The sequence below is a fragment of the Danaus plexippus genome, assembly GCF_018135715.1.
Source record: "Danaus plexippus chromosome 18 unlocalized genomic scaffold, MEX_DaPlex mxdp_35, whole genome shotgun sequence".
NCBI lineage: Eukaryota > Metazoa > Arthropoda > Insecta > Lepidoptera > Nymphalidae > Danaus > Danaus plexippus.
Window position 1 is genome coordinate 1,699,956 of NW_026869854.1, and position 106,090 is coordinate 1,806,045.

Below are 106,090 nucleotides of genomic sequence, written 5' to 3' on the forward strand. Positions count from 1 at the left end.
AGTCTAAATAAATTTATCAAAATTATCAACCAATGTTTTTGAGCAATATTTACAATTTCTTTAAATAATTAATTGTCCCCTTAAGGTATAATTTTAATCAGATTTTGAAGTGATAACTTCTTAAAGGGGGTAATGCGTAACGACTCCACTAAGTCTGGTTTTCCTTTCTCTCACGTATTACATGCATGCAGCAAAGTGATTCAAATAATAATCAATTTATTCATAAACACATTATCAATATAAGTTACACAATTTCTATATTGAATAGTTTGATTCTTTATTTCTGCCGGGCGCCCCGAGAGTCCAGACGAATTAATTTATTTTTACAGTCATTTAAAAAAAATATCTATTATCATTTAAATTAGGTAAAAATATGAAAACATAATTTCAAAAAAAACAGTAAGTTTAGTCACACAACCACAATTGAAAACTATTCCCATGTTCACATTAGTATCCAACATATCACAAACATTGGGTTTAGTTTAGTTGAGCTCATTAATTATACGTTAGCTAATATAAACATAAATACAGAATTAACTATACAACAACAAAATATTATCTAAAAATAATATGGTGTTATTACTCTAAAAGCTCACATTTTAATCCCATATATAAATATATACTCTTTACATATTTGTACTTTTATCCATATATGCATTCAAAATCTTTGGAAAATCTTATTTGGGAAATAGCACAATAAAGAGACATTATACGATCAAGCAAAATATAAATAACTTTATTTACTTAATAAATATTTTTGGAAGATTACTTTAATTACAAGGGACTGTGTACTATTATATATTTGCGATTGTATCTTATTTACTCTTTTTGACAGAGGTTTCAAATCGTTATTTCAATTTTAATTTCTAATTCATTGAACGTGACGTGTAGCCAAGGTACAGTCACGTCCGATATTACTAGCGCGATTCATCTCTGGCCTAATTTCAACAATGTACGCTATCTCACATAAATTGTGCGAGTTCAAAGTTTTATTTGAATCAAATTACTCTATATGGTGCTGCAATAGAATTGAAATTTGCCTGTATACCTTTAGCAATCACGTTCACACTGTGTATCGCTGTTACAAAGCCGTTACTCCCTTAGAATTCTTATGTTTAGTGTAATTTTTCATTCTTCTCATAGATATTACAAATTATTGCTTTCATAGCATCTATATTAAAATCGACAGTTTAGCTTTTCTTTCAATAGGAATAAGGAAGTATTATAAGAGTTTACAATAGCCATAAATATAATTATTTAATATCTTAATACAAATAATTTTTAAAAACTTTAATAAACATTGTGAAAAACGAAGAGAATAAGAGAAATGATTACTGAAACAGCATCGATCAGAATTTAATTTCATGGAGCTTACTGAAAACGAAACCGATGTGAATATAAGAAATGTGCAGTTTTGAGCGTTTTCAACATTTCTCTTATCCAAGTTTAATCAGGAATCGAAGACAGCGCTATGTTTGGTAGAGTCACGTACAATATTGCTTCTGCGCGTCCGATCTCTACCTGCCACTGTTGGCTGGAATTAAAAACTGCTTACAAATATCGAAAATATTTTTCACTTTTGTATTCGTGTGAACGTATTGGGAGTGAAGATTAAAAGAAATGTATTTCACCTGGATATAACATGTCTGTCAACAGGGCTTACGGGATTTCATTAATATTTTTGATAAATGGTTAATAATTATAATCAGAATTCAATGTGTAGGAATTATTGCTGTTATTGGAATACGAAATGTTATTCGAAAGAAGAATAAAGGACGGAAAACAAAGAACTTAAACAAGATTAAATATTCCTTGGATTTTTTTAATGGAATGTTTTCACTTTGTTAACTATTTTACTATTTATCTTACAACTGAATGTATTAACTATTGAACTTATATTTTTAATTACATTGACATCTGCAAAAATCTAAATGTATTTAGCGTTTCTCTTGCTATTTTTTAACTTTTACTGTAAACTCTACCCAATTGGATAAATTAATGAAATAAGAAAATTGTTAAAACTTACAGCCCTTTAGCAGTGTTGCCTTCATGAACGATTTGCGACCAAATGAACAGTTAATAGCAGAGGTAATAGACCATTTTATAGTGCTTTTTACTACAATAGAAACATTCTTAAATCTACCCTCAAATTCTGAATAATTTAATCTCCACCATCGTATTTAAAAATATATAACTGTTCAGAAACTATAATTAATACATAAAATTTATGGAAACATAACATCACTGAATTAAAAAAATATTTTATGACAGTAATTATTACTGTATAATAATTATTTGTAAAAAAATGTCTTGTAATTGTATATGTCGCGCCGAAGGGCTTGTCGTATAAAAAATATTCCTTTTCGTGTATTCGTTCATTATAATTGTTTTCAAATTACCCACTTGTCCGATGTAAATAATTCAAGTAATACGTCAGGTGATTAGTTTTGTTTAAGTACCGATAATTGTAATACAGAATATGCCACATAAAAATCCAAGCGTAATCGTACTGAACTCATTCTACATTGTTCACTCTTAGGAGCCACAGTGGTAGAATCTCTGCTATACAATTTTTTACATCAATAATTGTAAGAATTTGTTAGCAATAAACAAGTATCATTTTGAGTAAAGACTATCTTTTCCTCAAAATCCATCGTCATCGGAACTGAACGCCCGGACTTTAAAGCCTTATAAGGAACTAGGGTCTTGGTCTCGGTTCCACGAGGATCCCCTCGCTCTCACATCAGAAGCATGGACGTCTCATGCTACACTTTCAACCGCCGGATCGTCTACATAAAATTTTCTGGTTCAACATACAACTCCGTACGTTTCTGAAGACTCGAGAAGCTTTGCAGCACACTTTTTTCTTGAGATAATGATGATGTAGGAGCGTCTTTTTTCCTCTCGGAAAACAAGAGTAATAATAACGGATTAATTCTTACCGAACTTCAATCCTGATATTAGCATTGGCATTAAAATGGTATCAGAACGGTATCACCACTTCAATAGATCATTTGAAGGATTAGAAAGTTCGGATCAAAGTAGCTTCCCTTCTTAGAGACGTGCAAAACTTATGGCTAAGAGTTACCAACGACAAACTAAGTCAAAAAAACAGCGTATGTTGAAGATACTATTTTAAATGTAGGTGCCAGAAATTAAGATTAGAATTGATGAACGTAAGTACTCGTACCGTACCTAAACTTATTTTCGTAGCTATCAATATAAGATTAAAAAGGAGAGTTAACGATGGTTTTCACACGAAACCTGCCGTTTTACTACAAATCATTAGATAACTCATTCAATCATAAGACCTGGCTCATTTTGCTATAGATGCAAAACAACGTCACTTCTAAGTAGATTGCCATTTCAACAGTAATGCCAATTGTAGATAGTCGCGTCTTAAATCTAATGAGGTAATAATAAAGTCTATTTGTACGTACTGTTCAAAATTAGGAAACACTTTAGGCAAATATTTTCGAAAAAAAGAAATACTAAAGATATTTCCTCAAAATAAGTGAACAACATCGGTAGCTCTATATTTACCACTATGGTAATTATAATTAGAAATTTGCCACTTATTTCCCCTTTTGATAGTCGTGCTGATTCTACGTTTATTAGAGAATCTTTTCCAAAAAAAAAATTTCCCTGGTCGTCAGTCATTTACTAACTAGATGGAGTCGGTTTGGTTCCAGTCATATTCCTTTCGAACAATACTATGTCTCTGTTTTGTAGATAATGTCCATGTCTATATTCAGTTTTTGTATGTTTTGGTATATCATGAACTATCTGTTGCGATGTTCTTAGGAACAAAATTATTAGAGAAAAACGGCCTCACGCTTATTGTTACATATGGGGCTGGTAAGGCTAGTATCAGTGGCGTGCACACCATACATGCAAATAAGCACTGCATAGCCTACCCATATAACAACTAAACCTATATTGTTTAATTCTTACTTGCATACTTTTAATCATATATTACGCAATATGAATGTTTACAGCCATTTTATATCTCTTGAGTCACGATATAGTAAAATTGTTAAAAGTGTCATCTATCAACGTAAAAACTAACATTTTCGATCGGCCGCTGTTAACTACTAGCGCCGCTATGCAGCCAGAGCGGTGATATGCACAACCACTCGGTGCTTATTATCCATACAAAAATTATCAAGGACGATATACAAATCTCGTGTTGAATACAGAAATGTTTGCATGTTTGTATGCGAAAATCTTTGTGTGGGTTGTATTCGAGGAGCACTGCATACTTTTTTTCGTTCAAAATTTCGTAGAAAGTCCGTTAATTGTCAAATGAAACGGGACTCTCTGATTGGTCGTAAACTGTTCATATATTTTTTTCGCCATTTTATTATTATTGAATATTGTCATTTGTCTTTCTAAGCACAAGTGAATAAGTTTTAATTGGATAATTAGTAAATAGTGAATTAATTTATTAGCGAATTACTGAAAATTAGAGCTTTGAGTTCTGTGCGTGTGATGTGTGTTTATCGAAATTAATTAGGATTAGATTTTCAATATTGTCGTTTGATAATAAAATTAAAATAATTACAAAGGGAATGTGTGTGACCAGTTGATAAAAGAAAGGTAATGTTATTCTTTTTAATAAAAAGTATTATGATAGTTTGTTGTATGTATGACAGGTTGTGTACACACAAATAAGTTATTTGTTGTTGTTTTTAAATAATTATAATAATAAGAATGTTTGGATCTCCACTGGATATTCCGATTTAAATAACTTTTATAAAGCGATGATGAACAGATCGTAATCGTTTTAAGGTACTTTCGTGGCTCAGAGGTGATTGAGAGATTCATTATATTCATTTATACATTATGCACGAATATTATCAATGTTTAAATGAAACTAATATTTTAGGATTACATACTCCTGACATTTCGATTACTTAGCAGCAACCGTGATCACTGCAGACATCTCGTCTGCATAATAATGATAAATTACGCGTGGTAGTCCGAAAATATTAGTTTCATTTAAATGAATACTTGCGAAAGTCCTCATTATTAATATTTTAGAAGAGGGAATGATGAAAATTGGTATATTTTTTTTTAATATATTCTGTTTACCCTACCCCAAATCTCTGTGCCCGCCACTGGTTAGTATTGATTCCGTTACAAAACTTAATCTATTTAAAAACTTTAAAATAGTGATTCATAAATATTGATTCTGACTTTACAGACGAAAATAAATCGTCCTCTTGCTCTTTTTGCTCATTTGTTCACCGATGGCTTCGATAGTTTTTTGATTAATATTAGTAAATACTCTTTCTTCAAAAAATCTGTTGAATATCTCTGTAACGTAATCTCAAAGGGACCCAGCCGACAAAAAGTAAAAGGTTTTATAAAATTTCCTATTCCCATAACCATTAACAACAAATAACAAATCAAAGGTGTTGCTGGGAATTTTATTCCCAATTTTTCTAATATTATGATACATCATAACGTTTTAATCAAAAAAGCTGCAAGTTGGAATTCGACTCACGAAAAAGAGATGACCCGTAATATGATAATATACTTCTCAAAGGCTGAGTCTGTTCTATCCATATTTCAAGAAAACGCTCCTCCTATATGCTGAGGCAAGCCCTCTTGATTGTAGGGCAGTACTTATTCAGATCCTATAACAATTGACAGCATGCTGTCGTTTATAGGAGCATACGAACCACTGATGCTGAAAATATACCATTCGTAGGATCTTGAAACTCTCGCAGTAGTCCGCACCATTAAATATGCTCAACATTTCTTTAATGGTAGAAAATTCAAATTCTTAACAGACTTTAACAGGAGTTAAGGATAAAAGCGTCTAAGTACAAAGAGGAGATCTCCTTTCACGTATTCACCGTTGGTGGGCTTTCTTAAAAATTTTGTTTTTGGTGTTGAAAATAGGAAATGTGATAGACTACAGAATACTGACTGCTGACTTCTTTAATCAAAATCCTATCCATTTCAAGGAATCACTGGTTAATTTTATGACCCGAGACTTCACGTGGATAAAAAAATAACAGAGACGAGAGCCTTAAAACCTATCATAGATCAAATTTTTGAAAGGATGTCTAATATTGACTCTTTTCTAGGAGGCAAGGTCTTCAAAAAAACCATAGATAATCTTATTATTGGGCCACAACAATTCAATTAACAGTTGTACCAACTGCTTTCAGGTATAGTCTTATATCTTATCATAATTCCCTTCAACATGTTCAGTGGCCGAAAACTTTGTTTAAAATATATTGAATCCAGAAAAATACATTATACAATTAAATTAACAGTATCGTTCGCACTTTTATAGACAATCGGTTAATCTGAAAATATGTAAATATTTATCAGTATCAAGACAACTCAGATTGGATCCAATACCAAATCACTTTTCAGCATTTGAAATATCCACATGTACGTTACTGGAAAACTTGGTAAACCAAACAACAGCAACACATTATCGTGACTATTACTGTCTTTCCAACTACGTGTTATTATATATTTTGGCAGCTTTAAAACAAGTGATGCATTTATTTGGTACATCACAACAAATAATTGTTGACGGGGTTAGTGAGTTTTTAGGAAAGCATGAAACTTTCTGTGATAGTTTTGGTAATAATATTTATGCCGTATAGCCAGGTATTAGCCGAGCAAATGGAATCGGAAACGGATGTCATTAGAACTAAAACTTAGTGAACCCTAGGAGAATTATTAAAATTTTTGGTAATGACCGTTATTTTGTTAAGCATGTTACAGGAAGAGGAAGACCACGAAAAGTTGCTTACGATCAGTTACGGAAAGCAACTAACCCACACGAACGGATGGCGGTGTCGCACATTGATAAGTGTGATGACAACACGTTTATGAATACTAACTGAAACGACTTATACAAAATTCTACAAACCTGTAGTTTGACACGTGTAGTGTATGCATATCTCGTCGACAACATTCTACAAACCTGTGGCAACACATGTGGATTGTATGCACATATAGATGTCTTCAAAATTCTAGCCGCATTCTTATATCAAAAATCGAAAGTAATTTCTGAAATTTTTCAGATTTCATTCCGAAGTAATATATAAACATATTTTGAAAACGAGACGTTAGTGCTGAACACGTGCCAAGCGTCAGTATAGCAAGCATAATCGTACTGAATTCATTCTACATTGTTCACTCTTAGGAGCCACAGTGGTAAAGTTGTGGTTGTAGGTAATAGAACCTAGCTATAGTCAAGTTACTACAGCTCGAACATGGGCTGGCTCGACCGAGGAAGCACCACCCTCTCACAGAATATCGGCGTGAAGTAGTCTTTAATGGCTGCTTTTCGTCGGATGAGTGAGAGAGCCGGTTGCCCTTTCCCTTTTCATATCTTTTCCTACCCCTTCCCTTTTCCCTCCCATTTCTACTTTTCCATCCCCCCTCTTCCCTAGTCGAGGATGGCATCACAACCGCAAGTCTATGTTGCGGATGTCGATGGGCGACGGTACAACGTCAACCAGGTAGGTCGTCTGTTCGGTTGCCCCCTTTAGCATAACAAAAATCTTTGCTTAACAATTCTTGACATTAGTTGTAAGAATTTATTAGCAATAACCAAGTATCATTTTGAGTGAAAACTATCTTTTCCTCAAAATCCATCGTCATCGGTACTGAAGCCCGTCTCGGTTCCACGAGGATCCCCCTTGCTCTCACATACATATATATTAAATTTTCTATAAAACTAATTTACATAAAAGAAAATATGAGTGTTAAGTTTTATGTGATTGTTATGATATATAAATACTCAGGAATATAATATATTGCTAATATGCTCATAAACCACTGAGACAGGTTTGGTACATGCACAATCTGATAATCTGCCAAAATAGTCGAGAAGCCTGATAACATCAAACCCTGATAATACATAAGGATTAGGGGAATACAAACTACCATATACATTAATTTGATTATAAATTATTACACTATCAGTATTTAATTAAGACTTAATTACGTATGATGAATCTTTGTAATTAGTATTATTAACAATGAGTAAAATATTTTTGTTTATGTATTGGTTGAATTAAAAATAGTACATCATAATTTTTTTACTTTACCTTTTACTTAACCCTTTTTACTTAACCTTTTAAAGTTTCATTAATTTTTTTAAACATTGAATTTGTTATTATACATATTTGTATTTTGCTTGCATTAAGATATTATACTTAAAAATAACGCCTAATATATGATTATAGCAAAAAATTAATCTTAAATTAATAATATTGTTTTTCATAATATAACAGGATTTATGGTGTCGATATGTGTTATATAAAAAGCCACAAAAATTTGCCTTTACATAAATCATTAAGGACCTTTTAATAATCGAATACAGTATTTTTAAGCTATTTAATGAAATATCAACAACATAATTTTCCTCATTCTTAATACGATACTGCTCAATTACAACATGCTTTTGATTCAAGCCTCCAACCATTAATTCTGAAACCTAGTCAAAACTTTGCCTAATTAATTGGCAAGCTTTATCTTCAGCCTCGTTATAACTTCTTCAGATTGTTGCCGATCTTGAAAGCACCATTTACATATGACGACCAGCATTTAAAATAATTGTCAGGACACGATTTTGTGGACATAATGAAATAAGAAAATTGAACTGTTTTAGTATTGAGAGGAATAATCATGAGTTTTTATTATTTTGAAGATATTAATTTGTGAAGTTAAATATAACAATAAAACAAAATATCTGTTTTCGATAAACAATATTTATTTAAAAAAAAATATTTGTATAAGAATTAAATAACTTCTAAAACAATATATATTAATCTAATGATACTTTGTTAAAAATAGGTTACCGACAAAAATATCGGTGGATGTTAATATGAAGATTATAATACTTCTAGTAATGGATCTGTACTTACAATGTGGCAGTGCTTTTCTTTGTTTATGACATAATAAAAGTGTAAATTAATATTAACACACTCTTTTATTTCGCGAGTATTTTTCACGTAGTATGTTATTAATAAATTTTCAATTCAGCAAGACTTGCCTAAAATGTATGTACTTTGATGTAAAATTTTCCCATATGCTCCGTTAAAAACTGTATAAAAAGTTTTTAAAATTCATATTTAGATGACAATGTCACAGAATCAGAGAACTTATTTAAAAGGTAATCATACTCATTGGGAGAACAGAGAGGAGTATCAACTCGTTGTACATCGGATAATTTTGAAAAATCCACATGATACATTAATTTGTCGAAATTGAATCCAACCATTGAAACAAAACGTTGACCCCAAAGTATATCATATTCGGTGAAACTTGATCTTGCTTGTACTGGCTGACCAGTTGATTCAATAATACCTTCAAATACGACCACTATTTCCATTTTACAACAAAGTAAATCAGCTGCGGACAGTCTATAAAATGGACTGTTTGCATCTATAACGTGAACGACGGTTATAGGCCAAAGGAAGAACGCCGATTCACATTCATCAAAATCCAGTTTCAATTCGATTTGTTCTGTAACATTAAAACTATCATTGTCAGTGTCGAGCCGAATAACATAAGCCTTTGGTTGGATATTCAATATCCTGGATTTCCTCATGTCTCCAACACGAAAAATAAAACAAAATTTGTCATTCCTTAGATGAATTACGGCATGCTTACTAAAAAGTATAGTTTGAGTCCTGGCTCTAGGTCGTGTTAATTTGGCAAAAAGAATTCCAACCATTATAGCCTGGAAAAATGAACTAACAATGCATTGAAGACACATCGCTATGATTGTGTTGGCGCATTCCAAAGTTATAGCTCTTTTACCATAAGCGACAGTGGTATGGACTTCGACGCTAAACAGGAAGGTTGACGTAAACCCATAAATATTCTTAACACAAGGCGTGAAACCTGAAATATTTTGGTTTGGTGGAAGATTTTCTTCTAGAAAATCACCATGGTTATAAGAAATTATATAATATATAAGCCCAAAGAATAACCAAATGCAGCTAAATGCTGCAAAGAAATGGAGAAGTGTCCAACGCCATCTTGTTTCCAACAATAAACAAAAATAATTCGAAAACACTTTTACACCTTTCGTTGCTTTGCTGGAAATATTGAATTCACCGCTTTTAAATACAGCTCGAAGATATTTTCTTCTAATCGATTTCGAACATTGTGATCCTGAAAATAATAATATTATGCCATTAAAGGGAAATGAATATTGAAAAAATTATTTCTGAAACGTATAAGAGTCGTTCTGGTCGATGAGATTTTGTTAGACTACTGTTGTTACTATAACACTTTGTGGGAAACATTTCATAGTAGTAATAAATATTTACTTACGATTAAAGGGATGATACGTTCCTGGTTGTATCAAAGTTGTCGCAGAATTTGAACCATCCTCCATTTCAAGATTTGTTCCTGAATAAACATTTATCCATTGTTTACTATCCCTATTCATATCTGCCTGAAACCAATAAGTAAAAAGTAAATTTAGATTTAAATAAATTCCTGACTCTTGTGAATGAACCATTAAGTTAGTTCTGTCACTAATTTAATCAATGAGTATTTCTTTTATAGCATTATAACCTTGCTCACCTTGTATAACAGTTGTTTATTGATTTCTTCATTTGACTGCCGATAATCTTGCCAAGAGAGAAAACGATACACCATCCATAGTTCCAACACTCACTCGATACAGAGCTCTTCTAAATAACATTACGGACAAAGTATTTAAACTTGTAATACTGTAAATATGAGATAAGATAATTTAATTCCGTGACGTTTAATCAAAATTCTATGTAAATAATTTTATATGCCTCGAAAACTACTTTTGAGAAACTTTTTATAGTTACTAATAAAGTGAGTGTATTAATAAAAATTTGTAAATTGACGCTGGTATTTGAGTTTCAATTATCGAGCAACATCGAGCAACGCTACCATAGAGATGTGTAATGGAAGACAAGCTCGGATACTTTGAATATTAAGAAGTTGTGTGTCGTATACGAACAATTGATAAGATGTTGATGAGTGTTATTTTGTTTACGAGTAATTGTCACTTGTATTGAAAACGGAATCCGGAATCAAGGACTCCGCTTTCTTGCCATTGATACCAAAATGAGAGCGCACGTTGCGAGTGCGAAATTTTCACAATTTAATAAGTTTTATAAATTAACCTCAACGGGTAAGTCGTCACTTTAATTTCTACAATGAAAGTGACAACTCCACGACCACGTTTCGTATGTTACGACATGCTTTACATAAAATGAATTAAGGTACGCCAAAATATAAATACAATTATCTTATAAAATGTTTACTCTTATGAAACCCATGAGCAAAAGTAGTACGTATTATAATTTTTATATGTAAATATACAAAATTAAACAATTATGTTTTATGAAAAAATAAATGTTATGGTGTTTTGTAATCTATAACTATATACAAAACCCGTAAGTAACAGATATAATCACATATGTTATATTAAACTCATTAGTCATTATCTTAAATTTTTTTGTTCAGATAGTTACGGAGATTTAATGAAAGATACATAGTTAATAAAGATTTCAGTTGAAAAATGTTATTTATTTCATCTATAGACTAATCATCTTTAATTGAAGAATACTTTACGTAGTACTTCACGTAAATTCAAGTCATTTAATGCTATTTGCTTTCAAGATTAAAATGGGAGATCTAGGTTTCGTCCATGATAAAGAAACGAGACAAAAAGAAATTTGATCCGTGTGGATCTTTTCGGGTTTCACCCTCTAAAAGGACTCGTTATTTTCCTTGTCTATCGTTCAAATTTCTCAGCACCAGTTCGTTCTCAAAAGTTTCTTTGAACTCACGGAAGTGAAATTCATATTGAGTGAGTTAGAATTCTTATGGTCAATAGTTGTAGTATGTTATAGTCTTATGTTATAGTCATATAGTCTATGGTTGGTAGATCAAAAAGTGATTTGATCTACCAACATGAAATATCCAGTTTTTTTCCGGTTTCGTTCAGTGGGAGATTTGAATAGGCTTCTCTCAAGTTGTTCATCTTCATCTCATAGCGATTTGCCAAATCCTCGACTATCTAATCTGGAGGTGCAGAGCCTCTTGATGTTTCTCTTGGGTTGCTGGGTGTATTGTAGATTCAGATTTTTTTCAAAGACAGGTACTTTATTTGGCTTCAGAATTCAATTTTTGTCACGTTGTTAAGGACAGTCTCGTCTGTTTGTGGATTTTAATATTCCTCGTTGTAATTGTGTCCTATGTAAATGTTTTTTTGTGCTAACCTAATTTACATAGAAGAAATATATTTTTTTCGAATTTTTACACGTTTGATTATCCGATTACCATTACTTTCAATCATTTTTTGTATGTCTAGCACCTTTAGTAATATAAAATCATAAATTATAACATAACAATTCCTTGCTATTGTATTCAAAACTATAGTACTTTTCATATTGCAGAAATTACCATCCATTTTTCTAAATTAAATTACTGTTAGGGATGTAAAAGAGGTAGTGCATTCACTACCCTTTATATCTATCTACCAACAATAGGACTGTTTAGGTCTTGTAATGTGTAATCTTGTTTCTAAAATATTTAACATTAACTGCAAAGTAGACAAGTGTACTTGCTACGGACTTTATATTTAGGTGAAAGATGAAAATGATATCTAAAGGACACATAGATGGTTTGTTTCATGCAATAGATCGCATTTATAAATTAATAGACTTGGAGTAACAAAAAGGATATTTTGGGGACAGAATAGAAAGAAAAAATAGAATTTGCAGTGCTTTTATCAGGATTTATCTAAATTTTAACCGAACCTCTGACATGACTGCTTTTTGCAGCTGAGTTAACAATTTAATTTTGAAGACAAACGAAGACATTCTTTGATTCAATATAAAATAAAGCAGGAATAAATAGAACAGACTGTTTTGATACAGGGACATCACTTATGAATATTGATTGTAGAAGTGGAGGGAATGGACTTTAGTAGAACTTCAGCCTTAATAGTGAGATCAGAAAAGAAGCTGCATGGTGTAGACGTTAAAAATGAGACCTTAAAAAAGGTATAAAAAAACATACTCAATGTGAAGTTTGTGCCTTTTCAAAGAGGAGGGGCTCGCAACCCATGGTGGAATTTGCTATGAGAACCGTTAATAATAAAGCTTTCTTAAGCAGTAAATATGATACTTTTTTTGTGTTTTAGTCTAAAACAGAACTGTTATTTAGGGAGGAGTATTATCGTTTTTCCATAAATAGTTGTCATTAAATGTTAGTTGTTTGTTAGTACGAAATAATAATATTCTTCTTGAAATACAATATTGATACTAACATCATATTACTACGATCGTCTTAGCATAGTTTGATAACAGATGAAATAAATTTCTATATTTAAACCATACATTGTAGATAATTTGTATGTGCTGACGATACTAAGTTTGTTATCGCAAAGTATAAAAATTACAAATAAATAATCGAAACATAATATGATATTAAATATATATGGCTTTCATGAAGAAAGTTTTAACAATTAGATTTTAAATTAGAAAAATTATTTGTGAAAACTTCTAAGTCAAAACATTAGAATAATTGAAATAAAACTTTGCATATTAATTCTATACAATTATTATAAATATATTATATTATAGATTATACATTAAAATGGTAATTACAACATGGAACTCCGGTTGATATTGAGAAGCTCAAACCACTTGCCTTCATTGATTGCATAGCTAACCAGTTATTTACAAATTTGCCTTCAATACAGAGTAGTTATAATTTTAGTTTATATGTACGTACGAGATGTCTCGCCTGCTCGTGATCACGGTTGCTGAAAAGTAACCGAAACGTCGGCAGTATGCAGTTTTAACCGAAAATAAAGCACGCGTAGTATACACGAAAAATATTAGTTTCATTTAAATGAATAAAACTCGCGAAAGTCTTAGATCTCATTATATATGTACGTATAAATTAAACTGCAACTTAATAAAGATTAATTAATAGCATTGAAAAGTATCCGATAAACTACAGTAAATACTTTTTGCTTTAGTATATTTTTAGCAAATATACTTTTCAGACGCAAAATATTTTAAGTGAACGTTCTTAAGACGCTGTCAAGAAACAGAGATAAAATAATCCAGATGCTCAAAATGACAAAGCAAAGAGTTTGTTCGCGTTACATGAATTAATTGAAACAATATTCTAAAAATACTACTATCTAGATGTAGACTAAACAAATCTGCTCAAACATATTTATCATGTTCCTTTTTTGTTTCTGTATCAGCTGAATTTGACGATTTTATATTTTAAAATATGGAGTTATTGTTAAATAAAGAAAAGCGGAAACCTCAATTATTAAATGTTACATATATTAAATTTATAAGGTTGTGTTATATTTTACCGTAATTGAAAAACTTCGTAGGATCGTGGACACCAACTCTTAGAGATAACGTTTTTTTAATTTCGTGTTTTTACTAGCTATAACAATAAGTCGTTTAAATACGTATTTACAAAGCATTTTATTTAAATGTCTATAAAAACTGTTCAAATAAGTTTACATATTTTAATGTGATTCGCATGCGTTGGACTATTATTCTCATTTATGAGGTAATCATATATTTAATGTTAAAATTTAAAACAATTAATTTAAAATATATATTATGCATGTCCGATTTAGTTAACTTATTTAAAATTTCTATCCTACTTTCAAATAATATAACATAATATTAATAATAACTTCGATTGTAAGTTAGTTTGTTGAATTTGAAAGTCAAAGGACTTCGGGTGTTTAACAAGAAAGTTAGACCGTAATATTAGCCTTTAAAGTCAGTCAATTCGAAGCCTAATCTGAAGCAGGGAAATGAATTCTCGACCCTGTTTAAATAATATACAACCCTCGGCACTAAATCTTGGTCTTATTAAAATTTCAATACAATTACACTTAGTTCACTTATAAAGTTATTCGACTGGAATTTTGTACAAAAATATTATGAAACATTCATTGTTTGTATATATTAAACTATTTATCATTTTTATGTATTAAAATGATGTATCTATATAAAACTAGATGAGGCCGCGACTTTATCCGTGTGGAACTATGAATTTGGGAAGCATTGTTTTGATATTTGTATATCGATTGGTTTATTTTAGATAATAAGAACTCTCGTTTTGGTGTTCAAAAAATACTTCACAATAATGCTTCACAGTACAGTTGTGGCCATTATATATCAAGGCATAAAGATTGACTGGACCGCTAACATAGAACAGAGACACATTAAGCCACGTAAAGATATATTTTTCTCATATATCATCCACAAGTAGACACATCCGTTACATTTTTAAATAATCATACATTACCTTATAATACGCATTACCCTGACTTGAAAACAAATTAAAATATATGAAATAAGTACACTGGTCGAATATTTGAAGCAGTGAGGCAACTCTGAGGTCACTTAATTCACAACGCTTTGTGTTAAAGTCCAGCCTAAGATGGTACTTATTTCATGTGACTTATTATGTAGATCTCAGGTCAACTTACATTGATTATTAAGAATGTTTTAAAATTAAAACTTTTTATACGTTTTTAATTATAATTATTTCTTATAAATTTAAATCTAAAATATATATCTTAAATATATATGTCGCGCCGACAGCCTTCTTGTATCGAAAATATTCCTTTTCGTGTTTTCGTTCATTATAATTGTTTTCAAATTACCCACTTCACCGATGTTAATAACTTTATTAATACATCAGGTGATTAGTTTTTTCCAAGTACCCACAATTGTAATACAGAATTTACCATATAAAAGTCAAAGCATAATCGTACTGAATTCATTCTACATTGGTCGCTCTTAGGAGCCACAGTGGTAGAATCTCCGCTATACAATTCTTGACATTCATTGTAAGAATTTGTTAGCAATAAACAAGTATCATTTTGAGTAAAGACTATCTTTGCTTCAAAATGGAAGCCTGTTCATCGTCATCGGTACTTAACGCCCAGACTCGAAAGCCCTTTTAAAGGACTAGGGTCTTGGCCAAGGTTCCACGAGGATCCCCTCGCTCTCACATCAGAAGCAGGGACGTCTTACGCCACACTTTCAACCGCCGGATCGTCTACATAAAATCGCATGGTTCAACATACAACTCCGCACGTTTTTGAAGACTCGAGAACCGTTGCACCACAATTTTTGAGATGAAGACGTTGGGGCATCTTGTTTCCTATTGAGGAACCAGAATCTTTGAACGAGTAGGAAGTTCGGATGAAAGTAATTTCCTTTCTTCAAGAAGTTCGAAACATATGGCGAAGAGTTACCAACGACAAATTAAGTCAAAAAAATGCCGTTTGTGGAAGCTGCTATTGAAAATGCAGGTGACAAAAATTAAGAACGTAAGTACTCATTCCGTACCTAAACTGATTTTTGTAGCTGCCATTGCAAGATTAAAAAGTCGAGTTAACGATTGTTATCACAAGAAACCTCCCGTTTCACTTCAAACTATTATTAGATCTTATCATTTTATCATCGGATCGGGCTTATTTTGCTATAGATGCAAAACAACGTCACCCTTAGGATGCTACTGCAACAGTAATGTCAATTACTAAAGTTATTTCCTCGCAATAAGTGAACATAGCAGTCCTACATTCACCGCTATGGTAAAATAAGTTCAAAATTTATCTCTTACTGCCCTTTTTGATAGTGGTACTGGTTGTGCCGTTATTAGAGCATCTTTAAAAAAAAAAATCCTTGGTCGTCATTTACTAACGAACTAGATGGAGTCGGTTCGGTTCTGGTCATATTCCTTTCGGATAATACTATAATCGGTTTATTTATGTTTTGTCAGCTCATGACCTTTCTGTTGAGATGTTCTTGGGAACAAATTTTTAGAAAAAAAAAAACCGGCCTCACAATTATTGTTACATATGGGGTTGGTATTTGTTTCGTTCTTAAAAATGATCCATTTAAAAACTTCAACGTAGTCATTCATAAATGTTGATATTGATTCAGACTTATAGACGTAATAAATAATACTGAATACCTTAGACGAAAATAAATCATCTGCTTGCTCTTTTTGGACATATGTTCGCCGATGGCTTCGGTAGTTTTTCGATTAATATTGAGTGCTCTTTCTTCTAAAAAGTGTGTTCAATAACTCTGTAACGTAATTTCAAAAGGAAAAGTGCGTCCCAGCCGACAAAAACTAAAAAATTCTATAAAATCTCTCTATTTCCAGAACCATTAACCAAGAAATACAATTCAACGGTCTTGCAAGGAGTTTTAGAAAGTCTATTCCCAATTTCTGTATACATCATAACGCCTTAACCAAGAAAAGTATAATTGGAATTCGATTCACGACCAAGAGATGACTCGTACGTAATATGATAATATAATTCCTAACGGCTGAGCGTGTTGTCTCCATATTTTAAGAAAACCCTTCTATAGAAACATATGTCGTGGCAAGCTCTCTTGGTTATAGGGCAGTACTCATTCAAGTCCTAAAACAAAATACAGCACGCTGTCGGTTATAGGAGAATACGAACTACTGATGCTCTTCTTTCACGTATTCACCGTTGGTGAGATTTCCTTCATAATTTTGATTTTGGTGTTGAATATAAGAAATGTGATAGACTACAGAATGCTGAGTTCAGTCCGAATCTTGTCCATTTTAAAGAATCACTGGTGAATATTATTACCCTCGGGTCATAATATGGATGAAAATGTTTAAGTTTGTCAGTATCAAGACAACTCAGATTGCTTTCCATACCAAATCACTCTTCGGCATTTGAAGTCATCTGCGTGTACGTTGCTAGTAAACTTGGTATACCAAAAGAAATATAATCGTTGACAGGGGTAGTAAGTTGTTAGGAGAGGTTAAAACTTTCTGTGATCGTTTTGGAATTAGTATTTACTCCGTATAGCCAGGTATTAGCCGAGCAAATGGATCAGTAAAGTGCTTCAATCCATCTTGAAAAATTGTTTCGTGTTGATCAAGAAATTGGTAACTTCTGAATGGCATATTGCATTGGACTTTAGCTAACGTTAAAATTTTACAAGTCATAAAACATTAGCATTTCTCCATTAACTTTACTGACATGACGTCATCATTGCTCCATTATCATCACTGCTCCATTAGAATATCTAAATTTTATAAATATAGATGGGAATATAACATTAGACCTAGGTCTTGGCGAACCCTAAGAGATTTAATAATAACCGTTATTTTTCTAAGCATGTTACAGGAAGAGGAAAACCACGAAAAATTGCTAAAAGCAACTAACCCACACGAACGGATGGCAGTGTCGCAGATTGATGAGTTTGATGACAACATGCTTACGAATACCAACTGAAACAACCTCTACTAAATTCTCCAAAACTTTACAGGTTCTCTGACACGTACAGGATATGCGCATCTGAATCTACAAACTTCTACAAAACGATGGCATGACACGTGTAGTGTATGCACATCACATCTACAAAATTCTACAAACCGATGGCATGACACGTGTAGTGCATGCACATCACATCTACAAAATTCTACAAACCGATGGCATGACACGTGTAGTGTATGCACATCACATCTAGAAAATTCTAGAAACCGATGGCATGACACGTGTAGTGTATGCACATCACATCTACAAAATTCTACAAACCGATGTCATGACACATAGTGCATGCACATCACATCTACAAAATTCTACAAACCGATGGCATGACACGTGTAGTGTATGCACATCACATCTACAAAATTCTACAAACCGATGTCATGACACGTGTAGTGCATGCACATCACATCTACAAAATTCTACAAACCGATGGATGTCATGACACATAGTGCATGCACATCACATCTACAAAATTCTACAAACCGATGGCATGACACGTGTAGTGTATGCACATCACATCTACAAAATTCTACAAACCGATGTCATGACACGTGTAGTGCATGCACATCACATCTACAAAATTCTACAAACCGATGGATGTCATGACACATAGTGCATGCACATCACATCTACAAAATTCTACAAATCGATGGCATAACACGTGTAGTGTATGCACATATAGACCTCTCCAAAATTCTAGTCGCATCCTTACATCGAAAATCGAAAGAAATTTCTAGAAATATTTAGATTTGATTTCGAAGTCACAATATATTATGAGAACTAGACGTTGGCGCTGAGCACGCACCAACCGTCAGTATGGCCGTGTCGCGCCGACAGCCTTCTTGTATCGAAAATATTCCTTTTCGTGTTTTCGTTCATTATAATTGTTTTCAAATTACCCACTTCACCGATGTTAATAACTTTATTAATACATCAGGTGATTAGTTTTTTCCAAGTACCCACAATTGTAATACAGAATTTACCATATAAAAGTCAAAGCATAATCGTACTGAATTCATTCTACATTGGTCGCTCTTAGGAGCCACAGTGGTAGAATCTCCGCTATACAATTCTTGACATTCATTGTAAGAATTTGTTAGCAATAAACAAGTATCATTTTGAGTAAAGACTATCTTTGCTTCAAAATGGAAGCCTGTTCATCGTCATCGGTACTTAACGCCCAGACTCGAAAGCCCTTTTAAAGGACTAGGGTCTTGGCCAAGGTTCCACGAGGATCCCCTCGCTCTCACATATAAATTAATGTTCATAAACATTATTTTATATAGATATAAATTTCAGTTAATGCTAATAAAAAGAGATGTACTTGATGTATGAATAATGCAATAAATATATAAAATGTTCAAGATTCTTTAAATTCTCATAACTTTTTTATTTACGAGCCGATTGACATGAAATAAACACTAAACACGTGAAGTTTAACTCACCATGTTATTGGCACTCACATCTTAATCGACCAAGCCGTTTCTCAGACTAGCGGATACAAGAGAACCGAGAAATAGACAAATATTCTAACAAGAATTGTTTGGGGTTCTATTTGCATTAGTATATTATTAAATAATATTTCTTCAAATATATCATACCTGCAGACACAACGATCCGCTACATTATATTACGTGTGTACTTTTGATCAGATAATCTTTTGTAGTGCGTATTTTTATATTTAATAATTACTTTATAATAATTTGTATTGTCATAAATCCATGTATGAACATTTATTGAAAAGCGATCTTCGTGTCAACATCTTAAAGATGATATAGCCTTATAACGTGAGGCGGTAGGCAGGCGGTTATATAGCCAACTTTATAACTACGAGTATGTTAAACAAACTGTTACGGATATTGTTTCTTAAATAAAGATAAAATTAAATAGTGAGTTACTTATTGATATTTAAAGCTTTACTCTAAGATGATTTCAATGGACTGAAATTAATAGAATATTACTAGTATTTTATCTTTATGTTTTATATTAAATAAATACTCTCCATTGTAACGTCTCAAAACAAATGAACTCTCATCGCTAAACTCCGGCGTGAACAGTTTCTATTGATAAGATGTGTATAAATATTTATTATTTGCTCGTACTTTATAACGTACCAAAAGATTTGGTAATTTATAATTTAATGACACTTTTAATATCCTACTGCGATAGATCTTTCCATCGCAGGTAAATATTCTGCGTATTTTATATTCCATTATTTATTCAGTACGGGAGACATTTCTAAAGGACATCTTACTTCCTGTCTTAATTTGATTTGACAAAAACTGAATGCTCTGAAATTTTCGACCGGCTGTGAAAAATGTTATATTTACTATTTATGGTTGAAAATTATACAAGATGACATTATTATTTTTTTAGTTTAACAGATTTAATGAAAATTATTACATATTGGAACAAGTTCGCTTTTTGAAATGAACAACAATTACTTAAAGCTCCACGAAAATGGCATGTTAAGATAATCATTATAAGTATGTAAAATAAACGAACAATGAAAAATAAACTTTATATAAAAGACGCTTTTTGTGTTGAGAAATAGTTTTTAGAAATTGAAAAGTTAAATGATTCTGTAAAGTAAGAAAAGGCACAATGCGTCATTGTAGCTGCTACTGTACAGTTGATCGATTTGCCGCTCAGAAAACATGCTGATTGTCACTCGGATAATAACAATCTTGTTTTATAGTCAGATGCAGGAAGGCACACAGTTTCAATTCTGGGTATTGTTGGTCAAACGTGAAAGAATAACATAAAAGTTTACATTGTCTTTCCTTGAATTTTTAGAATATACTAAAAAAATATTTGTAATTCCTGTAAACGATTTTCTATTCTTTTTAAAATCTGACGTAATGGTTCTCATATATGTGGATTAAATGCAATCAATCAATATATATGTATGTATATATATATATTTATAATTTTTTACAGTTAGTTAAATTCTGATGTAGCATAAAGATGGTGTATTGTCTTCTAAGAAAATGAAATTTTTGCGAAATATGTTTCTGAGAACATAGGACAAAAAAATTATATATGCATGTAATATATTTCACTAGTGGGTTGACAATTATGCCACTAACAAGCAACTCAGTAGTTGTACCTTTGAATGTATTGTTGAGTACATCATAATAGCATCTCATATTATTTATGAACAAAGATTCACTTGTAGGAATATATTTCATATGTAACATAAAATGTCTTATGTTATTTGTACAGTATTGATTTTGGTAATTGTTTTGATTGAACACCTATCGCAAGATTTTATATAAATAAACTACAGTGATACTTTTATCTTTTATACCTCATTATTTTAATTTCATAGTGTTAAAGCGATAATTTAATGTGAGAAAAAAGTTTATTATTAAATAAAAAAATAATTGAGAACTTTGATTAATACATAGAAAATCAGTAATTAATAAAAAAAAAATCCAATAAACTAACAGGTAACTTCACAAAAGACGTCAAAATATAGGTCTCAACTATTTAAAAGCCTTTGGTTTTAACGAAGCCTTAAAATAAAACATTTTTTTTAGTATTTGATATTTAACAATAAGACCATAATTTTAACACCTAACACAAAAATAGTTTAAGGGCGACAAATCATATTTCAGATACTTTAAGAATTTGGTAAGTAAATTGAAGGAGGAGAAGTAAGAGAAACTAGTAAGCTAAAAGTTATTCTTTAACTATATAGTCCACACAGATATGTACATAAACGGAACTGCATTATTTATGCGAGTGTAAGCAAAAAAAAACGGAAACGCATGCTTTTTATGCAAAAAGCCGACCTCTTTGTAAAAGAAATAAAAAATGTTTTCTTAGACTTTTGTTTTCTACGATTTATAAGGACTCTTTACACGCTTGTATAAAATTCTCATAAAATTATTAAAAACTTAAATATTTTCCATGTTGTAAAGAAATTGATAAACCAATATTTTTAAAACACTTAGCTAATAGAGCTTTTAAATTTATCTATGGTATAAACTATAACTATAAAATAAGGTTTCAGCCAAGTAGTAGAAATAATTTAAAAATGAAGCCCCTAGTCTTATTAATGTTAAAAGTTTGGTATGCTGAAGTGTAGATACAATTAACAATATTAAGATTATCGAGAAAACAGACACACATCTAAAGAAAGTTGTTTTGTCTCTAAACTACAACAGATGGAAAAGTTTTAGGGTTTTTGTCGCCTCTAGGCTACACACCAGCTCTAAACATGCCATCTTAGGCAAAGTAGTTTTTTGTCCAGCTGAGGAAGATGTTTGTCGAACCGTAACGTACATATGTTGTATGTAGTCAGGGTCAGTCTATTGTTTTTTGAAACGTTGACAGCCTACCACAGCTGGGGATTCTTTGCATCCCCTGCTCCACCAGAACCGTAAAGATCTAACGAAAATAGTCAGGAATAGTGATGTGATTGGGATAGAGTCAGCTCTGGTATATGAGACTGGAAGTGGGATGATTTGACTTGAAATGGTAATACCGTTATTATCATTCATATGGGGTAAAATAAGTTGTTAGGCAACAACATGACCATCCCAAAAATTTTTGTGTGAAAAAAGTGTATTCTCTAAGCTATTATCTTAAGCTTTTGCATTCTGTTGTATCTTTATTAGTAATAGATTTGTTTACCGTTCAAACATTAAATCTTAGTGTTTAGCCTATTATTACTTTCAAAATTGTCATTTTCATAAAATATTTGCTTATTACATAGAATTTTTTTGTCTGGTAAAAAAATTTGAAATGTCGAGTAGGAAGGAGTTTTTAGTTCATTGATTTTAAAGATTGTTTGTTTTTTATTTTTTTTTTGTATATAATTTAAGCTATTTTCATTTGGATTGTTTCTTTCTTGTCAACTAACTAGTAACCAGTATAAAAAAACTAGATATCTGCGGTATGGTACGCGTTGTAAAAGTTTTATTTTTCTTAGCAGCTTGTTAGGAATAACATTATTCTCACAGTTTGCGCTATGCTGTGGAGAAGTAGAGATGTCTTTTCTTGTTGTCTATTAATTTAGGTTTTTATTTATTATTTTATAAATTTTTTTTTTTTGTATTTAATGTTCACCTTAGCTCTTTCATTCTCTAGTTTTTATTTTGCAATAAATTTCCTGAGACATTCAATATTCTTCCTTTTTAAAAGAACTTGTATCGCTTAAAGTGTCTTTTAACTTATTTATAATTCAGTGATTCTTAACCATAAACATAAGTATAAATGGCGGGTCATTAAAATCAATTTCATATACTCCATTATAATATATCACATGGTTTATTACACGAAAATAATATTTGTTTGTCTTGCATTTTTCTTCGACACCGGATTTTGCTCTAGATCTTTTTTTTAATTTTCGTTGTTATATAGTGCCTCAGTACTCGGTCCTAAAATCATTCCTGTATCAAATAATTCATTTTTTGCAATTTAATCAAGCTTCAGGAAGATTTAACATTATTTTATATATATTAAAATGCATTGAAAGGAATATTTCAAGATTACTATAGTGGGTTAAACTCAAAACTACCTGTTTAAAAAGGAATAGATCTCCAAAATGATTTGAGAGGACGAAAACTTCTCAGCATTCATTGTGCGGGTGCGGGTGAGCTTCAACAGTGCCTGGGACTTGGGGCCCATGTGTAGGTATAAGGGGCCCTTATCTAACGCGCGTTAAGCGCTCACCTCCACCATCCAAGCTCCTCTTTCTACCTAATCAAATTTAAAAAGATTCTACTAGGGCTGACTTCGTCGCACGCTCCAAGAATGAACTGATGTTAATTCTGGACAGGCCCAAGTCTTTTAGAAGGTGTTTCAAGTTATGTTTTGAAAATTTTTTGTTAGTTTTTAAACAGATAGGTTAGTTTAAAACAGTTCCGTAGGCATAATTAATATGATGGATGTAAAAAAAATAATAGAATGGAAATCGTCCGGGGAACACCTTTTTATGGACACAATATCATTTAACATGAGATGCTATCATCATCTAACTGTGAAAACGAGAAAATCCTGATACGGAATAAAAAAAATTATGCCATTGCTATCCTAACATGGGGCAATCATCTTTTTTTCACTTACACGAGTCGGAGAGGTATCTGCTACCCCCGGTGATAAGCTCGGAACTATCCATTAAGCCCTGACAATCAGTGTCAGGGGGTTGCTTGCGTATTCGACCGTAACGTTCTAGCGGAATTTAAAAAATCTCCCGAAAGAACGTCCAAAAAATATTTATTTTTGCAGAAATAAATGCTAGAAATAACTAAACTTTTTATTTCAAATCAAACGAAAAGCTATTTGAAATGTATGGTGCTATTTAAAACTGTCACGATAGACTGAACACCTGATATATCTACCTCTGCGTTTAATGGCACCGCCTTCTAACTTACGTTGAAAATCTTTTAAACTTCTATCGTTAACTCAAAGATTAGTACCAGACGTTTCCTGTTTCATAAAGCTCATGATGTATTGCTGTTAGGAATTTAAAAGATCATTGTTAAAAGATTTCAATTAATCTTGAAATTTAAGAGAATATATATATATATATAGACGTATGTCTATATTTGTTCGTTTCCTTATTTTTTGATTATGCGTTTCTATAGGATATAGAATTTATTACTTAATGGATTTATACCTTTCAACCAGCGATACGTAATCACAAAATGAGAGTTTTTCAATAAGTATGTTTTTTTTAGGATTATTTAGAGTGTGCAATGTATGTTATATAACGTTTTGGTTTTTTGAGTAAAGCAGAATAAAAGGGTTTACTAAACTGTAAGAATCCTATTATATCTTGATTGTATGTGCATATTTTCTCCTAATTTCTTTCTTTATTTATTTATTTTAAATTTTTGTATTTAGAGTAAAGTAAATTAAGTAAAGGTGCATTTATGATATACAAATTTATTTTGATAGTGTAAATTTCTTTAATAATACTAGCACTAAATTTACACATCCAAAATAAATTTGTATATCAAAAAAATATGTATAATGTATTTATATACATATATATTAATGTATTGACAGCTCTTAAAACATTTCGTATCAGAGGAATCAGAACAGACGTCGTATTGTAGACCAATATGAATGTGTAGATATAAAATTATAAGAAATTCACTGAAAATATCCTTAACCAGCATTATAATAATTTTATTATATCTCTATTTTTATTTCATATGGACATCTGAAAAAGTATAACAATTTGCAATACGGTGTTATTGCATAGTGTTTAAGTTAAACAAAGACACTTCATGTCATTGTATTTAGTATCTCTTAGAGGATAGTATCTTCTCCGAACTGTCATTCCAACCGTTGACCGGTAGGTGCAAATGAACTTGAAGGAAACACAAATGCATGCAAAGTATGTCAATCCTATAGTGTGCATTTAGGAAGGGGGAAGCATATTGCTTGTGTCTACCAGCTTCCAGAGCTTCCAGAGGGTAAGAAATTTAGGGTCTTCAAGGTAACGCAGACAATGACAGGACATGTCATTGCGCATATATCCATACAGTCAGTCAGTCAGTTATACTCAAGAATGTAACCTAGGTATATAAAGTAGGTACGCCTCATTTGTAAGACACTGAATCTGCATCTCCGTCAAAAGAGCAAGTGCAGTTTGCTAGTCTCTAAGTGGTGAAAGAGTGATAAGGAATTATAGTGTTGACCTCTAACGTTAGTGTGGTGAACTTTTAATGAGAGGAAGTGAAGCTGCCATAGAATAAAAACTTGCTGTTTTTTCTCACTTTTCATTATTTTTGTGAGAAAAATGTTTTTTTTATATAGGATAGTGAATATGGAAGTGGAATGAGGCCGTGACGTTATTAGAAGAGTGCTTATAAAAATTGGATTTGAAGTAAATAATGATGGATATTTAGTTTTGCTCTGAAACGCAAAATTTTCATTCCCTTCTTTAAGATACAAAAAATTTTGGGATATAATAACAAAGTGCAAAAGCTGAATATATAATTCTTGATCTTCGGAAAGTTACTAGAGCTTTTGACGAAATCCAAATTTTTCATATGTGTAAAAATCAATTTTTTACGATTTGTCCATGTTTTGAAAATGTTTACGATTGTAAAAATTTACATCATAACGGAGCAATAGTCAGAATAATCAATCATAAAAAGCAGAAGAATAAGAATCGAAGGAAAATATAACCTAAGTGATTTCGAGAATTGAAGTTTTATTACTACTAAGGAGATGTGGCCAAACCCAGACAATATCTATTTCAGGTATTTATAAAGATCCACATGTACACGTATTCTCTTTCACACTTTTGCTCACTATATTCAGATTTGTGTCGATTTAGATTTCATATAATTAATATTATTGTGATGTTTATATGTTGAAAACTTTCTGATGTATGTTATAAGTAACTGTATCCTCGTCTGCAACTTAATGAGAAAAAAGGTTTAAAAGTTAATTCATTTCTAGATTCTTTTTAAATAGATATTTGCATCCCCCTGGTATTTTTGCATCCTTGCTTTTATTGAATTTAACAATTTCGTATGCTTAAATATAGATTCGTTTTAGGATTTGGACATTTTGATCAGGTAATGGCTTGTTTTAGATGGCGTTCCTAAATTAAACTTATATTTACTAAACGATCAGCATTGGAAGCAATAATCTTGGTTACTGTATGCCTTTTCCGACTTCTGCACAAATTTCTTTACTATTATCGAACTCCAAACGATGGAGTTCTGAATTTTTTTTCAATCTTAGGTTATAATAAATTGGTACACCTGTGTCAACTTTATGTTTCAGTAACTTTTGTTTTGTTAGTTCACTAAACTATTAGATACATCTTTTCGAAACCGTTGTGTAAACAGAAGCGATTACAATTTATTTCAGACAAATTTTCTGTAGAGAGTGGTTATATATAGTATAATATAGAGAGTGGTTTCAGGCGGGCTTCAACAACGGGAGAATATATAGAATGAGGATTCATTAAAAAGAAATATTTACTGGGACGCTTTAACATTCCATCAACTCTTTACTCAAAGTACTGCAAATCGAAAAGGAGTTTTAAACTTTTTAAACGTTCCAACTAAATTAATTACATTTAGCAGATTAGAAAAGAGCGGTAAAATTTGTACCTAATATTACAGATAAGACAAGACAAGTAAAGGAAAACAAACTTATTTGATGCTTGAAATCTTTCACCTAAGTTGCACCCGTTTAGTTAAGTGAGGATTGCTGATGTTATGTAATTAGGAACTAACTCTAACTTGGTACGAGTTGACGCAGAACAAGTTTTGGCATCTGACCGAGATACCAAGCACATATTACTGGAGTACGTATTGAAATTCCATTATCTAGTGTGAAAGTCGTCGGTGTCAAAAGGTTTCAGCTTAGCTGGTGACACTTAAATTGGATGTAAATTTTCTTATTACTACTCGATTTATTATTTTCTATTGGCTATTGACTACTTCAAGTGTTCCAATATCAATATGGAGAACAATATTCAATCTATTCTATTTTGAATCCGATATTCATAGATCTGTAAACATACCTTGATTCACATTTGTATTTCATGTTCTATTTCAATGTAAAATATGATAATATCATTTGCAATATACGTTGTAAAGACCGACTTCACTTAAATTGATTATTATTAATGTGTAAAAAAAAATTAAACGTGGTTACTATGACAATTTTATAAATTTAGTCGAAAATTTTTGGTAACAAATCGCTTAGTTTACGTGGAAATTCTTTTAAACTTTTAACATGGATTTATATAATGCCAGGCAGACCATTATTCAGTGGGGTTATACATGGATGGATATTAAAAGTCGATCCACAGAAAGTGACCAGTAAACAGAAATTATTTTTATATGGTTATTTCAATGTAACATAAAACATTGAGTTAGGAATATAAATGAAATTTTATATGTTTGTATTTTTTGCAATGTAAATGATCCAGAGCGATCACTATTCGTATTTTATTTTCTTTCTAACGAATAATAATATTTTTTTACGTTTTTTACTACCGTATATTTGATTGAGGCCAATAATTCGCTATGAATAGAAATTAAATCCCAAAACTATTTGTGCAAAATTCAATTATATTGTATTTAATTCGTAGTTCATGTGTAACAAACATATAACTGTATGGATTTGATTACCTTGACATGAATGAATGCTTTATTTAATTTTACTTTTTTGATTTCAACGCCAGTATGGGAAGAAAAAGTGGATGACAGAGAAAAGTGTTAGAAGTCTGTGGTAACTTGAGGCAATACCGCAAGCTGTTACCCGGAGCACAACTTAGAAAATAAATTTTATAAGGGAATTTTGAGAGTGTGGTCATTGATAAAAAGACTGAAAAGGAATCGATTACTTTAAAAATACAGTATTGATTCACATTCTTTTAACAATTTTTTCTATTGATTCCAACAAAAAAAATATTTCATTATATGTAGTATATTTATATAATTAACTCATTTTATCAAGACGTAAGACACAACAGCTGAAAATGTTCTGGAATTAGATGAAAGCTATCGCCTGGCTAAAAAATTTATTATTTTGCACGCCTCCAGGTGCTGTATTGTTATTTATTAGCTTTGAAAAATGTCTATTTCTAAACAAAAAGTAACTTCATTAGACTTATATCCGTGCAAGGGGTATTAGTCTTTTATAATTCCTGGGTTAGAAACTTCAGTCACTTAAACTCTGTATAATATACGATTATATATTGAATGAGCTGTTCCTTTAAAAATGTCATAGCTGACTGGACTGCTGATATATGTACTTCTGCACTTAATGGCGTAAATTTTCAACTTGTGCGAAATCTTTTCGACTCCCGCTGTTAGCTTAAACATTAAGTCCTGACAATAGACAAAAAGTTTAAAAGAATTTAAACGTATTTAAAATAAAACTGTATTTGAACTTCAATCATAGGATTATATATATATGTATTAAAAAAGAATATTATTTAAACTTTATATTAATTAGACGTTCATGTTGTTTAAAAGCGTTGAAAACTTTTGCGTTTGATATTAAAACAAACAAAAATATATACTCGTGTGTAAATTTATTAGATCAAGATCTTTACTAATTGCAAACTGCATATGGCAAATTGTAATTATAAGTTGTTGGAACAGTTTTCCAACAAGTTCTCAAGTATTCCACACACGTAAGGCGGATGTCAGAGGCAACGACTCGACGGCAAATATAGCGGACACATTCAAGTTTAATTTGTTCTTCGTATACTGTTATCAGTAGAAGAAAATAGGAACTTATATTAAAATAAAATAATAAATTTATCTATTTGTATCTTAAACGAATTTATTTATTGATTTTTATTGAAACGAAAACGAAGCTGCGAATCGTCTGTGAGCTCGACATAACACTGGAGTTATAATTCAATAGATAAAATTCTTCGTATAATACACAAAGGCAAACAATAAAAGTAGTTTATTAGATATCATAAATAATAAAAATGCCAGTGACTAGTTTCTGTTCATATTATTATAATACAAAATGTAAAATAGGTTTCCATTTCTTCCTAAACGTACACAGTGTTTTCACTTGTCTGTATTAATCTTCAATCTTAATAATTGTTATTAATAATAGTAATGTATAAAATATCATTTGTTATTTATAAGATCTTATAACATAATATTCCTAGTCACGTTTAATCTTTCAACAAATCTTAAGGTTAAACATTCGTGGCGTAATAAAGAGGAGAGTAAACTCGAGCACTGAGTTTAAAGAAGTGGTAGGAATCCAAAGCTTCCGATTCAATTCTGAAGATAAATAAGATCGAACGACTCAGCGCTCCAAGATATAAATACAAACATATATATTTAACAATATTGACTACCTACGTGTTTATGCATATAAATATATGCATATATATATATATATATATGCATAAATTTAAACAAGTATTTACTTCTTCTAAATTTTTTGCCATATTATATTATTCGTAAAAAGATAGAGACAAACAAAGAGGGATAATCTTAAAAGCAAAGTCATTTAGCCTTTATAAGACCTAACTTTATTGAGTTTCTTTTTACCCTAAAGAATAAAAAGTCTTTAATGTGAGTATGAATGTTGTTGAACTAATTGAGGCATATATGATTTGTAGAAAAAATAATTTCCTAGAAAATAATATAATTGAAAAGGAAGAAAGTCATAATTATTTCTCTTATTTAAAATTAATTTCAATTCATTGCAATTCCATTTTTTTAACTCATTCAAGATTATATAATTTTTGTTTCACTCATAAGTTAATGTGAATTTGTCTAAAAGATTAATAATAAAACGAAAATATATTGCAATGTAATATAAACCAGTTAGCAGACAAAATACTTCAACTAATAGTCAACTCTGACCTCCAAACGGAGTTTGAAGCTACCATCCAATTACGAATGACTTAAGTCACCCAGGATAAACATAGTTTCCAATATTTACTAAGGAAACTTCGGACACACTGATCCCCTCAAGAGTCACGATACACACTCGTTTATTCCCTCAAATATTTTACGACTTCGTACCTTTTATTATTTATATTGTCTTCATGACTCATCTTTTGTTTCTTGTGTGTACAAAAGTTTTAGCCACGATACAATATATATCTCAGTAGACGTTCTAAAAATGAATATGTTTTTACTATTTTAATGAAATATGATTAATTAAAAAAATTATATTATCGTATTTAGAAAAAAAAAAACATAAAAATATTAGTTTAAAATTGTTCGAAAAGTAATTGCGAAACATATTAAAACACTATCTAAATAAAATTCCAAGGCATTTAAAATTTAGCTTCTACTTGTAGAAAATCTATATTTTATTAAAACCTACTCTAGGGTTAATGTACAGCTGATATATCAAGCTACTGTGTGTAATAGCACTTTCTAGAGTGAACAGTATTTTCTGTTTAAAATTGTAAATGGATATTAAATGGATATATCCCTCTACATAAGTTCACTGTTAGTATTAAGGAAAATATGTAATATAAATAAAATCTTGACAGATATATTTGATTAAAATCTAGAGAGACATTGTTCTTTTAGACTAGAATCGTGTACCTGGGTGGGTTACTTAGGTGAGACAGATGAATACGTAGCTAGGAGGTACTTACAACCAGCGGTGGATGATACAATGAAAGAAACGTCACTATTGGAAAGAATATTGTCATCGAATTAAACAAAAAAAAACACTAGGTAGTGATTACTTCACAAAATGAAACTTCTTCCGGGACACATCATCAACCTATTGGTCCTCTTTTCAACTCGCTACTGAAGAGTGCGCTTTTGCTGACCAAGGAAAATACCGAAACGAGTAAAACGTAAAATATTCCAAGCTGTTACTAGCCGATTTGCGAGCTCAACAATCTTGGAAAGATTCACGAAAGAATCGTTTTGGACCGTCTTAAGTTATAGTTGGAAGGACTAGAATTCAGGTCTACTCAACAGTTCAGCTTCAGAGCCAAACACTGGAATGACTATCCAGTACACCGTTTCCCTTAGCACATCGTCAATGGCTTGCGCTTCAAATATCTCTGTGCTTTGTTCCAGTCAAACCTTTGTCTTATAAACGGTAAGCAGATGATATCTTAATAATATATGTATATAAAAATAAGACATCTCCCTCTCTTTGTTACTTGTCATATATTGGACAAACGAATAGGATCATAGGTACAATAGATAAAGAACATAACTCAAATATTAAAAATAGCATGCATGCTTTGGAAGTCAGCAGTATATCAACAGTGGACGAACCAAACCATGACGTTTGATTGGAAAACCACACATCATCCTTCATGAAGACAGATATATCACGGGGGTAATCCGTTAAGCAATTAATATCGGAAAAACATCCTTATTGTAATAGAGAAGATGGCTGAAAATTATCTAAGTCCTAGGATCCTCTTATCAAAAATAAAAGATCATGTCCATGACCACAACACCAAAATTTACAACACCCTTAGAATATTCTTTGTGAATCGGGAGCAGCATGCAAGACAATGATGAAATTGTAACAATTGTAGAAAATGACAAAAGATAAGACTAACTGAAAGATACTTTTATATCTTCTGCAAGCTATAACAGTAGCTGTAAAGTAATCGAAGCGTCGGTTAACATATAGAATAAAAAGTTACATAGTAAATTCGAGAGTCATAGTTTCATTTAATAGATTTTATTTAGCTAACACAATAACTTTACATACAGCCCGAAAATATATTTCTCGAATATATTTTTTATAGCTTTTTTGACTACATTTCTATTTTTCATGTACAAATTTGAAATAAATAAAAAAACTAAAAAGTTATATTGAATAGATTCCTATATTGTTAGAACTATTTGTCTTTCTCTTTGCACAGAGGTTACATAACGTATACGTTTAATAATTCGTATATTTTCTAATACAAATCAACATCCTATTTTTCAATACACAATGAACCAATGCAGTTTATTTTGAATATAGAAATCTAGTTTCGAAAAGATTATTGTTATATTTATATATATATATCAATATTATTATTGACAATACATAAAACCACTAAACATTGTTCAAATGTATTCAAAAACATTCAATTGCTGGTTAGATAAATTTTATTGAGTTTTTTTGGTAATATCCACTAACAATTACTATAGGCGAATGTAAATTTGTATTTTTGTTTAAAAGAAATAATAGGTATGATACTTACTCTTCTTTTCGTGTCTTATAAAAAGTGAAAGATAGTGTTTGCATAAAGCAAATATTGTAGAGATCTATGTCAATGTACATATATATGTAGTCATTACATAACTTCGTAAAAGAGGTCCCTGATAGTTGACATACCCTCCTCTTCAGATGTTTATCCTTCTATTAGCAAAGAAAACATCTCGATGGACCGTATTCTTTTGCGGAATCAATTTCTTGTCGTAATTAAATGAAGTGTTCGGACTTTCGGTTTCTAACGCATGTTATACTTAAGCATCTCTCGCAAAAGTTGTTTGTTTTATCGAGTAGATTTTCCTTCCGATCGGCAAGTAAGAGTAACTATATTGGCCATTGTTCCATGATAAAAATAAATGTGGTAGAATAAATTATAAACGTTGTAGGTGAATTACATTAAGACAAAAACAAATTACTTTCTATGTCATTTATATTTACACAGTCTATGTCATTTATATTTGCAAAATTTTAATCTTCAATTAAGTAGACCAAAGTAAAAGGATAAATGTTATATTAAATTAAAAAAACCAACTTATACCTGCAGTTCAAAGGAAATATTTAGAATGGGTAATCTTTGTATTTTGTTATTTATTTTAAAATACAAATGTGTAACATACATACATAAACATCAACATGAAATATTATCAACATAAAGCTCGTTTTAGACTCCACCGCAGTTTAGTAAATATGGTTGGTATTATAACGGCTCGGGTCTCCTTATTAACAAAATTTCTAAAGTTAATCTCGAACTAGATTTTACTTATCACAAGTAAAATCTTACGATCAAAAGGGGTCGTTTTTAAGGGTTATAATACTGTAAACTTGAGACGTCTCAGTCCTTGGAAGGGCACATAAAGTGTCGGCCCGGTTGTTCTCATTATACAGAAGTCATTAAGCCGCGTCAGACACCCTTTGGCGGCTGGAACGTTTCTGACACCAGGTTGACCACTACAGTCTACACTATTAGGGAAGGATAACGAACACTTTGATAGACGAAGCTTTATTTATAAGAATATCAAATAATTTGCGAAGTTTGTAGAGAACTGTAAATATAACCGCAATAATATCGATAAGTCTCAGTTATAATGACAAAACATATTTTGATATATAATACTAAGATATATTTCAGTATGAAATAATTAATATTACGGTGACGTGTGCAAGAAAATAGCGTCAATTATAAAACGATGCAATTAATAAAAACGCTAAACACAATAAATAGAAACGGGGAAGTAAAAATTTTGAGTAAGCAGTAATTTTTTTTGTATTAATGTCACTTCACGCTTTATTTTATAATGTATGGTTCTCCCTGTTTTACACAAGTTACTGTATAATATAACACCGGGAGTTATGTTGTTAAAAATAATTATAAACGCGTATTAAATCCGAAAAATATTACTTTTATTTCAATGAATACTCGCGAGGGTCTTAGATCTCATTAGCTTCACATAAAGTTTGTTATTTTTTCCAAAAAAGATGATGATAATAATAAGATTGAGTTACAGATTTAGAAAATAGGTTTCTATTCATTAGGTATCAATCTAAGAATAACTCAAAAAATTCGTTTTAAATTCTATACCTTTCATTATTTTCTGTGGAGATTATTTCGGACAGACTTTAGGAGAAAAATATGTAATTTAACTTTCATATTATTAATCTGAACGTTTTGAGTGGATGGTATCCAACATGCAGTCCTCGTTCTAGTGTTAGCCGAAGTCTTGACTCTAACTTTGAATGATCTTGCGGCGTATAGATCAAATTTTTATCAAGGTGGTGATTTTTTTATGATATTTTTTTTTTCTTCTTTCATTGTGTGTAAAAATTATGATAAGAATTGATATAAATTTCAACATACATTTCATATTTCGAGAGGCTTATTTTTGTATTCAGCTGACATGTATTTCCATTACCCATAAAATGTAATACGATTTACTTTTGTAACTTTTAGTGTTTCTTAGGTAATTGTAGATATATTTTATATGTTTTAGATTTTATTAAGGTTGTATAAAAAACAGCCAGCGTGATTATCTTCAGAATCGGCAGTGTATAAATAATACATCAAACATACGACGACGTAATTCTTGTACAATTTCTTTTCGTTGTTTCAGAAACTTTTTTGTCTCAAGGCCTCAACTATTGGTTTGGACAAAATTTATGTTTTGTATTGAAGCTTAGCCCACTTATATGCTTTAGTGCCAGACCAATGTTTCTGTTAATTGCACCTATTGGGGTACAATCATTCAATAATTGATAAATATTACTTGTATAAATTAAAGACGTCAATAGATTCTAAATCTTCAAAGCGTCTTCTTGTGTTTTTATGCTAATAATTAATTCAAAAATAACCGCAAAGCTATCAAACAACATATCCTTAAAACTAAGCACATTTGTAAAACGATAAGCATTATTATTTTTTATTTAATAAAAATCTTTTTTAATTTTTCATTTATGAATAAAGCTCATGGCATAAAATTTTATTCCTATTTAGTTCTCAATGAATTTTGACCAGGAAAGGTATTCAATTCTACCCTTCAAATTTATTAGCAGTTATGTTCAATTAAACCACAACTTTTACTAAACCCCGTTGTCGATCACTATAGGGCATTTGTAAATGAAGTGATAACAACCGTATTTATATAATAAATATAATATTTTATACAAAAAAATGTCAAAAGAATAATAAATAATAATTGAATCATAGTTGAGGTTTTATAATAAATGATTCTGATTAATTCATTACTCGTACAGTAAGTTATGTACATAGATGTAGATGCAATGATTTATAAATATTTTTTTACACAATCGTATTTTTGAGAGAAAGACAAAGCAAAGCAGCAGTTTGTACTATACTAGCAAGATAAATTAAAAAGTAGGCTCTGCATGGAATTATTGTTCGAAGTCTGAGTAAATGATTCTAAAAAAGATGGGGTCAAGATTAAGCAGAATAGAATGAAGGCTATTAAGCGTGTAAGTATTCTTCGGGAATTCAATCGAGAGTCACTTGAGTTGACTTTGAAAGTTATGGATGTTTAGTTTCATATAAAAATAATTAATATGTAAGATTATTTTCTTTACTTTATTAACATTTTTTTATTTAACATCATATTAAGGTGTACAACGTATAATAAGTATAAGCCCAAGTACGATGGCCTTGTAAATAATGGAATAAAAGAGATTATCTTCAAAATTCTAGCATCTCATCTTGTTGGTAAATCTTCTTTCCAATTTTCTCGAGGTAGGTGCATTCTGCTTTGTTGTGTGTGATGATTTGTTCATCTGTTGTTCTTGGTTATTTATATTTGTTTGGCTTGAATGTTAAATGAAAAAGTACTTAGATCGAACATAAGTAAAACAATAACATTTGCTTGAGATTATAATCTGAGCTTCCGACATAGTGTGAAACACTTAATGTAGGTACCATTAAAAATATAAAAAATACACGATACATTACATTGATTATGTCAATATTTAAATTAAAATTCAATAAAAATTATAATGGATAATTCATGGACATGACAACCACCATAATAACACGATCCAAATTTCCGTTTCTAATTAAAATTATTTTTCATTCAAGAAATTCCTCATATTACAAATAGAGAATGATATGTAATAAAGAAAATTTTCTGACTTTTGAAAATGACTCTTTAAAATTGTAAAAAATGGTCGACTGCCTATTTTCCTGTAAAAAAAACCTATAACGGTATTATTCCTTACTGGAAAGTGTGTCAAACTGAAGTAATACGACATTTCACCATCTAAAAATGTAAAGATACTTGCAGATTGTCGTTAACAAAATTACAGTAGGAGTCCTGCTTCAGAGGGCGCTAGAAAAGGGTTTCGTGCACTGCATAAAGGATATTTCCGTCAGTCCTTTGTTCATAAGAATATTATGTAAGATTATCAGAGCTTAACGTCATATTTTTAATTCCATATCAATTCAAACTTGTATAGTTATCCAAACAGACCTGTATAGTGCATAACACTTGATATAAATCCAATATTTAGAAATAATTTTCACTTATTATTTTTTATTCAACAAGATAAGAATATCGGCTGAAAGTTCAATTCAAAATATAATATTATCTTATGTGTGATTTCTTAAAATATTATATGATTATCTTTTATATTAAGGAAGTAGTTAATAGTATTGTTTTATATGTAATTTATTTATATAATTAAAATTATTATTCGTCAAATTGGGGTCAATGTCTTTTATAATTTTAGAACGACGTCATATTTATAAATAAAAAACAAACTAACAAGGGAATATTGAAATATGTGAAATGTGTTATGCTTAGATTTAATATATTTTTTGGAGATTTATGCAAAGCTTGGACTTGATACCCAAACCTAAGTAAAATGCACTTAATGTTCTAAGTATTATTGGCATTTGAGCCGGATTCTAGAACTTGTACACTGAAAGGGTATCTTAAGTATTTCGTTAAGTATCTGTCTGGTTAAAATTTCTTAACTTCGGCTCCACGAATCGCCATGAACTGATCATGCGAAACTTCACAAGCACACTTTTCAAATAAGTATGTAAAGAGCATTTCCTTCGAGATCGAGTTCAGAGACTCAAAGTTTTTTTCTTTCCTATTTTCTCAGACTGAGCACTATTTGACGAACTTTTGCCTAAGCAGCTTTACTTTTCAGTGAAAATATAATTAGAGTTCATGCTTAGTTTATTTATTCTTTAATATTTCGACAAAAAAAAAAATTGTTATCAACATAAGTGATCAATACATAGTGGTCCTTAATAATAATATAACATTCAGTAAAAATGTGCCAAAATTCATATAGGGCTTATGAAACTACCCTCCGAGCATGTGGAAAAGACGAGACGAACGTCTGAAAGCATCTGGCTTACACTTCGTCAAAGGATTGTGAGCTTGTGCATCACAATAAAGCCGTCAGTCGTCAGCCGCCAACACGACGCTGATTCTCTGCAGCCATGTGGAAGTGCCAAGATTTGGAACCAATCCGGCTGTGAGCCGTTATTGTTTGTAGAGAGCGATCACTTAAAAGAGAAAACACTTCAGCGACGATTATTAGCGTCACCCTTACAATTATCAAATGGAATTAATAACTTTATTATATACATTACTCTCAATAAAAATATACACTGACAATCTACATTTTTATTATATTAAGAAGAAATCTTGATAAGAATACAGAATTGTTAATAAAACTCCGTCTGTCCAAGTTTGTTTTTATAAAATAAAAATTGCTAAAAGCAGCTACTACACAGAGAAAGAAAAATAAAACGTTTCTTACGTCTGGATCAAGTAATCTCTGTATTCTTGTTAGATTGAAAAAATATTGAATGGTGGTGTTGTTAATCCGCACAAATATTTTATAGTAGTTAAATAATAATTTCAACGTTTTTTTTATTCCCCAGATTCCTTATGTCACTCTGTTAAATATCCAGTAAGATTGCTAAGATTAGGGAGGGTGGAGAGGCTGTGGATATAGGAGAAATAGGTGCAAATGATACGGTTGAGCGTAATTAAATGTAGTATCTACAGGTATAAAAAATGGCACATTGTATTATTCCAATAGATTATAAAATAAATGTACAAAATAATACAAAAATAATTTTATATACACTTTATTCATTGACTGTAAAAATTACTCTTTAATAAAATTTAATTTTTAAAAAGTAATCCAAATGTCGTTCTATTTATTAGGTATGACTTGCTGATTTATATTAATAGTGTCAAGTTTTATAACGTTTTAATTCATCATTATTTGTGCTTAACAAACATATTTAAGTGTTAACAAACTTACAATATTCCCAAACAATAAAATGCTATTCGTACTATACTAGTAGTAGGAGTATATTTGTTAGTTGGGCCGCGAGCCAACACTTGTTCAGCATCAAGTCGCACTAGCTGGAGCTCCCGATTACGTGACTTCGGCAATCGCAATCGTCACTAGAACTTAAATAACTTTCAGTCAGCATATTTCTAGATAAGATTGGAATGGAATAATAAAATTTTGAGTGAGATTGTCCCAAACACAGCTAGTGAGTTGGATTTCAATATCATCATTTTGATGCATTTTAATCGATAATACAACGTCGTTTTTAAATTTAGTAACGCTGCCTATTTGATAAAAAGAGATAAACTTGGAGACGATAATGTTCAGAAAGCGTTAAAACTGTTCAATAATGTCGGTTACAATATTTGTTTTATTTGTAGACAGTTATATACATTTATTCTGGAATTAAAATCTACAGCTTAGTTATTTATTTTGTTTTTTGTAGCCATTAAGGCGATCATAAAAGTGCTTATTGCATGTAGTTTGCTCAGTTTAAATATAAGATATTTTTTTTTACATTTTTTATTGAAAATAATTCAGATGAGCTGTAAATTGTTTGTATCTTGTGCATTAATAAATAATAAAATCTCTCGTATCTTATAAAATATTTGTTTGTTATTTTCAAGATCTAATGCATGTTTTGATACAAAATTGTTTTTTTTTTATCAGTTAATTATCTTTTACAGTGAGTGATCTACACAAACCGAAGTTATTCAAAGTCAGGAATGAATACAACCTCTTCTACTTTATCTACTTTACTACTTTTGAAACTTTCTTTGGTAAATTTAAAAAGTAACTTTAAAAAGTAATTTATAATAGTTAATGGCAGTCATTGTCGACGTAAATTTAACAGAAGGTGGAAGTTAAAAAGTTTATCCGAGCACATTCGAAATTGGTGTCATTTAGATCACGGTAGGTACGCTCATATATCATAAAAAACTTACTTCTGCGGCGTCTTAATAGAAATGCTTCATTGACATAAAATAGTTATATTTGAGTTCAGGAGACAACACTCCTATATCCAATGAAAAAATACATTTAAATATATCATTAAAATCCATTTTTTTATAGATACAAATTACAAACTTACTTCAGTTAATTTTACTTTTTTATCTCATCTGGGATCTAATCTACACTATAGAACTACAGTGTGTTTGTGTATTGGTTGATTTACTTTTTAGTTTTTATAAATTTTGTTTAAAGTTTAATATAATCATGAACATTTAAAAGAACTACAAGCTTCTTGCCCTTATATGCATTGAATAGGAACACAGGATTTTCTTTCCTCACTGAAATTCAGCGCACAAGTTTTTGAAGAATTAATGTTTCTTCTCACTTATATAAGTCACTACATAAAAGACCCGCTAAGCGGAACTAAATGAATTAGTTCATGAAGTCTTCTTAAATTAATATTCAAAATAAAAGTGTCTTCAAATTTTACCAACACGAAAATAATAGAAGCAAATTTTCTTTAAAAAATTAAAATGTTAAATTAAGTCAAAAAAAGTCTTAAGTTTCAGTAATGTAAGTGTAAAAGGAAGTTTGTAAAAGGCTAATATAAAAACATTCAAAGGAATAATATATATACATATATATATATATGTCTATAAATATATACACAAATATAAAATTTGCAAATATTTCTAATGAAACTCCTAGTAGGCTGCGTTTAATCGACCACAACCTGTAAATGTAAGCGCTCATTCTCCGGTTGTTGAAGTACTTGGTTCAAAACTACTCATAGTAATTGTAATCAGATGCTGTTGTGAAATATCATTGTTAAATCATAGTAATAACATCATCCTGTAGTTAACATCTGTTGCTATGATCCTTATAATTATTGATTAACATATTACAATATGAATAGATTATTTCGACTTAATACAAATTGATATTATTTTTTGTATTAATTACTTCTGGTTCCTTCATATGTAACTTATATCGGGGTGTTATTTAATGTTGTATTATCACGTTTTACTCGTTACGTATTGATCAACGTCAACAAACATATGCTTTAGTTTGAGGCTTATTTATAGAGAAAAGAGCTTAAACTTATAAAAAACGGAAACTATAATATCTTAATAATAATTATAATATAAATTGACGTCTTATACCAGGGATAGAAATTCACTTATTATTTATTCGTAAAAATAATATCAGCTACGAACAAGAAGGAATTGAATAAAAAAATTTACTAAAAAAAATTCCTTCAAGGAAAATGTCCTATAAATATATTTGTGACTGATGCATCACTTGGCCGGAAGAAAATATTTCTGCGAAACCTATATGAAAGTTATTTTTATGTCTAAATTCATATGCCTACCTAGAATGCAACTTAATATATTCTCAACGGTATATTGACGAAGACGATTGATACAGCTGCCATATTAAAAGTAACCCAAGGTTTAATCACGAAAAATACCTTATGAAAATATAAATCAATTTTACTAGATGATTTCAAGGAAATTTCCTGGTCTTTGATGAAATTAATTTCTCTGGAAAGTAATAATCAAACCGAAAGATTTTTTATATTAATTTTAATACTATGTATAGAATTTGTTCTACTAGGTAAATTATAAACGTTGTTATCTGTTTATTAAAGGAGTTTAGCAGATCACTTAACTCCTAAATGAACTTTATACAATAATATTAAAGATTATTCAAATTTAACACATTTTTTATTAAAGCTTAGAATGGAAAATAAAACATGTTTACAGACAAAGGAATACTGCAGTCTTTAATTATATTTCATTAGTAACAGATTAAAAACTTAATTCGAAAGATGGTTATTAGGCTGATGATTGTCTTGCTTATAGACCAAGATGAATTGGATCTCATGTAAAATGGTAGTAGAACCAACACATACTTGCTGAACTCATTCGCTGACAACCAGTCTATTCGTTGATTAATTATTGATTGTATGTATTTTTTTGTACTTGCTCACAGGAAATAGAAATAAATCTGTACAGATTTTCGTTGCAAGTTGTATTTTACACGATTATTCAAGTCCCGTTATTAATAATAAATACAACGTATATTGTAAACAATGTTGTTTTAAATAGACAATTTGATAATTAAATATTCAGAAGTTCAGAAAATCGGTTACGGTATAAAAGCTAAAGTTATCTTGAATTTTCTTGTATTTCTTAATCTCGTTGACGTCAACCCGGAAATTAAAATATTCATCGCCCGATGCCTACCGTTTTCTATATCCTTGTTTCAAAAGAAACATTTTAAAGATGATTCCATTTTGAACCCTGTAACGTTCGTTTAAGATTTGAAATACATTGACAATATAAGTTTTAAAAAGAGTTGACTCAGTGTGTTTATACATAATCGTGAAAGTTGATGTATAATTTGTTTGCAGAAGTGATTCGTAAGGGTTTTAAAATGTGATTAAATTAAGTACTTTATAAGAGCGATCCTTTTTATATTAGCGGTATTATAAAATAGAAAAAATCAATTTGATTCATATTCAAAACATCTTAAATATGTTATTAGTACCAGTTTATTTTTGGTTACCGAAATAATACAGATAATGCCTGTTGACTTTTAGCATGTACAGGATAATTTTATTCAGAAGATATCTGTGATAATGATGAAAAACCTCATTCATTATTTACGATGAATTTATTTCTCAATTGAATTTTTCCGAAATAAATATTGTACTATCATAATTGGCCCGGTACATCCTCGCTCAGCTCACAGGTGTCTGACATAAAACACAATTAGTCGATGTAACGTGAAAGAAAAATTGTTCTTTAAAAAACAACAGACACAAAACAAAATAAACGACAAGCGCCAGACTAGAATATTCACGTCATAAATAACATTTTCACGAAATTGAAGAATAAAAATTAGAAATAGAGATATAACGACCATTTCAATTAGCTGCGTCACCCGTAAATCCATTTCCAGAATGAAGGAGACCAAATTTGTTTTCCCCTCACATTAAGCGGAAGATAAGGGACAATTGCGAGAGTACGATTCGAAACGACCAGTAAAACGTTATCTGCCACTGTTTTAAGAATATTTGAATATTTAATTCAACCGCTCAGTTTGGAATCACTATGCTCATTATAATTTCAAATATTCAAATTGAGCTGCGGATCAGCTTGAGACGGTTCTGAAACAAAATTGCTAGTGTTTTATTTGTTTCAATATGTTTTAATATCTGGAATATGACTTGAGTTACTGCGAATATTATCTTAGAGTTGCAATGTCTGCATCGCGCTCTGAACAAGTGATGCTTCCTTCGGAAAGTAAAGTTTCTCAACGGGTATATAAATTTGGGTTCGTTAACTATTATGTTATTCGCGAAACAATAACAATACGAAAAAGGTTTGTAATTTAGTAATTGTTGAATTTTACCGGAGCCGCAGTTATGGATTACAAGGAGTTTTCAACGACGTTGATGGATCGGCGTGGACTGAAATTCTGTTGTCACTAGCGATATTTTGTGGTGGGCTGCGTCTTAAGCTTTGTACTTTGATGTTAAGGGACTCTTTGATGCTTTTACTCCGTTTATAAATAAAAAGATCCTTTTATCATTCTGGAAAAGGAAATATGTGATTGTTGAGACTTTTCTTGTTTAATGTCTTTTTCAAAACAGGACATAAACTTTGAGAAGTGAAAATATCTTAAGATTATAAGAAACCAAATTAGAAAATAATAAATATATGTATAATTTTAAATTAAAACATAATATTTCATAGGTGAAAGTTATTTACTTGGTGATTTTTATTTCCCTAACCAAACGCGTATCTCTCTCAACTTGTTCGCTGGCATCTCGACTTTCATTAAAGTACACTTGAAAGTCAATATGGTAGAGGAACTTTTCTATTACTACTGTTTGTTATTGGACAGATTTTTTTGAACTTCGGTAAATATATTTTGTTTCCGTCATCATCCGTATTTATTCTAAATAAACATTCTTTTAACATACATTATTTATTACAGATGTTTGTTATGATAGGATTGTTAGGGTCATTGTTGATGATGTGGCATAATATGGCATCTTAATTTATATACAATATCTTAGTGTAAAAGATCTAAAAATGTTTAAAATAAATATTCACAATATTCAATCATTTTTATGAATTGATGAGACATCTTTATGCATATGAAAAAATTACAACTTTATTATGGTCAACGAGACTGGTTTGCTAGAGAAATATCGTGTATATTATAGTCGGGAACCTGTGAGATGAGAGATACCATATGTTGTCTATTGTTAAATTAATTATTTATTAATAATATTGAAAATTTATAACAAAAAAGTGACGTCATATAAATTACCCATTATGAAGAGGAGTTCGTTCGGATTCTGATGCAGTGAAAGATGAAAAACAGACATGAGCTTCAAATACCAATTTTATAAAACCAGAAAGAAAACATTGTATTCTGTTACCGGTGTCCATTCATTTCTCAGAGAACGTCCCACGAATCCTGACATTTTATTATTGAGCAGGGAATATAGAACGTTTATTTTGGATAGAATTACTTAATACATTGTGTAATGGTTGTAAATGTTACCAGACCAAAAACAGCGTGTTTATTATCTCGTCACCTACATGTCTAGTGTAATTGGATCTGTAAAATATTCATACGTCCGTTTACCTTTCAAAACAGACGTTAATATTTTATATATATGTATTCTGTATATTTATATATTTTTTTAATAAATTTGATTTTATTTCGTGAATTTTCGAATAAATAATTCAATACAAGAAGTTTCTTAATTATAGTTTTTTGAAACAAACGATATATTATCTTTTTCTTTATAAGGAATACAAGAAATCGTAAAACTTAAAATGTTTTTTTCTTAGTTGCCTACATAAACATGTGTTTGCATTAAACATTCATCCAAATCAATCTGCATGTTTTATTTGTATAATATATTTACTTTTCATTCAAACCGCATCGTTACTAATGTGTATATATTTGTGTATATTATTGCAGTAATTACACCATGTTAACATGTCAGCTGATATGTTTATTTACATTTATTGCATGGTATTTCATTTTCAAATTAAATAAAAAGCTTAAATAATCTTTATAACATACAAATGAAAATCAAAATGTGATTTATTTATTTTATTCGAAAATACCTCTCAGTTGATAAAGTATATCGTACCCGTCTTGGAATAAAAAAAAATCATTGCGTTTCATATAAATTTTAAACAATAAAAAATTATATGTAATAAGAATCAAAAAAAATTTATATAAATAAAACCTCTCATGTTGAACACTTTACCCTCTTTTCCTGTAGAATAAACAAAATCAAAAACAAAAAAAAATTTAACGTCATCCGCGATTTTCAACAAATATGCAGAAATATTTCAAATTGACTATAAGTAATTGTTAAAGAAATATTACTTAGCTTATTCTCAGGCCAAATATCTAAATATTATTTTGCAAATGAGTCGATAGAAGTATAAAGAATTGAAAAGTCAATACAGTGAAACTAAATAACCAGAATAAAAGTTTGTCGCAGTTTTAATAGCTCATCGTTAACAAATGTTATAATACGATTGAATTAAAATAAAAGCAGGGAAATTAAATTACACACAAGCTTCCGTACCTTGCCTTATTAGTAAACCGGCTTAATTTAAGCAAAGTAAGCATATATTCTCCCTACTTAGGGAATCAAAACAAGTTAAAATAACAAAAGTTGCATTATTATGTAATGTACAAAGCCTACTTGAGGCGTCGACTTTTATTGTTCTAGGAAGAGATCGTTCATAGGAAAAGTTATTAAATGTAATAAATATAGGGATGTTTATTTTAATTTATTACTTCAAGAAAATTGCAAATGCAATATTCAGTTTATAATTAGTTGTTCTTTGAAATGTTAATACTGAAAATGTAAGAAACAAAAATAGATATAAAAACTATACTCTTACTAAACAGTTTCGAAAGCAATTAATATTTCATATAAAAAATTATATCCATCACCATTTTTATATTTTTAATATTACAAATTGTTACATACACATATTAGTGTGGGTTCGTCTGGTAAAAAAAAACAATATTTTTCCAGTCTTCAATTTCTTCATATATAAAAAATGAAAGAGTCTGCATTCATATAACTTTAACAGCTTTCCAGTACAACTTGATTATTATTTGATTTTTAAGGCATAGTGACATCAATTACCTACAACTAGAAGTGTTTTCGCCTAAACAAATATTTTTTATTGAGAAAACAGGTTTATGTATGAATAACAATGTTTGTCGCTGCTATTTACATAATCCAATGTAATGATGCATTGACTAGTACGAAGGTGGTTTTAAAAGCTATTATATATTATTAAAAAATATTTTCAATATCATTTCTAACCTGAAATATCTAGAGCAATCGACATTCAATAATCTTGTTGAGATAATAGCAATCAGGAAAAGAAATTTACACTAACAATAGAACATTTTTAGTAACATTGACCATATAATATATAAATATTCATTAACGTCAGCGTTCTTGAATTTTCCCGCAGAAGGGAATATTTCGCGCAAGCGTTTTATAAAGTCATAATTTCGAAACCTAAATAATTTACAGAAATCGTGCTTACTGCATCTGCAGTAAATCAGATCTTGGTGCACTGCGTGTGTATTAGGACGAAAAAAAAAATACAACAAGTGGAGACGAAGCTTAAAATCGCTGGAGTTGAATCTGCGCGTGTGTGCGTAGCTTTAGTAGTGTGCGTACCGCTGCAGGTATCCGCTCAGTCGACAGTTCCCTTCAGGCTGTCGGGCTTGAAGCACGTTATTAGGGTTTCTGTATAACCCTTTTTGAATTTTGGTGTTACTCAGCGATCGTATTACGCTACGGTATGTGAGAAAAACTGTGCTTTTTGAATTCTATTAACGCATTTTTATTAAAATGACATGACTTATAACTCCTACCGGTTGTTGTTGAGTTAGTGACATTAAATACTGTGTTATAGTTTGTAGTGTATTTAGAATATATTATACTGTGATCAAAAACTTGTGATCTGTGAAAAAATACTGTGAGGTTTTCGAATATCATCGGATGTTATTAGGTAAGAAAATAATATATTTATTTATGCAAATAATACACATCAAAAAATTAATATTGCCATACTATTATTAATATTACTTTGATTTATTATGTACGACATCTGGAAAACAAATCGTATTTTTTTTATAGTGTAAAAATTTTGTTACTACCTTTATTTATTCATTTTTTTTTCATCTTATATTTGAGCAATTTGAAATATTATGTCACATGTTTACTTCACGATGTATTTGAAATGTTTATCATAAAATGTATTTTTCATATCGAGAATGATTTCGTCCGATTAACATGACGAAATAGAGGTGTAAATATTTTGGACCCTCCTATTATATCTAAAAAATATTAAAATAAATAACTAGAGGAAACGTATGCTAACTCAAAGAATCCTATAACAAACTGTAAATATCTCCACTGAGGGAAGAATGATAACTCAGTAATTTTGATTAAAACACGGAAGAATTTTATGTTGAAAATAGTCTTAAATTCTGGTTCTATTAAACATTGCTATCTGAACGCGGACTTGGATTATCTGGATTTTAATTAATGTTATTCATAATGAATGTTTGTTGATAACAACATGAGACTTTAAAATAAAAAGATTTCACTGGTTAAAATTAAGTGTTTAATATAAATATTCATGCTATCCGACAGTGCTATAAAAACTTTATATATATTGACAAATTATTGTGTTACAATAAATACAATATATATTTTTTTCATTATGCTGTATCTTAGTGCGATTATTTCGCTTGTTCCAACATCCTATGTTTCTTGACAACAAGAAACTCATATTAGAATTGGATCATTTACGCTAGCAGAGTAGAATCGCGCAAACAGAATGAGGTCGCAGTATTGTGTGGATATTTCTTCTAAATATATATTTTTTTATCTCATTATTATAGAATATAATACAAAAGCTATAATTTAATTTATGACTAAGTCTAGAAATATTTCTCTCAATTATCGCCTCTCAGTATTCGGAAAATGTTATAGGTTTATATAAAATGAGATGACATCTTATAAAACTCATACAATTAGTAGTTAAAGCCATAACCTTAAATAATCGGAGAACAGAAAAAATATGTTCTTAGGCCAAGAAAATTTTAAAAGAAGCCACAGGTTATAAAATACTTAAGTCATCGGTTTTAAATCAGAATTGACGATCTAACGCCTGGGAACAAATTAGGTCAAAATGGTTTATCAACGACACTAAACTAAAGGTCAATTCTTTTAGAAAGTCGTTTGACGTCACTATTGGGTCGTTAGATCTACATTTAATAGGCAATACAAACAAAATAACTTAAGTTTACTAAATAGATTAATGAGTTCATTTAGCATTTAATCAAATATTTTTATTCCATAATCTCTTATAATTCAATCTGTGTTTTGTGACTCCGCTTTAAAATCCTTGATACTAAGATCCTATATTATTCATAACATATTTAAAATAACATCTTATTAAGTCCTTCGTTGAATACATTATGTGAACTTTTAATTATAAGTCGTAAGAAACGGCACGATGTTTAATTAACTTAATCAAGTCACAAGATGCAAATGTAAATACAAGTCAAAGGTCTTTTTAAAGACCATTAAGGTGTACGATTATCGTAACATGCAATTACGTATTATAAACTATATTGATGTACAAAATGTTATTATACATGAAAAATGTGTTGTATAAATTAATAATTTACGTTTGCATATTTAGATATTTATTCATAACATTATAAGTGTTTTAAAGCCTCTTCGGTGGCGCTATCTGGTGTTACAAAACCAAGATTTATTTTATAGTTCATTAAATGCCTCCAATCTTTAGCGCTTATGAAGCTATTTTATTTCATCTCTTTTATAATTTTATATAAGAGGTTGGTGACTGAATACGTCATTCAGTTTTTAAACTGAACGACATTATAATAAAGGTTTCTTTTAAAAATTCACAAATTAAAAATAATATTTTCTGATGGTTAAAATTGAAAATGTTTCGTTAACTGTAGTTTTATTTTAACAACCTAAATTTCCACTTGAAACCATAAATAATATTATAATATAAATTGAAATATTTATATCATTCTTATAGCTGCTGTACGTTTACAAATGATTGTTACATTATGTGCTTTAAGTAATGTTATTGTACATTGAACATGTATCCGATTAGTTCCACACTTTTTATAACAATTCCGTGAAATAAATTCTCATTATATGTTAATGATAAATATCATTAGACACAGGAAACGGTAACTATTATACTCACATCGAAAATAAAACAAAATTATATCCAAACTGGGTCAAGGTGAGCACATTCGTGAAAAACACAATAGTTGCATTAGGGTACACGTTATGCTTAATGGCATCGAATTTAAAATAATTGCTAAAATGTTTAGACTTGCCGTTGATAGCTAACAGATAAATTAGTTTTTTCTTACTTTCACAGTTACAAAATCCATTCGATTTTTGTTTTCGTAATAGTTCAGTGCGCCAAATGGAGTCCCTAGACGCATTCGTGATGTATTTTTACTTTAATTTACTTACTAAACTTACTAAACTATGTTTTAGGATGCTAATATTATAAATCTGTGATATTTCGACCGTCGAGTTCTTTTTTGCTTCTAATTGTCTTAACCTGGGCTCAGTCATAAATTTAGCTTTCTTAAGTAGCTAAGTTGTTAAACACTAAGTAGCTCGAATATTAGGCTGTCTTAAGTACTTAGCGGTTGAACTAATTGACGCATCTACATCTACGTAAGATCACTTGAAACTTGTTAAGCGTAACGTAAATCAACCAGAATCGGGCTGGGTAAAAGAGTTAGTGGTTAATATACCGCCGTACGGATATAGGAAGGTGCGACATATAACTATTAAATTCTATTAATATATGGAAAAATATCGTCGTTGGACAAAATTATATATGCTTCCGTAGCTATACGAATATATCCTTATTAAAGTGGATATATAATGTAATTCCGAGTTACAAAGACGAATTATATGCCAGTGTCCCGTTTCTTAATAAGTGAAAGTAGGCGACATTATTTCCTATTACAACTAAATAATCTCTGTTTGCTTTCCGTCTACTATTTCTCCTATTTTATAATTAAAAAAATTTCTAATTACTTCGATAATTAATGAATTTGAGGCACATTTAATTCAGCTATGTATGTTGATCGCCATCCTAGTGTACTGTTTTTATTAAAGAATGAAATACGATACTCTTTTGGGTTTCACTATTAGCTAATCTCATGGAGAATTTTTTGTTCTCTTTAATACATAACTTTTCAGAATGTATATTTGCATGTATGTGCGTAATTTATCATTGTTAGAGACGTGTCATAAATACAAATAAGACTTAAAGGCAGACATAAAATGCAATTAATATTACTAAAGTATTCTGTCTAAATCTTAGTGTTCAATAGTAACTAACTATATGCTTTTGTTCCTATGACTACTATTGCCACGTTAATCGTCCACTTTAGTAACTTGAGATCTAACTTGTTGATACTGTAACTTTTATCTCTTATAATATAATAGTTCTTAATAAAATAATATTATAAGTTTAACCTTAGTCAACTGGATCAAATCTCTATAGTGATGTTTGCTTACGTATTGAAGATATTCGTGTAAGTTCTTCTCTGTATTTAGATCCTCGTTCTCCTCAGTGTTTGAATTCTAAATTACTAAAAGTTCACATCTTGTTCCGTTGCCTCTCTAATCTGAAACTTTATACTTCTTGGCGGAATAAGGTTTTTTGAAATAATATTAACAACAAATTTATATATTTACTAAAAATATATTTTTATATAAACCAATTACCATAAATTCTCTTACAAATATTTAATTTTTATGGCACCTATTTGGGTATAAATTAAAAAAATAGGTTTTTCGTAATTAGCAGTACTGTGATGTAAGGAGATTAATCATCCGAATTAGGGAGTTTTAATAAACATTTCGGACTTTTGCTTAGCTGTTGGTTGTAACGCTTCGTTAATGATTAAGAGGCAGATGCTATAGTCTGGGATGTTTTAAGATCCTCTAATCCGATTAAGGAGAGAGACTTCTTTATGTACTTGTTTTTTCTCCGGACATTTTCCTCGGAGCTCAATGCCGGGATTAGCCGAGATTGAATACATAAAAACGAAGAAATTAAAACTTATCTATTTATCACCGGCCGAAATGCTTGATTATGGTTTGTGAAACAATTCTACAAAATACATAATAACTTTCAAATAGTTATACCTTTAAAAATAAACAAGCAAATGAATCAATCCAGTGATATTTTTAATATAAATTCAATATAATTCTGTATATGTTAGTTTTGTTATAAATATGCAAAGAAAGGAGCTAGAACATATCTCAAGTGCCTGGATGCTTTAAGTCTAAACTTACAGAGCCGAATTGTGGACACTCACCGTAAGGCTGGTCCGCAAGCATATGGTTACTTAGCCAGCTAGATAGCATGGAATACTGGGAGTTTCCTGGCATACGAAGTCCGAGTAAAGCCATCCGCTATGGAACTAAAGTAACTGATATCGCTCCCAGAATTAGTACGATGAAATGAAAATCGGCCGGTCATATAACTAGGTGGTGAGACAATCAATAGAGCAGAAATATGTTAAAGTGGAGACCACGTTTTGAAGAGCCTGGTGTAGGCTGATCAAAACGCCCGCTTTGCATCATGACAGACCGACGATTCACAAGCATGACTTCCAAGAGACTGAATGCTGTCTCCAAGGATCGGGGAAAAATTTACGTACTTTTATGGAGACTTGGGATCAATATTGGACGGTGATAAGCCAGCGGTACTGATGTTGATGATATATGCGTTCTCGTCTTCATGGAAGGTCTATTTAGGAAAACCCAATTGTTATATAAAATTAATTTAAATATATAGACAGAATACATCAACATAGTTATGTGTATGTTATTTTTATGAACAGCGACCGCAACAAAGTTCCCAGTTTAAAACAAAATAGCTATTAATATTTATGTTATAATAATTATCGCGATAACCGTCGGTTATAGCATAAATGATAACGATTATTTTATGTTTCAATTGATTAAGTTCAGCATTTTGGTGATTTTATATCACGTGTTAAGTTTATTTGATATTTTCTATTGCATGATGAAAATTATGTTAACGTGAAAATAAAATTTTCAACAATATTTTCCTGGATATATATATTTTTAATGAAAACCTAGAAGACTAATAATTATGTCATACAATAAAGTGGATCCGTTAATTAAGCTAGTGATGCTATAATTGCTATTTAAGTTGTTCATTACAGATAAAAAATAGGTCAGCAGCAGCAGTAGCGACACAGTTCATATTATAAATTCCACTCGGCTGGAACTGCGGATGTCCGGCTAAGAATTATTTTGTAGGATCTAAATGATACCTTATATAACATTTCTATTTGAAAAAGTATCAATTTAATTTTATTTCATTCATATCAAATACTAGTGATATGCAAAAAAAAATTAAAAAGAAAACAAAGTAAAGAACTGCAAAATACATTTACTTTTCTCTTAAAATATTCAAGCAAATTAATTATCAAATCAATACTTAGAGTTTTGTCAAGCAAACTTGTTGACATATTTCAAAGTTAACAATAACTCTAAGGTATCTAATTTAATTAATGCTATATTCAATAACAATCTATTTTTGTGTGTAATAAAGATCATATTTGCTTTTACAAAATTCTGAGCCAGTCATTAATGGTCTTATTAGCTTGTTAATTAGTTCTCATAGTCATTAACATAATTAAACGGATCGATGTAACGGAACTAAATTGAGGTATAGATTTTATGACAATTGACAACATGGTGTTAGATTATAACAATACCAATGGTGTTGTAATGATTACTTGGTTACTGCTGTATTGGTAGTGATTAACGTCAGAGGTGACGCCATAACATATATATGATTAATATCGAATACTAGCTTCACCTATCGGTTTTCTCGTAGCAAAAATTTATAAAGCTTTTTAATGTTGCTATTTATACATGTTACTTTTAAGAGTAACTAATATTAAGATGCAAATTAAAATTCGAAAATATAGAACGGAAAATTCATCGCCACGAGCAAGGTCTGAACCTGCAACCTCCGACATATAACGTTCAGTATCTTTATCAATTAAGTTATCGTATCCTGATTCGTGTCGGTGAATTAAGTAGATTATATATTTAACTTTTATATCGGGACGGAGTCATACCGTCGTTCTATATTTTCTAAAGTATACTTTAATTTAAATTTTAGCAGATTTTTTTTTATTGTCCAAACATATCGGATCGAAATTGGAGCAGCTGGATAGTTCTAGGTAGAATAAACTTCGTAAGTTATAAACGATAAACAAAAGCTTGTTTTTAAATCAGTCTGATATTTAGGAGATCAGAAAATAAGTTTAAATAAATATTAAACACAAATAACAATTAAACATTAAGAAACAATTAAAGTAAACAACAGCTATGCTTAGAATAAACAAAGTTTTTGTTTTATATCTTATTACAAGAGCAATCAAAAAGCTTAATTACGGAGACATCGATATACAAATAAAGCAAACAGGATTGTTAAGTGTTTTATTAGCATAATAAAATTGATACCCGCATTAAGGTCGCGCAGGTTACGCTGTGACAGGTTCGGACACGCATTTTAATTAAAATTTTAGAGATTTTTCCTCTACTTACGAAATGAATTTAAATTTTTAAAACGAATCTAAACAAAACTGAGAATATTTTAAGTTCAAAGCCAAATCATCAACACTGAAGTGTAATAAAATATATCGATTGATCGTAACAGAAGAGTTTCCTGTACTTGAAGACTGAAGAAAAATAAAAGAATTTGGATTTAGTAATACAAATATAAGGGGGCATTCAGAAATCTTGGAAATGAAAATACAAAGCAAACAGGGGAATTACCCAATTCAATGCAAATATTGACGGATGACCCTACATCCCTGACTTAACCTTTTTGTGTTTACTTTTTGCCTCGAGTGAAGAATGAAATTTTGACTGATACAATGGAAAATTGCTTCCCGACCAGAAGATTAAGGAGAAAATATTAAGATCGAATACAATAAGTATATTGATATTGAAAGTACTTAAAGAGGTTATCTAGGCTTCAAATGTTTAAGGTCCTTAAACCCACAACTGTCTCACAAGAGACGTTCACATAAAAAAAAGAATGAGCTAAAAGGTATTTCATTTGCCTTTATTTCATAATTACTTTCCTTTCCTTTTGTGATTGATATTTGAGATAAAGTATTTCAGACGAGTGGAGATAATCCGAATTGCCGATGGCCATGATATATTTTGAGATAGCCTTCAAGCAATGCTTTTTATAGTTTTGAATAGAACCATATAATCATCATTCAAAAAATTTTAAAGCTGTGTCAACTTGTGCCTGCATCTTCTTTTTAATTATATGATTTATGAAATAACAATTTTTGTAATATTCATTATTTGGATATAAGTATTTAATATGAAAGTATAAAATTTTATGTTAATCAAAAGACCTAAAAAATATCACTAGGATCCCCAAAATATCTGAATTAATTACATGAGATAGAAAGTTCCGGATGAAGGCTCTTACTCCAAGGATTATGTTAATTTAGGGTCCAAATATTTCGTGCTCATTTCAAATAATTTCCGCTCTGTCCAAATGTATAATGGAACAACTTTAAATCTACTTTACTACGTCTGTTATCCCGTATGTTGACCGTTAATACCCAAAGCTTCTTCATTTTAGGTTTTGCGTCTTGCATTCTAATAGAGCAATTAAAAACCAACATAAACCAAAAATATAACTTATAAGTAATGAAAATCTAAAAAAACAACCAAAGTTTTTAATTTCTAAATACAAAAACGTATATGAATTAAATTGTCACAAATCATTCTAAGCACGACACTAATACACTTTGACCTCAAAGTTATAATTTTTCTCGGGAATGTAAATTACGTTATGAAATGAAATATAACTTATCATCTAAAGCAAATATTTTGATGATCGCTAGTTTGCTTAGCAAACACAATTTTTCTGCATAAACTTCAATATTCATTCGAGTTCCAGACACTTTTTCATTTATAATATTAATGGAAAAATGACTGACTAGGTTTCCTTTAACTGTGAATTGAAACTATTATTACAGGTTAAATCTTATTATTTCATTTTTTTTTACATTTGATATTTTAATGCAAAGAGACAAAATACAATATTATAACACGAGATTATAATTAAATAAGAAAAAAAAGTCATAAAGTGCGTCATTTAGAAATAATTAATTTTATTAATAAAAAAAAACTTTGTTTGAAATATGTCTTTTCGTAGTTTTCTATCCTTCACGTCACCCGTTACGTCTATATAAATATATATTTTTTAAATTATAATTGTTAAAAAGTATTACAAAGACAAAAAAGTCTTCAATTATTCATTAAGACTGAATTTTTTAGCCTATTATTGAATACCTGCTCTAAACTTTATTTAAAGTCCCAAAATTTATAATTAATCCCTTGAATGTTTTAAACTCCATTTACAGGGAATGGATTTTCTCCTAAGCATGCTAGCACAAGCTTCGCTTTAAGCTTAGGAACTTATTTTCTTACACAAACACGTTCAGAATTTGCAAACAGAATGGACGAATTGAAATTTATCTTCTTTTCAAAGTTTATAAGAAGATTAAATTATTACTACCATATGTGAATCCTAACAGCAGTCATAAACTTATCTACCAATAGCAGTTATGAAATCAAATATAATAAATAAATCCTGCAACTCGGCATGAAGCACATGTATGATTTTAAACCACGTATTCTGTCTACTTATCTACAAAAGATGATAATTATTTTATCACTTTCCAAATCCGTTCAATTTTTAAATGAATCATATAACCTACGTTCACATTTGTATCTTTGGAAATATTAACTGTACACTGTTATATGAAAATAATAAAATTGCATAACATGAGGTGTGCATACACAAGTGTAAGATTTTCTCGTTCTCCATAATGTCATACACGCCACTAAGTAACCCCTCTAGTTCACAAGACCTGCAATCAAAATTTCTATGGCACTCAACATTTTTCGCCTCATTATTTCACTGTCAATTACCGCCCACACATCATTATATCAAAGTCATATGTCATGAGGCATTGCGTTAGGGCATACAACAACTTGCTGAAAACTAAAGCATTCAAATGCAAGCAACTTTAGAATCTTCGTGGACGTGATAAGGTTCAGATCTCATTTTCCATGTGTTCATTTAAGTGAAAGTAATGTGTTTTGATACACTCAAAGGTACTCGATACTATCTTTTTGTAGCGGTATATTATACAAGAAGACTATAATATTTTGTGTTCTAAATAAAAACGGTCAATTAAAACGTATTTCCCATACGAGTGAAAATATTTAACTAGATTATTTTTATATGTAAATAATATTTAAATTACCACTCTCATTCAAAAAGTAAAAACCAGTGCAATATAATCCATTACTGAAATCAATTATAGGTAAAGAGGTTTTAATTGAACGCCGATAAAAAATCGAATAATGTTTGCGCGTTAATTAAATTCATTGCTGTATTGATATTCGTAACACGAATTTTGAAGCGCTTTCGAATTGCTTTAACGTGAACGGTTCTCCTGATTTGCTAACTCTAATATATTGGATTATAAAACTTGTCTGCTCTATGGTGCTAGTAACTTTGAGCGATACATTAATTCCTTGGATTATAATATTAATTTTGCATGTAACGTCAACAACAACAACATTCATTAAAACTTAAATGTTACTCTGCTGGACATTACAAATATTTCAAAGGTAAGAAAATATATTGTTATATATATTTTTGTCTTGTATTTTTCGACATGTATTTTTCATTGTGAGGCAACTGATGGTTGTACACTAGTTGGTAAGGGATTAAAACTGAAATCAATATTAAATTACGATTAAGTAAGTCCGATGCGTTTTTACCTCGTTTGGTGTCATTTAAAGTCGTTGTTTTCTGTAAAAAAATATAAAATCATATAGATTTGATTTAAAATATAAATTTATTATAGGTACATAAAATCAAAAATGTTTTTCTTTTGTCTTTAAAAATTTATTGAATTTAAGTTCGGGTAAAGTTAAAACATCCCATCCATTCAACTTATTCTTAGAGAAAATCGTAAAACTTAAACGTAGTCGATATTATTTTTTTATTTAATACAAAGGAATTACTTAAAAACAAGTCACAAAATAAAAATCTTTCCGTAATGAGATCTAAGACTTTCGCTAGTATTCATTTAAAAATCTTTCCGAGTAAAATATTAGGTTGTTCTATCCGCGTTGTTTCTGGTTATTTTCCACAGTATTCCATTTGTTAAAAGGAGTGTACAAAGTAATGTTAGGAGGATATCAACCGAGAATGTTCTAATTGAAGTCGTCCCTCCCAGAATGATTTACAGAGGGCCGGGAGTCTGAATAAACCGGCTAAACGAAACGACCATTAGTGATCCATCCCTACGTGCTAGTTTATTTTTATTTCACTTTTTGCGAAAAACTATCACTCATTTGTGACTTTCGCCTTCTGGTTGAAGCGTATCAATTATTTGAATCCTTTTAACACATACGGCCTCAAACTCTGCCTTCATATGGCTTTTTATAAAAAGCAAATGAAAGTAAATCCTATAAAATTGTCTTTCATATTTTATGATCTTTCTGGTTACACTTGATGGAAACCCTAAAAGACAAAGCGTTTTCTTGTATTAATGAGGGTATAAAGCTTAACCTGCCCCGCTCTTGCTGTGGGTCAACGGGTGCTCATATTTTAAAAAATATTTTCACTGTATTTTTATACATATGGTTTATTTTAAATTAAAGCAAATTTATGAGAACATTTGATAGAAACGGAGGACTACAGTAATTCTGATAGGATAAAATTGCATATGTTTGCCAGTATTCTCTTAATATTTAAATCCGGATTCAATAGTTCATATATATTCAAAGTATTTTTGAAATTCTATTCTAAATAAAAAGTAAAGAAACAATCACATACCTCTGTAATGTTTCTTAAAAAAATTTACTGTATCTTTTCCAAATTTGGGCCTTCAAACAAAATACTAACCTTTTTCAGTTTTTCATTTGTATACCACTGTCGATACTATTATTTTCATTTAGTTTAATTTTTTAATGAAGTACAGGAAACGATACGTATTTAGTATGTTGATGCAAACATAGGGTAAGCTTAAAGAACTGTTATTCTGTATACGTTAACAAGTTTTTTTCCCAGCGCTCAAAGGCCCTTGGTGTCTTATAAGGCGTAAACTATCAATGGCGCGCGGTTCCATGAGATACAAAAGGTCATGGTTTAAGAAAGGAGTGCATAACGAGCTAAGCTATAAGGGCATGAGTTTCAAAAGAAATAATGAACTTTGAACTGCGATAAAAGTGCGTAGGGCCCGTGCTCATTAAAAGGATGTTACAACGTGATAGCTCCTTTAGAAAGAAAAAAATATACTTATCCCTTATTTTTTAGACCCTTCACTTTTTGATCACACCATGGCTTCTTTATAACGATCTATCCATTTTCTAAATAAAATATTATTCCATTATTTTTATTTATACATTAAAAATAGTTAAGTGTATGGCTTGAACCTCTCTCACTATGTTCCGCAGTAAGTGAAAATTGCGGAAAATGATAAATATGGGCTCTGACGGCATCAGAATTTTGATGGGGTTCCCTTTTGTAGTGTCTTGTTTCAAAGTGGGCTTATCCTTCATATAATAGTGGGTCTGTATATTGTGTTAGCATTTAACCGGCCTATGGACAGGAATTTATATCATTATCCCTCATATTTACTTTATGTGCACTTTGTTCGGGAATAGGTATGCTGGAAATTAGACCTTTGCAAATTCTTGGATGAAATACATTTATATCTTTTCTTTGTTTATGTCGTAAAATATCATAAGTTTTTTATAAAAGCTACGCTACTTTAACCTAAAATATAAATCGGTTCAAATTTCGTCTATTGCTATTACACAGAAATCAATTGTCATTCAAAATACCTAGAGATAACTATAAATATTTTTGTTTATTTGACAAATCTTCAATATTGTATGCTTAGTCAAATATAGAATAAAAATAAATGCCCGGATGTTAATCCAATGTAATGTATAAAGGAGTAACAGTAAAGTTCCGAAGATGTTTTTCATCCATGGACTCCCACTCGGGGCTTAGGGAGGATTATAGGGAATTTAGCACGTAAAGACCAGAGAAGGTTACAGTAATAAAAAGAATGTATGTAACCTGAATAAGAGACCACAGGTAATAGGTTATTTCAAAGGTTTAGTGAACGACAGAAAGGTTTTGGGCTGGTAATACGGACACAAAATATTATTTTACTCTTTCCTACAAATTTTAAAAATTTTAATTCACGACAAAGGTCGTCGTTTATATAAAAAATCGAAAAATTCATTATAATGAAATAAAAATAAAAATAAACATATATTCCGCAAAGGAGTAAATTCCATTAAAACGGCAAAATATGGAACACTTTAAAATTCAAAACAAATTATAAAATCTTAGCATAAAATCGGGTAACATCATTCTGCTATAAGAAAATTTACCTTCAACGCTGATAGAACGCCAAGACTGGCCATTAAGGAATTTGCATTGACTAAAAGCCTTCTATTAAAATATCGTGTTACGAATTTAATAAAAAATATCATCACAATTTACATAATAGACCCTTCCAGCCTTCAGCTCCAAACTGGATGGTCCTTCGGGAACTGATAATGCCTTTTCCATTTACACAGAGCCTATTTTCCAGATAACGCTGGATTAGTATATTGTACAGTGGTTCTTTAATATTATGGTTTTTTATGTGAGATTATGGTGGGAAACGCTTTTCAATTTGTAGTACATGAAATAGGTGTGCTTCAGACAGCTTAGAAGCCTATAAAAAGATAATAGAAGCCTAACAATGAATGAAGTACACGTAAACAAAGATTTCGGCAATCTCTTTGTTATATTTTGTTATTATGGTTAGAAAGAAATCAATTTGTATTTATTATTTTGTATTATATTTCAAATAACAAATAATAATGTTATTTCTGTTCCAGATATTAAAGGAAGATATAATGTGAGTATCAATAAAAACAAGATGGCAGCTGCACTATATTCCTTCAATGCCTTTTCTTATTTACGCCTAATTAATATCTCAATCGACTATTAAATCAAACGAATCAAATAAATTGATAGATACTCAGTCAAACATTAAGGAAATCAATGTCTCGGAGCGTCCCAATTTTTGGACTTGATGGAATATCAGGAAAACAAAAAACAAGCAAATATCTATCTTAACTGTATTGGTATAAAGATGAAATATTAAATATAAGGACTTATTTATAAGGTTAAAGCATACCCGCTACGGGCGAAGAATTGATTGGATACGACATTTTTTGTTACCGCTTCATTTAAGAATCCTTGTTGGGTGGTAGGACAATTTTAAATTCCATTTATTTACCAATATGTATGATTATTCCATTATTGTTAAAAATTTCTTTTAGCCTTCCAATTATCATATAGTATAAAATTATATTAAAAATTCCATATGTATGTATGTATATATAATGGAAATAGGATAAACAACACAATATTTCATGAACCCTATACACCAGACACGATAAATAAATTTTAAAATAATGAATTACAACTTTGTATTTTCATTCTTTATATATAATGAAAACAAAAGTAAAGCTTCCTATTTTTTATTAAGGTCAATGATTCGGCAAAGTTAGACAAAATACATATTTCCCTTGACAATAAACAGAACAAGTTGTGAACTTAAGCGTATTAAAAACTTCTGGACGATCGCGCAATAAAAACAATCTGAAGTAAATAATTCGTCTTTATATTTGTGTGCCTAGTTAAATTTTTATATGGTTTTTAATGTTCATAATGTTTGAGTATAAAATAAGTCATTTTTTTATGAAAAATAAATATATTTATTTGTTATGTATCGGTACTCACAAAGTAGCAAATAGTACATTCCATATTAAGAAGAGAAGATAAACAGATTCTTATCATTACTTAAAACGTTAATTATGGCTAGTCACGATTTCAGGTTAATTTTGTGGCAATAGTTAACATCCCTAAATTTATATTTACATTAATTTCAAGAGAACTTATATTTTAAGTAATATTATTTTAATAAACTTAATAGGAAGTTTTTGCCACGGTCAATAATAATAATTCTACATATAAATAAAAATAAAGCAAATGCGACTAAAATAGCTAAAGAGTATAGTAATGTGTTAAAATACGTATTAAACGAATATATATATAAAACTTAATGGGTGAATTAAGTATCAAAATAAACACAGTACCTCTTATAAATCCAATATTTTGACTGACGGAATTTTGCAGAAAATAGATTTTGTTCATATAAATAACAATTCTTACATTATACTGCACTATTCTTTTATAGCTCTAGTAAATTTTGAGCTGAAATCGGTAAAGAGCAGAAAACTTTAAAAAGTCGTTTTGAAAGTTTTTAGTATTTTCGTATTTATCTTCTGGATCGGCAATCTAAGTTTGGTTTCTGAATCTCATTACTCCAGGATCCCTATGAATATGAAATCTACCCAAACTGGACTGACAAGTGGTACAGTAATATTATAAGAACATGAAAATTGATGTCCGAAATAATTTGATTAAGCGCCGACGAGTTTTAACTAAAATTATCAAACTGAACTAACAAGCAGAATTAGATAATCGAAGGAGGAAGGAGGAATGTTATTGGCAAAACCGCATTAAAATCCATCGAGCAAAATTTTAATCAACTGTAAACCAAAGTGACGGCGTACGCTCTCCTCAAGTTTGTAGGTAAACTTTCGCCGCAAGCAAGGTAACCTTTGTACGGCATCTGATTGCTTTGTTCCCGAGAGGCGAGATTTGAATTTATCATTAGAACTCTTCTCGCTGGTGCTAAAATATTCAATAGTATCGGTTTTTGTTTATTCTAACAACGTTATAATCTTATTAATGTAATTTATGTTTTCTTTTAAACATGTATATCACTGTTTGATAAAATAGCGACAGTAAAGACAAAGTTCAAAAACTCATATTACTCAATTAACTTGTATTAAAACCCGAAGCCGTTGATGCGCAAGTGTATTCGCAAGTATAAGATCATTATCTTTGTGTGATAGTAAGCGCATATTATCATTTATGAAATGGTTACTTAATTTGTTTTATCAAATGATCCCTTTTTCTAAGTAGATACTTTATTTTACCGTCAGAATGCATTGCATTGCTAGCGTATGTCTTATGTATTTGTATGTTTAACTTTAATTTCTATATTCAACAGTCCTTCTGTTTTTGCTTTTTTCTCTTCACGAAATGAATCCTTGGATCATTTTTTTAGGAATAGAAAATTTATATTTATAGTTTTAACATCGAATAGGAGAGTAGCATAGATCCGCTATTAACATAAAACCACAAATCAAATTTTATAGGATAGAGCTGATTGCTTATAAACATGTTCCAGATATAAAAATACAAAATCTTTTTTAATAATGACAGTATTGTCTAATTTGATTTCTAAATATTCCCTGGCTACGTCTGGATGAAGGAAGTATTCAAACGCTTCGTTTAACCTTCGATCCTGAATGGAAATTGGCGGAGACGTTGCGGAACTCATGTAACCTACACGGTATCAGTTATACAACATACAACCTTTACAACAGGAAATAGAGATTATATTTGAACCTATCAATAAAAACATATCGGCCACCGTACAACACGCGATACTATGTTATTTATATTCCTTATCGCTTAGATCTCTGGAAAAGAAAATATGTATGTACGTTATATTCTTAGATTTCTACGCTTATTTCTGATAAGCTTCGCTTTATATGAATGTGGCGTGCCAGTATATCGATGACATCGAACCAATGAGGGCCATGATGATAAAATGGTTTGATTTTTGAGATAACCGAAACATTTGAATTGCCGCCATGTTTGTTTTTAAATTGATAATAAGTAAATAATCTGATTTTTAAAGTGTGACTGGTTATTTTAAAAGTATAAGATATTTGTGAAGAAGTTTTGTAGCTGCGGAATAAAGAAACAAAATCCTGATGTTGTAGAAAGCATGGCAACGAACATATTAAGATGTTTAATTGATAATATGTAACCTGTTAAAGGGAATCTTACTTCCAAATATTAGGCCAAAAAACAAATATAAACTTTTCAAAGTTTCTGAATTTGTTTCGTAATTATTAAAACTGCTGTTAAGCAATAACTTTCTATTGCTTCTCTCCTCTAAAAAAATATTAATCTATACATTTTAAGTGTATAAAAAAATATTTCATAACAGTTTTACAAACATGATAAAATACGTTTTTTTTTTTAATTTAATGGCTATAAATAAATTAATTGTAAAGCGGCTTTAATGTTAAACAGTATAAATTATCTATTTTTTAACAGAATTCTATTCCCATAATAATCCTTAAATTCGATACAAGTATGTCTCAACAAAACACGTCGACATTATGTTAAAATTATATCGGCGTATCAAAACCTTGATGCATCCTTAGAGAGCACACCATGAATTTCGACTCTACTGGTTGAACTTAAGTAATAATTTCCTCTATCCTAGTAGCTTTGATCGCGCCACCGCCAACTTCATCTCCCATTATGCTATCAAGGCTTTGTCGTAAATAAAGCACGAAGACACATTGATTAGATTGTATTAAAACTTCAAAAACATTTATTGGAATCGAGCATCTAATTGTACTTTATTAGACCGATTGCGCCGAAAGGTTTCTTGTAGCCCAAATCTAAAAGCATTTCATGAGAACGTTATCTAAACGAAAATATTATCGTAATTTATTGTGAGATTCTCGCCTTTGTTCACGTCAGTCTACAAGCTATAATTAATCGATGTCTTCTTCTCTACATTCAAACAATTTAATGTAATATTTCTCACGCTTTAAATATTATTTGTTACATTAAAATATTATTTTTATTTTTTGTTAAGTGAGTTTATTTGCCAAATGATAACCGACGTGACATCTCTTGAATGAAAACAATGTTATGTACCGTAAACTTACGAGCAAAAAAAGTTATTTAAATTTTTGTATGAGAAAAGCTAAGTTTAAGATACCTTTTTACATTTTTCTAGACACTAACTGAACTGTTTGTTTGATTTTTTTTTCATTCTATGTACTCCTGTTTATTACAAATTTATTTTGGCCATTGATTTACATTGTGAGATAGTCGGTATCGCATGTCAGAAGCCATAATGTTCTTCGACATGTCTTGTTGTATATGCACATGTTTACTGCACTACTGTATCTAAGCCGAGCTACTTGAACTACATTAGCACTAATATTTAAAATAAAAACTATAATAAGTGTCGTTGTCTGTAAAAGAAAAATTTAAGTAAATGGAAGCGTGGATTGTATGTGTATGGATTGTATAGGGTATGTAATATTAATAATATTTTTAAACGCTTTCTCGATAATGACTCTTAAATAAAATTAAAATAAAATGATAGACATAAATAATATATATTTTATAAGTTTTATTGGAGAATCTAACAGTAAACATAATATATTTACTAACGATACACATGCTTTCTAAAATTAGTTTTTTAGCTTTGAATAAATTAACAATATAGGCTAGATATATAGCCATTTTAGGCTTTGTCGGCTTGGTGATATGATATAATATTAAATTAGAGGGATAATCCGTATTAATATTAGTAGCGGCAAATAATTCAGCATGCTTTCTACGATGACTGGAAAAAGAAAGAGAAAAGGCAGAGAGCAACTTCCTACAGTCAATTTCACACTGTATATGTCGAATTTAAGTGGTTTTATTAGGGAATATTGACAAGCGTCATAAAATGTGTAGAAATTCCTTCTAGACTGGGTACAGTGTATCCTTGAATAAAGACTGCCAAGGAGATCACATACTGCTGCATAAGAAATATCGATAATAACAACAACACTACCAATAATAAAGTTATTTTTACAAAATGTACACCTTGAAACGAATAACGTGCGCGTACTATTATTGTTATTTACAAAGCATTTCCTAATGACTATATCGATATGGTCGGCTATTGTAATTTTTTCGTCTAATTGGATTCTTAGACTTCTGATAAAGTCTACTAATTCAATAGAAACTCCATCAAAGTTAAAAATATAATAAGTTATCCTAATGTTTCGACTAGAACTTATATATTTCAACTTTTTGATGACAACAGTTATTCTATTACACTTGTTATAAATTGACATATTATAAAAATCTTTTTGGATAACATTACAATAGTAAAAACTAAAATTTTACTGCAAGAAATAGTTTTTTTCGTCGAACATATATATTGTGAATGCACGAAACATAGGAAAATGACACAGACCTGCGTGTAATATAGCAATGGACTCAAAATAGAACCCTGAGGAACGTCAGATAATACCTTTATAAAGATGCCGCTAACATTTCCTGGAACCAAATGTTTTTACTTTTATTGTGACATAGGATTTGAAGCATTTTAGAAGATCACATTGAATCCCAAGCTCTTGTAGTTTTTACATGAGAATAATGTGTTTAACCTTATAGGAGGCTTTTTCAAAATCCATTTGTAGTTATTAATTGAAGATGATTTCATTGAAAATAATAGAACAGTAAGGTAGGTAGTTCTCAAAAACTAGATGCCACCAGCTTATATTTCAGACAAAAAAAATCCCTTACAATGCGACACAATTTTGGAAAAATCTTATTATTACAGAGTATAAAATCAAAATTATAATGTAATTAGGTGTTTAAAAAGCCGTAAACTTAAAATTCAATGTATATAATGTCAATCATAAGTTAAAGAGGCATGGTAACTGGGTAATAACTAAATTTATTTTTTGAGAGTAAATACATTCATATTATACCCTTATGTTAAAAAAAAAGAAATGTTAAAATCTACTACAATGTGCCCACGATAAGTATTTCTGAGCTTAAAACCAAACTTGCTCCTCGAAGATCAACACAATATGAGGACATCATTCTAACAAGACACACAAATGGAGTTACGAAATCTATGTCCGGTGCGATTTAAATGGATTTGCATACAAATTTGAGCCTGAAACAGGTGCTGAGAATTTAGTTAAGTAACAAGACCTTAGGTACATCAAAGGTGCCTCATAATTTACTTCAAATAAAAAAAAAACATGTATTTCTAGTACCAGAAACAAGTTTCATATTCCGAAAATAATTTTAGATCCAGATATAACGGACTGCAAACTGTGTATAAATGTCTTTAAAAAAAGCACGCAGGATCAAAGCAAGAGCGCAAAATGTTTGAAATGGCTTTTTCAGTAAGCTATCCAATACTAAAATAAAATAGAAGATACTACAAAGTGAACAAAAATTATTACCATTGAAGAATTGTTATTCATTTTCATTTTCATATGAAGTTAACTGTCTCTCTCTCTTCTTGGTCCTATGTCCTATATCCCCTAGATGGGACAGAGGTCGTCCACAGTACGCCGTCATACCGTTCGGAATGTGGCACTCTGTTAAAAAATATTTTTTAATCAATGTAAAACCAATATCAATTATAAAGGTTTAAAAGATATGAATAGCAAATAATATAATTATGTATTGTTATAGAAAATTTTAAATAATATTTTTAATACAAGCCCAGTAGTTTGGGAGGATATCTTCTTTGTATAAATTATATTAGAAACATCACTATATATAGTATCGGCCATACCACAAGGAAATAAACTTTGTTTTAAAACATTCGTGATTAGTCCATTTCCCTAGGTGAAGATGATTACTCTGAACTTACCGTATCACTAGCAATTATCAGTAATTAAGGTATTTTAAAAGTTGCTGTATTCACTTTTAATAATACTTAATAACCATACCTATTATAAATTTAATTAAAATAATATGACAAAATTCCTAGTATCTGAAACGTCTCTAAATTTATACAGAGTTCAGAGATATAAATATTTTAGTTTTATATTTTACCAAGAATTAGTCCATATGTATGTTAAAAAAAAGGAAAAAATAATTTTAAATGTATAAAAAGGCTAATCTGCTTTACTATCATTTTAGGGACAAGGCTTAATATTACATGAACATAAAATGTCAAGGGATATGACTTAATTAATAAATCACAAGTGAAACGTATTGATCTAAGAAAATATTAAAAGTATATTGTATTTACATTTTAACAAATTCTACCAATTTTATAGCCTTTAGAAAATTATAGCGTGTAGAACGTATTCTATCTATTTTAGTTTATTGACAGAAGTTTTTTTTTATAATTAATTACAAATAGATGATAATTATTACCTTTTTTGAATTTCATATCACGGCATAGTGTTTCTTAAGAACTGATTTTGATTAAGTCATTGCAAGCACATTGTGGTTATATCTTTTATGAAATGTTTACAAAAATATATATAAATAATATTTAAACTTCCTAATGGCCATCTTTGAGACTTTTTACGAACATCTGAACGTTTTCCGAACCATCATTATTTATAAAAACGTGTTACAAAAATTTATTATAAACTGGTTTTATAAACATGAGTTTTTTTTAATTATCATAAAGCTGGGTATGAGTAGACAACCAGGAGTCTCTCGATGATGATTTTATATAATACGAGTACATTTACATAAATTAATAATTCCTTACGAGATTTCGTAAAATTGTTATACAAAGTATGCCATACAACATACATAGATGAAATAAATGTGAGGCAAATTTAAGTTTGCTGAATTAATATACTATAAAAATATTTTTTTAAGTCACATGTAGCCTATGGATGACAAAAATTTTTTAAATTTAATTTCTTCTAAATACTATACTTTGTGTTATTGTATATTCAACTTTAATTCTCGTAACATTTAATACCAGACTCCACAGTGAGCGAATACAATGAAGTAAGTTAGTATCCATTAAGAATAGAAGTAGCCTAGAATGTATTCTTGTTAAATGACAGTTGTAAGGTAAGTATGTAGCTAGTTCACTGAATGAAGAGATGTTGGACTAAAAACGTCTTTTTAAACACTTTTTTGATCTTTACTCTCATTATTATATTTCAACAAAATGATACTGATGTTATGGGTTACCATTTTCGTTTGACCGCTATTCAAAGGGAAGGTCATTCACTCGTGATATACTCTTGTTATTTCAAATATAAAAGGAAATTTTAGGATATTCTGTTCACAGAAGAAACATTTGTAAAGTGGCACTTGTGATAACAATCTTTATTCCAGTCCCGTATATGTATAACGATTATCATGTTAGTTACATATTTAATTAAGCGATAATAACGGAGTTTGACAAACCAGTTTGTAAGTTATAAAAACTTCGTAGCCTTTAATTTATTTACATATTTATTAGTATAATTTCTGTTTGTAATTATATCATATAATGACACAAATTTTTAACAAACAACAAAGTATTAATATTCCTTTTATATTAATCGATTTGCTATTGGTAAATTAAAATCACTTTTAAATTAATTAATTATTTTAACCTTTCTGTCTTTAAAAGATAAAACGAAAATCTCATAAGTGGTGGTTAAAAATGACATCAAACTAATTAGTTTCGCGATAAATTGACGGACTAATTATTTCGGTGATAATCACCTCCACGGGATATAATGAGGTCAATAAAAAACGTCCGACATATGAAAAATGACCTAAGCTATAATAACCTTAACAAAAACTTATCAGAACCGAGCAGATGAAGGGGACAAATCACATAAAAGTGAGCTTTAAATATGAGCTTAGCGTCAATTTGCAGCAAAACTAATTAATTCGGTGATAATCACCGTACTAACGAACCGATTTGTCCACTTCATTTGAAGATCCTTTAATATTGATTTTCCTTTGAACCCATTTTAATAGGAGCGGTCACGTGCGTCAATTAATTACTATTGTGTGTCTGTACCTATATTTAAAGTATTTTAGTAAACCATAGTCTTTTTGAATAATAAATTATTGTTACGAATGTAGTTTGGTATTATTTCTGATTTGTGTTTGTTCTTGATGTGTCGAATTATTAAAAACATTCATAACATGCTTATATTTGACCAATCTTATTGTAATATATTTTAAATTACAAGAAGGCTGTTCTTTGGTATTTGATCTTAAAACTGCGAATTCTAAAACCTGTGAATATTTCATGAAAATTCGTGTTTTAAAAATTGTTTCCGGTAAAATTATGGTTTAAAAGTTAAGTCCCTAAAGATCTCTCGCTAAAGTACTCGTTCTCGAGTATTCTTTTCTTGTTCGTGAGTTTAAAGGACATTTTTTATATTTTCCTCCTAAATAACAAATTTTTTTCAAATATAGAGAATAATTAGAAGAAAAAAAAACAGTAATCGCTTTGACACTCTTCGTTACAACGTTTGTCAGTTCATCGGTCAAATAAATTCTGTAAAAATTAATATCTATCGATTTTATCTATATACATTTATATTATGTACAAATATTATGATAACAGTAATAAATATTAATTTATTTATTCCTCTTGTTCACAAATGTTATAGAACTAAAAATGATTTATTGACTTATTTAAAAATATATAACTATGAATTTAAAATAATTGAATATTATCGTATAAATATTAAATAAAAATATTATATATATGTTATTATTAGCAAGTATATTATAATAAGTATTTATTTAAAAATATTATGTGAATATTTTTATTAAAAAAAAAGCTTTACAATTCACGCTAAGGGTACATGCAGCTCTTCGAGACAAAAAATATTTAATGTGATAATTTATTATAAAAAGTTGTAACTATAATTGAGTTGGCGACGTAGGAATGTATTTTTTTTTATTTTACTAGTCATCCAGATGTTGGCAAGTCCTATTTATTAAAATTTCTTTCATATTATTATTATTACTTTATAATAAGTTAGCATTTAATAAAAATTAAAGCGTTTTTATCCAAACCTACTATATAGTATTAGGATAAAATAGTTCCTTTGTGTAGTGCATTTCTTTTTTATACACTAAATAATTATTTGAAAGTAATATTAACTTAAAGATTGCTTTAAACTTGTAATTTTAGGTTGATGTCAAAAAGTTAGAAATATTATTTTTCATATTTTTTTAATTATTTTTAGCAATAATATGGATAAAGAAAATTATATTTTAAGCTTTTTAACTGAAACAAAGTTTTTCGGTTAATATGCGATTTTTATTTTTTTGTAACTACATAATCTCGACGTTAAGGTTCCTTTACAGCAACTTTGATCATGGGCAGACGAGTTGAAAGTGTGACTTCAATTTGAAATTCATTTTTTTCATGGAGTATCAAAAAAAACTTTTTTGAACATTTTATAAACATACGTTAGACATACTCGTATACAAATCTTCCTCGATCTGCATTCCAGTGGCTATAAAACAACATCAAAGAAATATAATTTGTACCTGAAATTCATGAAATATTTACTAATAAGCCTGTTATAAAGGGCTTAGTTGGAACATAACTTTATTTTCAAAATAAAACAACCTACTTGCATCACATAAAATCACACATCTACATAAGATTACAAAATATATAAATTATTGATTTTGTAGCTATGCAGATGATAAGAGCAGGAAAAATAAGGTATACAATTCAACCATAACTTTAAAATCGAGACAAAAATCCAAAAATAACAAGATATGGAATAGAAATTTTATTTGAATTAAAAGATGAAACCAATTATCTATTTTCATAAGACTTTATTTCCTAAATTTTCAGATACTGAGAGAGTAAATTGTCAATTTTTTAGCTAGATTTCATCAAGCAAAAATTTTACAAGAAGCGAGAAAATGTTGCTACGGGATGGATTTGGAAATAGGATAAGCTGTAGTTGACTAAAATAATAACAAAAAAAATATTTTTATGTTCCCTTGACTCCAATAAACCAAGCAATAAGTGGAAATCGATTTATTTATACGTATAAGCTTTGAGATGGGACACATTGAAATTGTTTTCAAATACAAAAATGGCTATTGCAAAGAGATTAATTGCGGCAATATCCATTAAAATAGCAAACAGCACGTGATAAATCAGGGAGTTAAAGGTCTTGACAACGGTTTTTTTACAATTTTTTTTCGGTATCATCCAAACCGGCAGATAAACTCTACATAATTGGTAAGTATTTGACGTACACGTGAAGATTCCCGATTTGTGTATAGCCATTATTGGCGGCAACTGAGAAGTTCACTATCATTTAAGTCTGCCATGACACGCCTGTTCAATATACGTTCCATAATCGTACAAAACATAGAGTTAATTGAAATTGGATGATTCCTTGGATTGGCATAGCTTCTTTTTTTCCTTAGAGATACTAAAAGTAATTTAATTTAATTTCAAGTTGGAAAGTTTGTAAGTTAGGCTTGATACCAGTACTAAAAGAGAGATTATAAAATAGTATAAAAATAGGAGACAGTTCGGATGCAAATATTTATACTATGACTGCAATACCTTTCAGGTCCCTAAGGACCTAAGTCCCTAAGACTAATCTTATTCACGTCTAGACTTCGTAGATTTCTAAGTACTTGCTTTTTAGAAATATAGGCCTTTATTATAGAGGAAACACGGTTGGGTAAGGTAGGTGGTATGCGATTATTTTTGTCAACACGTGAATTTTCAGCGAAAACAGATACATACAATTACTCAGACTCATTCTTCGATTGATTCTATGATCTCATTGTTTGGACAACACGCTGGAAACCGATGATAGTACAGCCAACCATCTAGATTATTATTCCCATATATATAGTTATATATAAACTTGGAAGAAGATTAGTTATAATTTGAAAAACGTTACAGTTTCTTACAAATAAAATATAGGTAATTGTATTGAAATTAAAAAAAAAAAATATATGTTTAGCTAAGTTTTGTTTATTTTCATTTGTGAACTAAGCAATGTCCGATGGGATCGAAAAAATGTCGTGGAGAATTTAAATACTTGCTTATATTTTTTTCGCACCATCGATGTTCAGGCTAAAACCAGGGAAGAAGGACTTTCAGCAAAAAAATGATAAATATGAATAGTAAATAAAGTCATGTCTATCGTATAACATAAATTGAGCAATATTTTTTTTCGTTAAAAATAAGATGAAAAATATATTAGAACTCCTAAGTACATCCTTTAATTTAATAAGTTTACCACTTAAAACAATAATATTTATGTACTGGCAAAAAGATGAAATAGCGTATTGAGAGATAAAAAATAATAATAAAAATAAACAATATTTCTGCTGAATGATGGACAAAACTCAAAATGGCAGATAGTATTTTAGAAGTTATCTAGAATTTAAAGAGAATTATGTGTTTTCTTATTTCACAAATATTTAGCCGTACACGATATTTATGAATACTGATATTTTTTGTGTAAGATTCAGTATTTTCAAAATTATTATAATCAGAAATTTAATGGTTGCGCTCTAATAGAGCCTAGACTGACGTTCGTCCAATATTTATATGACCATAAAATCTTTAATCGCCGTTAGCACCGGAGCTGAAGACGTCTCTAAGAATCGTGCCTCAACTTTATCTTTTTTAAATATAACCTCTTAAAAAATGTGCTTGAAAAAAATGACGATAGAATCAATAACTTAACCGTTAATTTTATTGTTAGATAATTTGTGAAAAAAATATTGTTATTCAAATAAAGACGATACATTCTATATGAAACATTGACATGAAACTTTGTTAAAATGAAAGTGAAACATTTAGATTTATGTTAAGTTCGAGCACGTAGGAGCTGTGTTTCGAGTATTTCAAGCATTGTAAAGTTTCACTTAGTAAATAAAGTATACAACTCCGCTAATGAAAGCCGTCAATCAGTTCGTTTGTGTGTCTGTCATTCAACCGACACAAATTAGTGCCAACGCTACGCGACGTCCGAATCCCTGTTAATGATCTTGTCCATAACATGTCCATTGTTATAGACCAAAACGATTTACGCAATTTCAAGCCTCAATGACAGGATATATAAAGTCTGAATTCGGATATGAATAGATGCTTATATGAATAAAATTGTGTTAATGGTTGTCTGTATCCGCGAAATTGATTATGTGCTATGTTTTATGATTTTAATTTTCACTTCATTCAATAAAATACACTTCGTAGTATTTGACAGTATTTGTTATATGTTTGAACGTTTTTTATAATGGTTCAGTTTTTAATTCTTTCTTTGCCAAGATACATTATTATTAATTTCGTTTGTATATAACAATAAAATTGATCTCGCCACTTTGCTCCTATTGAAAATTATTGTTTTAGGAGGAATCGCTTATAAAATAGTAAAAGTTTTGTTTGTTAAAAGTTGACAATGATAAACTTACAAAAATAGTCTAGTAACTGTATCAAAAAATATATATATAATCTGTCATTGCTGCCCTACTTATAGCTGAAATATTTTTTTTATTAAAAACCGAGTTAACCATATAAGAAACAAATAGGATTTATTTGATACGACCACAGATTTTTTTTAAACTATGAAATAAGGTTCCAAAAAATCACTGACCGTTAATCTAGTTATATAATTGGAGTCAATATTTATTTAACAAATCGAATCCAATGCTAATACTGGATTGATGGAACATTGAAATTTACAAACTTAACGATTTGTTGGTTTGTAATTTGCTGTAAGGATTCAATAAATATTAACAAGTTTGTGATAAAAGTTGAAAAAATTCAGTCAATGTATATTATACGCTCAAATAAAAATGTATTTGAAATATAAATGTAACTAGAACTAATTCGAAATAGCAAAAAAGAAAAATGTCTTCAAAAATGAATACAGTGCCAATAAAAGTAAGTTCGTAAATCAAATCAGCCGTTATCTTTTCTAATATAAGTAATATTTTAGGCTCTTTTATGGCGGACGCTATCGTGAATAGCCATGGAAATTTACTAATTTATCTTTTTAATACGACATTTTTAGGTAATAATTTACTTTTTCTAAAAATTGGTAACGTCTTAAGCCCCAAGTTACTTAAGGTCCCCATTTACGAAAATTTTCTTATATTACGGCTTGAAAGTATAAATAAGAAATGATATTAATAAAAGAATAATATAATATTACATTTGAAAAAACAACATTCAATTGTGAGTTAGAAATGTCATACTACCAGTACTAAATTTCTCCAGATACTTTTTAACAAACAGAGATTTTGAATAGCCACTAGGAAATTCAAATGCAGGTTTTATTTTATTCGACCTAATCCAAATAAAGGGTAGGTCAATAGAGTTCTGTTGTCCGTCTATCAATAATTGCCTTTAATCATTACCCAGCAGGCTATGTTTGAACTCGTCGCACTCTCTAATTGGCTTTTGCTGCAAACATAGGTTTGAACATAAAGTAATTAGGATGGGATAACTTGTGGTTCTAACACCTCCATCAATTTCATCTATTAGCAATATTTGATTAGTTTATGCGGTTCAATATCGACGTGAAAGGATATCGTAGAACAGCTATCACGAAAATTATTATATTTTTGTTTGAATCTGTTGGCAGTAAAATTGTATCCGAAATAAATTCACCCTAAGGCAACGCTAAAAATGATTCGTCATCAATCGATCCATTGATCTTGGAACTGATAGCTAAAGTTCACTCCGAAATAAAAGCCTGAAAGGAACTCTGACGGAAGCTTTTTTCCGTTGATACGAGTAAATCGTGCAAGAGTCACGAGAGAACCTCATTTGTGAAAGCTTTGATCTCCGTCAATCATTTCCTTTGACATACCCTATATTTTTCATATATAACACTTCGAAATCGTACCGTAGTATATAATTAAGCATTAAACGTCAAAGGTCCATTTTAACCATCAAGTACCCATAAAAGATCTTACTTTTTATATTAAAAAAATATTTACACAAGGCTTTAGCGGTTCGTCCAACTATTTACTTTTAGTTTTTGCTTTATTTTCTTGTTATGTTTAATATTCTCTATTTTCATTTATCACTCATTACATGCAGCAACATATCATTAGTATAATAACTGTTTCGATGGTAAATTAGTCCTTGAATACCTTTGTTTCAGGCGCCAATTAGTGGCACATTTTCTGTTACGTTAAACAATGTTGTGTGTTGTCTATTTTATCAAATTCGCTCTATCTACCTATGTATCTAGTCGGACTGACCGGTTCATAGTCATCGCGTGGGTTACCTGCCATTAATGGCCAAGTTAATTGGTGTCGCTGTAAACAAAGATTAGGGGCATCCCAAGTTGATGGGGTTTGCGAGGGGGTTTTCTCAGTAATTAGTAATTGTCATTGGAAACCAATGTTTATGTTCGGTACGTCGATTTAATTACTTTTTTTTTTATTTAAATGTCTGAAGCTCTGATTACTTCGAGAAAATTAAACATAATAACAATCATATCAGAATTTTTATTAAAATTTTGTTTATACACATTGCCAAAAAATACAGAACTACAAAAGCATATGTAATGTTTTCTAAAACATATTATTATTCAAATGTATTTGCTATAATCCACGAAAAATATTTTTTGGTGTTGAATAATTCCCACTTCGACAACTTTGCATATTTCTATCCTCGGTATAATTTTGGGACGGGCCTATGAGGGTAAATAATAAATATTCATAACTAGTTTTTCGGTCTGCGACGCTGAGAGCTCTTTCTCAACACAAAATTGCTAATGCGATTTTACTAAGACTTTTAATATAATGCCAACACAATATTCTATTAAAGTTTATTATTATGAGAAAATTTAAAATTCATCATTAAAAGTTTTAAATATTATTATTTTTTTATTAAAATTAATTATTAAACCAGACAATGACTGTAAAGAAAATGTATATGGCTATTCCATTGAGATGCTTTTCAAAGTACTCGTAATTCTAAGTTCTAAAGAACAATATGTATATAAAACTTTTTTTTAAATTAATTTTACAATATGCATAAATGCCTTCCTTATTGTTTCAATTTTGCTTAATTTTAGCAAAAGCTTCATTATGGCATGATACGAGTATGAAACACTTTATTCTTTAATTTGGACTCAAAGCTGTGTGAGAGGAGGTCAGTGGAGAATGTAACGTATTATTTATTGCGATCCTACGCCTTGTTGGCGAAGGTGAGAGTTTTGAACGAGGGTTATAAGTTTGAAGTGAGCCTTTGATGCCAGCGTACCTCAATTCCAGAAAGGGTTTCGGATAATAGGAATTTTATTTTAGATGTTTTGGTTGTTAATAAAGCTTGGCTTATTATTAATAGTACTCCCCGTTGAAGAGCTAATCTCGTATTTTGAAATTATTATTATTGTATTTTTTATATATTTTATATATAGCGTTGACTAAAACTATTCAAGTGATGAGGAATATAATTCCATACACATAACTATCGTTTAAAAGCAACAAGTTCAATATTCTGAACAAAGTTCTAACACTTGTGCGTTACCATTAAACTGGGGCGCTAGATAATTTGTAATATACTGTTCAAGAACAGGTAACAACTGGATTCACAGGCAGGACCATCTCTAAAATCCAGTTTCAAACGAAACTTCACAACAGAAGGCTGCGTTCAATTGCGTTTCGTTTTACGTTTCAAAAGAGTTTTTATAGGTAAATAATCGAGACGAAATTCAGTTTAATTTAATTTTCAATGCAGGTTGTTATTTTAACACAGTTCTGTGTATTTAATTTTGAAAGTTTCATTGCTCTGAATAAAGTAAATTACATTACGGCTCGTCCGTTAATTTCTTTATTTTATAGTAAGCAGTAAAAGTTACTGTTAAAATTTTTAAATTAAAATATTTATTCTTTTTAATCTATAACTTTATAACAATATATTTTGATATATTTTAGTTGATTTAACAAATGATAACATGATAACTGAAACCATAAATCTCAGTTATATGTTTGGCATAATAGTGCTTTGTTTTTATTTCTAAATATTTATACGTATTAATTTTGTTTAATTGTTTCCTTTATATAATTATTAAATTAGGAAGCATTATCAAATATTTACTTTAGACTTTTGTATTATCAAACATTTGCTTTAGTTTCGGGTTTAGCTAATTTTCGTCCTAAATAAATATAAGCGTATACAGACAACAATAGTTTTATTGAATCCTACAATTCAAAAGCAACTGTATAATATTTATAACTATTACAAGAATCAAAACAATACCAAATGGTTTGGAACTTAAAATACTTATTCTTAAATGTTATTTTAAGTTGAATTTTTTTTTTTTTTGATATCTTTTTTTAATAATGAAGTCGGTGGAAGTTCTTGTGACATTGTGAATATTTCTCATGTTTTTTTATATTTTATGTAACATTACACTGTTAGATAATGATATATGTTTATTAGTTTATATTATTTTTCTATCCATCGTCTTATTCAACATGAAAAATAAATAAGAAAACATAGCTTCGAGCATTAGATATTTTTATTGTAGTGAAAATAAATCATGAAGTAATTTGATTTTTAACCAAAGTCATATTGTCTCGATATATATTACATAAAAAAGAAATAAATATTTTTATGGATCATTAAATATGGGTAGCTTAAGTTAATGAATATTTTTGCTATGTCGATTACCTGCAGATAACTTCAAATCCTCTCACAGATAAGTAGATCAAGCAGTCTCAGACCCAATAGGTAGTTTTAAATAAGCTCATGTTGTAAAATAAAACATTTCATGATTATTTACAATAAAATGTACTTATTAAGGTAAAGATGAAATGAATTCTTTTTTGACTGATATAAACAAAAAAAGCTGCGTATAAAGCTGTGGGAAAATGATCACGATTTTTTGTCACAGTTGATGACTCGGATACAAATTTAATTGTATTTTAACGGATATCATTCATAGCAAATTAGGGTGTTGCTCGAACTTTTGTCCATACAAAAAAATAAACAAAGGTGATATCAAAGTCAAAAATTCTTTATTTAAAAATATGTATGGAGAATACTTTAAATTTAAATGAAACTAATGTATTTCGAATATACTACGCGGATTTTATTATTTTAAAACTACATAATCCCAAAGTCCCGGTTACTTTTCAAAAGGCAGCGAGTTTACTTAAATATTATATCCGAAATATATTAGTTTCATTTAAATGAATAAAACTCGCGAGAGTCTTACATCTCATTATGATGAATGCTTTAAATATTTAACAATAAATATAACTTATAGAGTCACTGGTATCCAAGTTGTTTACACATTTATAATTTATGGAAACATCATATCACCGTCAAGTTTATATTTTAATAAAAAAATTCACATGACAAATGTAATCCGTTGTCGGAAACTATATTTTCTCTATCAATAAACTACCTGCACTCGTGGTTTCCCTAAAAAGAAATACCAATCTAATATATTTGTCAATTCAATATATACAATATTTGTATCAGAGGACGTATACGTAAGATTGAATCTCGGAAGAAGTTACATGCTAGGTTTTATGGGTATGCAAAGGGATCATATTATTCTAACAACAAAAACTACGAAAAACTCGTAAAGAAACAAAACAATAAAACCGATAGTTTTATTACATTTTTACGGCAAGTGATGGCAGGTGCTTACTGGAGTGTGGTACCCTGAATCCAAATAAATAAATATATTATTTTTGTTATTATGTCTCATTTATTCTATAACTTTAATAATGTATATATATATATAATGCGATTAAATATCATCTTATTCATAGTTATATATAGAATATTCGTTGAAAGCTGTAGAAACTTGCATTTTTAATGTTTTTGAGATACCTTGTTATATAAAAAACAAAAAGGGTCATATTAGATTATTCTAAGATCATATGGAAAACCTCCTTGTACCTTTCCAATAAGCTTAAAAAAAAATTTAAGAGTGATTAATAATTAATAAATTATTTTATAATAATATATTGACGCATTGTATCTGAGCGTATTAGTTGCATGGATATAAGTACTTAACTGTAAAAAGCTAGCGTGTAAAAAAAATATTACGAATATTGTATATCACTTACATCCCAGTGCTTGGTAATACTCAGCATCGCGAGATAACCCCAACTCTTTGATCAAGAGGATGGCAGTCGTAACTTTTTTACGCTCTGCCAAATCTACCCATTTCTTATATCGAGATTCCGGTTTACGACTCATGTAATATTGAGGTTTGTACTTACAATGTTTATTCACGATGCCTCTGTCTGGATGTCAATACAGTCGTATATATTTTGAGTTATAGAAAAAAATTAAATCAAAATTATGAACGAGCATGTAAATTATATGAGATAGCAATATCAATTTATTAACGCTGGCTTACAAAACGAATAATAATATTTTGTTGCGTTCAAAATATCGTAAAGTGTTGCGTTAATTTCCGATAAATTTTATCTGATAGGCTACCGAATAATACGACCAATCGATTATCGCCCCGGGTCTGATTCTAATCGGAAGAAAAGATACCATTCCCAGACCACACGCAGTCATTTTGGAAACACACGATACAATTCTTGAAGAGATAACGCCGCGTTGCGGTTTTGTAATCATACGGCTGTGTTTTATCTCCTTTTGCATTGAAATTGGTAACGATTTATTCTTTGAAAAAGTAATGTACGTTTATAAAGAACAGTATTAGAATATGTTTTTCATTTTAATCTCTCGAATATTTTGAAGGTGTTTTGTTTTACACACAACGACAACAATTAAAATGTCATATATCCAGCGACCCTCATAGCTCGTAAAAAATTAATTTACTAAGTGGAACGTTCAATTTGGAGTCTAACTAATTATTTCAGCTATTTATAACTTAATTTTGAAGATTTTTATCATAATTATGATAATGAACATTTTCTATGTTTATGTAATATTAGTATGTGATAGTTAGATATGAGTATTTGATGTGATATTTTAATGTTTTGTTTTGTTGTTCATGGTGCTAATTCAGTTGACTTACGAAAAGCACACTTGACTTAAGGAAACCGTCCCGTAATATGAATTATAAATGTGTAACAATTTTATAAAAATAACTCAAGGTAACAACCTTCTTTCGGGATTATTCCGTGATAAAATAAACGAATCTAATATAAAGATAAAGATAACTTCTCCTTAGTTAAATATGTAATAATAATAAAAACTCTATTACATAGAAGAGTATATAGAAATTTTACAAAACAAATGACGGGAGTATTGCAGGAGCATAGTGACGCTGTGTTTGTTCTAATAGAAATGTTATTTAGAAAACTTTAGCAAAAAACATGTTTATTTTCTTACATTTACGAAGATAATATGTTTTGTTCTGCTTCTAGTTCATTCAAAATAAGTAAAGCTTGTTATTTGTTGTTCCTTTTTCTGCATTTACACTTTATTGATCTTCACTAGACTTTTCACATATAAGTTTTTTTTTTTAAATTTCTTTTGTGTTCCTAGTCGCTAGTTTTAGATCCATTAAAATTCATGTTCTGAATAACTTAAAAAATCTCGGGGTTCGACTTAAATATTATTTTCACTCACAAAGTGGAAAGTAGTTGACGCCTTATCTTTAATTCATGCAAATATCTTTGGTAATTACGACACTTAAATTTTTTATACATTGTTATGGAATATGTACTGTAAGTATGTATCACATCAGTACCAGCAACAGAGGAAATATTTAACGTTAGAAATAATAATAACTCTTTTTAACTCATAATGTAGATAGCTATATTGATAGCTATAATTCAGTCATATTTTGATACGCATTTTAATCCAATAATTCCAAGCAGCCTTTCTGCAACTATACTTGTTAATGATATTGGCTTGAAGATTTTTTATGATGTCTTACTTTTCTATACTGATACAAAGGAAATGAACGTCAGTTAGGAGTAATTATTTATTGTTACTCGTTTTAAACTAGAATTTTACGTATTATTAAGCCATTAAAATAATATTAATAACATAAAGTTAAAACGTTTTCAAAACATTTGGTTCCAGGGATTTTTGGCTAACAGGCGTACGATATAAGTCCATAGCTCTATAATTACGAAAGTGAATCGGTTTTAAAACTTAGATTATAAATAGTATAAGCTGAATGAAATAGTTATTAATATTTAATTTTACTACATATTATACTGCAATGGAAACGTTATTAGAAGTAAAGAATATCACATAAAATATTTAAGATAGAAGGAGAAATAGAAATTTCAATATGAGGTACATGAAAAAATGTCTAATACGAAATACAAAATAAACGACATCAACAAAACAAGGGTAAGGCTAAAAACCAGCCGATATTTCGCTGAAGGAGCGTTCATAACTTATCTGCCCTATTTACTGAATAAGGGTTTGTCAAGAGCTTACGTCTTCAATGAATAAAATAATAAATGTTGAATAAAGAATAAAAAGACATTTCTTATCGGATTTTTAATATATGTACAACAGACAAGAAGAAGAAGCTATTAAAGAGAATAAAATATAATCAATTACTTACGTGATAAATATAGTTATAAAATCAACATTAATAAAACTTTTTTATTATAATTTTGCAATGATTGAAGTTATTAATTTTTGTGAATACAATAAAGCCTTTGAAAAGTGGCAACATATTTTTTGTTAAATTTTATTTAGAATTATAGAGAGACGAAATCTCTTAGCATTCAATGGATTCACCGTGCTAGAGCTGAGTCCATTGCGTTGCAGGGAAAGGAACTAGTTTTAAAGGGCTCTATCTAACGCGCGTAAAATACTCACCTCCATTGTTCAAGCTCCTCTCTCTACCTAACCAAATATGAGAAGAACCTACTAGTGCTGCCTTAGAAGTAAGTTCCAAGAATGAATTGACATTTGTTATGGACAGGTCCAAGTCTTTTAGCAGGTTGTAGAGAGATTTTGCCCGTATACCTCTCGCTCCCACTTCTACCGCGTACAAATCCACGACGAACCTATTTCGAGTGAGTTCGTTTGTGAGCTCGTAATATTTATTGACCTTGATGGCATTGTCTTTGGGGATATTGGTTACCCAAGGAACCTTTAGCTCTATTATCACAACCCGCGTTAATATTCGCGAATACATAAATATGTCTGGTCTGGAGAACGACGCACAAATATCCTCTGGAATTTTGTATTGTTTCTCTTACGTACCTGCATCACAATCCAATCCGGAGGCGCTTTAAGGAAAGAGTAATGCTTGACGTTTCTCTAGTGCCTACTCTCACAAAACCTACTGATCGCTCGTTTGTGGCTATTTCCCTTTGCGCTCTGGCTATTGAAAGACAAACCGCTTTACGTATGATTACCAGAACCCTATCGTGACGACGCGATTATTGACCACTATCCAGGAGTACCTTACATCCCACCAGCAAATGCTTAGCAGTTCCAACTGCCTTCCCACAGATATAGCAAGTTTTTTTGGTACCTTTATCCCATCTTACGAAATTATTCTTATCTGAGAGAATCATTTGGAACGCATTGAGATAAAATTTTAGCAATGCTGGCGACCAATTATGAATAAAGGTGCGCCATTTTATTAGTAATGGGATGCAAAATCTCCTATGTCTAACCACTCGTTCTGAATCTTTAAACTGATTGCATGAATCTTATATTTATCATTCTCATCTTGCCAAATAAAAGACTTCAATATATCCGTATCTTGGCCTTTCTTACTTGATTCTAACCCTACTTTGTTACTTTGTGCTCCTATCATAAACTGCTTATGGAATTGAAGTCTCAACTCTAGTTCTGTCGCATCTTTGTCTTTTGGGAGAAAAGATGAAATTCCAATGGATATAAAGAAAATAATATCTGGAACAAAATCAGTTAACCGTAAACCAATTTTACAAGAAGTTTATCTGAAACAAATGTAGCACTGGATGAAAATTCAGTATAATAATAAAAAAAGATAAATATCTGATTTAGATAAAGGTTTAAAGTCCACTTCAAATGACCGATAGTCCAGGCTAAACTTTACTCGGAATCAATACGTTTTCGATTACGATATCGAAACGAATATCATGCAGATATTGCAGCCCATATCAATTTCATATATATCTAAATATATATATGCATATATGTATATATGTAAAATCTATTTTCTTGTGTAACCAATATTTTTCCTACTTTTGTGCCACTTAATTTTTCTTTTTTATGTGACGGTCTAATTATAACATACACAATTATTTTTTATGAAATTGTGTTACAATTTCCTATGTTTTTCAAAATTTTTCTCAATTTTTATTGTATTGAAATTTGTATCTCAATGAATAAATCTATGGTTTTTGAATTTTACGTTATTTATTATATTTTACTAGACGTTTCGATTGCTTTACAGCAACCGTGATCACTTATCAAATTGTATATCAATATTTAAGAATCAGATATTTGTGAATATAATAAATAAAAATTCACTCTATTATTAAAAACTCTACTTCATTATCATGATGGTTATTAACATTTCCTGTATTAAATTTAAAATGTATACGTATATAAAGCTCATCGGTATCCGCTCATCAAATCTATATCAAATTAGAGCTTTAAATTGGCAATAAACATCTAGCGGTAATTATGAGTATCTAATAATAATAGCTAAATTATATAATTTTAGTCGAAACCAACATCTGTTGAGTTGGAGCTCGTCCATCAAAATATTACATATTGGATGTACATCTTGACGCCACCTCAGTTTTGCTCTGCATGTCATATGCAGATTTAGGATCCGTTTACATTTTCTTCCTAATATATCCTGACTTTCATTCCTACTATATATAACATGCTTTATTATTAGCATCAGTTTCACTTATTACTTTTATTTATAAGACCTTTTTAACATTTTTATTATATAATATAAATGTTAGTTCTGGACTTGATAAATATATCTAATGTACCAGTAACTCTTATAAGTATATTTTTGTTACAGGGAGGAATATGGGATTGTTATGTAGTTGTGTAAGTAATCAATTTGAATTATTATTTTCTATAGTTGTAAGAATAAAGTTCAAAACAAAATGACACATATTTAAAACAACAATATTCATAAGCACAAATTTTGCATCTTAACATTTTAAAATCATTTCTCCTATAAATGCGACTGGTATTGTTAAACTTTTTATTGCCCTATCACTATTTTATATCAATGAATAACGAGAGGGCATCGAGTGACCATAAAATTCAAACGTTCATTACTAAGGTATAGGCGATTCGCGACAAATTTGAGAATGATTATATTAGCAAGTATATATTTTATTAAACATAGAAATAAAATATTAATCTGATTACAGAGTCTGTCTATAAGTTAATTCCTAAATTTCTATAAAATTACTGCCATTTACTCTTTTTTGTTTTGAATTTTCATAGAAAGTTAAAATTTAAAGAAAACAGTAAGCTAAATTAACACGTTTATGTATTTGATTTAAAAAAAACGAAACGAGAAATTGTATAAAATAAAATATTATTCAATAATATTATTGTTAATAATATTATTGAATAATATTTTAATGAACTGGAATGGTGCATTAACGTGAAATTGAGAGCTATGATTTTTTCTAGAATTACAGCAAAAGTATGATATTTGAGGTCAATGCGGCGGTGACAATCAAATAGTATAACTTACACTAACCTAAAATATCATGTGTTTTAGTTCACGTGACCTTATAAAAGAAACTAAGTTTCTGTTCCTTCCGTTCCGCTGAGGCTCAACTGCAAGGTTACATTGAACATGTAAAAATAGTTTCATCCGTATTTTTGTAAGTTATAAACTAAAATCGTCTGGGAAGCAAACGTCTGTGAGAGACAATCCAAAGGCATACCATTTATAAACTATATAATCTAAGCATTAACCTTATACTTGTACCACAGATAAACAGTCGATGGTGAGCCATAGAGCTTCGTTTCCTTTTAACGTTAGCTCTTTGTGAGAACAATTGAGCCGAATAGAATATACCGACGCTAATGATTCCTTTTACTTCTAGCTTTCTTTTTCTTCAGAAAATCTATTTCTAAAATGTTACATAAAAATGTTTCATTTAATATGTCATTAAAAAGTACAAGTACACTTATTGTTGTGGTTAAAAATAACTTTGCTGAGATGAATTTTTCTTGGCCTAATATGTGGTTACCAAAACGTTTTAAGTAAAAAGTTGGTTATAGTTTTTGAGTGTGGCAATTAGATCTGAAAATAATGATTCCATTAAGTTCATACACTGGTCATAGGACTGGGTAAGTGTGTAACAAATCAAACATAAAAGCAGATTTTGTGTCCAGCAACTTATTACCAGGACCCTTAGAATCCTAACGGAACAATTAGAGTCCTTTCTGGGGGTCCCTTAGCGAATGGGACCGCAAAAAGTCAAAATTACTCATGTTTGGTGAACTACTAACGGACTTAATTAGTGGAAGTTCTGATGCTTTTTGCTGTGACTTTAGATGAGATCAATAGTAGACATTGTAGATTTTTTGTATTTTTATGAGAAATGTTTAATTTATCGACAGATGTATCAAAGCTTCTGGTTTGATATAAATATTAATAGAGCACCAATTCTACAGTTTATATCATAATTTATTTTGTTCGTTTTATTATGTTACAAATTTTTTATTACGCCATTGAATATATTAGTGAAAATAATGTCATTAAAGATAAAAAACCGGACGCGTAAAATATAATGAAAGCAATAAAATGTCGTCAAAGTTTTCATTGTTAATAAATTCATCATTTTCTCATAATAAACTTCGGATTTCCGATCCGTTGAATATTGAACAGGGAATAAATTATCTATAACACCGGTTAGTTGGAAAATCGTCGCGTTTGCCCAAATTGGTAATTTACATTTGAAATTACTAGAACTCAAGTAATTGGCTGGTTGCGACGGTCTCATTGAATGCTAAATTTGATTGTTTATTGATGTTTTGATTAGGTGCTCCGAAATTGTTTATTTAAAATATGAAATTGCCTTCTATCGCATTATATATGATGTCAGTGAGACAGCATCTATGTTTATGAATAATTTCTAAGATCGTTTTTTAATCGATTAGAAACTTAATATGAATGACAAATTTTAAGATGCAAAAGTAAAGAGCAGAAAGCTGCCGCAATGTTAGAACAAATTAACTGTGCGAGTATCAAATTAATATTTATGTGCTTTCCGCTGAAATACAAGACAAAAGTAACAAGACTGTTTATGTATTAAAATTTCATGCTTTCTTATAAATAAGGGAGAGCTTTTATTCCAACTTGCTTTGAGATGTATTTTGACGAGAACTGGGTTAATAAATGTAAATTTTAATATGTACATAGCGAAAGTTTGAGACTCTTGGATATGTTTACATAAGGCTTTGCTACTTTTTAAAATAACTTGTCTTTGAATTTTAATTAAAGCCTACTTAAAAAATTAAGCAATAACATATATAATTAATAATTCTACATAACATTTTAAATGAACGATTTATTGAGTTAATATATAATGCAGAGTTACAAAATATAAATTTGACCTTTAGTGAACTAATAACTTCATAGTTTTGGAATGAGTTACATAAACGGTAGCTAAATAACGAATGCATGTGGAAATGTTGATGTATATTAAATTCTGTGATTCTTTATTATTTTTTTGTATTTCATTCATCTATAGCGGAGTTGTCATAAAAATAAAACTATCTCATACAGCTTTGCTTTTTATTCATCAAAAATTCTCAATTCTCTCAGTGATTCCTACGGGTTGCTGTTTAAGTTTTCATGAGCGGCGTGAAACTTTTGAAATCTTTTGTTAATTTGGACCTTGGAAGTACGGGTTTTCTGTTGTTTACTTATTAAATATTTAACTACAAGTTAAATCCAAGGTCTATTTAACCCAGATTAAAAACTACTTTAGCTAGCGGCCTTTGTAAGTCATTAGTGGGGAAACGAAACGTGAAGTTTAGCGATTGGATGTGTAAAACATCGATTACAATCTTAAAAACTTGAGCAGCTATTAGTATTATTTTCCACAGTACAGATATTGAGCGAGGGTTATTATATGGAGCTAATATAATAAATAGCTTTATAAAGAGGACACAAAGTTTTAAAATAATAAGACCAAAGGAATACTTTTATATGCCGTAAAAATTATTTGAATATTTTTATTTGTGTTCACGACGGTGTTTAAATAAAGAGAACTTTTATAGACACACAAATATTATAAAGTAGTAGCGCTTGGTGGGTTGTTGTGGTGCACAATAGTTGGTAATTCCATCAAAAGAAGCCAATTTATGTCGCGGTTCATTGATCAAAGTAATAAAAGGAAGGCTGGGCCACTTACAAACTCCCTGAGATGTTGTTTTGATTAAATTTTCATGTTCTCGCAAAGAGTAAAGGCTCGTTGTAGACGGACGATCGTAGGTATTCTTTGTCTTGCATTAAATTTGTTGATTTTTTCCTGTAAACTGTAAATTTCTCCGCTTACTTAATGTTTTCAATAGAAAATGAAACTTCACAGAGTTAATCTAGGGTATTTATCAGTCTTCCATTTTCGATATTTTGTTCTAATATAATAATTATATACACTCGTGTTTGTACTAACTTTCTAGTATACACAAAATTAATCAAAGCTATGACTAATACAGGGAAAATTCAATGAATTTTAAAAAAATTAAAAGAATTCTTTTCATATTAAGTGTCATATTAAATTTTAATGAGATCTAAGACTTTCGCGAGTATTCACTTAAATGAAAAAAATATTTTCGGATTACTAAGCGTATTTTATTATTTTTAAAAACTACTTACTCCCGACGTTTCGGTTACTTTGCAGCAACCGTGATGACTGGCAGACGAGATGTGAACACATCACACTCACACACAACACATCTTGAAACCTCGGGAGTATGTATTTTTTAAATATAATAAAATACGCTTTTTTTTTAAATAATAAAATACGCTTTTTTTAAAATAATAAAATACGCTACGCGAAAATATTAGTTTCATTTATATTAAATTTTGTTCTTTATAGTAAACAAAATTATATTTTTTTAAATTGGCCTCGTAATATTTTATTCGTTTAAATATTTGTTTGTTGAGAATTAAAAATATGTACTGTTTAATAAACTATCAACCACCGCTTGAACCAATTTTTTAAATCAATGCAATTTTATTCCGATTAAAACCCAAAAGCTTTTTAGATTGAGATTTTTCATCAAAAGTGTATTGAAAAAGTCAATTTTGAGCAAAATAAAACTTCCGTCCCAAAAAGTTTCTCAATTTAAACTTAAATTGTGACGTTTTAATCAAAAAGAATTTTAACATTTGAAATCCTCGTTCCAACCACCGTGAAATCTTTATGTTAATCTGACGGAAATATTTACCTTATTTACTTTATTTTAAGTGGTTTTATTTCCCTTACCGAAAAAAAAACAAACCTTATTTAGAAATGTAAGCACTTAAGATTGCCTGTAGGGTGATCTTAATAAACAATTACTACCTATAAATATAAATACTATCAGAAGATTTTTAAATGAAAGTGGTATTTAAGTTTTTGATTTTATAGTATTTAGTCAGATATATTTAAATATATCTGCCAAAATTTTATAAAACTATTATTCGATTATCACAGGTTTCCCATCTATTATCTAGACCATATCTATTTTTACTTAAAATCTATTAGTCACCATCGCTTTTAAGCTTGTAATTTTATAATTGAACCATTAATTAATGCTTCGTTTCATATATTTAATATTAAATAAATTTTATTCATATCAAAAATTTTGAATGCCTATATATTTATCCATAATAATTTACAATCGAACCATTGTTGAATTTACTTAATAATTGTAGCCTTTTAAGCAATTCAACTCTCACCTCAACGTTCATTAAAGAAAAATGTTTATTGAGAAATGGAATCGGTACGCGAGAACAAATAAGCTTCAAACAAAAGTCTGACTTGTTACAAATATTGGAGTTTTTCCCCTAATTTTAATGTCACCTTTCTTTTTTCCTCGATTCACTCCCGGTTAATAATATTGGTTCATTACAAAAAATAATGAGATCTAACAATAATGCGAAGGAACCAAAATTCCTTTATTGTGATTTAATTATTTTCATTTTCGTCGTATTATTTATTACTTTTCTCATTGTCTGACTTTCAACATATACATCTTTATATACAATATGTTTATAAGTAATACAATTGAATATAAATTTTTTTGTATCACTTAACGCAATGAAAAGAAATTTAGGGTCTTTATTTTTGTTTTCATAAAAAGCCTATTAAGTTTAGCTCTCTAATAATATATAAAACATCATATCATTGGTCGTTGAAACTAGATTATTATTTTAATACTCGGTTTCTCTCAAATGATCTGATATGATGATGTTTTCTTAGATGTAGCACACTGACTTAACACAGTCGTAATTAAACATTAAAGACTTAACTAAAAACCTCAGGTCACATCCGTCGGAAGGTCTTTCCTTCTGATATCAACTTAAAAGTAATTTGGGCTAGAACCTGCCACGGCTGTGACGGTTTTAATAAACTTCGAGAAGGGAAAGGCAAATCAGCTGTGAAGTTTTGGCGCCCTTCAACTGTTTTATCGTTGCACTAAAGGCTATACCCGTCTTCTACGCGGTACGTGGAACAGGTTGCCCTTGATTTTGGAAACACAGACCGTCAGTGCTAACGTTAGTTGACTATCGACGTTAAGCTGCCTCTTCGTAGCTTCTTCCTCATATCGTAATAAGGTTATTATTGTCAGATTAAAGTACCCTCAACCCAAGGATTAAAAAACTTCTAAGGGTATTCCACGTGGTTAGATACTGAACTAAATCCTAGTAAACATCACATCTCACATCGATGGAAACTGCCGTCACCACCTTCCTAAAGGACTTATTTGACCTGATGATAGAACTCAAATAGTGTCTGGAGATAGGAAGGAGCTTTATGCTAGTGAAGCGCCCCCTTCGGAATATTAAACGGGGGTCTGTTGAAGGAGATCCACATATAGATTCTGATCGCAAGGAGCGTCCTCCTGTTCTTCTCTCTTGCTGCCTCCTTTGTCAAGTATTTCAAGGTGTCCTTAACGTTGATCTACCCGTTGGGCTACCCGATCTGCATCTGAAATAAGTCAATGGAGTTCTGGACCCTCCTCATCGACTTGCGTGGTGTGATTGCTTACTACCGTCCTCTAAAGAACTTATCCTTATTTTGCAACAGGTTGACTAACCCACAGATCATAAGAGCTCGAAGCTCCATATTATGTATGCAACTACACATAACACTCATCATAAAAAACATTCAGATTAAAACGGTTATATAAATGTTATTGAAGTTTTTCATCAATAAAATAAAACATAAAATCAGTATCGTCTGAGTTTTCATGCGTGTATGTCAATTTAAATGGCAAGAGAAGAGGAAAATAAGATGCAGTAAATAAGATGCATCGAAAAGGGAAATCGACAGTAAAATCGGATAACTGTTTTATTTTCTGCGCTATTAAATGCATTTGGCTACAGGAAATTTTTACTCTATTTTCAGATTAATAAAATTTTATTTCCTCGTAAAACTTTATATCGTCATTATAGTTCTAAATACTGAAGTAATATCTGTTTAAAATTCTGAGTTTTCAGTTTATTTTGATTTCTACATTGTATTAAAGTAGGCCCCTATATAAATTTCAGGAGTTTACACCAACTGTAAAACTTTATTTTTCATTGCTTCAAGCTCTGTTAAATGCGGTCACGGTCTTGAAAGCCTTGGTGAATTAAGTTTCTAAAAAGTTTTATTTTGACAAATTTGACGAAAGTACTTAAATCACTTTGATGTATAAAATTTCTTAAGTAAAAGAAATAACATACTTACATTAACGCAATAAAAAAGTGAAGTAAAATAAGTAAGCTTTTATAACGTCCTAGTGGACTCAAATATGTCATTGAAATATGGAGAGAGTTAAAACTAGCAGATTTAAAATTTTATAACAATGTTCTGGTGTTTTGATGTATCTTGTGTTTATAAATCCGAGCTGAATAACTTCAAAATGTTCTGCATGGGTACAAATGTTGGGCCTGAATTGATTCCAGTAAAGAGATATCTGTAAAATAGATGATTTATGACGACAGAACAATAGAAGGAATAGTTCCACTTAAAGCATCCAAAAACTAATTAAAGTCAATATGTATTTACACAATCACCTACAAGAGAAAGTTGAATAAAATAAAGTGTATTCCACTGCGTCGCTTATAAAATAAGGGACTCCGAAACATATAGACTGTTCGCTCCTCGAATATTAAAATTTTCTAAATCTTCATAACATGTTAATCATGACATTATGTCCATACAACAAACCATTTTATCAATAGTAAAATTGAAGGTATTCTAATGCGAATGAAGCCACAGCATATAATAACAAAAACTTACGGTTCTTATTAAAACCATTCTGTGTATAAAAACTCTTAATAAATATTTGAACGCAAGTGCAAAAGACTTAGGAACAATTGAAAGGAATGATATAAAAGTATACAGTAACTTTGTAAAGGAATTTGATATTAACTAGACAAGGAATGACCTCGTAACGACAAACTAAGCTCATCAAATTAGACCATGAAGTTAATAATAGTATAAGGTTTTTTTTTATATTTTATGTGTTTCTCGAGTTACAGTGGTCTGACAATTTTAAATAGGAAAGGAACACAGCAACAAATTCCTTTATTAAAATTGTTTAAGCTAGACTTCACTACCTGACCTATATAGAGTTCAATATATATTTTATTAACCTAAAACATTTAGATTTTATTTATTCACATAAGAAAATATTACCACATTTATATTTAGACCAAGTATGTAATAAGAGAATTAATTCATTACTTTTATTTTCGTACACAAGAACAAGTCTAATTCAATATGTTTAATATATTTTATTCCACAAAATATAAAAAAATGTATTATGAAACAAATACAAGACGTTTCTTTTTCAAATGTAATAAATAAAAGAAAAGCTTTGATATATTGTTGCCAATAAAGCGTTTTCTCGATTACACAATACAGAATTCTGACATACCGATGGCTGATTTATACGAGAATCGATAAAATATTTAGTACAAAGGTAAATGTAATTCTACCCTGACAACCGCTCTGTTTTGAGATTAAAAAACTTTTCCGAGACTAAGGGGAAGGAGGAAAAAATATTAATGAAATTTTTAGGAACCACCGTCAAATGACCGAAACTCAAAAAGTTCATCAAGGTATCTTCTGTTGCGGAGAGGCAATTAGGGGATTCAATTCTCTGTAACTTGAATAATAAACACACAGATAACGAGGTTGTTCGATATTTTAATAGCTTTTACAAGATCTGACACTTTTATTTGAATAAAGACATTAAAAAGCATTGTTTTGATTTCTTAATATTTTGTCATAAAATTTAAAAACACTCTTAGAGTTAGTAATTGCTGTACACCGTGGGTGTAAAATATATTTTAAATCGGAAATTAAATTCATAACATAATATTACAGCACTTTTATGTATCCAATAAGTGATTGTAAGAAAGTGAATTTAAATGAAAAATTTATAAGCCAAATGGAGCAAAATCGGAAGCAATACTGGAACATCGCCAGAAGATCGCTTAAATATATAATTTTTTTTATTCCAATAACTGTGTATAAGCAATAGAAAAAAAAAAATCAGAGACCACACCGCTTTCAAAATAACACTTATATTTTACAATTTCTCTGAAATAATATACACATTTTGATATAAATACATGCGTACATGTTAATTTCAATAAACATAAACTATAATTAGTACATGAAATTGTTTTGAAGACATTGCCTCTATAACAAATTTTAAAAAAAAGGAGGTTTCTTAGTTCGATCCTGTTATTTTTATTGGTGTTCTGACGTAATTCCGTAATTTATACCCCGATTTTGGTGATTATTTGAATTTTTTAAAGGTATCAATATCAAGGTAAGGTATCAAGGATCAGATGAGGGTATCGTAAAAAAAATCGATGGGAACCGTCTATCATTTTTGACGATTCCTCTATATCCTTCTAATTTTAAAATCTTATAACACAGCTGCTCTCTGCGGTTTTCTGCTAAATTTTCTATTAAAGGTTTCCGTGTCACAAATTCTATCTCAGGTAGCCTTCGTCTTCTCATTCGTGAGGCGTTCTTGTTAGACGTCAAACAGAAAAAAAATCACCAGAACGCAGTAAGTATTTTGATTTAGTAGTTCCAAAACTATTGAATTTTTTGCAGTTTCGCATCAAATCATTAAAGAAACAATTTTTTTTATATAAATTACTGTAGTCGGAATGTCGTAGAAAAATCAAAAAGTACTCTTATATAAAATAAATTTAAACCAATTTTAGAAATTAAACTTAAGGCTACTGAATGACATAAGACCTACTCGATGTGAGTCTATAATAAAGCAATGTTTAGAGAAATTGTAAACTAAAATATATAACGTTAGTTGTAGCTAATGTATCCCAAAAAATGTCCATCATTATTTGTTATTTCGTAATCAAATCAGTTAACTTATTGGGTTAACTTATTCTTTTTATCGGCCGTGATTCCTAAGCAGCAATTTAACATTCTCATAAATGCAAATTATTATTTCTTGTAGGGAAATATACCTCAGGTAGCTTCCTAAAATATGCATGCATGTGTAACTGATATGTCAAAACACATACATACCAAATACAGGTCCAAAGAAATAGTGCTATTTATTTAGTGTCAAAGGAACTTTTTAGGTACTGTGTCATGTGTTAGGTTGATATGATTAGGATTATAATCTTTATTAAAAGATGACGCTATTAAAAGAGTATTACACTTCAACATTAAAAAGATATTATTTAATTATTTCTAAGTAACTCAATAAAAAAACTCAATAATGTTATGGCAAGCAAACTTAATTATTTCTCTTCAGTTTTTTGTTTGATGTCGTTTTGTTTTTGTTAAAATGTATTTTGTTCGTAATAAATTTAAAGAAAGGCTTTCAAAAGATAAAACTATATGAGTAGCTATAAAAAGTAAGGATATCATGAAATCCAAAGCCATTTTTAGCGAAACTTCATCTCCTCATATTGTTTGTGCTTATTGTTTTGTCGAGGATGTCGAAGTTACGGTCACCCTCCGACCCGGAGAGATTACTGTTGTTTTACCTTCGATACCTAATCAGATATGCAGATGCAGCCTGACCAAATTACCTCTGGGACAATAACTTTGCACAAACTACCGATCTATGAGATGGTTCAATTACTTTGAATATTAAATTAAGCACAGATCATTTTATACTGAGCAAATAAGATATCTGATTATTTTTCTACAAATACAGTCTTTTATATGAAAAGTTGAATAATACATAACATTACCCCTAAACTAAGTAAGTAGACGTAATTGAAACAATATGATCTATGATCCAATGTTCTCACCCTTTCGTTTACCTACTCCAGAAAGGAGTTGAGTTATGGCCCTTTAAATTCTTTTTTCTCTGTTATACTTTAACGCGACAAAGAGATTACGCCATTTATCTTTCGGCCAGTAAATTGGTGTTAGTGATAAAAATCTTTTATAAATTATTGTTATTCACAAAACATGGAGCCATTGTTAAAGTTAATATCATTATATTTAGTGTAAGAGATTTCTTTTGTTATACTTGGGCTGCTTTTATTATTAAACTTTTATTTTTTCTAAACAACGGAATCGCCTTTATTATATTTTATTAACTCTTAGATAGTTGTTCTTGTCACATCCTTGTTAAGTTTTTATTATTTATTTGTTACTATGCCTGCGAAACATCGAATGTTTCATGACCAGAAGACTTATTTATATTTTAAATAATAATTATATATAAATTCTTATTTCGTAAGATTATATTTAGCATCTTTGTAGACTTTAAAAGTTAAACAAGGAAATTCGATATCGCCTTCTCCTTATTTAGTTATTTTGATAAAAAACATATTATAACATTCTTTTGTTTACATCAAAAATATTCGTCAAATCTCTCTGGCACGTTCTCGTGTTTCCACCGCGCTATGGCTTTCAAAATATCAAGAAACGAAAAATATTCAATTAGATATACCGTGGATATTACGAGGGAATTTTCCAAGTCTTTTCAACTCTGAAATAATACTGTCTAGCGTAATACCATATAAATTATGTATGAACATGAATGCCAACCTCTTTCTTTGTTTGATCGCGATGAAAATGATTTTGGCATTTAGCGTTAACAAAACATCGAGTTTGGTATTATTAAAGCGGATGTGAGGAATGATGGCTTGGTGCGGAGTCAGTTAATAAGTTCTCACTATATAAAAACAATTTACTTTAAGGATATTTCCGGCAATAAAAATACTCACATAATCTCTGAACAATAATGCGTGTGTGTGTGTTTCTTGATATGAATATATGATATCTATCATTTGTCATTTACTAACTTACCGTCGCCATATATCTGCCGTATACTCTGTTTCAAGGATCGTTTAAATAACTCACACAATGAATCTATTACCAATGTTTTAATTATACATGTTAATGTAGTTTAAGATATTTTGAATTGTCTGTTAGAAATATATATTTGTTAATCTTCACTCCATTATAGCGACTGTTTGACTCACTGCACGTTATATTTTCTCTTAGAGAACAAATGAGCATGAACACGACGAATTCACTTAGCAACATCAGACCAAATAAAAAATATTTTTATTGCTTTACTACGCGTATTTTTTTATTTTTAATAACTACATACTACGAGATGGGATCTCATCTGCCCATGATCACGGTTGCTGCAAAGTAAACGAAACTTTGTGAGTATGTAGTTTATGAAAAATAATAATGTACGCGTAATAATCCGAACAATATTAGTTTCATTCAAAGGAACTCGCGAAGTCTAGATCTCATCACATAAAAACCATTCCATTCAAATTTTAGCAAATCCAATCCAACTTATTCTCTCCTCACTACAATTTCGTAATGCTTGTCTAATTAAAAAGCAAATTCATGGCTAGCTGAAAGGCTAACTTTACCTGCTATTACAAGCGACATGAACAATATTTTGCTAGCTTGTTAGTCATTACGACGCTGAGAAAATCAGTTAAATGTTCAAGCAGTCAATATGAAGACGTTGCTGTTCTATTTTAACTACTAAAATACGAAGGTAGTATGTACTCGTTCCTAAAGACTTGTTACAAATTATGATAATGTTGTAGAATGTAAGACATGTAGTGTAGATGCTTGAAAATTGTAATTTTAGACTAATGTTTTAGACATTGCATTTTATTTTGTTAGATTCTTTAAAAGATGTCATTCTTATTATTAAATTAAATATAAGTACTACTGATAATGTACTTACTGGTACATGCATACATGTGTATGTGTATGTATATGTGTGTGTATGTGTGTGTCTATGATTATTAATGTAACAAGCGAAAGAAATACCGTCTTGATTTGAAAGTGATTTTCCATCCACGTAGTGGTGGAATAATATTTGCTGTAACATTTGTAAAATGTAATTTTCTAAAGAAAAATATTGAAAGTCCACGATTACAGAAATAATCAAAGTATTCTCTGTCAAACATTAAATAGCTTAGAATTTTAAACTCAGCGGAATGCAAACGAAATTTTACATCTATATTAAATTACTAATATAAGCTAAGTTGTCTTAAAATGCAATAATTTATGTCAATCAACAGTCAAAAATCTATACAATTAGCATACTTAAATATGTACATATTGTCAGTGGTCACGCAAATGTAGAATGAGAAAAATTTTGTCAATATTCAACATAATTAAGGCAAAAAGTGGAGTGTTCACTTACTGGTTAGTTTTAGAATGAAAAGCCATAATTATTTGTTTAAGTTGCGAAAAGAATCGATGTCAATATACTTTCGGGATTAAAATTTTTCTCTGACAAATAACACAAATGATTTATTGGGAGTCTTAACGCAACGTGGCGGACTTATTTATCGAAAAATTTGAAGTGACATTAACGAATGACAGAATGATACTGCTTTAATATTTCACCGTCCAACAGCACAAGTCACTCAACTTGTTTTGATCATTGTAATAAATTATCGGGAGATACATTTGCATCTTGATTGCTAACATAAGACCGGTTTATTTTTGATGAAATTTAACGCTCAAGTAATAATTCTTACATATTAATGACTAAAACTAACCATTACAATTGGTATTCAAAAGTCATGGCTGAGAACGAACTTTGTATTTCATAAACCTAAGAGTTAAAGTAGTGATTGTACCATCTTTTATAGAAAAAAAATGGTATCGCGTCGATAATTGGTCTAATGTTGCTAGTTGCATGTATTTCAGTACTTACAAAGGCTCCATTTTAACTCTCCATCGGCAAGGAACTAGTTTTTTACAATACCATTTACGATTTTTTAAATATAAATTGAATTGCAAGTGGGTTCGTTTTTGAGATATTCGAAATATTTCTTGCTACTAAACACAATCACTTTATTTAATCAAATGTCTTTATATCTGGAATATATTTTTCTTTAAAATAAAAGTTCAAAAAGAACTTCTTTTTTTTCTCCCATGTGTATTAAGTTGATATCATCAAACAAACAAACTCTTGCTCACTTTCACTCTGCTGCGTATTTTTTATTATACTTGCTTTTCTTCGTATTTGGGATTAATTTTTCTTAATAATCTTGTATTTCTAACGGTGTTTAGGTTATTCTAATATCTAGTATATAATGTATTATGAAACATGTCTATTAAAGTCTACTTCCCAGGGTTTACTGTTCCCAAAGGATACCTTTTTGCACTATTTCCTTAGAAAAATAAATGTGACCTCGCTTCTGTGACAGACAGACGGAGAATGACAAGGGTCCAACCTCATCGGGGCTCAAACGTGACTGCCCTAGCAATAGCTGGTGGGCCCTTAAGACCCGGAATAGATTAATACTCACAGTATGAAGTACAAATCTTTAAAATACCAAATGTAGATTATATGTACACATATTAGCAGATGCGTCTTTCATACACCCCGATATTATGTTTTTTTATAATTTTTGTTTTGACTGAAATTCACAGTGAAACATACAAAATGTCGATCTCAAATAAATGCGTTACAAACAGAACATTTAAAAACTCTAAGTATATTGAAATAGTCGCACGACCTTTGATTATATATCGTGGACACCAATATGACGTAAAGCGTCTTCTGTACAAAGTTGCCTGTTTTTCACAAATTGTATATGTTTTACAATAATTTAAAATAATTGCTTGTTTCTCCACAATCATCATCATCATCATCAGCCTATCGAAACCCACTACTGAGCAAAGGCCTCTTCTCACATGGAGAAGGTTAGAGCATTAATCACCACGCTTGCTCAAGACGGGCTGGCGATTTCAATCTTATATATAATTTGAAATTATGAGACCAGGTTTCTTCACGATTTTTTCCTTCACCGTCTGTCAATGGTGGCTAAATACTCTCAGAAAGTACATATGAAAAGATCACATTGGTACTTGTTAGGTTTCCAACCCGCGCCCTCATGCGTGAGAGGCGAGCCTTTAACCTCCAGGCCACCACGACTTCCTCCACAATAATCTACCTTAATTTAAATATTACATACACTCTTATTTCACACAAAACACACATGAGACGATTCATACAGACACTAGTATAAATTATTTATTAGAAGAATATAATACTCATAATAATAAATACATCTTTTACCTTATTTTTTTTTCTTTTCAAACATAAGGTTTCTTATTAGGTACTTTCATTTTATTCAATTATTTCCTTGTAATTATTGGTTGCTATATTAATTTGATTCATTTCTTTTGTAATTTGACTTGTCATTGACTGGAGAAACGTTTATAAATTTCGTTACATGTTTTTCAGTAATTACCTCCTAAAGATGAAATGTAGGTTTCTAGTTCTATTTCAGAAGATAGCATAAGGTTTTGTTTTTATGAAAATTACTTTATTAATGTGTGTGAGTGTGTGTGTGCACACGCACACTCGTGAGTGTTTGTGTGTTTATGTCTGTTTGTGGCTGTCTGTCGGAGACACCGCAGCTCTCAAGCGGACCAACCGATTTCAATGCAGCTTTTTTTTTGAAAGCCAACGTTCTTGTGGTGTTGCTTGGCTATGATTGATCTATATCGGTCCAGGCAGAGTAAGAGTATCAGCTTGTTTTCCTAAATTATGTGATACATTTAATTATTAAATGGCTATTAATGCGTTAGGGGTTTTTTGGGTAAAAAAATATGTATATTATTGCTGCTGGAGATAACAATACCATTATGAAAGGCAGCTTGTATATGGTTTCTGTAAATTGAATAAATTTTAAAAGTGAGATCATATTTTCAATCCGCTTTGAAATAAGTCTCAGCTATATTTATTATTGTTTTGTTACAATATTATTTATTGAATTTATAATAAATCGACCCAAATTATGTGAAGCGAATAATTTTATTATTCTTGAAGTTATATTCTGAATAAAAAAGACACACACACTCACAAATGGAAACTTATGAACAATAGAAATGTCAACGGTAAAGTTCTATGAATTTATATCAGACTTTGAAACATAATGTTCACCAACTTCTATTCAATATTTTTTATTTTATATTCAGAGAGAGTCGAGTTTCAACTCAACTAAAAACTTTAACCTATACGACGGGTCTGAGTTTCAAAGCTTCAAGTATTGATTACAAAAAACGATCTAACATACTTAATATTTTTTCCAGGTACACTTCAATTGAAACAAAAGTAAAATGGACTTGAGTGATGAGTGTTGTGATGTACCCGTGAGGTAAAGGCGATGTTGTGGCCGTGGACCGCGTGGGCCTGGCTGGTGCTCGCGATAGGCCTGTCAAAGGCCTACACCGACACCGAGGACTTCCTCAGTGATTTGGATAACCAGGTACGTGTGCCAAATAAAAACTAATGCATTACGATGGCTGTTGTTACGTCTTGTTAAGGGGCTCAATCAAATATTCAATTAAGTTATAATTGAAAGAATGCTTCGAAGATCTTAACTCAGAAAATAATGGATTGATGATAATCTCTTCTTACCATCAAAATGAAATGTTTTGCAAAACAAAACGGAAAGGAATTTTAATATTTAAAGAGTTTTTTCCACCCAATTCACAAATACAATCTGATTCTAAATCAATCCGTTTTAAGATTTAAGTATTGCGTGCTTCAAATGGAGTTTATGGTACAAGTGCGTCGTTTTTCTTATTTATAATTCATATATCCGATAAATGGCTGTAGGTAGGCAACTGTTTTATTGAACGGGCATATCCATAACCAAGCTTAGCGCGTGATTGGTTTTGTTCCGTGTATTCTCCTGTGTTACATCTTTTTTTTTTATTACTTTTATACGGTCAACACTTGTATTAGAATGTTGAAGTAAGTCCGGAATTTATTAGTTTAACTTCAGTCATACATTATTTATTTGTTTTATCGTAAATATAAAACAATCATTATTAAACCACTTCAATTGTACCAGATCAGTACAAATCAAATTTAAATGAACATTTGAGAGTATAAACATATTTAAAATATTAAAAAATAAGTCCGTCGACAGCCATATAATTTTAATAATAGATTATGCGACAAAGGTTGGTTGCATTATTAATTTTTATCGTTTTTATAACATTACTTTTTTGTTTACATTTGTTATCTGATGATTATGAAGTTTTTCAAGAGTAGTCTTTATTTTGATTAACCTGTTTTAGTTAAGTTAATTACGTATATTAAATTCATCTAACATTTTGTATTTTTAATAATTTTGTATTAAACATATTCACATCTTCATCCCGACTTACTACGAAGATGGGTACTGCAAAGTAATCGAGAAGTTTCGGGCTAGAAGTGAAAATTTAATACTTAAAATATACGCGAGCTATATCGATAACTATTGTTTTATTTAATTGATATATTTCCATAGTCTTACATGTATACCAATTTCAACTTCTGTTACTCAACCATGTTTTTTTAAACTTTATTCAAGGCTAATCGTTTTACTTCCCGCACGTATTACTTTTATATGTGGCGCTACAAAAGAAAGAATTGTTTATGCCAGATTTTATTAGAAAGTAGAAAGATTTTACAAACATAATAGTTTTTGTGAAGACAAGGCAAGGACAATGTTGCCGGCGCATATAATAACGTATCATGCCTACATGATCGGTTATTGCATTTTGTCACGAACCAATGGAAAAACCTTTTTTCATTCATTGATTCCGTATACTACATAAAACTGTATCACTGATAACAACTTTAATACGTTCTAAGCATTCGCTTAATGATAATAACAATAAATACATTAAGCGTGTTTATGAGGCTGGGTAATAAACTTTATCGTAATCCTCTTATTAACTTATCCGATAATTTTATTAACGAACCCTAAACCATATTGTAGGTTTATATCAACGTACAATAGATCAAAGGCTTATAAGCGGTCGATTGTTATATGCTCGTATTTTACCTGTTTCGGTTTTTATTTGTTATAAACATGATATTGTATAATCCGTGCTTAGCCGAGTTTGGACTTTTTGTTTTGACAGGTGTTTTATTATCTTAGAATCTTTTGATGATTTGTATGACCCTTCAATGACATCGGTTATAAAATTATGTCATTTTAGTTACTTTTCTAATATGTTTGTGTTTGAGATTTTGATTGAAGGAACTAAATGCTTTTTATTTTTCAACGGGGATTTTTCACTGACAGGCTAACGTTGGATGATATCGGTGATAATGAAATGAAAATAGACGGATTACTTTTAATTACACGGAACAAGGAATGGTAGTTTGAAGGCGTGAAGTTGTCAGCTATTAGGAACCGCACGAACCTCATCGCAGACGTAAATGCACACCATAACAGACTGAACTGGGCGAAATTAGTTTCATTAGACTCGAAACCGCAGTACCAGGCGAGTCAAGTAAATTACTTTCCTACTTAAATAGCGATTTTTATGCGACTCTGGGAGTTCTGCAACATTTATAACTCTTTTTACTGTTAGAAAATGTAAAGAACATGTTGTTTCCAAGTTCGGTATTGGAAAGTAGTTTCTTATTAGTTCGGGTCTTGTAGATTTAATTGGATTGTTTCCTTAAAAGTATGTGGTTCGGTTAAAGTTTTCTGTTTTGTGGGAATATAAGCTTCGCTTCACTAAAAACGGAAAATCAACTAAAGTCCATAAAAAGTAAAAAATAAACCTATTTTCTGAGCATTTACTTCTAATTAGTCTTGCAGAAATATCTATTTTTTTTCATCACTAACAATAATATTTTAAAAATATAATTCATACTTTTATAATAATTAATTCAAGTAATCGCAGCAATATCCTAAAAAGGAATATTTTATAAAGTAAAATTCTTCCAATTTTTGAGGGTGAACCTCCAATCTCAAAAGTATTTTAAGTATTTTCCGGCACACGCCTCTGTAAAATAATAAAGATAAAAGTATTTTAAATCTTTGGAGTAGCTTAATGAAATATTTAAGTGAAAGTTTTGTTTAAAACCAAATTAAATTAAATGCATCTTACCTTGAATGCCACAGATTTATTTCTGCGTGGTTTCTAGAGAAGTTTCTCGTCTTTAAGAACAATGATAACTCTAGTGAGAGACACAGTGTCGCTTTTTTCATAAATATCTCAGTAGTGAGTCTTTTAGGTTCAAAAAGAAATTTTGTGTGAATTTCTCTACCGTTGATTTCCGAATAGTTTATTTAATAATATATTGCAAGATAAGAATATAAAATTTAAGTAATACAATTCAATCATTTGCAGTAAATGTTTATATAATATTAAAAGTATGTATTTATTTTTTCACAACATCTTTTCAGTGAATCTAAATAAATTATGATATGTTACCAGCAAAACTTCAAGCATATCCTTATAATGAAAGTTAAACCTTGCTATCCCCGTAAGCTGTATTTAATATGTAACAAATAATTCAAAACTAATCAGCGATGGAACCTTGACGTTATGGCTGTGAAAGCTATAATTTTTATTTGATAAATTGTTGGTCCCTTTGAGCCAGTAAGCAAATTTGCAATGCGTATACCGCAGGCCTATATATTACCGGATTTAATATATTATTATGAATTTTGCTCAATATGTATGAGAAACGTAAACTATATTGCAGCATTATTCATTTTTGTTTTTTTTTCAGATAGTATAATTTATGGCATATTCTCTTAGTATCACTCGAGTCAATGATTTTATACATTTTAATGTTATGATTCTTAAAGCTACAAAGACATTAATGAAATATGGTTTATCTAACAAGTGCTAACCAGAGATACCCAATATCTTCTATAATGATAGAGTTAGGAGTGCTTTCATGTTCTACTTACACTTTTATACAATTAAAAAAATAGTTAAATCTTCCCCGATAGGTTTTAATAACAAATCATTATTAATTATAAGAAATAGCCACATGCAGCTCAATAATTCCTGTATCTCATAAAGAAACTCTCCTTATTTTTAAAAAGTAGTTTAATATCGGAAATAATATAGTTAGAAGAAGAATAATTCTCTTGAATTGTGGACGTGAGTGTTCTTGAAAACATTTACTTTAAAGATGATTAATATAAAATGTAGTCACAGGAATATATTCTTAGTATTCTTGTTCTTATAATACTACTACAGAATATCAAGGTTGTAGTAGTAGAGCGTAATAATATATAAGATTTTATGGAGTACATATTTTAAAAAAACTATGTTCTTTAACTCAGATCTTTATTTTATTTCGCTACATTTTTACCCGACTTTTTGATTACTTTGCAGTCACAGTGATCGGGGATAGATTGGATGAAAGTGTATATTTTATCTATGTTTACTCCAAGTTCTTCATCACTACCTAGAAAATATTTAGAAAATAAAAACATATCTTAATGTAGGAAGTTGCCAATACTTTTATTGTTTTTTTAAGGTAATCTCCGTTCCTCTCTACACATCGTCACATTCGATGGAACCACTGTGAAAAGCAGTGGACCCATTCTTCCTTAAGGATTTCTTCTATGGCATTTTCGTACGTTTTCACCGCATCTTTAGATCTCGTAAAGCGAATACCTCGAAATTTATCTTTAATTCTTAGGAATCCTACTTAAATAGGCAAACGGCGATCCTGGAAGGAGGATGCCGCTTCAATAGGCAGACGGTGATTGATATACCAGTCTGCAGTAAATGTCCTTCCATCTACTAGTAAAATTGTCTCAAAATAACCTTTCCGACCCCATAATGAGGCAAACATCTTTTGACTTCTTTCTTTCTTAACCTTAGTTGGCCGATTCTCGAAAGGAAACACCCACTGAGCTGATTGTCTTTTAGTTTCGGGTACGTAGCAATATATCCAGCTTTCAACAATACAGCATATGAGTCACCGCCGTTGAACTTATCTAACTGTTATTATTTATTATATTCTACTGTGTTTCTGGTAGTCGGTTAAAGTATGGGGAATTTATCTGGTACAAAGCTTTCTGACGCTTGAATTTTCGTGTAATATTTTTTGAACTTCACTCATATTTATGCCTAGGCTTGCCCGTATCTGCTGATAGGTCACTCTCTTATCTTCCTCTATCATGCATCGCACAGTACTGATGTTATCTTCAGTAGTTGGTATTAAAGGACGTCCCTCACGCGGATTATCTTTGAGATTGCTACGTCCACTCTTAAACTCGTTAAACGAATTGTAAATAGTGGCACTTTACTTTTAAAATTTGATAATAAGATCTGTAAACATTGGAATTATGTAGGAATAAATTTTTTTGACAGAAATGTCTGGAAAGGTTATTGAATTTGACATTTCTAGCTTTTGTATCTGGGACGTACGTTAACTCTTTAGAAAATTATTTTAAATATTTATCGGTAAAGTGCATTTTATCATTTCCTTAAAATTCTAACCGCAGAATTAAATATATGACCTCCTTTAGCGTTAAATTTAAATGAATGTATGAATTAAGAATATACGAGTTTCTATAAATGCACTCGAAATGAACATGTTTAAATTAATACATTATTTCAGTGAATAACATGAATAATACCAACCAGTCAAAGACATTAATACAACCACGACAATGAAATATGTGTTACCCTCAATGTAATTACCCAAAAACATCTCGCATCTCCACAGCGACTTAGCAAACCGCAATGCGTCATAGTCAAGAAATTGTGGGGTGACCACAGTTTCACACGCAAAAGAACTACGTTCCACACGGATTGGTTTTATTTAAAGTTTCTTGTATAATTTAGTACCTGTGCGGAATGAAACTTTTGCAACGCTAAAATGAAACTTGAACTTTAATAAATTCAAAATTTTGGTAATAAGCGCAAAAACTTTTGAGGGCTTCTGCTATCAGTTTTTGAAATGAATATTTCTATGGTAATGATCTTTTTGTAGCAGTGTTTGAGAGCTGGAGTTTTTTTTTTGAGCTCGTTAAAATATCTACACAAATCATTTTAAAGAAGGGATCCTAGAATGTTACTATTTATATAAGATTTACAAGTTGTTTGATCAAGCTGCGTAGTTCACATGAAACAGGGCCCCAATTCAATTACATAGCAGTTATGGTGGAAGTTACTAATGATTTTTTTTTTTGTATTAATTTGAAAATTGTTTTTGAAATTTTATAATAATTTATTCTCATTAATATATTTAATAACTTCTTTTACAAATTACAAGTAAGCGAAAACTTTTAAACTATGTTATATTTACATATCGATGTCTCAATAGTGTTTTATGCCATAACATTAGGAGTCATCCATAAGGTTTAGCGTAATACATGACCTTAAAGAATGTTAAATTTATCGAGGCCCGTACCGATTCAATAGCGTAACCTAATGAATGGCCTTCCTATAATCTCTCAGGTTCGAGTCCTGATCCTATTAATATTTCATTATTGTAGTTTCTTTTAAATATTATTAAAATGTAAATATTATTATCGTTAGTAAAATATGTGCAATTAGTTACTTTACTAATATTTCATACAACTAGCGGGGCGAACCTTGAGACACGTCCAAAGATGTTATCCAATAGCTTACGCTAAGTTTCTTTCTATTTCTAATTAATTACATTAAAGTTTCACTTTATCGCTCATGTGACCTCCTGTTTCCATTAATTTTATATTTGAGATAAAATAAGTGATTACCAGTATCTTAAAATATTTCAAACGAACATGCAAACAAATATATATGAATCAATAAATATTGTAAAGAAATTCATAATGCCCCAAAAATATTTTGACAATTTTTATATATAGTTGTTATCCTTAATATTTACATTTAATGACATGATTTCCTTCTAATATAAAATATTATATATCTTATAAAGCCTCAAGAATATTAAGCCGCGGAA

General features: G+C 30.0%; 1 protein-coding gene and 1 long non-coding RNA gene across 4 annotated transcripts; one reads left to right on the plus strand and one right to left on the minus strand.

Annotated features, from left to right (window-relative positions):
- Window positions 1-8,774: 8,774 nt before the first annotated feature.
- On the minus strand, window positions 8,775-10,738 carry LOC116773321 (ATP-sensitive inward rectifier potassium channel 8-like). 3 transcript variants are annotated; one of them, XM_061528630.1, is made up of 3 exons: window positions 10,579-10,708; window positions 10,324-10,401; window positions 8,775-10,161 (listed from the first exon to the last, which is right to left on the minus strand). In XM_061528630.1, the coding sequence occupies exons 2-3, from the start codon at window positions 10,385-10,387 to the stop codon at window positions 9,101-9,103; spliced, it is 1,125 nt and encodes a 374-aa protein (XP_061384614.1). In that variant the 5' UTR covers window positions 10,388-10,401; window positions 10,579-10,708; the 3' UTR covers window positions 8,775-9,100. The 3 variants fall into 3 exon arrangements, with proteins under 3 accessions (XP_061384614.1, XP_032521646.2, XP_032521645.2); XM_032665755.2 differs by having other exon boundaries at window positions 8,776-10,161; window positions 10,324-10,443; window positions 10,579-10,668; XM_032665754.2 differs by having other exon boundaries at window positions 8,777-10,161; window positions 10,324-10,447; window positions 10,579-10,738.
- A 35,846-nt stretch (window positions 10,739-46,584) lies between these two features.
- LOC133320390 (uncharacterized) lies at window positions 46,585-99,637 on the plus strand. Its single transcript, XR_009753762.1, has 4 exons — window positions 46,585-46,881; window positions 59,961-59,980; window positions 83,715-83,743; window positions 99,472-99,637. It is a non-coding gene; the product is annotated as an uncharacterized LOC133320390 (long non-coding RNA).
- Window positions 99,638-106,090: the final 6,453 nt, after the last annotated feature.

What these genes read in the sequence shown, in the direction of transcription:
- LOC116773321 (XM_032665754.2), bottom strand. Translation starts at nt 10,653, where the DNA reads ATGGTGTATCGTTTTCTCTCTTGGCAAGATTATCGGCAGTCAAATGAA. An exon ending in ATAAACAACTGTTATACAAG is followed by an intron (nt 10,448 to 10,578) that starts GTGAGCAAGGTT and finishes TATTGGTTTCAG; the next exon opens with GCAGATATGAATAGGGATAG. An exon ending in AACGTATCATCCCTTTAATC is followed by an intron (nt 10,162 to 10,323) that starts GTAAGTAAATAT and finishes TATTATTTTCAG; the next exon opens with GATCACAATGTTCGAAATCG.